Source organism: Oryza sativa, chromosome 6 (genome assembly GCF_034140825.1).
Source record: "Oryza sativa Japonica Group chromosome 6, ASM3414082v1".
Classification (NCBI taxonomy): Eukaryota; Viridiplantae; Streptophyta; class Magnoliopsida; order Poales; family Poaceae; genus Oryza; species Oryza sativa.
The window spans coordinates 7,343,296-7,445,000 of NC_089040.1; the positions used below are offsets into that span (position 1 = coordinate 7,343,296).

A 101,705-nucleotide genomic window follows, 5' to 3' on the forward strand; every position below is an offset into this window, starting at 1 on the left:
ATCGTCTCAATCTAGTTAGTACTAGTAGAATAGCGTGGTAATAAAATAGTTGATGATGCACTACACATGCTTGTTCTGACCTACAAACTCAAGGAGAAGCGCTAGATACACGTGGGGGCCAACCATTAATTCCTATGTGCAGATTTTTGTGAAAGCCATGCATATTGATACGTCAGGCTAGCCGAGTCCATCTTTGATCCTTATCCATATCTTGCTCGGGGAGGTGGAGGTGTCATTTAATTATCCTGTTCGGACGGAATGCCGTGCACTAGACTCCCTCTTGAGAAAACCAAACTACCCATTCAGGCAGGCTTCGCATCCTCTGCCGTTCCAACTGGAACGGCAGAGAGCTACAGTGCCATGCCTTTGGGGGCATTTATACCCGTTGGATCAAGTTTTGGATGCAAGAGTTTAAACACTACAGTAACGATGAAAATAATTAATATATATTTTTCACTGTAGCTACAGTATTTTCCACTGTAGAGACTGCACGGCACTGTAGCTTCCCTCACGTTTAACTGTGCGCCTTTGCCGTTCTCCCCCCAACGGCAGAGGATGGGAACCCATTTAGGCAAGACTAGATTGCGGTCGACATCTTTTGCTTCAAACTTTATTTTGGACCATTGAAAAAAAAGTATATTTTGGACCATTCTTTACTTAATATTTTCATTTTTAGAATTTATCATTATTGTACTTTAGACGGACCATCTCAACTCTTTTATCAATCGGCATCCAACATCTTCTCCACGTGGGCATAAGGCACACATGGGAGAGTTCCTTGGTGTGCAAGAGCTGCTGTGTTTGAGGTTCTTGATGTGTTAGAGTTGGAGAAAAATAAAAGTTAGGGTGGTCCAAAGTATAATTGAGTCTGCACTCTGGACCATCTGAGCCGAAGACGGAAGGTATGAACCATTGAAAGCACCGTCGGCCCTTGCCACGAACCAACCCTGATTTCCACTCTTGGGCCGCTTAGTAATGCTCAATTGCTTTTGAGCACGCCTAACCGGCTATGATTATATATTTTTCAACTAGTGCTTGTCTAAACTCAAAAGATCACTCATTAGAAGATTAATAGTGTTGAGAAAAAGTCCATTTTACTCCTTTAGACTATCTCCTTGAAGAACTTAACCTCCTAAATAATTTCTCAGCTTATTTTACACCGAGAATTATTGAAAATGGTTCACTTACTTCGTAATAGTATTTCCTGTTGTATTCTTCAACTCCAAACTTCAACTTCCTCATTTTCCGTTAGCACATTTTTCAAATTGTTAAATGATGTGTATTTTAAAAAATAGTTTCTATATAAAAGTTGTTTTCAAAAAAGCAACTAAATCTATTTTTCAAATTTATAATAGTTAATACTTAATTAATCATGTGCTAATGAGGTTTCTCGTTTTGCAATGAAATTTAGCAGGAGGATTGATAGATGTGTTATAACTTACCTCTCAACAAATTTTCTTTAGAAATGCTTTATCATTGTTTATATATGTTGAAAGCGTCTGAGACTGGTTTAAACATCGAGATTTCCGAATAGTCATGATAACTTTTGAAACTATTTTGGTATTCTGATATGGTGTTATTTATGGCTCTATAAAATTTCAGCTTAAAATATCACTCGCATAAAGAGAAACAAAGAGGAGAACTGTTATTAAAGTAAAGTGAACATTTTTAATAGTTTAGTGGTAAAATGAGAAAAAAATATATTTTTAGTGGTTAAATGATTCAATGAAATAGTTTGGAGAAGTAAAATAATTTTTTTTATTAGTGTTTCTTGAATATTCGACTTCTTTTTTACGTTGAATGTAAGACATGATTTGATCACGTCAATATGGATTATCAAAAAAAAGAAAAACTATAGCTATGAATTTAGGAGATTCGAAATTGTTGTAGCTAGGTCGACATGGCGCTCGAGAACTTTGTTCATGAAGCTATATCTAGCTAGCCTTGCACCTTTAATTTCTCGGTACTGACCAATTCATTTCTTGCCTTTCCAGCGCATTCAAAAACCAGAAGGATAGTACTGATACTGATGCTGGAGTATTATTTGAACCTTTCCCGCAGCTCAACCCATTCTCCTTTCTCATCTCGAAAACAAAAAGACAGGGCAAAAAGGAAAAGCGATGAATCTACAGGTTGAACTTTGCCGTGCTTTTGCTCCTCTCTTCTCTTTCATGGAGTAAATAAAGCACTGAAGAATTTTGAACTCTGAACTATGCTAAACAAAATGTTCTTTCTCATCTCTGAATAAAGCAGTGAAGTTTGTACAAAAATCAGAAATCTGTCTGATTACACACTGGCTAGGATCATTAGCTGCCCCATTCTTGGCATCGTCCGCAGCAGCATCAGATACGTAATTCCAGCTGGTAGCAACCTACAGGCTCATGAGCTGTACCAGAAATTCTCTCTCGAGGGAGAGAGGAGCAGCAAACTAAATTGGAACACGAAAGTCAAGAAATTCTTATAAACAACAGTGCTCCATTCAGACAGCAAATTAGTTGAGCTTAATAAGTTAGCGTTATCTTAATCACTGGGACACATCCCGTATTTTCCGTATCAGTCTGGCATCATCTCGTCCAGCAGATAAGAAAAACGCCATTGACATTCTCTATGTTGACCCAAGTATTGGGAGGAAGCTATGAAGCCAATTATTGCAGTTCTTCTAGCTAATAGCTATACATGGGTATTTCTGCATACATAATATGTTTTTGTACATGTGCATTTCTGAAGTTCTTCGTTGTAGATTCAGTATTGCAAAATCTTAGTACATGTGTAATTTTTGCATACATAATATGATTTGTGTTGGTAAGTTGCTTCATATTTTTCTTGAAGCTTTGTGTGTGTGTGTGTGTGTGTGTGTGTTGGATTTACCCCAAATTTGACGTTGATTCAATAGTACTGTATGTTCTTTAAATATTGTCAGTTATTCTTGAGAAAAGAAAACACTCTCCTTAAACATAGACAGCTCCAAGGTACAACTAACTGATAAAATGCTATTTAATCGGCATCATCAGAGAGAGCCAACACATAGATCTCGCCACGATAAGTTGCCGGATCAAAACTTCAAAAGAACATTATATTTTTATGAGCCAGCAAGGAACAGAATTCAGAATCTGTCTGTTGATCATAAACAAATCGAGAGAGATCAGAGCAGTACCAATTCCTATTTCCTAAGCCACAAATCCCAAATTATTTTAACCAAAGAGCAGCCAACTCAGCACATCTTTTGTCAACGAGAAGCCTATTAGCCTTGTCTTATCCGTCATTAGAAAAAAAAAGTTCCATCATGCTGTTCTAAACAACGATTTGCTCTCTTCTCTGTGCCGTACCACCATTAGCTGCTCGATCGAGACAAGTGTAAAACGCACACTAATAATTCTACATGACCTCCTAACAACCGTGTGTTTGTGCAGAAATGATCAAACAATATCACACGATTCAACTCTCTCCATGTGGCAGGATGACTGGATCCAACCTGATAGGTGACAGCAGCAACCGTTAATTGGTGAGGTCAGTGCTGATTGCTGAACAAATCGTACTGTAAAATAATTTTCCGAGAACAGCTGTTTCAGAACTTCAGAGATCTTCAGGCCAGTAGGTAGGCCAATCTCTTTCCTCCACAGATCATGCCACAAGTTGTCTCTTACTAGTAGTAAACATTGTTCAGAGATCTTTAATTAATCTCTCATCCTGGTGCAGTTAATAGTCATTTCCATGCCTTAATTACGAGGGGAGCTATCAAGGAAAGAGGCGTGACACTGACACTAGCACAGACAATGACACTGAAGCCAGGCTGAGGCACAGTTACTGAATGGGATCCGGATTCCCTATCTTAAGTTACACAACTTTTACATAGCAAAGTATAGAGAAAATTTTCCTGGGTACCCGTGAAACTTCACCTAATCCCTTTTATGCCCCTGAGATTTGTTCATTCCCTATCATACCCTTAAATTTCAGTTTGGATCCCTTTTATACCCCTTCCATTAGTTGACCGTTAGTTGACAGTTAAATTTATATTATAAAGCCCATTTTGCCTTTTGATATAAGAAAATATAAATTTATGAAGTATATTGATGGAGGGTATAAATTTATTGTATGCGACTATTATATGCATAAGTTTATTTTGTGAGATATTATTTAACAAAAGTAATATTTTAGTTTCGCATCGCAAAGGGAAAACAAAATAATTTTTATCTATGATAAAATCTATTTTAGATAAAACAAAAAAATAATATTCTTTACCATTGAAAACGGTATATATAACATATTTTGTTATACTAGTACGGATTTTTAAAAGATAAATCTTGTTATGCGAGATAAAAGTTATTTTTGTTAAATAATATCTCACAAATAAACTCATAAATATAATAGCCGCATACAATAAATTTATACACTCTATCAATATACCTCATAAATTTATATTTTATTGATACCAAAAGGTAAAATGGACTTTATGATATGAATTTAATGGTCAACTAACAATCAACTGACGGGAGGGGTATAGAAGGGATCCAAACTGAAATTTAGGGACATGGAAGGGAATGAGCAAATCTCATAGGTATAGAAGTGATTGGGCGAACTTTCCGAGATACACAGAGAATTTTCTCCAAAGTATACCTACATGTCAATAGCTATATGTTCACCTATCTAAGATCACGTTCTATATCATACTTTCCTAACTTTTCCAAACTTGTTTTTCGTGTGTATGCTTCTCAAACATTTAAACAATACATTTTTAAAACTTCTTTTATAAGAAAGTTGCTTAAAAGGTCATATCAACCATTTTCTAATTTTAACTAATACTTAATTAATTATGCGTTAATCCGCTGCTCCATTTTTCTTGCGGGAAGAAAATGTTTCTAACCTTTTCAAAAGAACAAAACCTTAAGCAAAGCGAGCCTAACTCAACTGATTAGATTCCTTGTGATGAAACTTGCTCACTCGGGTATATACCAAACACGGGTGCCCACCCATGTTCAAGTAGACTTGACATAAGTGCTCACATTTACAACTAGTTTTTTTTTCACGACGTACTCGTTGACATCAAGACATATAAAGTGACTTTATTAATCTCAAGATATGCCGCCTAATTTTATGAGCACATACTATTGTACTACGTTTTTTTTAAAAAAACACAGCCTTAGGGCGAAGGATCTTGTTCCGACTTAATGATGTGGTAGCGCCAAAAGATTACCTTAGAGGCTAGTAGTATATAGATGTGTCGATCTTGCCTTACAAAAGATCACTGCAAAGCAGATCGCCGTGCGCCTGTGTGTGCTTTGCTTGCCTGGATTCTTTGCCTGTAACCTGATCCTGTCGCAAAGACACAGCTTAAGTAGTTAAGTGTAAGCATACTTTGCAGTTTTGAGCCATCACTCCACTCGCAAAAAGTGGCCAAAAGGAGATCGAGAAATTTAAAAAAGGCAAAGCTAGTTTAAAATCGAAGGGAATTGTTTGACCGATTTTGTTTGGATCATATGGATTCTTTGATGCTTTTCTCCCAGGACGTGCCTTCCATGCCATAAGCTCAGCCTCAGCTGTCGCTAAATTCTATCGCTATCAAAGAGCTCGTGCACAACAATTCGTTTACGGACAGAAGCAACTGCTAGTTTTTATTTCTATTTTTTAATTTTTGCCCAGCTGCTAGTAGAATATATATGGAATAATGGAGGTTTTCAGTTTCCAGTTATGAAAAAAAAAACTTTACGTCATAATACGAACAAGGCCTAGCTGTTGCATTATGTTACTGGAAGGTATTTTTGGAAGTTGCAACAAGTCACGATATCACATAAATTTGCATGTTCCCTTATCTTAGATGAAATTTACCATTTGCTAGTGAACCAAAATTCTGTCTAAAACAAAGTGAACGTAACTTGATTGGTTAGCCTCGTTATGGTGTGCAACTTAGGGCCTGTATAGATCCACTGGCAAAATTTTTCACCCTGTCACATCGAATGTTTGATACATGTATGGAGTATTAAATATAAACGAAAAATAACTAATTACACAGCCTGCGTGTAAATTGTGAGACGAATCTTTTAAGCCTAATTGCTACATGATTTGACAGTATAATACTACCGTAACCATTTGCTAATGATGGATTAATTATGCTTAATAAATTCGTCTCGCAGTTCATAGGCGAAATCTGTAATTTATTTTATTATTAGTCTACGCTTAATACTTTAAATATGTGTCCGTCTATTCGATACGACAAGCTAAATTTTTTTTACCCCTAATCTAAACACCGCCTTATTATCCCCCTTTGAGTTTTCAACCCATCATAATCGTATGGGTGATTTGCGCGTGCGAATATGAGCGTAATTTTTTTGGGACTGTATTTAAAAAGGATTTTTTTTGTTAAAAAGCATTTTTGTAAGAATTTTTTTTGTTACTAGAAGTATTCCAGCTAAAAAAGTCATCGTCTCCCAAATGGCGCGTCTTGAAACGCTGTAGCGATTGGCGTTGGCGACCACCACAAGTAGCCGTCGCTACAAACCACGGTGCGCAGCGCATCCAAGCAAACAAACCAATCACACGAGACGCAGCCGACGAACGCGTCCATGGCCACCGCCTGGCCACGGTGGCGGCCGTCCTCGCCGCCGATGCCGTCCTCGTCGTCGTCGTCGCCGTCGTCGTCGTTCACGGCGGACCCGCCGGCGGAGTTCCTCTGCCCGATCTCCGGGACGCTGATGGCGGACCCGGTGGTCGTCCCGCCGGGGCAGACGTTCGAGCGCGCCTGCATCCAGGCGTGCGCCGCGCTCGCCTTCTCCCCGCCGGCCGTCGCCGCCGACCTCTCCTCCCTCCCGCCCTCCGCCTCCTCCCCTCTCGTCCTCGTCCCCAACGTCGCGCTCCGCACCGCCATACTCAACTGGTGCGACCGCCTCTCCCTCCCCTACCCCGCCCCTCTCTCCCCCGACACCGCGCGCGACGTCGTCCGCCGTCTCATGCCCTCGCCACCGCCTCCCCCGCCGAGGTCGCAGGCGCCGCCGCCCCCGCCGCCGGCCTCCTCCGTCCGGACGAGGAGCTACTACAGCGACGACCTCGTGCAGCAGCAGCAGGAGGCGAGGCGGGAGGGTGGGTCTACGGAGGAGAGGATCATGGCCATGCTCGGCGCTGGCCCCGCGGAGCAGGAGGCGGCGATGGCGTTGCTGCGGAAGATGGCGCGGGAGAACAGGGAGATGCGGAGGGAGCTCTGCACGCCGCGGCTCCTCGCCGCGCTCCGCCCGATGCTGCTGTCCGGGGACGCCGGGGTCCAGGTCAACGCGGCGGCGGCGCTGGTCAACCTGTCGCTGGAGGCGGAGAACAAGGTGCGGATCGTGCGGTCCGGGGCGGTGTCGCCGCTGGTGGAGGTGCTCCGCAGCGGCCACCCGGAGGCGCGGGATCACGCCGCGGGCGCCGTATACAGCCTCGCCGTGGAGGACGAGAACCGCGCGGCCATCGGCGTGCTCGGCGCGATCCCGCCGCTCCTGGAGCTCTTCGCGTGCGCCGGCGCCGCCCACCTCGCCCGCCGCGAGGCCGGCATGGCGCTGTACCACGTCTCCCTCTCCGGGATGAACCGGTCCAAGATCGCGCGCACGCCGGGGGTGGTGCGGACGCTGCTCGCCGCGGCGGAGGCGGCGAGGGACGACCGCGCCAACGAGGCCGACGCCGCCGCCCTCCGCAGGATCGCCGTGATGATCCTCGCGAACCTCGCCGGCTGCCCGGACGGGAGGACCGCGCTGATGGACGGCGGCGCGGTGGCCGCCGTGGTGAGGCTGATGAGCAGCGGCTCCGCCGCGCCGGGGAGCGCGGAGGAGGAGTACTGCATCTCGTCGCTGTACGGGATGAGCCGGGGGAGCCTGAGGTTCCGAGGGCTCGCGCGCGCCGCCGGCGTCGAGGCCGCGCTCACGCCGGTGGCCGAGGGCGCCGGCGGCGTGGGCCGGGACATGGCGCGGCGGACGCTCCGGGCGATGCGCGGGGAGGACGACGAGGCGGCGGTCACGGCCACGGGGCTGCTCGGCCGGCAGTGGGACGACGGGAGCGTCGTGTCGGAGGGGCTCGTGTCGATCCGGCGGCCGCCGCCGCGCCGGAGCAGCTACGGCGCCGGGGCGTCCGGGTCAAACACCACGCAGTTCTGAAAAGTCAAAGTCTTCGCTTCTCTTCTTTTATTTCTTTCTTTTTTATTTCTTTTTTTTTTTGCTGGCTCTTGTTGAAGTATTTGGAACTGTATTTGCCATAGGCCCCAAAAAATCTGGTGGTTAACTACTTCTGATGAATGGTGTTGGTGTAATTGGATGGTGGATTCTTTTGTTGGAATTAAGCTGTAATTTAATTGGATCTTTGCACATGTTAAATTCTTTATGACTGAATAGTGGAACCTAGAACTGTGACACCTATCCAAATTAGGTCTGTACATTAATCCATCGGTTCTCTTAGAAGGTATGTATGTATGTATGTGTTACTGGGATTTCTGAGTTCTTTTTCCTGTTCTTGTGAAATATTTGGGATGTCGGTGTTCTTTTTTTCTAAAAATAATATTTGGAAGTTGTAGCATGTAAAAATTCTCAGAATGCATCTACTTGTTTAGCTTCCATGATTGAGTTTGATTAGCACGAGATGGTTTCATCTACGGTTTACGATTCCGAGATGGCCTTCCGTTTCGGGATCTGGCGGAATTACGGTTTTCGCGAAATTCGGTGTAAAGCCGGTAGATTCTGAATAAATTTCATAAACCAAAATTTGAATACAAATTCTCTGAGTTTACGGATAAGCTTGCGAAAACCGGTCGGCTTTGACGAAATTCCGAGTGAAATCATCGAAATTTCAATCGGTAACTAGAAAAAGAGGTAAACTGAAAGTGTTCCCCTCTTTTTAATTCATTATTATTTTATTTCCCATTATAAATTTCACTAAATACATGGAATACATCATTTTTTAAAATAATATATCCCAATAGGTTCTATGAATATCATACTATTTATAAGATTTTATTTATTTTTTCCTTTTTATCAATTCAAATTTGAATTTGATGAAACTTATCAAAATCTCAGACGGCTTCTACTTTCGAGCCTCGTCGAAATTTCGAAATTTCGCGGAATTCGACCGGTTTTCGTCGAAATTGTGAACCCTGGTTTCAGCTGAAGTTCGGAAACAAGTATCATCTCAGCATTTCATGGTTGTCACCAACTACAAATTAAATTTTACATTAGAAACCATAATATTTCTCGGTATCTTCTCAACCAATGCAAACTCAATTAATGCTGTGTTTAGTTCCATCAAATATATGGACACACATTTAAAGTGTTAAATGTAATCTAATAATAAAACAAATTACATAAACCGTATGTAAACTGCGAGACAAATTTATTAAGCCTAATTAATATGTCATTAGCAAATATTTACTGTATCACCACATTATCATATCATGGTGCAATTAGACTTAAAAGATTCGTCTCGCAATTTACACGCAAATTGTGTAATTAGTTTTTTTTTCAATATTTAATACTCTGTACATGTGTTCAAACATTTGATGTGACGGGGAAAAAAATTTGCCAGTGGATCTAAACACCCTATAACAAATAGTATGCGACAGTGCAAAACTTTTGATATGTCGGGTGTGTTCTTAAGGTAAGGTTGGGAACCTTCCGTCCTAGCATGAAAAACGAAACAGTAGATTAGTGCATGATTAATTAAGTTGTTAACTAAAATTTTAAAAATAAATTAATATAATTTTTAAAGAAACTTTCATATAAATTTTTTAACGAAAAACACACCGTTTAGCAATTCGGAAAGCGTGCGTGTAAAAAATGAGAAGGTAAAGTTGGGAACCTTAAGAGACGAACACGGTTCTAGAACTCTTTTCATTGGATAAACTTTGACAAACAAACTGTTTAAAGCGCTGTTACCAAAGCTAGTCCTCATTTTGAATGCATCATTCTTTTCCCAAATTACATGTAAATAAAACAGAGTTCATGTGGAACCCTATAAAATCCTTATATTCCAAAAGCCTAGAAGTAGAATTTAAGGCAATACCATTCCTTCTTCCTTCGACTCTTCACTTCTCCAGAAGAGGTCAACTCTTGGCACTCTGGCAATGTCTTCACCACATCTCAGCTCATCGAACCGTTCCACACAACAGCTACTTGCGTAAATCCCCCATTTGACATAAGCAAAGACTATAAATCCAGCACGTAACTGCGCGTAATCAACAGCATAATAATAAATTAATTGTAACCAGTTGTAGGCATTCATAATCCTAATTGGCTCGGATAATGAAGTATGACCCATTGAGTTACACATTTTACCTTGGTTTTTTAGCACATTTTTTAATACTAAACTATACATTTTGTGAGAAAATTTTCTATATAAAAATTGTTTTAAAATATTATATAAATTCATTGGTCAAGTTTAAAATAATTAAACCTCAACATCAGTGACTCTTATTTTATGCGTTGGTACTTAATCTTCCGTCCGTCATAGGTTCGAATGTGGCCTATACATTTTCATTGATCCATGAGATCTTCCATTTCTTATGAAGTTAAATTAAGGGTGAATAGCCAATTCAATTTTGAACTTTTGCTCACGGATCAAATTAGTTCATGGTGTTTTGTATTGTCCAAACAAATCTCTAAAGATTGTCATGTGACTAAATATAGCCATTGGACACACTTGACATGTCACATCATTCATGCATGTACAGTCAATATTTAAGGGCCTATTTGGACTGATGTTATTTTCAATCATATCATTTTTTTTATAAAGTTACCAAAAAATGCCTATATTTAGTTTGTTGCCAAACTTAATTTGGTAAACACGTAAGAAATCATGACAAAATTTTGGTAATATTGGCAACTTGCCAAAATGTTATCAGTAGGTTTATTTTGGCTACAATCTGAACAAACCCTAAATATCCATTTTACCCTTACATTTTCTTTTAAAAAAGAGAAAAAAAAGAAAAAACATGAAGAAAGCAATCATAAAACAAAAGAAAAATACCACATTCTTTAGTTACCAATGCAACATCTTTTTTCCAATGGCCAAATGCCTTTCTTTTACTAATTCTTTTTATTTATTTCCTACGGAGAATGTAAGGGTAGCTAGATGGATGTTTCAAATGTTGAATTTGCATGCACGGGTGATGCGGCATGTAGACGTTGTATCCAAGGACTATATTAAATAACATAATAAAGTTTAGGGACTTATTTGGATAATACGAAATACCAAAGACTTTATGGATCCTTAAGCGAAAGTTTAAGGATCATGTTGTTTGTTCACACTTTAATTAATAACACTCATTATTTAATCAATAAAAACAAGAACAACAACAACCAAAAAAAAATCATCTTGTAAAAAGAAAATTTCCAAGGCTACCATTCAACCAGCTGTCCAGATTCAACTTAACCCTGTCCTGTGAGACGCTCTCTAACCGCCAAAACGACCAGACCAGTGTGTGCGCCTCGCCGTTGACTTGACCACGTGCCATGGCGGGCGCCGCCGCCGCCGCCGCCGCCACCCCGCCGGAATTCGTGTGCCCGATCTCCGGCGAGCTCATGGCCGACCCGGTGATCGTCCCCAGCGGCGAGACCTTCGAGCGCGGCTGCGTCGAGGCCTGCGTGGCGCTGGGCTTCACCCCGGCGGCGCTGCCACTGTCCGTGGACCTCGCCGCCTCGCCGCCACCGGCGCTCATCCCGAACGCCAACCTCAGGAAGGCCATCTCCTCCTACTGCGACCGCGTCGGCTTGCCGCGTCCGCTCGCCGTCTCGCCGGAGGAGGCGAGGGGCATTGTCCGCCACCTCATGGCGATGCGGGAGCCTGGTCGCGCCGGGGGAGTCAACGGCGAGCGGTTCGAGTCGTCGTCGTCGTCCTCGCCGGAGTTCGCGGCGTTGGGGTTGACCTTGGAGGAGGCTGTTCTGGTGAGGCTGCTCGACGACGAGCCGAGCCGGCAGGAGGGCGCGCTGGAGGCGCTGAAGCAGACGCTGCGCGGCGGCGAGAACGGGGTGAGGCGCGCGCTCTGCACGCCGCGGCTGCTCGACGGGCTGCGCCGCCTGATGGGGTCCGGCCACGAGGGCGTCAGGGTCAGCGCCGCCGCGTGCGTGGTCAACCTCTCGCTGGAGCCGGCGAACCGGGTGCAGCTGGTGCGCGCGGAGCTCGTGCCGGTGCTCGTCGGGCTGCTCGCCGCGGCGTCCCCGGAGCTCCGCGACCACGCCGCCGGCGCGGTGTACAGCCTCTCGATCGAGGAGAGGAACCGGATCCCGATCGGCGTGCTCGGCGCCGTCCCGCCGCTGCTGCGCCTCCTCGCGAGCGCCGCCGACGGCGACCGCGCGCGGCGCGACGCTGGCATGGCGCTGTACTACCTCTCCCTCGACGAGATGAACCGGTCGAGGCTCGCGAGGTCGGCCGGCGCGGTGGCGGCCCTCGTCGGCGCCGCGGGGGACGCCGCGCTGCGCCGCCCGGCGCTGATGGTCATGGCCAACCTCGCCGGCTGCGGCGAGGGGAGGGAGGCGCTCATCGACGGCGGCGCGGTGGCGGCGGTGGCGGGGCTCATGCGCCGCGCCACCGTGGCGCCGGGGTCCACGGAGGAGGAGTACTGCCTCTCGGCGCTGCACGGGATGAGCCGCGGCAACGTCCGGTTCGGCGGGCTGGCGCGCGCCGCGGGCGCCGGCGAGGTGCTCCGGCGCGTCGCGGAGGGCCCCGGCGGCGGGGTGCGGCGGGACGTGGCGTGGCGGACGCTGCGCGCCGTGGGCGGGGTGGCCGCCGCCGCCACCGGCGAGTCTCTGTACGGCGGCGAGGACGCCGCCGCCGCCGCGCCGTGGATGGACGACGTGAGCGTCATGTCGGAGGCCATGGCGATGCCGCAGTTCCCGAGACGGCTGGTGGAGCACGCGCACGCGCACGGGGCGCCGCCGCGGTCGAACACCACGGCGCTCGACAGGCTCAGGCAAGCGCCCAACGGCTGACGTGTGGGTCCCAGTGTCAGTTTCGTACCGTGCTCGAACGGTTTGATCTTTTTCTCATTTTGCTTAAGAAATGGTTTGCTTAAATTTGTATATAGTGTAAGGAAATTAGATTATTTGGTGATAGTATTGTTGATTCCATATTTCTTGCTAAGCTTGTATATACACATTTCCGTTATGTGTGAGAACAATTTCTTCGTATTTATTTACACTGTATCATATACCAATATTGTCAGGCATGTCCCAAAGTACTGGAATAGACATATTACATGTTTCTTTTGCTAGTACTATCTTATCAGATCAATGGTCATTGTTGGAATAACAAATTCAGATCAATTAGAGAAGCTCAGTTTCCATAAACAAACATAATAACGTTTTTATTCAAGATGAACAAGATGTGTTCACAGTATGTAAATATGTACATAGCATATATAATTAATTTACTGTTTATCTTTACAACATACATATAAACGTGGTGCGTCGCTTAGGATGACTTCAGCAAGGCCCGGTTCCTGCATAAATCATAATTATGTTAAAAAATGGTTTCTTGGCAATAGATCAGATGCACATTGTAAGTTCATATCTGCAAGTTTGTTGTATACTCACTTCTCATATTCAAGGTATTCAGTGGGGGATATAGGCTTAGGACCCCCAAACCAATCAATCAAAAATATGTTTTTGATTTCCAATTTGAAGATTTGGAAATGATGATTCTTTGGCCAACCTATCAAACAGCCATACATGAATGTTGTCATAAAATAATCACCAGTTAATCTCACATTAGTAAAAGACACAAAGAAATACTTGGATTTACCCTCCATTTCAGGATGTTTAGTAAAAAGTGCTTCTTTGGCCAAATCTGCTTCAGATGATTGAGGGTCAATCAACTTCAACTGAAAACATGCAATTCACTGGTTCCATTACAACTTAGTAAGTCAAGAAATGATCCAACTATATCACATCTATGTATGGTTCTTATGGCTGAGATTAAATGAAGTGCCTATAGCCCCTGCTACTTGCCTACTTCATTGATCTCACATGTCACAACAGTTTTATAAACTATAATTTCTTGATGAAATATCATCTACATAACTTTATAAACCATGATTTCTTGACCATCTGCTGTTTTCTTGCTCACAGTGAATCCATGATAGATAATTTGAGAGGGGACGGACACAGTTAGGAACGTGGGGGAAAAAACTATAAGACAATGGAGTATAGTTGTTTTGTCTCTCGATCATGGTTATCATATTGTCTACTGAGGGTATCTCCACAACAACTGGAAGACTAGGCGATAACTTGGTCACCAGTCCACCTAGTTGTGAAGAAAACTTGCAAAGAACATGTAAAAATTGAGCCTACAACTACAATGCCACAAGCTAAACCATCCACAAGGCTCCAAAGTTCCAAAAGCCTGAGCTCTCCTGCTGAAGTCTCTCAACCTCTCATCCCCATGCCAAGAAATTGAGGCCCAAAACTATAAAGTTGAAGGCAGACAAAACAGTGATAATGTTTGGTTACGACTCAAGTCCAGCAGTAAGTATTCACTCTACAGCAATTTATAACTTCAAGCTGAATTAAGTATGAATTAATAAAAAGAAATTAACTACTGTACATTCTTAGACCAGTCAGCACCAAGAAAAATAGATATAAGAAGATAACCAGATCAGTCACTACCAAAGCAAAATAGAAATAGATAGATAAACAGCAAGTGAATAATCATGGTACCATGGATGCAATTTGTCTGTACCTTTCCAGTAAGAGTAAGTTTTGCACAAGTTGGGTTTTCAGGATCAATCTTCCCACATGTCCCAAGAGGGAACTCGCTAAGGGTAAAGGAGGTCCTTTCATCCTCCAATGCATCTCTCGCAGTGGGATCTAGCGTTGTCAGATAGAAGTAGGGGATTCCATGGCTCTCACCTGGCACTCCATCACTATATGAAACTACATTGCTGTATGTACAGGAAGCAGGGAACTAAGTTCAGCAATCAGAAAGGGTTTGTAACCATGTGCGTTGGTTGTTTTCAATACCAAAACAAGAAATATTACCCAAAAGGAGCTCCACTTAGATCACTTGATATTGTGCTGCAAAAAGAAATTGCATATGTGAGTGAACAATCAGTGGACATCTAGCAGATACATTATTAAAAGAAAGTCAAAACAATATACAATAGTGTTTTAAATAGCCAACTGCACTCGCGTAAGTATTTTTTGACAGTGACTGCTACGCTATTGTAGTATCATGTAAAAACCAGCGAAGGCAGCTATGACAACTCTGCTAAATCCACTAAATGCTGTACCGCTACTCAATCAATTAGTTTTTATCAATAGTTTTATTTTGCCTGCTTAATTTGAAATTTGTTTTCTTAGAAATCAAAGACTATTTAGAATCTTGAATATCCTTGTTTTCACCTGAACAAGTACTAAAATATTAGTTAAGAAACTTTCATACTTTTTATGACTTTTACAATTAATTTCAAGTAATACATGACACATATGAGTAACTTATGCTCTAAATAATATGGGGGGAAAAAGCTATATTGACCTTGATGCTAAAACCATAGCTTTTCATTACTAGATAAAAATCTGTCTGGTATATTTGACCTAATGATGTATGCAGACATTAAAACGTGGCCAGAGGTTTCCAACTTCACACCAATTTGAAGAATATTGTCTATATTTATTTATTTTCTTTGCGAGGAATTTTGATGGAACTGTAAGTTTTCGTTATCCAATTGGCACAGTAGGACGGCAATTTAGCAAAACACCTATTCAATTGTAAATCATGACACTGAATGTCACACAAGTAAGGGAAGAGCACCAACAATTTCTCAATACTAAGCAGCCTCAGGCGATTAGATTACTAGCCACTACCAACACTTGGCCGCGCTAAGAACCCCCAATTTCGATCGAGCCACCCATTGTCATCTCCTAAAGAACCGAGGCATCAACCAATCAGTCCCCCCAAACAGTAGGGGATCACGAGCAAGAAGAAGGCAAAGGAATTGGGAGGGGGACAACCTGAGGACGCCCCACGTGTTCTGGGCGGCGAGCCACCTCGCGGTGGCGGCGGCCTCGGTGGGGGCGGGCTTGCCGCCGGCGGCGGCGACGATGGGGCGGGCGGCGAGGGCCGGCAGCGGAGGGCGGAAGGCGAGGAGGAGCGCGGCGCCGACGGCGACGACGAGGAGGAGGGCGGGGGGAAGCATCACCGGTTTTCTTGGTTTGGTTTGTGTGCTCCGCTCGATGGGAGACTGGAGGAATCGGAGGATTTTTCCCTTCTTCGTCAATTGTGAATTGTCTCTTCCAAATTTTCTTGGTTCTTCCGGCGGATAGGGTTGTTGTCGTCTGAAGCGGCCCGGCCGGCGATAGGAACGTCTCATAGAGATGGAGGAGCTGATAAGGGTACAGAGAATCGGAGAGAGAAAGACTGATTGATTTGCAAGCAGTGTCTTTTTGCTTTTGGACTTTATAGATAAATAAACATTTCGAAAATAGTTGTATGTATTTTAGAAACGGACTTGATAAAAAGATGTCGACACTTTTTTTGGCTGATCTCAGTCGGTTTTGCTATCCGTCTGATCGCTAAACGTACGTATAATATTTACAAGAAAAACCCTCCCTCATTTTCAGTTACTTTTGAATGGCTCGGATTGATTTAAGATTCATGCAACTATAGTGTTTTCACCTTATACTCTTCTTGACAGAATGCTCGTTCACTGGATGTCGATGTCGCAACGTCCGCCTCCCCCGCCCTCACCGGCTGGCTAGAAGGCGCCAACGGCACCGGCAAGCCCCTTCCCCTTTCCTCTTCTCCTCCTTAAGCTAGCGGCAGTAAAGTGCCCCGTCCCGCCGTCTTTCCTATCTCCGACAGTTCCCTATCATTGGTTCCCCCACCATCGACTATCGCCTTCTAACCACTCGCTTCGCTCTGGCCCTACCACCAACACCGACCCACCGTGCTCCTCCATCCTTGTGGCTTCGGCACCACCGCCGACGTCTCACCACCTGCCCGTGTCCACTACTCACTATCGAGCCGCTACCTCTCACGGCCATCCCTTTAAGCCCGGCGATCTCTCCTTCTTTCTCATCCCACCCCTACCCCAACCCAAGACCTCGTCACTCGCTAGAGCTTCATCGGAGCTAGAGGAGAAGGAGTTGGGCACACGAATCTCCAAGCAAATCGGTTGGTTCAAAATATATGAGAAATATCCCTCGATTTTCCGTTAAATACCATCGGTTGGTTCAAAATATATGAGAAATATCTCTCGATTTTTCGTTAAATGCCATTTAGCAATTACGTGTTTAGAAAACAGTTAATAACCTAGGCCTTGTAACACTTGGGCATAGCCCAAGATTGGGAAATTAAAGACCACTATGGACGGAAAGATTGTGGTAAATTACTCATGTATATTAAGCCTACTGGAATATATCATTTACCATTGTGTTAGAGAGAGAAATGTATAATATTTGCCCATCTCGTCTGTTATCCGTTTTTGCTATCTCTTCTCTCGTGTAAGTGAACCATACCTCCTAATTACATTGAATCAGAGTAACTGATGTATCAACAACATGTTAGTGAGAGCAAAACCTTTATGCAAAGATTAGCGGCAATGTTGGCGGCATGATAAAAATCCAATGATTTGATGAATTCTGTGAGCAAAACACGGTCGCATGTGCCCATATGGCAACTAGGCTCCTAGTGTTTGTCCGGATGGATAGCCGGGCAATAAGAGGACATTCTTCACAACTTTCGATCCATGTCTTGCTCCATCTAGATCAAGTGGTGGTTCCCATGCTCTTGAGGAATGGTGTAGAGTATCATGACGAAGCTTATCTTCCTTGGTGCTAGGAAGATGGAACATATTACGAAGCTCCAGAGTCCGGCAAGATATATCACCGCATATCCTATTCTTCATCGAGTCACAACATTGGCAAATCCAAGCATGGGAGTTCAAATCTAATGGCGGGGGGCTCATGATGAACAGATCGAATGAACACCAAAGAGCTCGAAGCCAAGTAGATCTTGGGACGGTACAACTTACCAGCATCTGGCATACTTCCTCCATGATCACCCTGCCCACCATCATGTGTAGATGAAAAGGAAAGATTGGGGAAAGAGAGAAAATGGAAGAGGAATATGGGGTTTGTTTGTAGCAAAATATTTCGATACAAATATCTCTCTCTAACTCAATAGAAAATAATATTTTAATGGGCTCAGTATGCACCCAACAAATTTTCATTATCTTTCAGCAAATCCAAAATTTTGCAATGTCTACCGGCAAAAGCCATGTCCTGTAACAAATTTTTACTATACTAAAGTTCATTGTAATGTTTTTGAATATGCATAGGCATATTCCACAGACCGGCCTATAGCTTGGCTCAAAGCTAAGGGCTCTTCTAAGTTCTAACCCTATAGGCTTCTTGTTGGTCTTTGCATGCTTCAATTCATTTGATGAGTGGATTATAGTGGTATCTTTGGTACCGTATCATCTGACCACATTCAGTTCCTACCGCCTATGGAAGGGTTCCAGAAACCCAAAACTTTAGACTTCAGTCCAACTCTCTAGCTGCTCCAAAAGCCACTCCCATTTCAGCTAAGGAGTACTCTTATAGATTTAGGGGGTGGTTAGATGCAGGGGTGTAAAATTTTAGCGTGTCACCTCATGTATTATATAGGGTGTCGCAAAGGGTGTTCGGGCACTAATAAAAAAACTAATTACAGAATCCGTCAGTAAACCGCGAGACGAATTAATTATTAAGCCTAAATAATCTGTCATTAGCAAATATTTACCGTAGCACCACGTTGTTAAATCATAGAGTAAATAGGCTTAAAAGATTCGTTTCGCAAATTAGTCACAATCTGTGTAATTAGTTATTTTTTAGCCTATATTTAATACTTCATGCAGGTGTTCAAATGTTCGATATGACAGGGTGAAAAATTTTGGGGTGGGATCTAAACAGGGCCTCAAGTCTAGGTATAACCATATAAGCTAGTCCTTGTTTAGTTCCAAACTTTTTCTTCAAACTTCCAACTTTTTCATCACATCAAAACTTTTCTACACACACAAACTTTCAACTTTTCCATTACATCGTTCTAATTTCAAACAAATTTTCAATTTTGGCGTGAACTAAACACACCCTAGTCCATTCAAGCTGACCCTAACCTAGCTAAATCTTCATTTAATTAGATGTAAGAAATAAGCGAATACACACCTTTGTACACACACATCGTACTTGCTTTGATCGAGGGTGTAAAATGTATTTTTTTTCGTTGTGCATGATCAACTGATTGTTGCCGCTGATGAGATGAGGACGATCTGTTTGTTGCAGGTGAACGTCTTCTGCATCAAGAAGGGAGGACACTGCTTTTTTTCCCCCGAAACTTGTTAGTAGCTTTCTTGGCACCTTCATATCATTCTTGTTTTCCTTTGAGTTGATCATTGTAATATTTTGATTCTTCCTTCACGGAACATCATTCAATTCTTTTTGATGATTCTGAATATGTTTGCCAGAATGTATAAGTTCTATTATGCATTTCCTTTTGTGATTTCTGTGAGGTTGTGACAAGCACGGTGGGCGAGCTGTTGACATCCGCCAGTGTGCCATTTCTTTCTTTTATGTCTCAATAATCCACATCTATAACCTATCGGTTTATAACTTGTAAACGGAATATTTCCCCCTAATATTTCACATCTATAATAGTTTATAATTGTGAACCTATTATAAAACCAACACCGAAATAGACATTGGCAATCAAACGCAAAAATACACTAAGATCCAAACGTGGTGGCGACATCGTGCCATGATATTTAACTAAAGTTCAGCTGGAACCTATATCCCCGAGACACTAATTATAGGCGCTCCTCCCTAATCCAACATAATTACACATATAAGGGTATCAACAACCATTAACTGGCAATTATACTGTTTGACTTACAACACTATTGGTCAATCATTCCCTCATTTGCTACAGTCGTCATGCGGTTATAACAAGTGTCTCTCTATTTAAAGAGAGTTTAGGAAGAGTATTACTCTACTTCTATTAGAATACAATACAACTTTAATCCTAATTTGTAACCGACTTTATATATATATTTGACACAAACTTTAACAAAACCGTTAGAGATCAATGGATCTGTAACGGGTCATGAACCATTATGGATGATATATCCCATGCCAGTGACACAAATACTGTAATGGGTAAAAGGAACCATTATTGATGATGCTTTTCACCTATTAGTGATAAGGTACTCTGTAGTAGTGCCTAGTAGGAGAGCTTTCTATAGCATGAAAAACAAATTCTGTTACAAAGGACTACAGCTACAGTTCGATAGCAAAGCAGCGTATTACAGAACCACGACTGATAAAAGCAACAGCAGTAGCCGAGAAAAGCTAAGAGATTTTCACAAAACCTCAACTGGGGTACAAAGCAATTAGGTCACCATGTTGGATCACACACCCGTGCCAGCTGCAAAATTCTATACTACTAGGAGTGACATTTTCAATCTCCACAAAGAAAAATGCGAGAACAACTTCAAGGACAGAGAACACGGTCATGAGAAAACCGAGGGATACATAAACAAGAAAGATAGCTGCAGCTATTACTTTCAGTATGTCCTGCCAGAAATGCAGATGATTGCCCCTCCACAACTGCATTGGAAGCCGCCAACATATCGGGATTGCTAAGATTGACAAAACGAAAATCACCCGACCAAACATCAGAAGAAATACGAACACACCGACGGTAATACTGAAAATAAGATCGTCCCAGCTGTTGCCAGAGTCCAATGTTAGATCAGTTGTTACCACCAGAAATGTAAGAACCATGCCCACAACTGCTAGGAAAACCAGTCCAGCAGACAAAGAAAGATAACGGCGGCGGCGCCTTGTCAGGCCTCCATCTCCACCAAGAGCAAGAGAAGATACAGAAGAGATGATACAAGAAGGAGCAGAAGAGGAAGAGGTGCTGGAGCCTGACGACAAGGAAGCAGATGCCCAGGAACAAGGAGGAAAACCAGACTTCAAGACCAAGAAGAAGCAAGTACCAGTCCAGCTTGGGCCAAGAGCAAGGAGGCCCAATCCACGCTACAAGGGTGACCAATGGGTCCAGTAAACAACCAGCTGGCATGAGCTGTCTGAGAGAGAGAGAGATCAGCCGAAACTATGTAATATAAACGCAAACGAAGAACAAGTAGAAGGCGGCTAAGAACTGGAATATGCGCGGTGGCGTAGGCGGCGGCGGCTCGATCCTTCGGGGTTGAGAAATCTTGTATGTGCAATTCGTGATTAATTCCAGTTCCTGAGAGATAATCGTTGGGAGTTCCTAACAATCTGGTATCAGAGCGCAAATTTGAGCCACTCTTCCTACAATCTCTCGGTTCGGCTGTAAAATTCCAGTTCAAGGATTGGAATCCGTCTCTTCGGAGGTGGAATTTCCGCGAAAAGGCAACTTGCCTTGACTGGTTAGCTGAATTTGGAGCGGGAATTTGAGGGGCAAGTGAGAGAGTGTGTAGCGCCATGGATATAGAAGGAAAGTTCGATGTACTCCTGAAGACCATAGCTGAGAATGAGAAGAAGAGGATGGCGGCGGAAGATCGGACCCGAGAAGATCTGATGGAACTCAAGGCGATGGTGGAGGGGCGCCTTCCCCAGGTAGAGAAGCGGGTGGAGGATCTGAACTCTGCCCTGGGAAAGCTGAACTCCAAGGTCGAGCATTTGGAGAAGCAGCTGCCGCGCGTGATGAACACGAACGAAGAGGTGGCGGCTGCGTCCGCAGGGTTCAGGACTCCGGCTTCTGCCCAGGGTACGCATGAATCTCCTCCTGACTCCGCTGCTCCTTTCAGCTTTGATTCGTCTGCGCAACACAGTACTTTCTCTGCAATGTCCACTGGAGTTTGTGGTAGTGTTCCTCCGATGACTTGTCCGCAGTTCAACGGTGATAATCCCCAGATGTGGCGAGCAAATTGTGAAGTTTATTTTGACATCTATGGAGTTTTACCGCAGAATTGGGTAAAAGTGGCTACTCTGAATTTTTGTGGTAATGCGGCATTCTGGCTTCAATCTGTGAGGAATCAACTGATTGGTATTACTTGGTCTGATTTGTGCGAGAAGGTGTGTGCAAGATTTTCGCGTGATAGACAACAGGCCTTAATCCGACAGTGGATTCATCTGAAACAAGGGGGATCAGTTGGAGAGTATGTAGAGCGTTTTGATTGTGTAATGCATTAGTTACTGGCTTATGAGCAAGCTGTTCCGCCGATTTACTTCGTTACAAAATTCATGGAAGGTCTTAGAGATGATATTAGATCCATGGTTCTGATGCAAAGGCCTCAAGACTTGGACACTGCGTGTTCTTTAGCTCTACTTCAGGAAGAAACTGCTGCTGAATCAAAACCAAATAGTTTCAAGAGATCTGATAGTGGAACTTATTTGAAATCCCCACCCAGAAGTGCTACTCCTCCCATTTCTCCTAACTCATACAGATCCAGTCCCAGCCAATCCCCTGAAGACAAGAGAAACATTGAATCACCTAGAGTGAGAGAAGATAGGATATCAGCCCTGAAAGCTTACAGAAGATCTAAGGGATTGTGTTTTACCTGTGGAGAGAGATGGAGTAGAGATCACAAGTGTGCTACTACAATACAGTTACATGTGGTTGAGGAACTATTGGAAGCAATTCAGGCTGATCCTGAGATTATTTCAAATCAAAGCAGTGTTCCTGAGGGAGATGAAGATACACTTATGTCCATATCTTCACAAGCATTACATGGTTCTGAATCTTCTAAGTCTATCAAGTTAAGAGGATGGGTGCAAAACAGAGAACTTTTAATGCTTGTGGATTCTGGCAGCACACACTCTTTTATTGATGAGCAAAAAGGTCAACACATGAGAGGCTTGCAAGCTCTTCAGTCTCCTTTGAAAGTGCAAGTAGCAGATGGTGGCCAGATTCCTTGTTCCAGGATTATACCACAGTGTAGCTGGTGGACTCAGGGACACAGTTTTAAGACTGATTTCAGACTTTTACCTTTGGGTTCATATGATGTGATATTGGGCATGGATTGGTTGGAGCAGCATAGTCCTATGCAAATCAATTGGTCCCATAAATGGTTAGAATTCTAGTATAACCAGCAGCTCACCAGGTTACAGGGACTGATTCCTCAGTTGGATCAGTGTGATACTATATCTGTCCACCAATTGCAAGGTATGGCTAAAACTGATTCAATAGAATGTATGGTGCAACTCATTCAAACTGCTGAACAAGAAACTAGTGAAGTGCCTGCTGAGGTTCAGCCCCTGCTACAAGAATTTCAAGACCTCTTCACTGAACCCACTGGCTTACCTCCTAAAAGAACTTGTGACCATCACATACCACTTATTCCAGGAGCTAAACCAGTGAACTTAAGACCATACAGGTACAAACCTGCACTTAAAAATGAGATTGAACGACAGGTGGCGGAGATGCTGAAATCAGGAGTGATCCAACCTAGTCAGAGCCCCTTTTCATCACCTGCTCTCTTAGTTAAGAAGAAAGATGGCTCCTGGCGCTTATGCATTGACTACAGGCAGCTGAATGCTGTCACAGTGAAGAGTAAATACCCTGTCCCAATTATTGAGGAATTACTGGATGAACTGGCTGGCTCCAAATGGTTTTCCAAATTGGACTTAAGAGCAGGGTATCATCAGATAAGGATGGCTGAGGGGGAAGAATTTAAAACAGCGTTTCAAACACACTCAGGTCATTATGAATTTAAAGTCATGTCATTTGGACTAACAGGAGCTCCTGCCACATTTTTGGGTGCAATGAATACAACCTTGGCCACTGTATTGAGGAAATTTGTGCTGGTATTCTTTGATGACATCCTCATCTACAGTCCAACCCTCACAGCACATCTGGAGCATTTGAGACAAGTACTTCAGCTGCTATCTGAACACAACTGGAAGGTGAAATTGTCCAAATGTTCTTTTGCACAACAAGAGATATCCTATCTAGGTCACATCATTGGTTCTGAGGGGGTTTCCACTGATCCTAAGAAGATACAAGATGTGGTTAACTGGGCTGTACCCAATACTGTCAAAAAACTAAGGGGATTTCTGGGGTTAGCAGGATACTACAGAAAATTTGTGAAGGGATTTGGAGAGATTAGCAAATCCCTCACTCAATTGCTAAGGAAGGGGGTTCCATTTCAGTGGACTCAGGACACTGACAATGCTTTCCAACATCTCAAGAAGGCTCTGGTATCTGCTCCTGTTCTAGCTCTCCCTGACTTTACAAAACAGTTTACCCTGGAAACAGATGCCAGTGAGTTTGGCATTGGTGCTGTTCTATCACAGGACAATCATCCTATAGCATTTCTCAGCAGGGCTCTGGGTCCCAAGTCTAAGGGGTTATCTACTTATGAGAAGGAATATATGGCCATACTGCTAGCTGTGGACCACTGGAGACCTTATTTGCAGCATGCAGAATTTCTCATTCTCACAGATCATCATAGCCTCAAGCACTTGTCTGAGCAAAGATTACACACACCTTGGCAACAAAAAGCTTATACCAAGCTGTTGGGACTGCAGTACAAAATATGTTACAGGAAAGGAATTCACAACTCGGCTGCTGATGCCCTTTCTCAAAAGGAAGACACTGTTAAAGCTGAACTAGTTGCTATATCTGAAGGAGTACCACTTTGGATGCAGGATGTCATTCAAAGTTATGAGACTGATTCCAACTCCACACAATTACTAGCAGAACTGTCTATCAATCCCAATGCCAGACCTCATTTTACACTGAAGCAAGGCATATTAATGTACAAGGGCAGGATCTGGGTTGGCCAGAATGGTGACCTCCAATCCAAAATTATTGATGCTCTACACTCTGCACCCATTGGTGGTCACTCAGGATTCCCTGTTACTTACAGAAGAATTAAAGCGCTTTTTGCTTGGGCTGGCATGAAAAGAATGATACAGACCAGAGTGAACACCTGTCAGGTATGCATTCAGGCCAAACCAGACAGAGCCAAATACCCAGGTTTGCTACAACCCCTGCCTGTTCCTGCAGCAGCTTGGCATACTATCTCTATGGATTTCATTGAGGGTTTACCCAGGTCCCATCATTTTAATTGCATCCTAGTGGTGGTCGACAAGTTTTCTAAATATGCTCACTTCGTTCCTCTTTCACACCCATTTTCTGCCGCAACTGTTGCTCTTGAATTCTTGAAACATGTTTACAAGTTGCATGGGTTACCCAACATTATCATTTCAGATAGAGATCGAGTCTTTACCAGTAACTTCTGGGAGCAACTTTTTGCGAGGTCTGGAACAAAACTGCATATGAGCTCCGCGTATCATCCTCAATCAGATGGCCAAACAGAAAGGGTGAACCAATGCCTTGAAATTTATCTGAGATGCTTTGTCCATGCCACTCCGACTAAGTGGTCCCAATGGTTATACTTGGCAGAATTCTGGTATAACACTTCTTATCATTCCACATTGAACAAGTCCCCATTTGAAGTCCTGTATGGCTATAAACCTAGTCACTTTGGCATCAGCCTCAATGACTGTGCCATACCAGATGTGTCTCAATGGTTGCAGCAGCGCAAATTTATGCAACACCTGCTTCAACAACATCTGAACAGAGCTCAGCAACAAATGAAACACTTGGCAGATAAGAAGAGGAGTTTCAGGGAATTTCAAGTTGGTGATTGGGTTTACCTCAAACTTCAACCTTATGTCCAAACATCAGTTTCTACTAGAGCCAACCACAAGTTATCTTTTCGTTATTTTGGACCTTTTCAAATCTCTGCCAGAGTGGGCTCAGTAGCTTATAAACTGCAACTACCTGCTTCCTGTCACATACATCCAGTATTCCATGTCTCACAATTGAAAGCAGCCCAGGGATTCTCTCATCCAGTGCACTCTAATCAACCTCCTGATCTGAATCATTTTCAGATTCCTCACCAGTTTATTGATTATAGAGTGACTAAAAGAGGTAACACTCCCATTACTCAATTGCTAACTCAATGGACAGGTTGTGATGCTTCTGCAGCTACATGGGAGGACATGGAGGACTTGCAGTCAAGATTTCCTCAGGCACCGGCTTGGGGGCAAGCCGGTTTCCAAGAATGGGGGCTTGTCAGGCCTCCATCTCCACCAAGAGCAAGAGAAGATACAGAAGAGATGATACAAGAAGGAGCAGAAGAGGAAGAGGTGCTGGAGCCTGACGACAAGGAAGCAGATGCCCAGGAACAAGGAGGAAAACCAGACTTCAAGACCAAGAAGAAGCAAGTACCAGTCCAGCTTGGGCCAAGAGCAAGGAGGCCCAATCCACGCTACAAGGGTGACCAATGGGTCCAGTAAACAACCAGCTGGCATGAGCTGTCTGAGAGAGAGAGAGATCAGCCGAAACTATGTAATATAAACGCAAACGAAGAACAAGTAGAAGGCGGCTAAGAACTGGAATATGCGCGGTGGCGTAGGCGGCGGCGGCTCGATCCTTCGGGGTTGAGAAATCTTGTATGCGCAATTCGTGATTAATTCCAGTTCCTGAGAGATAATCGTTGGGAGTTCCTAACACGCCTATTTGTTAGACTGTCATGCACAAGCAGACATGTCGCAAATGTGGAGCAATAGAACGACATGCTATTTGCAGCCACGTAGCTCGAGAATTCAGCATATTCTTTGAGCAATGGCATGCCAGCATCCTCACCGTCTGCAATGTATCCCCCAGGAGGAGTGAAAGCAGCAGCAAATGAACCTGCTGCGATTAGTACGGAGATACATAAGATACTTTGGGACACATTGGTGTAAACGCTTGATTCCTCCTTGTCTTCCAAGAACCTCTTATCAGCTCGATTTAGGAATCTGCTGGTATAAGCATTACAAGCTTGTAGGCACATGGTGATGCTGGTACTAGAGAGCTGCACAGAATTCAGAAGAGAACAAAAATTAACACAAAATTAAGGTGATACAGAATGTTGAAAGAGCAGAATGCATGACATAGGAAACGTACCCATGATAATGAATAATAACGAGTGCTCTTGTTGAAGGCAACATCTAGAGGTGTTGATCCCCCATGGTTAATAATGCTGAGATTCACTCTAGTATTCATCATAAGACAGGAGATGATAATTGCATTGCCATGCTTTACAGCTAGATGGAGCGGTGTGTTTCCTTCACAATCTCCTGCATTCAACAACCTCGTGAACTTTGGGTTTCTGCATATGTACCACACCACCATTAACCTTCCATATTCAACAGCGCAGTGTAAAACATTTCTCTGTTTGTTGTCAAGCAACTCATCACAGTTTAAACACATTTCCATCAACATACGGGTAACACTGGCCTTGCCGGCTATAGCAGCAACATGCACAGGAAATAGGCCATCATTATCTGGAATGTATGCAGCTGAACTGTTGTCCAGTAGAAGTTCGACCAATCCAGTTTCCCCAGTTAATACAGCATAGTGAAGGGCAGTTCTTCCATCGATGTCAACCTTTTCGGCAAGTGTTGGCTCCCAGCGCCTCAGGGACTCGCTCATTTCTCTAGTGGAAAAAGAAGTAATATAGGTTATCAGTTCACTAACTAAAGCTGTGTTCGGGAGTTAGGGTTGGGAACCCTCACTCCCCAGCACGGAAAACGGAGCAGTGATTAGCGCGCGATTAATTAAGTATTTGTTAATTTTTTTTTCAAAAATAGATTAATATGATTTTTTTTAAGCAACTTTCGTATAGAAACTTTTTGCAAAAAATATACCGTTTAGCAGTTTGAAAAGCGTGCGCGCGGAAAACGAGGGTGGGAGTTGTGAACCCCTGCTAAAGAATGCAGCCTAAGACAAGTAAAAACACAATCAATTTTCTGTATCTCCAGATATGCAAAAACATATATACATAGTTATTTTGTACTACTCCACTACTTAGGACATATACGATGACCATTATTAGTACGCTCTTAGCCTTGCAAATTATGAATATTTGCCGACATGGAAGAGATAAAAAAGAGTAGATATAGAACATCGTTGCTATGATTAACAACGGCTCAACATTGATTCTTACCCTCTATAAAGTGAGAACATGGCATAACGGTGAAGAAAAGGAATAAATAGTATTAAATAGTATTTTTTAAGTTGATGGTTAGAGCCTTTATCGTCTTAACAGTATAAACGGTCCGTAAATAATATTTGTATTGTCTAAGAGCTCATACTAGACTCTACCACTGAAGCATATCCCAACTTTCGCAAAAGCTTCTCCACCAGGGAGATGGAGTTGAGAACGGCAAAAGTTATGGATTGTAAGGAACATGGACGATTTCTAGTTACCTTTACCGATGTAGACCGCAGCGTGCAACGCGGTTTTTCCATCTGGCCCCGCGTAGCTTGCTGGCGACCTCACACCGTCAGAAGATTTTCCGATCAATATGCCAACCATATCTGGCCGGTTGGACACAACCGCCAAGTACAGCGGTGGCCAGTCCGCTATCGCTCGACATCAGCTTCTGCAAGACCGGTGCGTAGCCGTTCCTGACCGCCTCATGCATCGCGGTCGCTCCACCTGAATTCCATGCCCTCAGCACAGAACGTTCAGGTTCTTGCATGGCTGAAGCAGCACGGACAAGGTAATCGACCACATCGGCATGGCCAGCCCTCGCGGCACAGATCAGAGGTGTGTCCAGCTGATTGTTCCTCGACTTGATGAGCGAGATGTCGTGAGTACATATCATCACGACGAGCTTCAGGTGCCCACGGCTGGCTGCGATATGGAGCACAGAGCTGCCCTCTGCTGTGACACCTTTTAGGCAGCAGCTCTGATCAACGTCACCTTGCTCAGCTGTTGCTGTTGGCCATATGCCTAGAGCCTGCGCTAAGAGGTCTGCATCGCCGGTGGCAACAGCTTTGAGCAATTTGTGTTCCATTGTGTGTGAAGTGTGCCTCCCTGCCATGGTTCTTGCTTGGCTCACAGAACAAGCGAGGCACGGGGAAGTCAAGTCAGCTCTTGCAGGTAAGTTCCAGCCCATATATAATACAGGGTCCCCTGCTATCCTATCAACTGTTTCTCTGTTCAGACAATATCTATGTACTAGTGGAGAAAGAAAAGTATTAGCTTAGTCACTTGCATTCGTACCTTGGAACCTTTCCTATGAACCTCCTGTTTTGTTAGTATTATAATCATCATCATTTTTTTAAATGTAACAGGAAGGGTTGACCCCTACTGATTATATTATGGTCAGAGAAAAGGACTATATTATGGTTAAAGAAAAGGATATTTATGTACAAATTAATTTGCTAGGCTTCAGTTGCCTGATTTTAGTTATCTGTTCAATCAATGCAAAGCAGCCGTCCGTTCTCGATCCTATGGTTGGTGCTTCATCTTTGGGCAGGTCTAATGCATGGGTCGCACGGGACCCACGCGAATGCGGCTAGGCACACATGCACGAGGGTCTAAGGGGGAATCCAAATCCCAAAAAGGCACTCTAGAATGAGGTTCAAAACACAATCTACCTTTATATTTTTTACATCTTTAAATGTGTTTTCTGAATAATCTGAAGCGTATATCTTTTTAACAAATCATGAAGAGAACAACCCATCCTCCTACAATAATGATCAGCTCCTTGAGTACTGATACCATGCTTTATCCAATCAAATCATACTTTCATGAAAACGTGAATATATTTTTTTAAAGAAAAACTAAAATTGTTAGTGATAGAATAACACATGATATTGTAATTAACATGCAACAACTAATGTGATGGCTCCTATGAGAAAACTCATCTAAAAGAAGGGTTATAAACAATCACGATGATAGTTATTAAAGACATATCTTCCCATTGATTACATAAAAAATAATGATGGTAAAAGAGAACGTAGTAATATTTCTACTAATCGACAGATCAGTTGGCAAACTGCAGAAGCACTAAAAAATTTGCTCACTTTAGATGCCATTAACTGGACCTGTTCAGCTCCTATATGGACTGGATGCAATTGGACTTTGTAGTTCCATTTAGTTTTATTTCTGAACATCATCCTCAGAATAGCCATCAACCAGTAACAGTAACCATCACCGTGCAAGCTTGAGCACCGACGTTGTGCCCTAGCACTGGAGTACTGACCCCTTCATCTATAAGAAAAGTATCTTATCAGGTCAAATGTGCAATGAAAATGCTAGATTAGAGGAATGCACAGGCAAGAGCACCTTCCCTATAACTTTGTTGCAGAAGGGCGTATTGTTGTTGCTGGTACAAGACCAAATTCTGCAACAGCAGATCCAGCGGTGGCTGCTTCTCAATTGGCATTCACCTCTGTCAGTGCTGCCATCATGATCGTCAGAGAGATCGCCCCTGAGCACCAGTGGGCATTTCCTGTGAGGATAATGAGAGGGAAGGGAGTGACCGCGGAGCGTTCAATGCATATATCCGTTTGCAAACTGAAGTATCTTCTGAAGAATTTCATCCCCCGTGGCTTCTTCTGAAGCCAATATACTCTCAGTAGCTTATTCTGAAGCTTTTCATACCCTGAAAAGGTAACATATAAATTGCAAACATGTTCCTTCTGCAGATATAAATTACTGAACTCAGGCAAGGAGAATGTATATAAAAAAAAGGTTAAAGAAGCAGATGTAGTGCACTCCTTCAGTGAAATAGCAGAGTACAAAAATGTAACTCTGAATGATTGTATCAACCATTGCATATATGCTTCACACTTGGAAACTGATCAATATTTCAATGCTGGGCATATGGCACTTGCTTGTCCTTACCACCTTGACTAAATCAACAATTTGGAAATCAAACGATCCACCACAGAGGAGAAATAAAATAATAACACTTCACAAATTTGTTTTCTTGTGAATCAAAGACTATTTAGAATCTTGAATATCCTTGTTTTTCACCTGAACAAGTCCTAAGCTATTACTCAAGAGTCAAGACTCATCTTTCATACATGCATTATATGTAACTTTCACTTTTTTTTCCCAAAAAACTTTCATATGTTTTATGCCTTCTAATATTAACTTAAGTAATACATAACTCATATCAGTAAACTTATACTCCAAATAATATGGAAAACAACAAAAAAAATAGCCATATTTACCTTGATGCTAAAACTATAACTTTTTCAAATACCACTTAAAAATCTGTACGCCATATTTAACCTAGTAATGTAATACCTCACTGCAGACGTTAAATCCTAGCTAGAGGTTTTTCAACTTCACACCAATTTGAAGAATCTTTTCACCTTTTTTTTGCGAGGAATTTTGAAGGAATTATGAGTTCTTGTTATTAAATTGGCACACTAGGAATGGTAATTTAGCAGACCACCTATTCAATGGTAAATCATGACAGTGAAGTGCCACACAAGGTAGGGAAGAGGCCCAACGATTTCTCAAACTAAGCAGCATCAGGCGATTAGTAGTCAGCGACGCTAAGCATCCCCACCCAATTCGATCAAGCCACCCGTCGTCTCCTAAAGAACGCAGGCACCAAACAGCAGGGTCACGAGCAAAAGGGCTAATGATTTGGGGGGAGGGAGCGGGGGCAACCTGAGGACGCCCCACGTGTTCTGGGCGGCGAGCCACCTCGCGGTGGCGGCGGCCTCGGTGGGGGGCGGGCTTGCCGGCGGTGACGATGGGACTGGGACGGCCGGCAGCGGAGGGCGGAGGGCGGAGCATCGCGGTTGTGTGCTCCGCTCGGTGTGAGAGTGAAGTCGTCGAGGATTTGGCACCACACGGATTTCAAGATGTAATGTGCGTATGACAGGTAGGACCAGGTATTAATACTATAGTAAGTAACTATTGTATGAATTGGCTATTAAGTTAGCTATAGATGATTTGGAGCGTGTAGTTGGCTATACTATTAAACTTGCTCTTAGGGCATCAATGTATATTTTGGAGGGTCTCTTTGATTTAAAGGAATGCCTAATAATTTTTTGAGAAATGGGATTGCAAATGATTTTTTCCTTCGAGCCTCTTTGATTCATAGGAAAGGCAAGTATAAATTCCATAGGATTGCATTCATATGAGTGGATTCCAAAGGAAACTAAAAAGAGGTCAGACCTCTTGGAAATGAAGTGATGTGCAGATTCTTTTGTTTTCTCTATGCCTCTATCAAAGGGATTTCTTACGTTTTCCTCTGTTTTCTCTTTCCGTAGGATTTGAAAATACTACCACTTCAAATCCTGTGTTTTTTCTATTCCTACGCTTTTCTTATCCTGCGAACCAAAGGGAAAGTGGTAGTAATACGAAACCAATAAAATTATATTAGGATATCGGCGGCGTATATTTATCGATGTTAGGAGAAGACGAATTTTTTTTAGAAATAATACGATTTTAATGGAAAATCGTAAAAATATAGGTCGGTTAGACGAAATCGCAAGTTTAGCACTCTGTCGAACAACCGTGTTCGATAGGGTACCTATCCACCATTCGACAGGGTAGTTGGTCCAAGGAAAAAAAATAAAAAAGTATATGAACAGTGCCGCTACAGTGATCGGCAGGGCATATCGAAGATCGAACTACTCCTGTTCAATATGTGAGGATGAACAATGCCGCTATAGTGATTATTCTCTTTTTTTTAAAAAAAAATTTATCACCTGTCGTTGTTCGATAGGTACTCTGTCGAACCTCGAACCGCGGTTGTTCGATAAGGTGCTAAACATGTGATTTCGTCTAACCGACCTATATTTTTGTGATTTTCTATTAAAATCGTATTATTTCTAAAAAAATTTTGGAGAAGACATCCTCCAGTCCTTTATTTACATGAGATGGCAATAAGGTGGGGTCCACGGATTAAAAACAACTCACCACTAACGGAAACCCTACACGCGAGTTCCCTTCATGGATCCGGTAGTAATGTTATGATTCGGTTGTAACTATGCATCACTCTCGCAATGCTATTAACATGCTTACTACCTTTTTTTCAGGTGTCCTTAGTGACATGATAATAGGAGCCTCTCAAGGAGGAGCTGATAGAATGATTGATTGATTTGCAATTACATTTGTTTTTAACTCTATATATAACTAGAAAAAATGACGTGCGTCGGTGAAGACTATTTTAATCTTATTATTGTTATGTGGTTTAGTTAAGATGTAATTCATTGTAGGAATTTGCTTGGATATATATATATTTTTTAGAAAATTATAAACTGCAATTAGGAGTCCTTTCTGTATTTCAAAAAACGAACGAACTTAAAAACCGACTCAAATATGGATATGTATTTCCAAAAGCGAATAAAATTAAAAATCAACTCATACATGGATGGCGTTCCAAAGTACCAGCAAAAACATCTTCAATTTTTATAATAACTAGAAAAAATGTCCGTGCGTTGCAACGGGTGAAGTCTATTTTAATCTTATTATTATTATATGGTTTAGTTAAGATGAAATTCACTGTGGGAGTTCGCTTGGATATATATACTTTTAGAAAATCATGAGCTGCAGTTAGGAGTCGATCATCTCAAATTAGCATGCGAGTTTTTTAAACATACTTCTTATATGATTCCTTCTGTATTACTAAAAGTGAACGATCTTAAAAACCAACTCAAATACAGATATGTATTTCCAAACCAACTCATACACGGATGACGTACCAAAATACCGGCAAAAACATCTTAAATTTTTATAATAGTAGAGATAGAGATAAACAAAAATATGCTATTCAATTTAGAGAACAGTTAACCTAGCTAAGGCATTGGATTAGTTAGAACATAGGATGAGGATTGGGAGTTAAAAGACTAGTAGCATTGAAAGGTTGGGGTATTGTACTTTTACTAGTGTACACTAAGTATTTTTTTTGTTAAGTTGAGAAGAAAAATATATACTTTGTCCCATTATCAATTTCTATCTCTTCTCTTTCTTGCTAGCTATCCTCACCTCCCCGATTACATTTAATTAGACTTTAGTGTGGCTGATGTAGACTTCAACACTATGTTAATGAGAAGTGCAGTACCTTTACACTGAGGTCCATTGCGATATCTGCAGCATGGCAAAGTCCAACAATATGGCAATTGAGTGAAGCTCTGTGAGCAGCGCACGGTCGCTTGTGGCCATTTAGCATTAAGACTCCTAGTGTTTGTGCGGAGGCCAGCCAATAGAAGGATATCGCAACCTTCCAGCCCATGTCCTCTTTGCTCCAACTAGATCAAGTGTTTTGCTCTTACGGTGGAATGGTGCAAAGCATCATGATGAGGTTCCACCTTCCTTGGTGATAGGGAAGATGGAGTAGACAATGAGCTCTAGAGGCTGGTATATATGGTCTATCACCGCGCATCTTTTTCTTCGTCAAGCCATGACAGTGGCAAGCCCAAGCATATGGGAGCTCAAATCTAATGGTGGGAGCTCGAATCCAAGTAGAGATCTGGGGACGATACAACTCACCAGCATTCGTACTCCTTCGCTCTTATCCTACCCACCATCGTTCTTGGATGAAGAGGAAAGAGGAAGAAAAAGAGAAAAATGGGAGGGAATGTGGGGGATCAGTTTGTAAGAAGGGTAGCCATCTCATCTCTGTGCTTGCCCTGTCTCATTTCCCTTCTCCTTGTTGCTCTCATTAGCGCGAAGGCCTGATACCCATAGGTACCTAACGCCTGGGTATCGACTTCTTGGTACCTAGATTGTTTGGACTGATACCATAGACCAGTAGACCTGATACCTAAATATCGAGGATACTTGATACCAAGATCAACATGATACCCATATGTACCAAACTTGGTATTGGGTACCTAGTACTCAAATCGGCCTAATACCCATAGGTACAAGACTTGATACTTGTGTATCGGGTATTTGGTACCCAAATTGGAGTTGACGTTAGCATCAAAACAAACAATGTGAGCGTGTTGTGTCTCTAGCTAGGAGACGTGCGCTGACGTGTGAACCCTTGCGTGGTGATGGGAGGAAATGTACATTAACGCATGTACCCTCATGTGACTATTACGTGAAGCTAATCGATCGGAAGGAGTGGTTGGTTGGTCAAACAATTATCCTCATTAATTTATCCCGTCTAGACGGGAGCCCGTGCAGTAGTCGTCCTCCTTTGCATACCTCACTTGATGAGTGATCACAATAGCGTATCTTTCATATCCTATGATCTGATCGCACTTAGTCCCTACCACCCTGTGGAAGGGCTCAAGAAATCTTAAACTTTTTAGTCCAATTCCCTAGCTACTGATCCAAGGCCACTTCAATTTCGGCCAAAGGGTATTCCTAGATAAGTCTAGTTATAAGTCTGTTTGATTCGACTCTAACCTTTATTTAATTACATGTAAGAAGTAAATATTTATTTAATTACGTGTAAGAAGCCATTATATATACATCACTGTAAGCGCACATTATGTGCTTTGCTTAAGTGTACCTTTTATGTAGATGTACCCCGCACCCTTGAACTCAACAAAGTTTGAAAGCCATACAAACAAGTGGAAAATAAGGCCCAGCAACCTTCCAACATGGTGCACCTTTGAGCCTTTAATAGCTTCTTCAGAAAAGCAGACAAGCAGCCGGTAACTATCCAACATGGTGCAGCTAAAAAACATCCAAAAACTATACTTTGAGAAACTCCCAAACTGGGGATCGACTCAAACTAAAACATTAACCTGTCCTTAAACCCAGAAGAATACCATATGCGGAACTCAGAGAGTTTTGCTTCAAACAATTCATTTCCAGAATTCCTGCATTCCAAACATGTTAATCTTGAGCTACACTATTTTCTATGGAAATTGTTATGCATACGACCCAACTGTCCAACTCACGTACGACTGAATTTGATCGACGGTTATAAACGGCTACAGTGCATATGAATATGCTCTCATTTGATTGATCTACAGTTACATGTCTCTAGTTATACATTAGTTATATAATTGTGTCATATAGCACTACTCATTTTTTATTCCGTACAGTTGAGAGCTTTTGAAAAGCAGGGTTTTCACATGAATTCATTAAATTCCCACAAAATTCCTCCAAACTTTCTTCAGTTACAAAACCAAAACTCCTAATTTCACAAACAGACTCTTTACCAAAAATAAAAAGTAAAAAATAAATCACAAACCGGAAACCGTCACTCTCCAAAGCTTGACGTCACAGTCCAACGAGCCACTGCAAACGAGAGCAGCGCAGCTGCAGCTCGAGCTCTCCTCCACGTGGCACGCGCAGCAGCGATCGCATCCTGCTCCTCCCCTCGCCAATGCCAAGCTCTTCACGGCGCCGCCATGGCCGTCGAGCACGGCCAAGCAGGTGTACGCCGCCGTCGCTCCCCGCCTCCACACCCTCACCGTCCTGTCCGCCGACCCGCTGCACACCACGTCGCCGTCGGCGGCGAGGCACAGCACCGCCCTCGCGTGGCCCCTGAGCGTGGCGGTAGCCACCATGCGCACGTCCGCGCCACCGGCGCCGGCGCCGGCGGAGTTCTCCCACGCGACGACGGACCGGTCGCACGCGCCGGAGTAGAGCACCCGCCCGCCGCCGCCGAGCGCCAGCGCGTTCACCGCGGCGCCGTGGCGCTCCATGACGCAGACCAGCGAGAGCTTCTTCTGCCCCGTGCGGCGCCTCCACGCCTTGACCGTCCCGTCCGCCGACGCCGTGTACACGTGCCCGTCGGGCGCGGCGACGACGGCGTTGATGGCGTCGTCGTGCGCCGCCGCCACGGACTCCGCGCACCGGAGTCCGGGCAGACGCCACGCCTTGAGGCTCCGGTCCCACGACACGGAGTACATGCTCTCGCCGTCCGGGGACAGCGCGAGCGCGGTGACCGCGTCGACGTGGTGCACCCACGCCCGCCTCTTGTGCCGCCGCACCTCGACGTAGCCGCCGCCCGGGAGCAGGAGCGCGCGGAGGCAGTCCGCCGCCGTCGGCAGCACGGCGCGCAGCGCGAGGCGGCGGCGGCCGCCGGCGTGCCGCCACACCCTTATCGTGCCGTCCTGGTGCGAGCTGACAAGCCCATCGCCGGTGGCGGCGAGGCACTTCACCGGGCTACCGGTGACGGCGACGGTGGATCTGGACACCTCGCCCTGCGACGACGACGACGTCGACTCCTCTCGCACCATGGCCATGGCCATGTCCAGCGGCCACAGCCTGATGTGGCCGTCCGACGAGGCGACGTAGAGCGAGTCGCCGTCGACGGCGAGGCCGGAGACGTAGGAGGAGTTGCCACTGAGCGTGGCAATGCACTGGTAGTGGCATGAGCTTGAGCTTGAGCTTGAGATTGTTTGGGAGATGATACCTTCTTCAGAGTTCGGACTCATACTGAAGAATCTGAAGATGATACTTTCTTCAGAGTTCAGAGTTCAGACTCATACTGAAGAATCTGAAGATGATACTTTCTTCAGAGTTCAGAGTTCGGACTCATACTGAACCTGACAGTAAGTTAAAATGATGGAATAATTTTGGGGGAAAAAAAAGCTCTATGCTTCTCTGCAAAGTAGTGAGTTTGAGATAGGTATGAGAAGCAATCTGCATGGAAGTATAGAGGAGATTATAGTAATATGCAGTAGTGATTGATGAGTGAACACATCTTTATACCAAAGTGGCATGTAAAAGGCAATTGCAATTGATGTGTTTTTTATAAAGTTTGAAAAGAATGCAATGCAGAAAAAATCTTGATGATAGGTACTTAAGTCGGGGAAAAGGCGGGTTCTGCAGACAATATTTAAAGTAAAATGTCCTTGTCAAAATGGCAAACTGACGGTCAAAACAAAATCATGTGCTTTTTCCACTAGCCAATAACTGAATCCTTCATGGATGTATTCTAACAAGAAATAATTCCATTATGCATGGATTGTTTGGTTCTTGCTGATAAGATATGCTTAAAACAAGATGTGTCTAGTATCACTAGGGAAGAAATGCAGATACACAACAAGAGGGATATACCTAACTTGGATGATTTGCTCTACCATTTTGGGAGTACATGAAGTCCCCTTTCTTTCTTGGTTCTTTTCTCCCTACTTGCAGCATCCATATTCTTCCAGCAAAAGGTGAGTTTGAAATGATCACTTGTGTTTTTCTGTCTCATCTTTTCTCCATGTGCAGCTCATTTGGGACTGATCAGACACACAACTTTCACTTTGACAGTACATTTTCCATGCTGTAAAAATACTAACGTAGCTGGAGAGCATAAAACCAGACAGCTATATATTGATCAATGCACCATGCACACAACAATCACATCTTGAGCCACATCAATGTGACATTTATCACACTGAACACGAATTACAGCAAAAACAGATGTGGTGATTGTATTTTTGTCATGCTTATCTTTTCATGTTTTGTTTGTATTATTGCTTGCAACAATTTGTATGCGATACATTCGCGAATTTGCGAGCCAACTATGTTAGGCTCACATGTTACTTGTGCTCTTTCCTTGGAGAAGAGAAATTGGTAGAAGTGCATGACCATATCACAACACTAGCCACACAACTTGCAACTTGACAGGATTCTCAGATATAATATGAATTCATATCCCAAAGACAGCATTAGCTGCATTATTCGCACATACTTTGTATAAAGTGGCCATGGCCACTCCATCAGCAACAGTGATTGGAAGCACAGTTTACACATGGATAAGCAAATTCAATGCAATAAAGATTACTTAAGTACTGTTCCTTTTACAGAGTCATTTTCCAAAGACGAGATGAAGCAACTTTGTCCAATCCTTGTCTCACAGTATTGGAGGTAGACAGCCACTTAAACATGTTTCGGTACGTATTGTTCAATCAAGGGCCGAAAGACATGATGTAGCAGCAATAGGGATAAGGAGATAACTATGTAATATATGAACTAGGACCACTGTTGTTGAAGCTTGTACAGGAAAAAGCTGGCTGCATTGACAGCAAAATGAGTGAGCACTTACATTCGGTGTATTGTTGCTCGACAAAAGAAATACACTTAGTGAAGCTACCAACCAGGATTTTAAATTATGGTCTCGCACAGGAAAAGTCACTTACTGGTTCCCATCAAAATATAGGTTAAGAATCGACCTATGAAGAGCGGACCCTCATGTGTAAGGCAGTAGTCGTAAAGCAAAAGTTAAGGCCCGATTCATAGGGGTGACTCCTTGTGTAGGGAGGATTGACTTCCATGGACTTTCTCAGCCCTGGTTTAAGGTGTTTCTTCTTGATTGAAATACCTGGGAAGAGGTCTTTCCCCTTGGGACCGAGTTTTAAAAGAAAGGCATTTAGTGAAGTTGAAGATTGGTATAGAAATTAACTAGGAGTATCTAAGGTTGTCAGGATCGGGATGCTAGGTAGTATCGTTTTGCTCAAAGTAATATCGTAACGTAGTATCGGGATACTATGAGATTTTCTTTTTTTAAGTTTAATTAATATTTATATTAATTATATATAGCCATTCTATATTAAAAAAATATAGTAATGATATATGTCATGCAAATAGAGACATTTATCAAGAGAAACCATGTTGGTTTTTGATATATTTAACTGATTTTCATATAAATTTGAGCATATTTAGTTACATAATTTTCAAACCATGTTATTTTAAATAATATTTTGTAGTGTCGTAGGGATCGTAGAATCGGGATACCACCTAAGATTTCGTAGGATCAAGTAGTAATGAATAGTAGGATCGAGATACTATAAAAATTAGGATACTAGGTGGGATCGGTATCGTTTCGGCTTGGTAGGATCGTAGTATCGTAAGATACTAGGATACGAATCGGGATACTGACAACCGGGTATCTCAGGAGCAATTGGACGATTCTTTGGGGAACAATTGGATGAGTTTTAACAAGTTAACATTATATAACCCCAAGATGGCTTAAGAACTGAAATCCTTGAGGATTGAGGCTTACCATATATCAACTGCAATTGAAAATTCAACTTGTTTGCACATGTTTTCAGGTATACATGAGCATCATATATAGGATGATTGAACTTGTCTACACTCAATGTGGAGTGCTAGATTGTAATAATGGGCTGTAGCTCTCTTGAGCAAAGGCCGGAATGTTATATTCCATTATCTAAAAAAAGAACTTGTCTACTCAGAATCAAGTACAAAGTTGTAATCTTGTTTGGAGATTCTAAAAGCACTTGTGTGACTGATGCAATCATGCAAGGATAAGACTACAATGCTTGCTGAGCCAGTTCAGTTCTATGCCTAACTTCGATTTGCTAAAAATACATAGGATCACTAGCTTTGAGAGAGCCATGCTCACCAAACCAAGAAAGGTGTTAGCAACGTTCAAAAAGATGGGGTGGATATCACAGTAAGTATCAAGTGAATCCAAAGAACAAACAGTTGAGCTGAGCAACTGGTCATGTGATGTGAGAACAAGCTACTAAGCTACTTGAGAAAAGTGGCCTGGTTACTAATCTTTGGTCAGGGCTGTCTCTCAATTCTGGGACACTACTTTTGTAGCCTGCTGAAAATTTTCCAGTGAAGCTAATGTTGATCCAACTTAGCTCTCAAGTCTCAACTAGTAGATTCTATCCGTGAAAGCTAAAGAGACTTCTGAAGCAGCCCTTCACATCAGTGGAAGAAAAAGGGATCCTCCTTTCTGCCTACTTCAATGTTCTTTTCAGCTAACGGATGACGGATTATCACTGGCATGCTACCCAAACTTCTAAACCGCGTGATTTTTATAAAAACTTTCATCATTAGTATTTCTTAGAAAACTTATCTAAATCAACTTTTCAAACTTTCTAGTATTTACTTCATTTTTTTGTGCCCTCAAACAATTGTCATGAGCTCAATTTCATCCATCATCCATCATGTATAAAGAACATGCCATTAGGACAACCAAGCTATGCAACGTGAAAAACATTGCACAATTCAAGCATGCATCTTGCTTTGTTCGAACAACAAGGCATGATAATGATCTAGAGATACAAGAATTTTCCGCAATATGATAATTACATATCATGATGGTAGTTTAGTACTTTGTATTTCCTTCTAGAAAATTTAGTATGTCATATGTTTCAGAAATGAGAATGAATAGATAGGGTTAACCTCGATTGTGGAGTTGTACATGTCACATCTTGAAAGAGCTCTCCCCACCAACCTGCCCTAGTGTTTGATGCTTTGTGATATTTCTATGTTTGCTCAAGAGAGTGAGGAAGAAGGGCATGGAAAATGGTACATGCGACTGTCCACAAACTTTTAAACTTTTTGGTATGTTTTATAAAGTTTATTGTTGAATATTATTCAATTTTTAAGTTTGAGTTGATTTTCAGACTTCTACCAAAGTGTAGGGTTGTATAATGTACTTATTTCTTTATTTATCCTTTTATAGTCTTATTTCTACTTACTTTTACTTTTCCCTACTTGTTTATCTCTATCAAATGAACAATCCATACTTGTGATATTGTACTAAGAAGTTCTTAGAAGATATTTTTGGAGGGATGCTTTATGTCAGGATCCCCTTGTCCCCTACCCATCCACGGAAGTCGCGAGGAGGAGGCGGTCGCTAGTGACGACCTCCAGCACGGGCCATGGAGGAGGACTTGCTCAGTGAGGAGGATGCAACCGCCAGCGGCAGGGTATGGAGGAGGACCTGCTCAAAGAGGAGGGCTGCCAGCGATGACCTCCGGTGCGAGGCATGGATGATCAAGTACCTTCTTAGCACGAAGGACACGACCGTTGTGATGACCTCCAGTGCAGGGCATGGATGGTAGAGGACCTGCTCCTTGTCAACTACATCGCTGCCCATGGTGAGGGCCACTAGAAGCACTCGCGTGCTGCGTTAGTAAGTTCCGTGCAAAGGTTGAAGTGGGCGGGGAAGAGTTGTTTGCTGTGGTGCCTGAACTACCTTCGTCCTGATGTGCGGCAGGGGAATATGATGGAGCAGGAGCAGCTGCTGATCCTAGAGTTGCATGGCCAAGAAGGGGAAATGGTGGAGCAAGATTGATGGGTATCAGTCTAATCCCTCAAGTATCTCGCCTGGTACCTCGCAAGTATCATCTGATACCTCACCGGTATCAAAACCTAATATCACAAGTATCGCTTGTACCTCGCAAGTAATACCTGATACCTCACAGGAATCATCGGATACCCACCGGTATCAAAACCTGATATCGCAAGTATTGCTTAGTACCTCACAGGTATCACCTAATACCTCACAGGAATCATTCGAACCCACCGGTATCAGAGGCTGATATCACAAGTATCGCCTGGTACCTCACAAGTATCACCTGATACCTCAAAGTATCTAGTTCAAGACTTTGACTTTCTCTAATATCAACGTCATCTAAATATTTCTTTAATAAATTAACCCAAAAAACCAATTATTTAAAACTTATAGGTCTTTTGAATTTTGTCCAAAATATCGTCTTTGTAATAAATACCTAATTTTCATTTGGTGTAACTATTTGAGCTAGAGTTGTTTTAACAAAAAAAATTCTGAAAATAATATCATTACACCATCTAAACCTATTGTAATACTAATAAGACTCCATTAAATTCATAATTTTCAATAATTTAAGTTAATATTTAAAATTATTTTTTTAAAGTACTTTAAATCCCATTTAACATCTGTTTTTGGAAAAGATACTTTTGGTAGGTTACATTTTTGAGTTTTATCCTTTATATTATAGTTTGATATTGATTCTTTTTCCAAAATCTATATAAATTATTTAAATGCAGTTATAGTATATTTGAAGTTAATGTTGAGACACGAGGGATTAATCATTCTGTACACAAGCACATTCAAACAAACAAATTGTAAGGGCAACCACAATGTGATAATAGGAGAGGTATTAAGCCCCTTGTGGCTATTATATATTGTGGAAGTAGTCTTGTTAAGTCTTTCGGATGATCCACTCATATGAAATAAATAATATCATCTATCTCTACTACTCTTTTTTTCTCTAATGCCTCAGTGTATCTATGTATATGTATGTTGAGAGGATTGTCATAGTTAAAGTCTATGTATGTGGATCCCATTTATATGGATCAGTTTTGCCATATATCGTAAATAACATGTCGGCTAACACTAGGAAATTCATCAGTTCACCAAATGAATAAAGAAACAATAAACTTGAAGCTTCCACACTAAAATCACCGTCACACAAACATGTGATTCAAAATAATAGCATAGTCATTAAGGATCAGTAGATGAGTGAATCGATATGATGAAAAGTGGATCACATCCAAGTCAACATTAATCTCTTAATATACACTGAGCAACTAGCACAAACAATACCTGCAGCAAACAAAAATACACATCCAGGAGAGGAGACAGCATGTTGTCAGCCAGCCCACAAGTTTTCAGATATCAACAAACAAATGAAACAACCAAGAAATGGATACCAGTACTACAACATAAACGACCTTATGACAAGCATGGTATCATTAGGTATTATTGCACATACAGATAACTGTTCCCTGCCAGTAATCTTTCTCAATGCCCTCTCAAATTTGTGACTGGAGCTGGAGGACCATACACCGACGCAGTTTGCAGTCTTCTTGGGTTCTTCCTGTGCTCAAGAGATGAAATCACCGAGCAAGAGAAAACCATAGCTACGGAACTTGAAGTACCACGTAAATTGTGACTAGAATTTCTGTTGCCTGATAATTGACATGTTGAAGTATATTGAAGAGGGAAGCTGCCTGCTTGGAAAAATGAATGGATCAGAAAAGGGGTTAATTGGGTTCAGTTTCCAGGCCAAGCAGGATTTGGGCTTTTGGCTTAGAATCATGGAATCCATAATTCTTGTCAGCATATTGATCATCTTATTAGAAGCAGACAGATTGATATCACTATAAGCTGAAATAGTTTGGTCATAATTGCCACAAAGTTTTATATCATACTTGCTAGCACCAACTAGTCAGCCAATTGGAGTAGTACGGACTAAAAGGGTTTCAGGCTTGGTTATTCAAATACAAAGTCCTGTCAATTTTATTTCCGAAAGTGCTATCTGAAATCACAACATTACAATATTGTACAGTAGCTAAATCTAATGCACAAGTTAAATTTGATGTATGCAGATCAAACTGAGCAAGATCTGATTCTCTGCACATATATGGTGAATTCTGAAGTAATAAAGCATCAAAACTGAACATCATACTGAAAACACACCCTGCAGCTAGCTTGGCAGATATCCTCCTTGGCTGAGCTATTGTACACCGAAAAATCGCCGCATAATTCACAGTCTCATCACTTGGAATCAGAGGTTTGCACCGTGATCTCGTGATGCGACCCCGATCCATTCGCCACCGGCATTGCCGAATTGGTGATCCTTTCATCTTCCTTCTCTTCGTCTGAATCCAATGTGAACTGCGAATGCAGCGGCATCCCTTCCATCTGCACCTCCTTGCTCAGCATCCTGTACCCGCTCGGCGGCTGGTTTCTTCTTGAGACGGCGGCGCCGTACGCCGCCGCGCCGGCGAGCACGAGCAGCGCGAGGTGGCCGTTGAACTGCAGCGTGGCCGCGGAGCGCGCGCGGTGGTAGTCGTCGTGGGTGCGGCACTTGATGGTGTAGTCGACGCGGCTCTGGGCGTGGAGCGCGCACCCCTGGGCGACGGCGCTGGTGAAGAAGGAGAACCCCATCTGGACCATCCATGTGCCCTGCAGCGCCAGCCCCGCGGCGCGCGCGAGGCGGGGCGGCACGGCCTCGGGGTCGTGCGCGGCGAGTAGCGTGGCGACGAGGCAGACGGCGACGGGGACGAGGAAGAGGTCGAAGTACCGGTTCTCGATCCCGGCGGCGGTGGAGGGCCTGCGGTGGGCGAAGAGCAGGAGCTCCTGCGCGAACGCGGCGGCGAGGACGAGGTCGAGCAAGGGGAGCGGGAGCGGCGCGCGGAGCGGGGCGAGGGGGGCCAGCGCGTAGAGGAGGAACAGCGCGGTGGCGGCGAGCGTCGGGAGGGAGAGGTGGTGTCGCGCGGAGAAGAGCGCGGAGAGGAGGAAGAGCGCGGAGACGATCCCCGCGAGGAGGTGGCGGAGGTGCAGCGGCGTGGCGAGGCCGAGGCGGCGCGGGAGGTGCGACGCCGCGGCGGCGGGGAGGAGGAGGGGGCGGAGCGGGAGGGACTCGAGCGCCGCGAGCGCCAGGAGGCCCAGGCCGCCCGCGGAATACTCGAGGAGGCCCGGCATGGTGCCCTCGCGTCGCCGGCGCCGGTGAGGTTTCCGCGGCGGCGGATCTGGGAGGGGAGGGCAGGTGGCGATCGGATCGCGGCGAGTGGGAGTCAGCGGTTGGGAGCAGCGACGGGAGGCCGGCTCTGTTGACGAAACTGTGCAGGTGGCAGGTGCACCTGGGCTGTGCTGTGAACGGGGGAGATGAGATGCAAAACGTCGGATGACACGTCAAATTTGGCTGGACGAGGGGAAGTGTGAAACGTATAAATGGTGAATTTTCAACATAGATCGGACAAAACCGCGATGTTTCCCGGGGAGAATGATTAAGGGTGTGTTTGGTTCTGATGGGATATGGCGGATCATATTTTACTGGATATGATGATTTTTTTATTTTTCTGGCGATTGAGTTATTTTTGGTTGGTTGAAAGGATCAAGGTGGATTTGGTGATCTATTTTTTTTTTTTGATAGGATGGATGAGTGGTTGCAATCACCCTTTCATCAGAGGTGGTGAGTATACCTCCTTCGAATTTACCAAACCCCAAAAAATATCAATCTACTACAAACAAAAAAAATCTAAATAGAAATAAAAAGCTAGAAAGAAATAAAAAGGAAGGAGAAAAACAGAAAAAAAGAAAGAAAAAAAAAGATCCTCTAACGCCGACCGCCGCGGCGCCTCCTCTCCCGCCGGTCGCCACCCCGTCTCCAAATCATCATCTCGGTCAACGTCGTCGTCACAGTTAGTCGTTGTCGTCGTCGTCGTCGTCGTCCAGATCTGGTCATCATCTAGATTTGGTCGTCAAACGACGATGGCAGCAGACCTCTTCCTGCTGCGTTGCCTCGGGGCTCGTCGTCGTCTCCTCTTCCCGTTGCCGCCGCCTCGAGTGCTCGGGCTCGCCCTTTCTTTCCGCCGCACTCGCATCCTGTGCTGGTCGCCGAGCTCGCATCCCACTGCCTCCCTCACGTCGTCGTCGCTGTTCTCGCATGGTGAGAGGGGTGACGCGATCCACATAGTTGCTCGCCCCGCTCGCCCGAGCTCTCGGGCAGCTCCATCCAGCCAAATCGACCGGATTCCACTACCCGGCATCTAGAGAGAATAATTTCCTCTGGGTCGCCCTATCCCACTCACGCCCACCAACCAAACACGCACAAAAAATGGGCCGCCATGTCCTATCCACCCAAATCCCTCCATCCAAACACACCCTAAAATTCTATAATCTAACATTCTCAACATTGCATTGTTAATTGTTGAATTAGATCGCAGAAATAAGCTATGGATTGCTAATTGTTGAATTAGATCGCGGAAATAAGCTATTAGTTGAGTTCTGGCTTGAAAAGGGAGGAAAAAAATAAACGATCATTGACATTGGTAGCTTGAACATAAATATATTGATTTTAGTTTGAAGCCAAATTATTGACATTGCCAATGTCTAACTTGGCACTTTCTATATTATAATCAAGGTTTTGGCTTCTTATTAGCATCAAACTAAATGCTACTTATCTCTATTAAAGAATTGGTAGTATCAAATCTTATTTAGGATTTGACACTACCAACATTTTCATAAGGTATAGAACCAAACAACCTCTAACATTATCAAAATTGGGTACGGTTAATTTAGAGCAAAGTGAACGAGCCCCAAAGTCGGGACATTCCTACGAGACAGAAAGCGTATTTCCAGGTTCCGTTAATGCAACCGGAAGGCGAAGGAAGGACTAACGCCTGGACACGTCACTACCTCACCCAAACGGACCCAATCCTCACCGCGTCGCCCCCGCCGCCGGCCAGCCGCCGCCGCCGTCGCCCAGGAGGCTTGCAGAGATGTCCCTCTGCTGCTTCAGCAGCAGCACCGCCGCCGCCGCCGCCGCCCGCCGTTTCCTCCTCCCTCACCTCTTCCTAGGCCGCCGCCGCCACCGCCACCGCCACGACCAAGTCCGCTACACAATCCTCCACCACCCGAGGACCCACACCACCGCCGCCCCACCCGCCGCCGCCGCCTCCACCACCCGCCTCTCGCCGTCGCAGCAGCGCCAGGTTTCCCTCTACGTGGACGCCCTCCTCGACTGGAACCAGGTCCCCTCTCCATCTCGAGAACCCCTCTCTCGCCAATTCGGTTTCGGTCACCGTAAACCCTAGCGGCTTACGCGGCCATTGGTCGCCGCTCCTGTGTTCTTCTCCGGTGCTCAGAGGATGAACCTCACCGCCGTCACCGACGAGGGCGAGGTCATGACGCGCCACGTGGCCGACTCCCTCGCCGTGCTGCCCCCGCTCGAGCGCGCGTACCGCGGCGATTTGGGTGGGATGAGGCTTGTCGATGTCGGCTCCGGTGCTGGGCTCCCCGGCCTCATCCTCGCCGTTGCGCGCCCAAGTAAGAAATCGATTTTCTTCTTCTTCTTCTTCCCCCCAATCGATCAGTTGATGTGATGGAGAAGTTTGCTCTTTGGTTGGTTATGAATTATTATGATGTTGCGATGTGGATTTCGTCTGTTTCAGGCTGGAAATTTACGCTGTTGGAGTCGATGCAGAAACGGTGCTTGTTCTTGGAGCATGCTGTTGAGGTCATGGGGTTGTCAAATGTGGATGTGGTGTGTGACCGAGCTGAGGTTAGCTTTGTTTGAGCAAAATATTTTTGCAATGAATTGTGGTTGTTTAACTTCAAATTGTGCATTTGATTGCATAATGGAAATAATTTGTCTCTGATGGAGTTTAGATTTTAAGGTTAGTGTATGTTGACATACCAAATTAATGACAAATGGACATCATGGATGTCCGGGTTCCCCCTAGTGTTTTTTTTGGTTAGGGAAAAGGACACCATGGAAATTAATAAAACAAGAAACATGTTGTGCTTCATGATGGAAGAGATTTGGTGCTGAACACATTTTTAACGATTACCATGAAACATACCATGTCTTCCCAGCTAGTGCCACGATACTCTGTTATATTTTGACCATTTTACGTGCCTTATAGGACAGAATGTTGGCCAAAGTCCTGATTTCCGGGAGGCATTTGACGTAGCAGTAGCAAGAGCAGTTGCAGAACTGAAAGTTTTAGGTATGTAACCTTATTTTTTTCCTCCTGTTATGAGGCATCTTATAGCAATTAAGTCTTCTCCTTGTAGCCGAGTACTGCCTCCCGTTAGTCCGAATTGATGGTTTATTTATAGCTGCGAAAGGACACAATCCCCATGTAAGTCTTTTGGGCATTAGCCTATTGTGCATTTGAATAAAATTAACTTGTGCTAATATAATTTCCTATTTTGTTGTGACAGGAAGAAATAAAAAATGCTAAAAGTGCAGTACATAAGTTGGGTGCCTCCATGTTAGAAATATGTGATGGTATGCTATTCTATCTGCTTATGAAGATTGTGAAATTCTATAGCACATTTTTTATTCTATTTGTTATTTGCACCCTACATGGTATTTCAACTAGTGACTCAAAATAGGGAGAAAATGCTACTCCCTCCGTCCCAAAATACAAGGGATTTCAGGTGGATGGGATGTATCCTAGTACTACGAACCTGGATATGCTCCTGTCCAGATTCAAAGTACTAGAATACGTCACATCCAACCAAAATCCCTTATATTTAGGGACGGAGGGAGTAGTGTGTATGAAACAAAAGAAATTTCCATGGTATCAAAAGAAATGTGGAATGCAATATCTATGTTGGAGAGCTGACGCAATTGTTGACTTGACCCATTTACTAATCAATGGATAGTAACATATATATATATATATCCATGTTGATTGAAGAGTAGATGATGTTTTTGACCTGGTCGCTTTACTAATTCATGAGTATGTCATAATCATATACTCCCAACAACTTAACCCTCTATCCATTCACAGTTGAATCTATGGGACCTCATGGTCAACGGACGGCTGTTGTGTACATAAAGGAGTGCATTACTCCAAAGAAATACCCGCGGCATCCAGGTACTCCTAAGATGCAATCATTGAAGAAGTTTATATTTGCTTAAAGCTGAGACATACAGCTGGTGTTATCCAGGTACTCCTTCGAAGATGCCCTTATGAGAAGAATGTTCACTTTGCTGTAGATTTACAAATTTACAATAGCCAAAAGCTGAAATCCGTGGTTAGCCTCACTTGAATGATATTGGCTGGAAGGATTATTCATAAATCATGGAAGGATTGTTACACCGTCCTGATATCAGTTATTTGATGAATCAGACTAACAAATCGTTAAGCATTTTTTAAAGTGTAATAATTTCTAGGATTGTCACTGTAACAATGTTGCAGTAGAAAAAATAGCATGAATTGCTTGTTGTACCATCCATTTTCCGTTGACTATCAATGTTTCTTGTGAACGACATAGAATATATGTTGTTAGTAGGATACATCCCAAAGTTTTCAACTGCTACGGCTCAAAGTTGTTAGTATGAAATTCGTTGTTCTATTCCATACTTCAAAGACTCTGTCAACATATTTTGTTGGTTAAAACAACAGCTGAAAGAAGCTTTTCTTTCTTACTTTGAAACTAAAATCATATAAAATCACATTGCTTGAACAGTTGAACACGTACACACACATTTCTTGAACAGTTAAATACTTATAAATCCTTCACTTTTGCGTGCACTAACCTACCAAAACAAAAATTAAGCATAGCCCAAGTAGAATGAACCTTCCTCCCCTCTCACTTTCCTGGAATTAATACGCCCATTGTGCACATGGGGGTCACCTCACATATATCGATTGCAACAAAACACACGAGACTAATTCCGACCTTGACCAAACCAAACCCTACCAAATTATAGTACAATTAGAACAAAAACAAACCAAACATATTTACTTAGCCGGCTATACGCGGCTACGTTGGCTGACTTGGTAGTCAGTCTTCTTTGGACTCGTCAAGCTATAAACACAAGCTGATTCATTGCCTTTGCCTCTTCAAATTTCTTTTACCTCGCCCAAGAACCATAGCTGCAATGGCCACCACCACCTCCCCTCTCGTTGTCGTCCTCCTCGCCGTCGTCGCGGCGATCGCCGTCTCGCTGGTGCAACCGGCGTTCGCCTTGCCGGCCGGTCTCCCGGACATCAAGTCTCTCACTAATCCATGGTCGGCGTTCAAGAACCTCTCCGGGTGCCACTTCGGCGACGAGAGGCAAGGCCTTGGCAAGCTCAAGGACTACCTATGGCACTTCGGCTACCTCTCCTATCCGTCGTCGTCGTCGTTGTCGCCGTCGTTCAATGATCTGTTCGACGCCGACATGGAGCTGGCAATCAAGATGTACCAGGGGAACTTCGGCCTCGACGTCACCGGCGACCTCGACGCGGCGACCGTGTCCCAGATGATGGCGCCGCGGTGCGGCGTCGCCGACGTCGTGAACGGCACGTCCACCATGGGCGGCGGCGGCGGCGTCCGCGGCCGCGGGCTGTACTCCTACTTCCCCGGCTCGCCGCGGTGGCCGCGGTCAAGGACGACGCTGAGGTACGCGATCACGGCGACGTCGCAGACGTCCATCGACCGGGCGACGCTGAGCAAGGTGTTCGCGAGCGCGTTCGCGCGGTGGTCGGCGGCGACGACGCTCAACTTCACGGAGGCCGCGTCGGCGGCCGACGCCGACATCACCATCGGGTTCTACGGCGGCGACCACGGCGACGGCGAGGCGTTCGACGGGCCGCTCGGCACGCTGGCGCACGCGTTCTCGCCGACCAACGGGCGCCTCCACCTGGACGCCTCGGAGGCGTGGGTGGCCGGCGGCGACGTGACGCGGGCGTCGTCGAACGCCGCCGTCGACCTGGAGTCCGTGGCGGTGCACGAGATCGGCCACATCCTCGGCCTCGGCCACTCGTCGGCGGCGGACTCCATCATGTTCCCGACGCTCACGTCGCGCACCAAGAAGGTGAACCTCGCCACCGACGACGTCGCCGGCATCCAGGGCCTGTACGGGAACAACCCCAACTTCAAGGGCGTCACGCCGCCGGCGACGAGCAGCCGGGAGATGGACAGCGCCGGCGCCGGCGAGCTCTCCCGGCCGTGGCGACGCTTGCTCGACGGCGCCGCGGGCTTGCTCGTCGGGTTGTCGCTAGCGTGGTTGTAGGCAGCACCACATTTCCAGTGACCATTTCCATCGCTTTGGTTTGGTTGGTCATTTTGGTAGAGTTATTTTTTGTGCTATTTTTTTGGTTTGGATTAATTAGTTTTTCTTTGTTTTATGAATGGCTAATTGATTTAATTGCTGTGTATAGATAAAAATTAAAAACGATTGCAACATGCACATGCATGGATTGATTAATTAAAGTAGCTTCGAATCTTAGGAAAAGCTGTGCTTGTGATGCCACATATGCGTATAGTTTTTTTTAGGAGGGTGTTTGTTGATAGATTGAGAGATAAGATAATTGGAATGGATCCACATGAAACGACATCCTAATCCAGGCTGTATTGTGTTTTTCTTTTCTTGGGTGATTCCGTCATGTGTGAAAGTATAGCTGATTGGTTCATTTCCATCGAGTGTTGCTCCAACAGCCGGCGCTCATGACGCTGCTGCCCGGCCTGTTGCGCCTGTTGGCAATATGGCTAGTTGATCGGTTATACGCCTAGTTTATTAGGGTTTTAATTATAAATTTAGTGTTAGTGGACAGGACACCAATTTTAAGGGCGTGCATGACGTTACAGTGAGTGTATATAAAGTGTACATGTGTTTTTTTAATAGGCGTTGTAGAAAAAGGATGTCTCTTCTAACATATGGCCCTATAACTTTGATTACTTATATATGGATCTGTTGGATGTAGGTCTATACGTCAGCCACTCAGAGTCAGGGGAGATGATTTTTTTTTTTTGGAAAGAACATAACTCTAAAATGTAAAAACCAACCAAATGGAGGTCATGTTTGGGAGAAGATGGGGGGACGCTGATGGGCGATTGACCGTTTATGTATATGTATATGTATATATTTTTTATAGGCCTATTTGTATATATATTTATAAAATTTTTTTATATGCATATCATTTATGCATCCATGTATAGACATTGGACTCTATACATTGGACGTACAAAAATTCATACATATTGTATGAATTTTATGCATATACATGCATACTTTATACGCATATGAATAAACTTTATACATATACACATAAAGTTTATTTTATAAAAAATAAAAAAAATCTATAGGCCAAGAAGGTGATCATGCGTGCACGTGCGACTGATAGCTAATTAGCGATTTCGGAGAATATGTCATCAGCTGTAGCTACTCCTTGAACACATGATCTTCACCACAAGATTTTCACTTTAGATCGTGAGACGAGTCGTCGATGTGTCATTACGGGGGGTTAAACAAACGGAAATGGTAGCCCTGGGCTGGCCCAACTAGCCGTCTTATTTATATATTATGCGTTTAGTTTCAGAAAATACTGGGCTGACGCCGGCCGCCGTGTGCCCGCCCGTGTGATGTGTGAGTTGTGACATTGTGCAGCCTGCGATGATCCACGGCCAGCTAGAGCATTAGCCCGTAATTTGTTTGTAACTGCATGGATTTTCCCAATTCGTGTGAGAATTGTGAATTTTCAATTGGAAATTTTTAGATTTTGAACTAAACATGCACCTCTAAATGGCATGATTTTTTTAATACACGTATGTGTGTAATATTTATGGATGCCAGGATTTAAATCCTGGTGGCAGAATAATATTCAAGGCTCGAAAAAAATGTTGATTCGGCTACCTGGTGATGCTCTCTATAATTGCAGTTAGGTTCTAATATCCCATCTCTTTAAAACAATAATAATTTCAATTTCATCTCTTCATGTACTTGGCCACTATTATCTAAAAAAATATACTTGGTCACTCTTGCCCGTGTAGTACATCTGGTTAGATGTAAAGATCTGGTTTATCTCATTTTGAAAAAAAACGGAATTATATACTATACTTTGCGAGAGTCACCGTCCAATTGGGGGCGCGGGGCCCCCTTGCTGACGTGGGGCTTCCCGGTCAACCCTTCCAGATAACCTAAATTAACTGTTAACTGCATATTACTCCTGCGCTAGAAAGTAGAAACTATGGTTGATGGCTATACCGTCCTTTTCTATTCTTTACGTTAGGCAAAATTTTCTACATGACTAATTTGTTAATGGATATCATAAAAATATGCTACGTCTAGATGATATCTTCAAAAACTAGTAGTCTACTAGAGGATACCATAACTGTTATTTAATAAGTAAATTTTACAAAGCTATAGATATTTTGATCAAGCAATCGTAAAAACTATATATTTAAGATATTCTATCACAAAACAACAGATAAAGCGTCAATTTTATCATTAAACTTTATATTTAAGGCTAAATATCACAAACTACAGATTTAGTATCGAAATTATCACAAAACTATATATTTTAGAGGTTAAATCTCTATCACTACCATTATGTTGGAGCCATGAACGTTGTAGTTATGTAATTAAATTCGTACTAAACATCTAGTTAATTTTATGATAAATTTACTACTTAATCTGTAGTTTTGTGAAACTTCATATTAAATTTGTAATTTCATAATAAATTTGATGTTAAATATGTGGTTTTGTTATAGTTTGGTCAAAGTTTCTTTTATTAAATTTACTCTTATTTCATTATCTCAAGCTCACTGTAAGAGAAATTATTTAAAAAGATGAAAATGCCCCTTGAGTCACAACCTTCTAGCCTTGCAGCTGGAGTGAAGAAGGATAGCAATATACTAAGGGTGATTAAAGATTGAGAGTTGCATAATGTATAGTTTAAAAATTTGTTATTTTAACACGATTTCTCTATCTAATTATGTTAGAAATAATAAAATAATTGATGCAGCATACTCCGACAAATTATAAGTTTTTGAAGGTGTCATATAGCCGTGGCACTTTTTGGTGATGTTAAGTTCGTCAGTAAACTTGATGTTTCTATCAGCAAATTAGGCAAATTAATTATGGTTGTGTTTGGATCTCCTTACGCGCAAAACGAAGCTCGTATTATTGCATGATTAATTAAGTATTAACTATTTTTTAAAAAAATAGATTAATATAATTTTTAAAATAACTTTGATATATAAAGTTTTTTATGAATCACACTGTTTAGCAGTTTGAAAAACGTGTGCACGGAAAACGAGAGAGCTGGTTGGAAAAATGAGGAAGAACACAGCCTATATCCTCCATCTTAAAGTCGCTTTTCCATCGTCAGAAGTAGAGCTATAGTTTGGAGGGGCTCGGTGAATCCCAAGGTAACTAGGTAAGTGAAATTACCGATAGCTATTCGTCTTCGTCGCCGGAGAAGACGATGCACGAGATCTGCTGCCTCTCCTTTTCCGTAATTTTTTTAAGGGCATTTTCCACGTGTTAGTCAAGGTGAACCGTGGGCATTCATTGGCCACAAACCAAAATAAACTAATCTAAAATATAAGAATCGGTAATCTAGAAAAATAAAAAATGCGGTCACTGACTCCACTACAGTACTCTCCTTCGCCGCGCCGGGTCTGTCACCGGAAGAAATCAAAAGAAGCGTGCAACTAATTAAACAACTCATTCGATAAAAAAAATAATAAAGAACTCATCAGTCGACCATCGCCGTCCATACTTAAGGCTGTTCAGATTAATACCATTTTCAATCATACCATTTTTTACTTAAAAAATCTATGTTTAATTTGTTGCTAATTTAGTAAATATATAAGAAATCATACCAAAATATTATCATCTTGTAAAAATTTTAGTTTTGATAAAGTTTATTTTGGCTATAATCTGAACATACCCTTCATTCCCCCTTTGTGATCTCCATCCTCTTCGAGTATCGAGTATGCTTCTCTACGCACCGCCAATGACAGGTGGGCCAGCATCCAGCTCTCCCCACACGGGACCCCACCCGTCGGCGTCCCCCGACCCGGAACCTTCCTTCCGTTGCCGCCACTCGCGCGTTCGCCTGGTCGGTCCGCGCCGCCGCCAGCCGCCAAAGTCAATTCCCACAACCTTCCAGAATCCAGAACGCGTACTCCTCCTCCACATCATCCATGACCCCCCCCCCCCTCCCCAAGAAACCAAGAATCAAATTCCTTAGCTGTCCACGACCGCATTTACCTCATCCTCATCGATCGCCTTGTCTATAAAAGACACCGCCCCGGAGACCACGAGTTCATCCACCGGTCGACCTTTGGCAGCTTAGCTTACCCTATCTTACACGGCAGAGGCAGGGGTTTGTTTGATTGGTTGATCGATCGATTGACGAGATGAGCAGCAGCTCGTACGGGACGTCGTGGGCGGACCAGTGGGACTACGGCAGCGACCCGCCGCCGCCGTCGTCGTCGTCGGGGAAGAGGAGCGGCGGCGGAGGAGGAGGAGGAGGGAAGAAGGGTATGGAGAAGACGAAGGCGGCGGCGGCGAGCGGGCTGAGGAAGGTGAAGGAGGGGACGGCGCATGGGTTCCAGTGGATCAAGGACAAGTACCAGCAGAAGAAGTCCGGTGGCAAGAAGCACGGCGACCAGCAGAGCTCGGAGATCGCCGGCTACTGATCGTTGATACCACATCATATCGTTGATGATGATTTGAGGTGTTCTTGCGTGTAGATAGGTCGATCGGGGGTCATTCTTTGGACCGATCGATATATGGACGTTAATTTGTTCGTCTTTGTGTGTTATTTGTATATAGGAGATGAGATTTACTCCGGTCCAACAAAAAGTAACTCGAGGTACCGATACCTCACGGTACCAAATTGTTTCCGATCGTTGGATCTAGCTGGGTGGGTTGGGCATCGTTAGATCCAACGATCGGAAATGATTTTGTACCGCGAGGTACCGATACCTCGAGATACTTTTTGTTGGACCGAAGAAAAACTCATATAGGAGATGGGTGCTCTTGTTCGTAGTTTGTTTGATTCTGTTATTTTTTTTCTCTTGTAGATATAAAAGAGATTGGGATTTGTTTCGCTGTGTCTTGTTTATTTTTGACTCGTCCCTTGCATGTCAATCACGATTAAATCCTCTGCAAACCTAACAGAATTGGACGGCGAATTGGCAAATCCTCTGCACATGCTTTGCTTCACATGCAACGAACGTATATTGTATTTCCTATCCTTTGTGCTACACACACAAAAAGAAAAGGAAATTAAATTCCTCAACAAGAAATCCAGTATAGGAAATCGTGATTCACACGCAGCTTTTCATTCTGTGATCACCTTTCTTTCAGTGATCAATGACTGGTTTGGTTTGAGATCTAAATTAAGCTTACTAATATTTGATAATTTTAGTAGTGTTTAGTGTCTATTTGGTTTAAAGCCAAATTTTGACATGCCTAAGAAAATAGGTCATTTCAATTATGAACTTAGGCTATTTTGGCTTTAATCTAAATACAACTTTGCCTTACCAAAATTAGTTATGCCAAAACTTGCTAAAATTTGGTATTGATAAAATTTGGTAAGCCACAAACCAAAACAACCCCAAAAACTAACAAGACAAAGCCAGTAAATTCTCCCCAGACCATACAGATTTCAACACTGCTAAAATTAATCCTCTCTAATTCTCTACGACTCTACTTATATAATTGATGCATCCATGGCGGCGCCCGCGTTAATTAGTAGTACTTGCACAAGTGTGTGAAGACGACGAAGCTGACGCAGCTGAGGAGCGCCAAGAACCAGTAGTACTTGTCCAGCCGCGCCTCCCGGGGATCATCGGAGAACCACCCGTGATCGTGCCCGCCCCCGCCGCCCCCCGCCGTCGCCATCTCGAGCGCGGTGATGAGGAACGCGCCGACGAAGCTGCCGACGCCGAAGACGCTGAGGTAGAGCGCGATGCCGACGGTCCTCATGGCGCTGGGGACCTGGGTGTAGAAGAACTCCTGCATGCCCACCACGGTGAACACGTCGGAGACGCCGAGGAGGACGTACTGCGGGAGGAGCCAGAATATGCTCAGGCGGCCGCCGGACGAGGACGACGCGGCGGCGCGGGGGCGGCGCGCCTCGACGAGCGCGGCTACCGCCATGGCGACGATGGAGAGCACCATCCCGACGCCGATCCGCTGGAGCACGGTGATCCCCTTGCCGTGGCCGGTGAGCGGCACCACCACCCGGTCGTAGAGCGGCATGAGGAGGATGATGGAGACGGTGATGGAGCTCTGCAGCATCGCTGGAGGGATCACGAACACGGCGCCGACGCGGTGGTCCATCAACATCCCCTGCTTGGTGAAGAACGTCATCGGCTGCTGGAAGATGACCGCGAACATGAGCAGCATCGTCCAGATTGGCAGCAGCCTCACTATGATCTTGCCCACGCTTGGTGCTGCAGCCTCACTCATGGCCTCCTCCTGCTTCTGATCAACCAGCTTCAGTGGCTTATCCTGCAACCTGCATTTCAAAAATTCACATCTCTCATCCATAATTTCAAAACCAAATTCCAAGATTTGAGCTAGGTTGTTCCAAATAAAATCAAAATTCAGGTAATTTTTTAAGTGCAGCAAAACTGAACAAAAATCTTACTCTAGCTCAGACACAATGTCAGCGTCATCGTCGCCGTCTCTGGATGGCAGGGTGATCTTTCTGGCAGTGACACTTGCGAGAGGCGATTTGAGAGCTTTGAGGACGCTGTCACGACAAGGCTTGTGATGAACAACTCTCGGTTGCCTCTTCTTGTAGAGGGGAGTGCAACAGAAGAAGGCGGCGACGGAGACGGCCATGACGGCGGCCGGGACGGCGAAGCCGATGCCCCAGCCGACGGTGTCCTGGACGTAGGACATGGTCGAATTGCCCAGCAGGCTGCCGCTGCACATGCCGATGTACCACCACTGGAAGAAGACGCTCCTCACCTTGCTCCTCTGCTCTTCTGTTGTTGGTGTGCCATTGTCGCCGCCGTCGTCGTCGTCGCCGATGTCGAGCTGGTCGGCGCCGAAGGCTTGCAGTGAAGGGTTGTAGCCGCCTTGCCCGATGGAGATGAGGTAGAGTGGGAAGATGAGCGTCGAGTAGGGCACCCTTGTGCGCAACAGTGCCACTAAGGCAACTCCTATTAACACCTGGAGATTAAACAGTATCAGTGAGAAACTCACTGGCTATTAAAATCAAGGTTAATTCGATCCGTGCCATTACAAATATGTCATTTTAGATGAATTGTAATAGGAGTTATTCAGCTATTCAAAGACGTGCCATTGAAATTTTATAAAATTAAAACCGTGCCACTACCATCACATTTTCTATCTTTTTCCTCATCTGCACATGAAACCCACCTATTAGATTCATCGTCTTCCTCGATCCTCCCATCTATTTCTTCCCATATCTCTCCACCACCTCTCGGCCTCCCACCAATCGTGGTAATGGAACAGAAACCCCGACGGCGACGGCCCGGCTGTCTCCGACGAGGGAAGGGAGAGCTGCTGATATGCTGCCTCGTCACTGTTGCCGATCGACACGGACACCGCTGGGCCGGCGGACCGGTTCAGGGCGCGCGCCTTGACGTACACCGTCACCAGCGGCATCCCACCCGCCCCCCGCACGTGCCGCCATCTTCCCTCGGCGACGACAAGGACGATGACATCATCTTGTCGCCGCGGCCGGCCAATAACCACCTCGTGTGCCAGCTGCTATCCCTTGCGTCCTCTCTCGCGTTAGCGCTCTCCTCGTCCTCGGGCCTCTCCCTCCATCAGCCTCCTCACCGTGCGCCGCGAGCTCCTCTAGCGGCAGGAGCACCTCGCCGCCTTCTTCGAGTCTTCGCCGCTGTCGCCAGGTCTGCTCATGCCGGTTCGCGCGCGCCACTTGCTCCACCACGCCACCTCTATCACTTGCTCGAGCTCTCCACCCCATCACCGCTGCTTGTTTCCATTGTTGGGGATGAGGGTGGCAGTGGACAACATGTAAATAATCACCGCGACGCCGCGTGTATGCCAAGCGGCCCCGCGTTGGCGCCATGGATCGATGGACAACAGGGGCAAAGACTGATGATGGGAAGAGAGAAGGAAGAAGATGGAGAAGGAAGGGGATGGATGGAAAATGTGGCAGCAGTGGCACAAGTTCAATTTTATAAAATTTTAGTAGCTCAGCTATGAATAGACTAATTATAATGGCATTTATGTGAAATGATATATTTGCAATGGCATGAATCAAATTAACCAACAATGCCACTAAGGAAGAGGCGGTTTTCAGAGCAAGTTCAATAATATATAGCCAACTACTATTTTAAAAAAATAAAATATTATCTATAGTCAACTTAATAGCTTACTCATATAATAGATAGTTGTAGAGATATATTACATCGTTAATATCTAATCAACATATCTCTCTCGTATAGTTTATTAAAGCCCGTGCTACAGGTTACAGCTGGCTACAAATTTGTAGCCCGCTTTTCTTTTCTTTCCTTTCCTTTCTTCTCCACATAAGCACAAATGTGATGTGACAAGTTATACAACCTATTTATGTCAACTTATTATACTTGCTCTTAGGCTATGTTCTTTAGCTAGTGTTTCCAACTTTTACTGATCGTTTTTCACACACACGCTTTCTAAACTGTTAAACGGTATGTCTTTTTAAAAATTTTCTATACGGAAGTTGCTTTAAAAATTCATATTAATCCATTTTTTTAAGTTTCTAAGCTTATATTTTTGTGAAAGTTTTCTATAGGATTTTTTTTTAAAAAATCATATTAATCTATTGTTAAACTTTTTTAGCTAATATTCCCTCCGTCCCAAAATATAAGAATTTAGGATTGGATGGGATATTTCCTACTACCACCAATCTAAACATATTGTTTGTCCAGATTAGTAGTACTAGGAAATGTCGCATCCGATTCTAGATTCTTATATTTTGGGACGGAGGGAGTACTTAATTAATCGAGGGGTACATTATCTATCACGAAAAAAATAAATAGTCGACACACGTGTTAAGTCTAGTATTTGAACTCGGGTGAGCTAGAACTCGGGAGAGCTGGTTTCACTATCAGTTTTCTAGCCAAATTAAGTTACACTCACTTCACACGAGGTATCTTAATTAAACAACCATTCCTAGAGTCTCCTTAGGAGCCGTAAAAATATTGGTATCCATGATCAATCAACGGGTAAAAATAATGAGAGGAAACTTACAAAGACGTAGAACAAGGAGGAGGCCGTGATAGTGGAGTAACGGTCCCAGTAAGAGTCGGTGAGGACGGCGGTGAGGAGCGGCAGCATGGACGTCACCCCGCTCCACGCGCTGACGCTCTTCGCCGCCGCCGACGTGCTCATCTCCACCACCTCCGTCAGGTACGTCACCAGGTTCGACCCCACCCCCTTGTACGCCAGCCTCTCCATACTCGCCACCACTGCATAAACGCACAACCACCGTAAATCCATGAACACAACTCGATCCACCATCAGATCTCAACTTTGGTTGTGCTCGTGAGTGGGAGTTGGGTTCTAATTAATTAAGTATTAGATATTTTTTAAAAAAATAAATCAATATAATTTTTAAAGTAGCATTTATGTATTTTTTTTAAAAAAACATACTGTTTAACAGTTTGGGAAACGTATACATGGGAAAAAAATGAGAAAGTTGAGTTGAAAGTTTTTAGCCGAAAGTTTTTAGCCTGGAGGGTTAGTGCATTACCTATGATCAGGACACAAGCCCTGCTCAGCCTTGGTGTCACCACCATGATCGATGAATGTGTGGGCGCGCTACGATGATCGATTACTTTGCTTTCGCCCTGTTTGGGAGCTCAAGATTCTCAGAAAAGAACATTGAGTAGCTGGTTTTGATGGAAGTCTGGAAGAGTTGGATGTTCTCAGCTTCTTAAAATCTAGGTGAGAATCTGAATTGCTTCACGAACTGGAGACTCTGGAAAAAAAACTGCAACTGTTAGAAAGCTCTTCGAACAAGGCCTTTGCATTTTTCTTCCTCTGCTTTAGTCAGTAAATTACTGTCATGAAAAAAAGTACCCATGAACAACTTGGAGCTTTTGCGGTCAATTGAATTGTGCTAAGTTTTCGTTCGGCAGTGTTAGTTTGTGAGAAAATTTGTTTCGTTTTCCACGCACACGCTTCCTGAATTATTAAACGGTGTGTTTTTTATAAAAAAATTTTATATGAAAGTTGCTTTAAAAAATCATATTAATCTATTTTTGAAGTTTAAAATAGTTTATACTCAATTAATCATACGCTAATGGCTTATCTCGTTTTACGTACACTTTAGTATAATGTATATTTATGCTAGTCTACCAGGAGACAATTAAATTTAGTGAAATGGTTGTGTACAGAGCCGTTTGGCACTGCTTAAACTAAAAAGCTGGAGTACATCTCATTTTGAATTTTAGAATTTGATTTGATTTCGAAATTAATTTTAGGTGATTTTTTTCACCACTTACGCTGCGCAGCCTTATTTTCATGATTGCTACGACCATAGGTAAAAATACTTTGCTTAAACTTATTCTTAAAAATTACATTTCCAAATTTTGGCTTTAAAACAAAAGGTAGTGCCAAGGAGCCTATATGTTCAGAAAGACATAAATTTGTCCATGATTTTTCGTTACTTAAAAAGAATAATGCCACTCCTGTACTGAAAGAACTACCTATTGCGGAACACATCCATTGATGGCTACATATATAAGGTGCAAAGCAACGGAAAAGAGAGTACTGGCTGTTTGGTTCCCAGCCACACTTTACCATTACTTGCCAACAAAAGTTGCCACACCTTGCTTAAGGTGAGGTGATCAAATTGTTAGCCACAACTTACTAAGCCTAAGGGAATCTTGCCACACTTTTTTAAGCCATTGACACGTGGGACCCAATTTGTTGGAGGGGAATCTTGCCACAACTGTGGCTACAACCAAACACCTGTCAAATTTGCCTAACCTTAGACGTGGCAAACTGTGGCAAAGTGTGGCTTGCAACCAAACACACCCTAAATGATCCACCAAGAATCCCACAAATATATACTAGGGGTCTATTTAGAGAGTATCTGACCACAACAACATCTCTTAAAATTAAAAGCTCTTCTCATAGAATCTAGAAAATAACTAGAAGCTAAAAAGCTTATTTTTCTACTTTCTTCACGATGAAGCTAGATTCCTGTCCGATACAAATATCCTGTTCCGCACTAGTGTCACCAGCTACTTTTAAAATTCTAAAGCTCTCTAACCAGACCTAGAGCATCAAAACACGAGAGAGCGGTGCAACCACAAGAAAATGCTTTTAACTGTGCTCTAAAGTGCAATCAACTAGGACTGCTCTAGAATCCAAAGACTAACTAGGTCAACTCGGGTATCAAATCACATGCCGAGTTTAGATCTAAATTTTTTCTTCAAATTTTTAACTTTTCCATCATATCGAAACTTTTCTACACATATAAACTTTCAACTTTTCCAGCACATCGTTTCAATTTCAACCAAACTTTCAATTTTGGCGTGAACTAAACACACCCTGATTGAAATAAGAGGAAATTTGAAGAGTTGCGTACGGTACCGAACAAAAAAAACTCAGTAAATGTGTGTTTAGTTCACACCAAAATTAGAAGTTTGGTTGAAATTGGAACGATGTGACGGAAAAGTTGGAAGTTTGTATGTAGGAAAGTTTTGATGTGATGGAAAAGTTGAAAGTTTGAAGAAAAATTTTGGATTAAACTAGTTCCTAAATTTTTTTCCCAAAAACATCCCATCAAATTTTTGGACATATACATAGATCATTAAATATAAATATAAATAAAAACTAATTGTACAGTTGGCATGGAAATCACGAGACGAATCTTTTGAGCCTAATTAGTCCATGATTAGCCATAAGTGTTATAGTAACCCATATATGCTAATGACAGTTTAATTAGACTTAAAAGATTCGTCTCGGGGTTTCCATGCGAGTTATGAAATTAGTTTTTTCATTCGTGTCCAAAAACCCCTTCGAACATCTAGTCAAACATCCGATGTGACAGCCAAAAATTTTCTTCTCGCGAACTAAACACACCTGTAAAGGCATGACCAAAAAATCAACCTGCAGCTAGCTAGATATTCAGATTTCTGCTGAAGCACATATGCCGGTAAAAAAAAATGCGTGTTGCTAGCTAAGTTGCTTGTGGGCAAGGGCCGGTAAAAAAAAAAAAGATGGATCAAGAAGCACTCCCAATTGTCCCAAGCAGCCAGGCTAGACACAGAGCAAAAATACACACCATAAACCAACAGACAGACAAGAGATCGAAAACTAGAACATGAGCCAACTCATTGCATGACTTACACTGTTCATCCACTCATATATATAGGTATTGCTATACAAACTACTCCAAGTCCCAGCCCTAGTGAGACAAGCAGCTTAGCACTGGAGTGAACCTCCTAGATTAATGGGTGAAGGTTTCACCCTCACCCTTTTATAGGGTTGAACCTAACTAACCCTGGAGCCTGCTCAATAAGTCAATATTATTGTTTATATAAGGAAAATGTCTCCACTACACCACTGAACTATTATGATCAACCAAATTACCCACAAACTCGAATACCATATATTTTATATTCTCAATTATTTAACTGAACAAATAAACCCTCTAACTCAATTTGTAGTGGTTTTGATCCTAAGTGGCGTACATATTGTTGTCCAACAAGTAATTCTTTTCTAAAAAATTCGAGAATCAAGTGTATTGGCATACCTCGACCACTCATATAGACGCTGGAAGAATTGCTACAACGCTAGTCGAGAACCAAATGTAGTCGTCTCAACCAATCGTAGAGGTGGTGTGAGAATCGTTACAACGATGGTCGAGTACCAGGTGTGTAGTTGTAACCCGATCACTCATAGAGATGGTGGGAGGATCGCTACGACGCTGGTCGAGGACTTGGTATAGTCATACCTCGACCACTCACAGATATACTTAAGTTGGTTATTACATGCATATGTATCTCATTTGGTCAGCATGACTTCTCATACCGAAGAGTGGCAAATAGTTGGATGCCCCCGTTTTCTACCTTCTGGAAACAGCAAGGGAATATTCCTCGAATACATGTTTCTTTTTTTTAAATAGAGCACATGTTCATTGAAAAAATGTTTATTGTAGTAGTATATATCACACTCACCGACGGGCTAAACAAAATTATAAAGACTTTAATCACTTACAAGATCCTAACCCAAAGTCCTAAGTCCAAGTCAAATTATAAAGAATTTAGATATTCTTTAAGAATTAGAATCCTGCAAGGTCGCCAAGAAGCATCGATCTGAGTCAAAATAAATATATGTTAGTTTCTATTACTTCAAATGTGTCGGTACATTTCCTCTGATTCAAAATGTACAGCATATTTTGTTTCGTTTCGTTAGAACAAAGATATTAAAATATCATTTATGATGCAAATAAAATTATAAAAAGTAAGCACTTCTGAATATGAATCTAACAAATTTAATTTTGTACCATACAAATAATATCCTACTAAAGTAATTGTCACTCAAAGCCTTATCATAACAAAACAAAACAAAATAGGAACTATGTATATTTTAAAATAGTGCGAGTATGATCTACTCCCTCCATTCCCAATCAATTGTCATATAATTCTTTGACATATTATTCCTAAATAATCATCATATTAGTATTCATTTAGTAAGTCTGTTAGTTATCAATGCATGAGAGTGAATAGACATTGGTGCATACATCATACACACGATCCTTTATGATCAACGTGCAATATTTTGGTTTGTTAAAGCATCAACAACAGATTTGGTAAATTTTATCTCCAAAATTTTGTTTAGGATTGGCTAAATTTTTATTGATATATATGTGAAAATAGTTATCCCTCCAAGAGATAGGGTAAAATCTAACTCCCTAAAATCAAATAGTGCCCCATGAAAAATTATCAACAGAAATGCAGTTTTTCTCCATCGCCTCCCCTCGCCGTCCCCACCCTCCCAACCCTCAGCGATCATGTAGCGCTGAAGAAGATCTCGAACGTGTGCCCGTTTGTTTCTGTGCACGTCGGGAAACGGGAGATTGGGAGCGGAACCATGCGACTCTCTTAGCCTCATATGAACAAAGTGAAGATTACACAGATTGAAATTCCAAAAGATCAGCAATAGAGTAGGAGACCTGTCGGAACATTTCTTTTTACCAAAATTCCAAAAAATAGGATTGGGGATGGAATAGGACCATTGTTGATGATACCGTGATTCTTTTAGTGGCTAAGAAGTAGTGGGGATGGGGCTCTTTTTTTCCTGGTGGACCTCTGATGAATTGGAAATGGAGAGAGTATTAGGCCGGGTTCATTAATTGCTTGGGGTTGGGAGCTAATCTCTCGTCCACATAAAACGAAGTAACTCATTAGTAACTAAGTATTAGCTAGTATTTTTTTAAAAAAATATATTAGTATAATTTTTTAAAACAACTTTCGTATATAATTTTTTTTAAAACAAATACACTGTTTTGTACGAGAGAGGTGAACTTCATCACAAGAACTCAGCCTTTGGAAATAAAAGTACCAGGAAACAGCCGGGAACATGTTGCAAACCAAGGAGATCTATGTATTCCTCCAATTAAGGAACATATACAATTTTGCATTGACTAGCAATGTGTAAAACAACTGCACGATACAAGTTCCAATACGAATTTAAGGCGCACGCATGGATTCCAAGGCCAACGTGCAAGGCATCCGGCCGACCAACCCGGCCTGGATCTCTCTATCAGCCGGTCATGGCGTCACGGCGTCATGCCATGCCACGTACGTCCACGTGCTAGACTCTCTTGTTGCCGAGGCAGCGGGATTGAGATCCTCTGCCTTCAAAAATATCATACTTTTATTATTTATAGATGGGTCCATGGTTCATCGGCTCTGATCCGAGGCGGCGTCGGCGACTTCTACTGCGACAAGCTCGCATCCTCGTACTAGTTGATTAAACTACCTGATCAAACTACCTGCCCTGCATACTACCTGATCAAACCCAACATTAAATTCTTAGAGCAAGTTTAATACAGTAGCATATAAGAGCAAGTTTAATGGTATAGCCAACTACTAGCTTCAAATCACTTATAGCCAACTTAATAGCTGATTCATACAATAGCTACCTATAAACATATAATACACTATTAATACATAGTCCCACCTATCATATATACATTGTGTCTTAAAGTCTGTGCTACAGCTGGCTACAAATCTGTAGCCCCCGCTGCTCTTCTGTCTCTTTCTTTATCTCCTCGATATGTGTTTATAGTTGGCTTACTTTCTGCGATTGTACCTGCTCTAACCAACTACTAGCTACAAATCATCTACAATTAATCTAAGAGCAGGTACACTAGCAGGCTATAAGCCAGCTATAAACATATTTCAAAGAGATAAAGGAAGAGAGAGAAAAGCAGCGGGCTACAGATCTGTAGCCAGCTACAGCACGGACTCTAAGACGTAATGTATGTATGACGGGTGAGACAAGATATTAATAGTATATATAGTAAGCAACTGTTATATGAATTGGCTATTACATTGGCTATAGATGATTTAGAGCTAATAGTGGGCTATACTATTAAACTTGCTCTAATAGCAATTCATACAATAGTTAACTATAAATATGTACTACAACATTAATAATTGATCCCACCTGCCATATACACATAACGTCTTGAAGTCTGTGCTTTAGCTGGTTATAAATATGTAGCCCGTTTTTCTTTTCTTTTCTCTTATCTTTTTCACGTGTGTTTATAGTTAACCTATAGTTTATTATTGTACCTGCTCAAAGAGTTCTCACTCACCTACCGACTACCGTATATATGTTTTTAGTTTAAGGAGTACTAGCTTAATAGCTTAGCTTCCAAACATACACGTGGAAACTCAACTCGTTTTTTAAAGAGAAAACCAAACAAATACCACCGATAAACGTCTAATTTTTTTTTAAAAAAAACATTGTCGAGTGAAAAAATTCTAGAAAATATCATTATATAATCAACTTTGTTTAAGAAATACCATCGTTTGTCACCTTCTTGTTAGCAGCCCTCTATTAATTATCGTGAAATACCCATCTTACACCTCTGAACTGTGTAAATTAAAGGAGACCATGGACCTGATATTCACTCTTATTCAATGGCATATCCAAGGGGTGGTCCGGGTCACCCAAAAAATCGCCAGCCCAAAATCCATTTAGGCTTTGTTCGGTTTGGAGGGGTTGAAAAGTAGGTGTGAAATAATTCCCCTCTAATCTCTCTCTCTTGAGGATTAACCGAACATAGTCTTATGGTGAAAAAAGAAGATAAGAAAACTCCTATGTGTAAGTAAAAGCGTTGGTCAATCGATTTGTCTACAGATAGGAGTCCCTCACGCGTTTGCGTTGTTTCCTCTCCTTACGCGATCGCACGCTTGCATCTTGCGGCTGCCAGCTAGGGATCCTGGTGAACGGCGATGGCGGAGTTGTGGACGGCAAGGGCGAAGCCCATGCATCATGCATGGTCGCCGCGGCGGACGGCAAGGGTGCCAGGATGCTAGAGTTTGCATGCTGCAGGTCAGGTCCATTAAGAGATTAACTAGCTGATTAGGTTTCTTTCTTTTTTACCCTTCTCACCTTGGCATGAATGCAATGTGTATTGCAGATTAAATATGAAGAAAGATGGAAATAGTATGCATCTCTTTTAAAAAACATAGAGCAAATAAGATGAAGATTGCTTCCCAATCACCTTCTTATTCCTTGGTTGTGGCAGAAGAACAATCTTCTTGAAACATTTGCAGCCGAGTAATAAGATTTTTTAAGTCAAATTTTGTGACTAATATATCATGATGAACTTTTCTAAATTATATCAGGCAAATTCTATATGTATTATATTTAAAATTTTTATATAAGTTGGACCACCCATATCTAAAATCCTAGATACGCCATTGCTCTTATTATCAGCTTGCAGTCTAAGTTTTCACTTGTAGGCGATGATGGTGAGGTGACACTCAATTAGGACTTCTTAGGAGTGGACGATGCGGCGGGAGCGAGACTTAGACAAGGAGCCAAACGCAGGAGAGACTGTAAATACGGATGCATATAAACCGGCGGTGTGGGAGGGCGAATCTGGGATAGCGTCGTCCATGCAATGCAAGGCAATAACGAGTCGAAGCCATGAGCTCCGCAACGCGGGCGCACGTGTGTGTTCTGCGCCACACGTCCTCGAGCGCAATCGAAGAACGCGTCCCTGTGAAGGGCCGAGGCCTCAGCGGGGTGCGTGGGAAGTCGGCGTGTTGGTGAATCTCCGAGCTAACACGCTAAAAAGCACGCGATACGTACTCGAAAAAGCTAATCGGCGACCAGTCGCGCGCGCCCTCCTCTGCGCAACTGGACACGTGTTGCGTGTGGAGAGGGGGTGGCGGACGGCGCCCGCGCGGAAGGGACTTTCCCCCCTCCCCCCATTTTTTTGTCTCTTTCTGGTTCTTTTCAGTTTTTTTGGTTTCTCTTCTTTTTTTTTCGGTTCTCTTTCTGTTTTGGTGTTTTTTAGTTTTTTTTCGGTTTCTCTTCTTTTTTCTGGTTTTTTAAAGATGTACGTATGTAAAGTTTATATTCGTATGTATACCAAGGTTTGTATTTGTACGTATACATAGTTTGTATTCGTGTTTTTTTCTCTCGGTTTTTAATATGTACATATACAAAGTTTGTATACATGTATATTTTTATACGTTTTTTGTACACATAAAAATTATATATACATATGTATAAACTTTGTATATCAATACAAAGTTTATAAATGTATATATAAAGTATATACATACGTATATATACACGTAGTAGTATTGTTGTAGTAGTACTACTGCTGTAGTAGTAGCAGCAGCAGCGCGCTAGCAGTAGTAGCAGCAGCAGTAGTAGCGCCGCCGCCGCCACCACCAGCAGTAGTAGACTAGTAGGAGCGGACTGGTCGCGCGTCCATGCTCCGCTCGACCAGTCGCTCATTAGAGGCGCCCGATATGTACTCGCATTGTGGGAGGCCTAAGGTATGCGGTTGAACACTTGACCAACAGCGCTGTCAGTGCAAGAGTCAGAGTTCTTGGATCACTGCCTCACTGGACGAGTGCCTTGCAGGAAGCTGGACGGTACCGGTGCGTGAGGAGCTTTGGGCATCCCTGCAGTAAGCCTAGCCCAGATGGGCAGGGACCCAACACAGGCCCAAAAACATGCTTATAGCTCTTCTTTAGGAGGGAATTTTGCTCTAAGACAAAGTATCTTGGAACGAAGGAATCTTATAAACTTTAAAACAAGTGAATTAATTGTCTTGAAAATCCTGTAAAATCGTTCTATTCCAATTAAATCTTGAATACCTTCAATGTTACATCTATTTATTAAAAATAGTAGTGCACTAGTAAGTAATATCTTCGGAAAAAATAAGTTAATTTCTTATACTCATCCCAAACATATCAATAAAAAACAAAAGGAATACCCTCATTTTATCAAACCCAATGCATTCCTATTTTATCTACTTCCAATGCAACTGTCCACTATTTTTACAAACTCCAATGTACTGATGGCTAAAAAAATAAACTTATTTTGAGATAAATAGAAGGGGGAGAATATCTTATTTCAGAATGGAGGGAGTACTAGTGTTAGACATGGCATTGGGCAACTATACCAGTAATATATTATATTATTAATACAGGCTGAAAACAAGCCACTATGTTCTTAGGCCCCGTTGTTTTCAGAAGATCCTTAAAAAAATAAATCTATTTTAAAATTTATAATAATTAATACTCAATTAATCGTATGTTAATGACTCGTCTTATTTTGCACGCCGGAAAACTAACCTCTAACTTAGAATGATCAAATGCAGCATTGTAGGTCTAGATACTGGCAATTAGTTAGAGAAAAAATATTTAAATTATTTAGTTCTAAGGGGTCTAAGATTATATCTCTAGATTGATTGATATTATTTCATCCAAATAGAGTTGTGTTTATAGGAGTATCTTTCCAATGGTCTTTAGTAATAGTATTTTACTATCAGTATCATCAGTAGAGGTGATTTAAACCATTGGTCTAGTAAAAAAAAAGTTCTACTACTAGTAGTGAAGGTGAAGGTGGTAGTATAAATAAATATAATTCATTAAATTCAAAAATATGAAAGGTTTGAATTGATTTATACTACCAGTACCTTAGAGATCATTGTAACATCTCGTACGGGAAATGAGCAACCATTTTCTCTACACGCTTGTTGGAGTGTTCATGGGGTTTTTTAATAAAAAAAAATTGTAAAGATTAATGGTATACTGGCGGTCGAATTTCTTTAACAGAACATGAATTATCGTTAAAAAACTCTGTTTTGGCTCAAAGCAGAAACTTCTTCTTCTTCTCCACTTTTGTGTATCCCAAACTAGTAAAAATGTAGAATAAAAGTTCTTCTAAAAGTATGTCAAGTTGTTTCAATTATTATAGCACGGTACAAAAAAACGCTTCTGCCGAAACAATGTGCCATCTGTGGCTGAAATTTGCCACCAACCACATACACACTCATGCAGAGTACTCCAGGGAATGAAAAGGAAACAACACACTGATGAAAAGCAGGATGATCAATCAGTGAAGTGACCTCCACATCGGCAAGCAACAATAGCTAAGGGATCTCATCGATCATCGTCAACAGTAGAAAGCTAGAAATCAATGAGATTTTCTGTCCTCCCTGCTCTTATCCTCATGTGACTCCTTTGCCCATCTAAAGTAATTAATTAATTGACCACTTGGAATACATTGGCAAATTGATCCAGGATAATGGAACAATAATTAGGTACGAGTTCATGTGTTACGTGGAGTTTTTTTGCCCCAAAAAATACCATTACTTTTTGACCGTATGTGGACTTAGGTCGGGAATAGATGGGGATGCCTATTCATCGAGTAACTAAGTTTTGATAAATTTCTGTCGTTTTCGTTAAGGTTGAGGAAGCATATGGTCTGCCCTCGTAAAATTGGAAAAGTGAACCCCTCTGAAAATGCACAAGCAATATGAAAGTGCGAATATATAACAATGGAAAAATTTCAGCCTTCCACTTAATTTCAAATAAGAATTGCAAAACTGCCAACAACCCCACTGATTGACCAAGAGCTGTCGTAACGGTTTATTAGAGAAAAAGATAATTTTCGGTAAGATATATATATATATATATATATATATATATATATATATATATATATATATATATATATATATATATATATATATATGTATGTATGTATGTATGTATGTATGTATGTATGTATGTATGTATGTATGTATGTATGTATGTATGTATGTATGTATGTATGTATGTATGTATGTATGTATGTATGTATGTATGTATGTATGTATGTATGTCCTTAGAGACTTAAAAGCATTGCTGAAAAGATACTGTGAAAATACCTAAAGTCAATTCCAAAATTAAGTTTTAAAATTTAATCATTTTATGTTTGTCAATAATAATAATAATTGGTAGTACGAATGTATCTATATTTCTGAGAACACACATGTTGTATCAATTTACATATCACCATCTCCGTTTCTTTTTTAAATAAATGGAAAAGCTATTCATGCGTAGTGCTCCTTTAGCAAAAAAAAAAAAAAGACAAACTCTGATCGAAAACATGTTCCACAATAGGACGGTATTGCAAATTACCTATATTTATCTTATGTTTCTCCTAATCTTGAAGTCTAGATCTCTACAAAAGTGAATCCATGTTGCAATTATTCCTTTTCCATGCGATTCAGATAGTCAGCTACTTCATGTAATATGTTGGAATTTGGCCAGTTTGTTGCTACATTACATTATGTGTATAATTTCAGATCCCTGGTAACCTTATGTTGCCTGATTAAACAGGAAGCGATGCATCCATTTTAGCTTCAGTTGTCTAGACACGTAGTGCTCACTTTGCCTTTAGTTTCCGTTGCTTTGCCTCTTTTACAGCAGTCACACTCAGAGCACTACACAAGTAAGCAGTCCATTGAGGTACCAACTGTCAATTGAAGTGAGAAACTTACTCCTAGCGATCCATTTCACTGAATGAACACTATCTCTTGGTACATTTGAGGAAAATACACCGGGAAAGCTGAAGAAAAAACAAGGTTCAGATCAAACCATAACCAGGGGTTGAATTTCTATTGGAAATTTACGAATATTTGGGAGTTTCAGATCCCTTAGCACAGAACTATTTCACCTGAAAATTTTATCTTTAAAAAAGTTTTGTCAAAATTTGTTTAATTTTTTTGTCCCAAAATCCCCTATTCCTCCCATTGGGTAGAAATGTGCAAAATGGAATTGTAAAACTCGAATCAAATAAAAATGAGGACAATTAAGAAGAAACCTAAGTTATCAAATAATTAAGAAAAAAATATGTGCCCGTTTAAAATTGAACATAAGATATCGTGATTGAAACCACACATACCTTATCACTACACTATCAACTATCAAGTGCATATCAACCCTAGATCTAATTTTAAGGTGTAAGCAAAAGCTCCGGGACATCGGTCAATTCAAGCTCCGGGACATCGATCAATTCACTGTTTCGACAATAACCTGAATACAACATCAAAGTTCAGACATTTTCGTGTGTTCAATTTATACGATCAGTTGCATTCACCTTAAAAGTTATTGGGGGGTGTTCTGCACTAGCAAGCTACCAAGGCCTTTCCTCACCCTTTTTTGTACGTCTCTCTTGTGGAGATGCCACCATATGACAACATCCACAAATGCCCATCCATCTCTCCCTGAGAAGAAAAAGAGAAGGCATTTTTATTCCATAAAAAGGTCAGGATGGAGAGAGAGCTTAGTCACTGGGTGTTGTTTGTGGTGGATTCCACTTCCTGGTCAGTGGCTGTAGATCGAAACTCTGAATCTCGAGAGAGAGCTGATGGCTTTTGTATTGGCTTGCATCTCCCCCCAGTGCGCGCTGTGTAATGATGCATGCTCAAAGCTACCTGAAGCCATCTCGGTTCATCGCCATCGGTGGAGAAGACGACGACGACGACGACCTCTATAGTCTATAAGTAGGTAAAGAGGAGGAAGAAAATAAAGCCAAAGTCGAGCCGCCACAAATTGTGATTCTCTGATCCGTCATGTCGGGGAAGAAGCCGACGGCGGCGCCGCCGACGGCGAGGCTGAGCAGGGCATGCGTGATGATCATAGGTAATAGTAATGCAAGCGAGCTCGATGTTTCATGGTGATCCATGGTGAGGTTGAGCTCGTGCATGGTGTGCAGTGGTGGCGAGCGTGGAGAGGTTCGCGTACAAGGGGGTGGCGTCGAACCTGGTGACGTACCTGACGGAGGTGGTGGAGATGAGCACGTCGGCGGCGGCGAAGAGCGTCAGCGCGTGGAGCGGGGTGACGTCCATGCTGCCGCTCCTCACCGCCGTCCTCGCCGACTCCTACTGGGACCGCTACTCCACCATCACCGCCTCCTCCCTCCTCTACGTCGTCGTAAGCTATTCTGATAATCTTTCTCTTGTTTTGATTTTCATAATGGAAATGGTTTACGTATCCAGACTCTACGAACAGGCGCACAGCCAATCGGTTTCAATCTCTTCTTCTTTTTCTTCTCATTCCCTGTTCAGTTCAGGGTTGGAAATTTTGGACTGGAATTTCTGAAAATTCCGAAATTTCGGTCATTTCGGACCCCTCCGATACAATATTATTTCGGTCGAAATTTTTCAATTTTTTTAAAATTTTTCATGAATTTTCTTAATATTTGTTCAAATTCAACTAAATTTTGTTTCAGACCGAAATTTTGGATATTCCGGTGTTTCGGTGATGCCCGAACAAATCGGCTAAACCGAAAAGTTTAACCCTGGTTTAGTTTGCTGATTGGCCCTGTGTTCTTAACTTAACTTCTTATGTTGTTTGATTTTAGCCTATTTCGGAGTTGTTTTACAATAGTCTGAGACTTTGGTTGGATTAGGAAATATGAATCAATCTGTCCATTTCTGCACCTTGTAGTTGTAGTCAGGAAACCTTATTTTGTACAAATTATTGGAGCAAGAGCCAATTAGGACGAGATGGAGGAGGTTGCACCAATGTGGGGTACAATAATTGATTCATTTTTAGTTACTGCTTACTAGTAGCATGGAACAAAATTGCTTCAGGACAGGAGCTATTTTGCAAATGCAGACAGTTGCTGCAGCTTCTGATGATCCAGGACAGAGACATCACAATTAAAGAACAATTCAGTAGTAAGAAGTAGTAACGTGTAACAACCAGCACCATGACACATACTCAGTAAAAAGAATCAGCCATTCAATTACAAAACATATCCTGATATAACACTTGAAGAAAGAAACCAACTTAGTTTACTTTTACTGTAGTAACTCATCTTACTGATACTGTATTACTGTTCAATCACCAGGGGCTAATAGGCCTAACTTTATGGGCACTGCTACACACACGGATGCCATGCTCCACGCTCTTCTTCCCGCTCTACCTCATCTCCATCGGCCAAGGCGGCTACAACCCTTCGCTGCAAGCCTTCGGCGCCGACCAGCTCGACATCGGCGACGACGACGATGACGGCGACAATGGCGCAACAGCAGCAACAGAAGAGCAGAGGAGCAAGGTGAAGAGCCTCTTCTTCCAGTGGTGGTACTTCGGCATCTGCAGCGGCAGCCTGCTGGGGAACACGACAATGTCGTACGTCCAGGACACCGTCGGCTGGGGCCTCGGCTTCGCCGTCCCGGCCGCCGTCATGGCCGTCTCCGTCGCCGCCTTCTTCTGCTGCACCCCCCTCTACAAGCAGAGGCAACCCAGAGCTGTTCATCGCAAGCCCTGTCGTGACAGCGTCCTCAAAGCCCTGAAATCGCTTCTCGCAAGTGTCACTGGCGCCAGAAAGATCACCCTGCCATCCAGAGACGGCGACGATGACACTGACATCGTATCTGAGCTAGAGTAAGATTTTTGTTCTGTTTCGATAAACTTTAAAATCACCTGAATTCTGATTTTGCTTAGAGAGCAATTTTACAGTCCTTGAGGAGATATCATGGATTTGGTACCTCATAGTATCTAGATAATAAGAGGTATCAAATTTGCAAAAGAAAAAAATGGTACGTTATGGTCCCTGAAGGACTGTAAAATTGCTCTTATTTGGAACATTTACTTGGAATTTGGTTGTAGAATTATGGATGAGAGATGTGAAATTTTGAAATGCAGGTTGCAGAAATCACCTGAATTCTGATATTATTCGGAACAAGTACTAGGAATTTGGTTGTAGAATTGTGGATGAGAGGTGAATTTTTGAAATGCAGGTTGCAGGAGAAGCCACTGAAGCTGGCTGATCAGAAGCAGGAGGCGGCCATGGGAGAGGCTGCAGCACCAAGTGTAGCCAAGATCATAGTGAGGCTGCTCCCAATCTGGACGATGCTGCTCATGTTCGCGGTCATCTTCCAGCAGCCGATGACGTTCTTCACCAAGCAGGGGATGCTGATGGACCACCGCGTCGGCGCCGTGTTCGTGATCCCCCCGGCGATGCTGCAGAGCTCCATCACCGTCTCCATCATCCTCCTCATGCCGCTCTACGACACGGTGGTGGTGCCGCTCGCCGGCCTCGTCGCCGGCCACGGCAAGGGGATCACGGTGCTCCAGCGGATCGGCGTCGGGATGGTGCTCTCCATCGTCGCCATGGCGGTCGCCGCGCTCGTCGAGGCGCGCCGCCTCCGCGCCGCCGCGTCGTCCTCGTCCGGCGGCCGCCTGAGCATATTCTGGCTCCTCCCGCAGTACGTGCTCCTCGGCGTCTCCGACGTGTTCACGGTGGTGGGCATGCAGGAGTTCTTCTACACCCAGGTCCCCAGCGCCATGAGGACCGTCGGCATCGCGCTCTACCTCAGCGTCTTCGGCGTCGGCAGCTTCGTCGGCGCGTTCCTCATCACCGCGCTCGAGATGGTGACGGCGGGGGGCGGCGGCGGCGGGCACGATCACGGGTGGTTCTCCGATGATCCCCGGGAGGCGCGGCTGGACAAGTACTACTGGTTCTTGGCGCTCCTCAGCTGCGTCAGCTTCGTCGTCTTCACACACTTGTGCAAGTACTACTAGCATTCATCTCATCACGTAGAGATCAGATTTTATTTAGCATTTGTTGGAACTTGGAAGTTGGGGCCTTTGTTACTGTGTTTGTGTGTGTGTAAATTACACGCTTTTCATGGTGAGCTTCACTTAGGTGTACTGTTCATGTTTTCAGAATGATCAAGAATGTGTGTAGTTCAGGAGGTTCACATCCTCTATCACTATAACACTAACATACAAGGTAATAGTCTAATAGAAGAGTGGGACCAATATACTAGCGACTGTTAATAATATTATAGTAGAGAATCCTGGCATGTAGTTCAGGTGTGCTCTGCTCAGCACAACATGACGGTCTAGCGGAAGCAGTTCTAAAATACATATTGCATGAAGATGTTCAATAAAGATAATATAACATGTTTATCTACCTATGATTAGAAGAAGAGAGTGCGTTGTCAAAGACAAAAAACTTATGTTAACAAATGGTGTTATATTCCCTCGAGAGTTTAGAATCCACTCCTTATTTATGAGGATCGTTGGTGCCATGGTATATGCGAGATTGAGGTAAAAAAACAAGAGAGACGAATTTTCATACAGGTTTAGGCTCTTAACTGACAGGTAATAGCTCTACTCTTGTTGACCGAAGCCGATGTTACCTTTATATATCAGTATCACGCAAGTACAATTAATTTTTGGGATGATCCAATCTAGTCTTCGTCGGGCGTTGTCTTAGTGGTATGGAGATCTCACATATGATACGCCTAGCGTAGTCAACTTCCTTGAATATGAACTCGAATACATGTATCCAAGATGAAGATTGTTGCCTCGGTTTAGTTAAAGACTTAAAAGACTTGTGCATTTGAGAGCCTAGGCTTGTTTGAATATCATGGCACACAAGAACTTCTCAGATAGTACCTCTTATCTGAGAACAGAGCAGCGGTTTTTTCACTATATATCAAAACATAACAGTAAATCTATCAATATAAAAATATATAACTTTATAAAATAAGAGTGGTAGTTAACTAATAAACTATGTTAAAAAAGATTAATATATAAGAAGATGTACCGGCACACAAGGGCGAAGCTGGGATCTAGGTTTTTTTTTGGAGGAGGGGGATGGGGAGCTACAAGGCAAATGGACAAATCCCATAACAATCAATGCCTACATTGTCTATTTGTTTAGATTAGGGATTACTGATTGTCAGATTTGTAAAATAAATGATAAAACTAAAGGTCAAGCATTTATGATATTTTGTTGTATTGAGGGAGAATGGAGAGAGAAGTCACCTCTAGACTCTAGCCGATGATGTGTCCGATCTAACGTGCTTGATGGTGAGAAAAACACTATCGCCGATCGAAGGGCGGAGTCACGTAGATGCTTCCCACGTGTAGCGTGTGTTGTCGCCGATGGTTACTGCTAGCTACTATGTGATGCGAAGTTGAAGCGATGGGACGATCTATCAGACAATGCTCAACGAAGAAGGCGAGGTGTCAGCTACGTTGCCTCTATCTGATATCTCTCGTGTGTGGACATTGGACAGTTGGGCATGTTCTATTTCCCAATAGGCTTGATGGTTGTATACACCATGGAGAGAGAAGGGTGGGGGGAGGAGGTTCTTGGCCAAATCGGATGGGAGGGTGTTGGCCCACCCCACTCTCCCTTAGCTTGGCAACTTTAGCTCAGGTTGAGGAGAGAGGCACATCCATGGCCGCGTCCTGCATGACATACACAGTCCGTAGTTTACCATCTCACCACAACATTGCACTATACTAGATGAGGCAGGTAGCATAGTCACAAAGATGAGAAGTAGGAAGATTAATAGATTGCGAGACGATGATCAATATCTCAAATCTTGAATGGATGTGGGGTGGCGCGGTCGTAGATGGGTTCATCCATCCTATTGGTAACCATATGTGGAATCAAGAAATTGTATGAACAGAATACGTAGTGTGAATCAACCGATTTCATCAACATTGATCGACTAATTCTGTAAAGAGAACTATGAGTGAAATAGTGGTAGAGAAGAGCAGTAGGGATTGTCTGTAGTACTGTACCTGTAGTAGCTGCTGCTGACATGTGGGATGAGGTCCACCAATAAGCCGCTGCTAGTGCAGGTGCGGTACTGAAGAGGATCGTGTACAGAGAGAAGAGCTATCGGTGCTTGCATTGGGTTTTTGTCTACTCTAGTATAATAAATACTCCCTCCATACTGATAAAGAAAGTCGTTTAGGACAACGACACGGTCTTCAAAATACAATTTTGATTTCTTGTTTCTATAAAAATATTTATTGAAAAGTGATATGTGTATACTTTTATAAAAGTATTTTTCAAGATAAATCTATTCATATAATTTTTATATTTTCAAACTTAACAACTCGGGAGTTTATTCATGATTTATATTTATAAGATTTGATTTAAACAATGTCCTAAACTTTACGAGTACGGACGGAGTAGCTGAGAGTAAAAAAACAATTTTCAGCTAAAAAGAACAGCACTGATGCGCACGCTGGCTGGACGCACGTGACCGGCCGCAGCTTCCTTCCTTCGCTGCCACGCACGAACCCCGCCCCCTCCGATCTGCAGGCTGAGAAGAAAAGCAGACAAAAAATTCACAACATTCCAAATCTCCATCACTAAACTATACGGCTTGTTTGGCAACTTAAGCGAAGGGAATTGGAAGTTTACACGAGAAAATTGATGATGAGATTAAGATGGAAATTTGATTTTTCATCCTAGTCTCTTGTTTGGTAGAGGTGGTGGAAATTGATAGGGAGTTTTAGTTAGAGATTAGATCATTAATGAAAACGGATGGCTGAGATTTGTTTAGACGAAGTAAAAGAGGAATTCCCTCCCAATTATCTGCCCCTACCCAGGTATTGAAAAGGTGGGAGTTCATTTCTTAATTCCCCATCCTCATCCCACCAAAATTCTCATATCCCCCAACCAAACAAAACAATTAATAATCTCATCCCTTTAAACTCTCAATCCCTCCCAGAAACTCACTCCAACCAAAGACTGTGTACTACTAATAAACCTGCCTTAATCACAACCCCGCATCTCAAATCAAGCGCCGCACGCCGATCAAACCACACCCCGCCGCATCGTCGCCTCTCCGCGAATCCACCCACCCACCCACTCGAGATCCAAATCCGGCGCCTGGAGGGATATGCCCGACTCCTCCTCGTCGTCGGCGGCGGCGGCGCTGCCGCTGCTCCCGTCGTCGCATGCGGCGGCGGGGGTGGGAGCGGCGGCGGCCACCTCCGTGCTGCGGGGGAGGCGGCGGCGGAGGGGGCTGCGGCGCCCGCGGGGGCTGCTGGGGTGGGGCGCGCTGGTGGCCTTCTTCTTCGTCATGAACTGGTGGATGTTCTCCCGCCTCCAGGACCCCGCCGCGCGCTCGCACTTCCGCCTCCGCCGCCGCCACTCGCCCGCCGCCAACGCGTCGCTGTCCACTCTGGTAAGGGCGTCGCTTCCCTTTTAGCGGTAGTGGTAGTCTAGTGGGAGTGGAAGCGTGACGGCTCGGTAGCTTAGCAATTTCAGCTGCTCAGATTAACTAAGGTCGTGTGCGGGTGTGAAATTTCGCAATGTAGCTTGCCTTGTGGAGCTATTTCAGGTGTATGAGGTACCAAAAAATCGTGAAAAATAGATATAGTGCTAGTGCCATATATGTGTATCAAGCTACATAAACATAGTAATTCAAAGTTAATATTGCTTGATTGTTCGCCTTTTTGTGAAGAGCATGAACATATAAGTTGATATAAGTTGATAGATATAGTGTGAATTGAAGTGGCATGATTTTTGCTGTTTTGGAACGGTGACATGATTTTCGCTGTTCAAATATCTGAAGGAAGAAGTCAGTGGTGCTGGAAAGGGGAAGAGACCTCATCAGGTCATGCTCACTCGGCTACTTGCTTTAGCTGCCCATGCATTGGCAGAGGTAACATCATAAATGTGCAGCTAAATTTTTGCTGCATTTCAAACTTGGTTCACATATTCACTGAATTATGATGATTGTAATGGATGATGCTAATCGCCTAGGCAGAGACGAGGCCAGAACCCCAGGATTTGTGGAAAGAGCCAATAAATGCTACTATGTGGCGACCTTGTTCTGACAAAAGGACTTGGGAGCCATCAGGTAATACAGTTTATGTTGCTTGGTTCTATTGTTATAGTTTACTCTCATGCTAATGTTGATATTTTGTTTCTACACTTTTTGATTCACTTCTTTGTTATTCTGACTTGCCTCCTTTTTGTAAATTGAAGAGGGGACCAATGGATACATCATGATTAGTGCAAATGGTGGAATAAACCAGCAAAGGGTGGCGGTAAGTAGTCCCTTGATGGAAAGAATAATTATATCATATGTTTAAATTTTAACAAAAGAAGGTTATTTATTACCTGTGTCATCATTTATTTTAAGCAATCACACGTTCAGTGCAATTCTCTTCCACAAAAATCATGAAGTATGACTTGTTCAGAAACTGTACAGTAATATTCAGAACTGAGCTTGTACAGAATTTATAAAAGAATTGGCATATAGCGCCAAAGCAACTTGCCAAGAAATTCAATAACTTTATTGGAAAAAATGGCATAAATCAATTCAAGATTTTTTAATGAGTAAATATTTGATAGTAAATGCAAGCTTAGAGTAATTGATTTTCATTGTAGTGCTAAAATTAGCAGAATTTTTTTTGTGTAATTTTAAATACCTCTCAATTTTGTTGGCTTGATTGGTTGATTTGAACAGTCTTCTTGAACGAAACTACAATCCAGTTTTTGGATTTTCTGTGAACTATTATGTATTCTTATTTAATTAGTCTCATTTCCATTTTATCTAACAACAGATCTGTAATGCTGTTACAATATCTCGATTGCTCAATGCAACTCTTGTCATTCCCAAATTCTTGTACAGTAATGTTTGGCTGGACAAAAGGTACATTTCATTATTTATCTGCCTAACAACTTTATCTCATTTCTTATGCTCTGGTAGCTTGTACCCATGATTGAATAATTTGACAAATTGAATTCTATTCCTTAGCCAGTTTGGCGATATATATCAGGAGGATTATTTTATCAATTATTTGAAATCTGATATTCGGATTGTGAAGGAGCTTCCTGTGGAGCTGCAATCATTAGACTTGGAGGCGATTGGTAGCCTTGTAAGTTATTTTAGTTTAGTGAAAAGCTCTAGAATGGTAGAGCTATGATTTTGACCCTCATTATTTATTATCTAACTCGTATTATTCTGTAGGTTAATGATACCGATGTTATGAAAGAGGCAAAGCCAAGCTTATATGTAAAAAAGATACTACCAATTTTATTGAAGAATAGAGTTGTCCACTTAGTAGGATTTGGTAACCGTTTGTCTTTTGATCCAATACCTTTTGAACTTCAGGTATTACTATTTTTTGATTGCTATCGTTTTAGCTGCAAAGCCATCTGAATATCAAATTCTGTTAGTTCCATTTGATTTCTTTTTTCACTCTAGGTTGCACAATACTTTTACACAGCAGTGGAATTCGACAGTACATATAATTGACCTTTTTCATAGCTTCCAAGTCATATATGGGAGTGTTTTGGCCCTGTACTGTTCCTAGTTTTTGTTAAAGATTTTTATGACACCGCATAAACATAATTATCTGACATGTTTACAAGATAAAAAAATAAGCTAGGATTTATTAGTTAATTTTCCAAGCTGTGTATTTTCTATTGTTTACATATCAAGTTAGCAGCATCATTGAAGTACATATAACACGCAAGAATAGGACTTTGGAACTTCAAAGTTAATCGCATGCTCTGACTGTATATGTTCATCTACTTTTCTACAGAGACTGCGTTGCAGATGTAATTTTCATGCTCTTCGTTTCGTACACAAAATACAAGAAACTGGTGCATTACTTGTAGAGAGGTTGCATGGTCATAGACCCCATCCATCACCTTTGGAGGATAATCTTTTAGGCCATTTTGCTAGCAAATCTGTTCTCAAGGGGAACAAGAATGAAACATCGAAATATCTAGCAGTTCATCTCAGGTTCGAGATCGATATGGTTGCATATTCTATGTGTTACTTTGGTGGTGGAAAAGATGAGGAAGAGGAATTAGAGATGTATCGTCAAATTCACTTTCCAGCCTTGACAGAACTAAGGAAGACGACAAAGTATGTATGCCGTTTAATTATTCTGTTTACTATTTTGCTGCCTTGCATACAGATGAATGTAAAAATTATCTCTTCCTCTCCAACTTTGAAAAATCTTCCATGCCAAACCAGGTTACTTTTATTAAATAGGAAAATTATCCTTTACCTCTGATTTTGAATCTTGATTCCCTTTGCCATTTCAAATTGTATTTCTGCCACACAGATATCTTACTGATATGTTGGTCCTAACCCTATTGAGTGGCAAAAAGTATATGGTGTTCAATTCCAGCTTATTAATCTATTGCTTGCCCTTTCAAACAGTATCTATATCTGAAAGTCTCACTATTATGTTAGGTTGCCCTCAGCTGCTTTCTTGCGATCTGAAGGAAAATGCCCCCTTGCACCTGAAGAGGCTGTGCTTATGCTTGCTGCTATTGGTTTCAAGCACAGCACAAATGTATACATTGCAGGTGCTGAAATTTATGGTGGGAGACATAGGATGGCAGCCATAAGCCGTCTATACCCTGCTTTAGTATCTAAAGAAACTCTTTTGTCTTCCTCGGAACTCGAACCATTCAGAAACTTTTCATCCCAGGTAATATTTTTTAAGATATATCGTTTGGCCCCTTGCATGTAATATACGTATAAAAGATGCATAGAGACATAGACGGCGTTGATACAACCATACATGAATATAAGCTATAATTAAGTGAAAGAAGTGCTTGGTTGACTCATAAGGCCTGGGTATGTAAAAATCAGAAAAAAATAGAAAATTCAGGCAGCTTGTTAGTTTGTTAATAGATCAAATCTATGCAGTCAAATAACAGAAGAACATTTGAGAACTGACGTTGTGAACAAAGAACTTATGAGAACAATAGAATGTCCATGTGCAATGCTTACTAGGAAATACTCATATCCCCCAAAAAGGTGATTCAGGTAGACATTGTAAAATCCAAATACAAGAATTGAAACTGGACATAACAGGAATACAACAATTTCAGAATTTACCCGAGTACTCCCTCCACCCCAAAAAAAAACCAACCTAGGCACGGATGGGACATTACATAGTACAACGAATCTGGACATGCTCATGTCCAGATTTGTTGTACTATGTAATGTCCAGATTCGTTGTACTATGTAATGTCCCATCCATGTCTAGGTTGGCTTTTTTTTGGGACGGAGGGAGTATCTCTTAAATCTGGTTACAGTTGATAATTTTTTGTGCTCTCATACCATTTGCAGTTAGCAGCCTTGGACTTTATTGCATGTGCAGCTGCCGATGCCTTTGCCATGACTGACCCAGGTAGCCAGTTCTCTTCCCTTGTCCAAGGATATCGCATGTACTATGGTGGTGGGGACCTTCCTACAATTAGACCAAACAAGCGCCGGCTAGCCAGCATACTTCTGAAGAATGCCACAATGGAGTGGAATGAATTTGAAACTAGAGTAAGAAAACTCATACAGCAAACTAAGCAAGTCCATGAGAGACCAGTTGCAAGGAGTATATTCAGACATCCTCGATGTCTTGATTGTATGTGCAGAACAGAGAACTGAGATATTTAGGAACTGTCTTGTGCCTATAGCAATTTTAGAAGACAATGTTTGGTGCTTTGGCAGACAGATGGGTTTGTTCCTCTTTTCCCTGAAGTACCATTTGGAATCAAATTGTAAAGGGGGTGATTGGCTCTCACTGCTAGCAGAAACAATTGCACTCTCTGATGATGGCTCTAGCACAGTTTAATATGATCAACTAGCATTTCCTGGCTTCCTGATCAGACAAATTTGTTTTGGATTTCAATACCATGGCACTTTCTTATCTCCTATGTGATGGTACCAAGGACTGAAGTGTGCATCCAAGCTGCAGTGCTGCCAGATTTTTTGATACAGCTAAATTGAACAATGCGGTTACTGGGAGTACATCATCAGCATCTGTCACAAAAAGAAACAATTTCATTTTGCCGAGCAACGTTAGCAGCACCATTCTAGTTTTGAAGGCTGTCTTGTTTGTATCATTTGACAATTCAGGATGCAGGTTTTTGGCAAATTGAGTATGTGATCTTCAATATGGTTTCTTTCAGTCATTTGATGAGTCAAGTGGCAACTAGTTCTCTTCTATTCTTTAGTTGATTGAGTAGTCTTGTATTATACGAGCCGTACATAACATTGTTGTAACTTGTAAGTTTATACAAATTGAGGAAGTTAAAATGAACAGCAAGAGGAACACTTATCTTGTTCTTTATATGTTGTATTTATCCATGAGACCATTGGGAAACATCCATTTGTAGCATTATGTTTTTGGCATGGTGCCCGTATCAGGAAGATTCCTGTCTCTGTGTTAAAAATTTCTGTAAACAGTGCATGGCAAAATTGCTCTAATGAGTAAACTTCAGAAGTAAGAATCAACTGACAGTGTTGACAAAACAAATTGTTCACTATCAGGGCTATTTTGTATTGCATATGCCCTTGTTCTTCTCTTGTTACTTGTAAAGGGGGTAGCAAATTCCCATTTGCAGCAAGTGGTATATAGATCAGACTAGCAGGAGTGTTTATGCATGTCAGTAGTTTTAGTACAAGCAATTGTCACTTCAGAAGTTGGTCGCTCTGATCCTCCTGTTGAGATTTTGTAATGCAGCTGTAGTTGACTGATATGGCAGGACTTGTTGACCAAGGCAGAGAATTTGCCACTGCTTTTTGCTATACCTTGTACAAGGGTGTTTAGATTTAAGCAACTTCCTTCCCAAGAATTTGTTCTTACTTTTGACTTTAGGATCAGGAACCATTTTGGGAACGGGGACACACAAAAAGATGGAAATCTCAACATCTCAGCGTCTAGTAGTAAAAAAATACAGCACATACTATATGTATATTTGGTGACGCCCTCTGCAGCTCTGCTGATTATTGATTATAAGACTATCAAATATTAGATTACTTAATGTCATATATACCATTTTATATTCCATTTATAGAATGGATTTAATAAAATACATAAATCTGTTATAGATAACAAAATAAACAGAAAAACCACTATACAAGGTTTACATCTGAATCCTCTCAAAAAAAAAAAAAGGTTTACATCTGAATAACATGAAAACTTCATATGGCTGTTTACAACACTGTCCATGCCTTGTGGAGATTTGGGTTTAGTCATATTATTCACATTTAAGACTAATAAACTGAGGTTTAAATTTATATTTGAACTAAAAATTCTCAAATTTCCTTCGGTGAAAAAAAAATCTCAAATCGACAAATTTCATGAGAATTTGGAAGCTGGAGCTCTCGAAAACAACTCTACTGTAGATGGATTTTTGTAATGCAAACTCCTAGTATTATGGGTATGGATTTGCATGTAGCTATGCAGCCATCCACGTCACTCCTTGCGTACGGACGACACACCTACAAAAGAGAACCCCGTCCCGAGTCTCAAACCTCCCTGTACACCACCTGTTCGATCAATTGCGCCGCCGCCGCCGCCGCCGCCTATGAGCTTCCTAGCCGGCCGCCTCGCCGCCAAGGAGGGCGCCTACTTCCTCCAGGAGTCCAAGCACGCCGCCGGCCGCCTCGCGGAGAAGCTCCCCGCCTCCGCCCCCGCCCCCGCCCCCGCCCCCGGGTCGACGTCGCCGTCGCCCGACGTGCTCCCGGAGATCCTCCGCCACGCCGTGCCCATCAAGGCGACGCCGCCTCCGGGTGAGCCCTCGCTCTCCGCGTCCTCCCGCTGGGCCGTCCCGCGGGGCGGCGCCGAGGCTGCCGGCTTGTCCCCCGACGCGCTCAACCCGCTCCGCTCCTACGTCTCTCTCCCGCAGGCGACCTTCGGCCCCAAAAGGTAGTAGTAATATTTTTACCCGATTGGTTCTTCTGCTCTAATTATGCTGTTCCTTTAGTTTTGAATTCTTGAGGCCTTTTTGTGTATGTCCATGCGCTTAATTGGATCAATCTGTATCTGATCATGATCGTTCATACACGAGAAAAGCAAATTGTGCGTGCGTGCGTGCATATGCCTACTTGCGATTTTTTTTTAGTGAATTCAATGTGCGTCTTTTGATCGACAAAGTAAATTTTTTTAGTGTATGTCGATGCGCTTAATTGGATTAATCTGTATGTGATCATGATCATTCATACACGAGAAGCAAATTGCCGCGTGCGTGCGTGCATATGCCTATTGGCGATTTTTTTTAGTGAATTCAATGTGCGCCTTTTGATCGACAAAGTATTTTTTTTAGTGTATGTCGATGCGCTTAATTGGATTAATCTGTATCTGATCATGATCATTCATACACGAGAAGCAAATTGCCGTGTGCGTGCATATGCTGCTATGATTGGTTTTTTTAGTGAATTCAATGTGCTCTTTTGATCGAGGAAGTAATTTTTTAGTAGGTCTGAACCAGGAAAAGTTAGGAGCTTTTATGCTTGGAGGTAGATGAAAACATTTCTGTAGTGTGGTTTTTTTTGCCAATTTATGCTTTGAGCTATGTATGATTTTCGGCGGGGCTAGTTCATAATGCAGAACCGGATCAATTGATTGTTTGACATGTTTTCTCAACTTGATTAGCTGATTAATCGATTAAACATATTTTTGAAATTTTTTTTTCTTGTGAGAATAACAGTATGTTTAAACCGATAGAACACTTCCCAAAATATGCTACTCCCTTCATTTCATAATGTAAGACTTTCTAGCATTATTCACATTCATATAGATGTTAATGAATCTAGACACACATATGTTTAGATTCATTAACATATATATGAATGTGGACAATGCTAGAATGACTTACATTATGAAACGGAAGAAATACACAATTGCTAGAAAAAATGCTTGATACAAAATGTATTGCTATAATTTGAGTTCCTCTTTTAGTTAGATCTTAATTTGAAATTAGTATTTTAACTAACGTACTTTTATTAGCAGTTCTTTCGACAAATTGGGAAAAAAAGGCAGACATGATCCCAGAAGTAAGTTTTATCCCCAGAGGTCACCACATACAGACATCCCTCTGACAGAATGCCTTTTTCTTTTCTTCAAACTTGCTATAGAATGCAGACCCACCATGTCTGTATACTGGACAACTGTCACCGTATAGATGCTTAATTAAGATATCTACTTTGCATAGAGCATTTCATAGAGAGTCATCCATGTTGCCTCCACTTCCATCTCTCCATGGGAAAATACATAGCTGATTCAAAATAGGAGGGAAACAAAACAGTATCCCAGATCATGGCCTGACCACGCTGCACGCTCTGGCATCGCTTCTGCCCCACTCTTGCTGGCTCAACACCAAGTGATCAAAGGCATAGATCATCTTGCTACATCTCATTTGCCTGTACAGTCCTCATGTTTTTTGCTCTGCATATGTGGAGAAGCATTCATTTAAGTTCAGTTAAGGATGATATTGATTACATGGACATAATGTACTACATGTATGTCTGTAAGTGAACTATAAACTTCTATCAGCCTAATAATTCATTATAATTTGGTGATGTAGCAAACCTGATCTTCTCACCACAGCTTCAGGACTTGTAAAAGAAAAATATTCATATGATGTTTGTAGCGTCTAACACTTTCCTGTTTATAATTGCTACCTGAGCGTCTATGCTCTCAGGCTCCTAGAAATTAATTCATGTATTGTTAAGCATATACAGCAAAGCTGAACTTGGTTATGTATTTTCTTTTCACTGTTCTTAAGTGGTTTTTGTTTGCAGATGGCAGCTTCCAAATGAGCAGCCAAACTACTCTTCCTCAACGGCCAATGAGCGACGGCGTGATAGGCACCCACCTCCCATGGACCCTGAAAAGTTGAAGGCTGTAATCGCTGGATACTCGCAGAGTATACTTTCTTGCTAAAAAACATTGAGTTATAATGTGTTTTCGGTTTTGTTCTAATTATTAGATTTTTACAGTTGGAAAGGCATTTATTGCTGCAACTATATTGGTGTTTGGAGGATCAACGGCTGTCCTATTATACACAGCAGATAAGCTGCAGTTGCATTCAGTAAGTCAACGAACTGGCTTTAAGCAAACAATTAATTGGAATAAATTAATTCAAATTGTAAATTGGAATATTAAGGCTAGAGCATGCGTGCATGTTTACCATCTATCTTTTTTGTACTTCATGATTGATGTTAAATTTATAGCTGTATACTGCAGTTATATTTGTCAGTATTCATATAATAATTGCTATGCTCCTAGTGCCCTTATTTTTTCTCTGCCATATGCTTGAGTGATTAAAACTTTTTACATCCAAGGTAGATATAGGGGTGACCGTAAAGATAAAAAATAGGTTCTTCAGTTCAATGAAGATGGCAATTAACTTTCCTTTGTGATGTTGGTGTAGATGATAATTTACACTCCAATACGTACACCAACCGCACATACTAAATTATGTTCTTCTACTAACATTATGCATTGACATATCTTTTTAGGTAGATGATGTCAGAACTAAAGGAAGAGATGCTGTGCAACCACGAGCCGACATGATCAAAGAACAAATAGCTCCATTGAGAAGCTGGGTAAGAGAAATTCTGTGCTTTTCTTTTCTTCCTACATACTTACTCTTCTATCTATCTCTCAGTGTACTTTTGGCCTTCTTAACTCTTTTAGTTTTGTTGTCCCACACATTCTGAAACTAGGCTGAAGAGATGTCCCGAAAATGGCATTTCGAAGGAGATAAAGATGCCAAGGAGAAGTCCATTATCAGAGAGCTTTCAAGAGCACTCGGCTCTAGGACGCCGCCAACTTGATCAAACATCTTCCGCCGATAGTTGATGTTACCAAGTTTACCATCGAGTCCATCGCTTGTACGTTGTGTATATTATGTTTGTTATAAGCCTATAAGTAATGTAAAGTTCGATCAAATAAGAGAGTTTGTTACTACCCCTTCTGGTCTGCGTAAAAGACCAGATCGAAAAGGCGGACTCTTGGATAAAAACATTGTGATTGTTAACGGTGTTAGGTAAAATATAAAGAGAAGCTAGTGTGAGTAAAGCATTTTCTTAGAGAATGTGAAACAACTTAATTAGAGCATCCCAGCAGCTCATCTATATTTGATCCTCCAAATACCCATATGGATTATCATCCAAAAAAGATTCCTCATCCATATCTCGTTCCACTGCAACAGATCATCTATATCCTATCATCCATATCCCATCATCCTATATTTTAGTAATATCTTCTAACTAACTTTATATTTGTATTTGAAGAGATATATTTTGAATGACTTAATTTTAATGGTGTTATTTATCACGATAATATTTTGAATGAGTAAATTTTAACGGATATATTTTTAATGGGTAATTTTTAATTGATATATATTTAAAATGAGTGAAGCATTTTTTTATGTGCTTAATGAATATAAAAGCAATGCAAGTAAACTATTTCTCTATTAGTACTACTTCTACTCAACTACAACTTCACTACTCAACTATTTCTCTACTAGAGTACTACTTCTCTACAGTGAGGGCGCATCTGGGCGAGCTGAGGGGCGGCGGCGGATGACCGGCGAGGGCGCATCTGGGCAGGGAGGAAGCACGCGGCGGCCGGGGAGGAGGCGGGCGACGGCGGGCGGCCTAGGGGTGGAGGAGGCAGGTGGGACCGACGAGGGCGACGACGGAAGGCGGCGGCGGCGAGCCGCGCCAGGCGGCCCGAGCGGCGACGACGCCGGCTGCGGATCGAGGGCGGCGCAGGCTGCGGAGGAGAGGTCGCGGAACTCCGGATGGGGGCGGGAGCACGGTCGTTGTGATATGGCGTGAGGAGAGAGACACGCTATATTTGCCCTTTCTCTCTCCTGTTTTGGCGCATGCTCTACTTTTGGATGACTGGATGGCGCAACTGCTGGAGGTGATTTTTTGGCTCCTATGCGCCAAATTAAGGATGGAGGACTAGATAGAGAAGCTGCTGGGGATGCTCTTACCCCTGCTAAAGTGATGCAAACAAATTAGCTTTCCTCTTCATTAGTTTGAGTAGCAACTTTTTTCTTGAACTCTCCAATAGATGAGGAAATTTCCCTTTGAACAGAAGTAATTAATCTGATTAGGAAGTATTCAACGTAATGCTAAGTGTAGAGAAAAATCATTTAGGTTCCAACACTAAAGGTTCGATCACAATGTACACACATGGAGAAGATATAAACTGAAAACCTGAAATCTACCCAACCCAGCCATAGGTAAACTCAGTCCATATACACAAAACTCCCCAAGCATGAGGCCCAACCAACCACTGGTGGTTCAAGACAATCTGAAACACATAATGGTAGCAACTCAGTATTTCTATCCATTCTAGACCATGCACAATTAGGGCATGAACACTCAATGTCTGCAAGAAAACGAATCAAATAGGGCATGAAAAATTGAACCCAAACTATCTATACTACTTAAAAAAACGTAGTGGTGATCTTGAACCCTGACACACCAGACGCATCAGACAAACACGCGTAATCACAGCCATTGGATCGCCGTATCCAATGGCCTAGACCACCCATCGTGCACAACACGTCAATTTCCTCCCCATCGCGCATCGCGCTCGGTCTCCTCCCATCGCACGGGCGGTTTCATCTCGCCGCCGCCGCCGCCGACTCCTCCTGCTCCGCACTCCTCCCTGTCAGCATCAGCACTATTGTCGACATCACCGACTGCCCCAGACGTCGTCGTCGACTCCCCATCAGCCCACTCCCCTGCGCCGCCCTCCTCACATCAGCCTCCGCACTGTCATCGGCGTCGCCGGCCGCTCCAGGTTGCCATCGCCGTCGTGCCTGCCGCCTCCGCATGCTAAAGGGGTAAGATTGCTCGAAAGATCCTCCTACGACATCCAACGGTCTGCGCTCCTCTGTGTTTGTTCCTCCGCATCTATTCCTCCACAAGACCACAACGCCCGCGCTCCTCTCGCTCGCCCGCTCTCTCCCGTCACAGCCCCGTTGCTGAAAATGGATTGCAGAGTTTTTAAATCGGAAATGCTAAACTTCTGTTGACAGAAAATACAACCTCAAATCTTGCAAATTTTGGATCATTGAATGTGCTTCACGATTCGTGCTCTTCTTCTCCAACTCTGGCAACCACCTCTTCTTCTCCGGCGCCAACGAACCCAAACTCCGGTAGAGGGCCGACGAATTAGGGTCCCGGGGTAGGGTGGGGGTGGTAGGGGGGAGGGGAGGGGGAAGAGGGGGGAGTTCGCCGGCTTTAGAGGGATGGCCGTGGGAGGCGGCAGCTCGGCGGATTGGGTGGGCGGCGAGGCGGTAGTGGCGGCGCCGAAGCCGCGGGGTCGGGAGCGGGCGATAGGCCGGTGTAGGCGGCGGGGGCAAAGCGGAAAGAGTGGTAGGAGGAGATGGCCGATGGTGGCACCCCGCCGCCGGCGACGGGGAAGACGACAGACAGCTCGCCGCCGCTGGCTTGAGGAAAAGGAGAGGAGAGGGAGGGGGAGGGGGCCGGCCAGGGGGGGGGCTCGCCGGCACCGTTGACACCTTTCGGCCAGCTGGCGAGGCCGGGCGGCGGTGGCGGTGGTGGAGGTAGGGGGGAGCGCTGAGGAGCGGCGGCGTGAGGAATCGGGAGAGGATAGAGGATTTTTAGGGTTTGGTTGCCTGCACAAATCTTAAAGCAATCGGGTGGTCCAAAATTTACAAGATTTGTAAGGGGGTTTCTGTCAAATGATCTATAGACAGTCCCTTTTTAAATTGTCATGGATGCTCATGTCTGAGTTTAAGTCGTGTCGTATCGGGTAACTACCTTTATCCCGTGGAATGTCATTTGGCATGGCCATACTGGTGGGTGGTATAAAAATCACAAATGTCTAAAATTTGGAATGGCCTCTGAGGCTGAATGATTTGTCAAAAGGTTATGCTCAGGTGACAAAATTCTTTGGCACGTGCGATTGGGAATCGCCTGTTGAAACGAAGCCCATATGGCACCCGAATTGTTTGTTACCTAGAATTGGTGCTTGCATTGCAATTATCACATGAAACATGCCTTTGATTTTCTCAATCTTCGATAGCCACGTCAAAAATATTTGTATTCTATTGTTAATCGATCTTTTTCTTTTACACAGGTATGCGTTCCTTTACCATGTACAGGTAATTCGCTTTCCTGTTAGCAGCTACAACTTTGGTTGTCCTAATGTCCTCTTTAATAACAATACTCTTCCACACAAATTGGTTCTTCATTTAGAAGGTTGTTGAACGGGTAAAATCCATGTAAATTCGTGAGAGTAATAATGTTACTCATGTTGCCAGCTGAGCACTCTGCCATATAAATTAAATTTGGTACTGCTCCATCTACTCCCATGGTAAGTAGTGAGAACCTGTTGCTGAATTTTTTTTTGAACAACTTGCACGAGACAGTGCGAAGTTCTATTGATAGAGTAGGAAAAAAATTACAAGATTACAACCCTGGAGAATCGTAACCAGGAAAAAGGAAAAAAAATATACCACCACCCACACATCGACAACGCTAACACACAAGCCCGGGAGAAGGCTAGCACCAGACCGGCCGCCGCTAGACCAACAAAGGAACACAGACGAGATCGCCCCACCTAGGGTATGCCAAAATGACGTCTTCAAGAAGAGAAACGATGGAAAACCGCCGCCGCCGTCCGTTGGGGCTCAAAAGAGCCAAGAGCGGGCTTTCGCCCGGCAACCACCCTTGAGGGGTGAGACAGCACGACAACGCTCTCAGGAGGGGGAATGACCATCGTTGTCGGTCCGGCCAAGGCCGGGCTGGGTTTTCACCCGCCGCTCACCACCTGCGAATCCACGGCTGACACACCGATGCTCCACCACCACTCAACCTCTGCCGACATGTGGGACCCTGCACCAGCGCCCCCCGCCGGCCAACCTTCGTGCGCCGAAGACCGCGCCACACCCACCGACAGCTCCACCTCGCACCGAGGTCGCCTCCTCCACCGCCGGCCGCGCCTCTCGTGCCAAGCCAGCCTCCTCCACCGGACGCGCCTCTCGCGCCAATCAGGCCTCCCTCCATCGGCCGCGCCTCTCGTGCTAAGCCGGCTTCCATCTCCGCCGCCCGCGCCTCTCGCGCTGAGCTAGCCTCCGCTGCGCCTAGCTGTGCCAAGCCAGTCTCTGACCCCTCCTCCAAACGCTGTCACGCCGGCCAGACGCAGCCGTCTGCCACACCCTCGGCTAGCCGTCCGAGGCCGCCATGCCTCCTCCCACCGCAGTCATGGTCACCGCCACCGCAGCCGTTGCTGCCGAACGGCCAGCCACCTCACTGTCGCCATCCTCACCTCGCACCCGACTCCTTCCCCGCCTCCACTTGCTGTCTCCGGCGACCGTCTGCACGACGTCGCCAGCCACAGTCGCATCCACCGACATCGTTGTCGCCTCCTCAGTCATGGCCACCGCAAGCCGGTCGCCGTCACTGCTGTCGTTGTCACCAGTCGCCAACGCCAGCCGCCGCCTTCGCAAATCGTCGCCACCGCCAATGCAGCCGCTGCCTCGTCGCCCTCCGCCGCCAAAGCAGCCAGCAACCGCCCCGACGCCGCCGCCATGCCCTCCGCCGCCGTCACCAGCCGACACTGCCAGTTGCCACGACCACCACCGCCGGCCACCCTCCAGATTCGGCCGAGGTGGCGCGGATCTGGGGGACACCGCCACCGTCGCCGCCGAGCACCTCGCCGCCACGGCCATCACTAGGCGCCGCCGTCGCCTCCTTCACTCCCCACCGGCACGGATCTGGCCTCCACGGCCGCCGCTTATAGCAGGGCTCCACGACCGCCACCAGCGAGGACGTGGGGCTCTCCCCGCACCAGATCCGCCCGCGGGGGGGGGGGGGGGGGGGGGGGGGCCGGATTCGCCTCCGGCGCGCCTGGATCCGGCCCGCCGTCGCCAGCCTCACCACCACCTCCATCCCCGGAGCGCCATATCCATCCCCACCGCCGACGGTCCCCAACATCCGACACAGCTCGCCATCACCGTCGCCGTCGCCACCTCCGCCACCGTCGCCTTCCTCGCCACCAGCCGCCACCCCGCCAGATCTGGCCGGAGCGGCGCGGATCTGGCGGGCACCGCCGCCGCCGCCTCAGTCGCCGAGGCGGCACTTCACTTGGGTCTCACCGGTGCCCCGCCGCGCTTCTCGAGTGAAGAGAGGAGGCCTCGCCACCATCGTCCTTGGCGCCGCGTGGCTTTGCCGGTGGCTGCTTGGGCGGCGGCCAGGTGGAGGGGAGGAGGAGGCGGGGCTGTCGGTGCACGGTGTCGCCTGGGGAGAGGGACGCGGGCGGAAATCCTGTGTTAGAGTCTCAATACAAAAAATAAACAAGCTTGCTGAAATTTTTAAGATCCCCTGCTCATTTTATTGTTGCAAGAACGGGAGAAGAAGGATGATCGGTTAATGTCTGGCTTAGTTTTTTTAACTAAGAGATTCAACAACAGTCTTAGCTTATTTTTGGATCACAGTAAGTCATATTCCTAACATCTATCACAATCATTTTGAATACGGTATTATGGTACTATAATAACAATGTTTACAATGTTTGCATTGTTACAGGTTAGCTGAAACTCTGGTAATGAACATGAAGGTTTAGAGAAAAAAATGTACTCTTTTAAGGCAGGTAGAGCAATAAATAAAGCATTGTTTTCAGAAAAAAAGAATTACAACAAAAATTCAGCATATTTGGTACAGAACAAGCATGGCTCCTTTGGATCGGATTCACTACAGGTTCCTTTAGCGCAGGTGTGGATTCAGCAAGACAACATTTGAAATTTTGTAGTACTATTTTTTGTATAGATGATGGAAACAAATTGATCTAACATGTTTGGTTATAGGTGATGATTAATCTCCTCCACAGTTTAATTTGCTGCATTGATTATTTAGTTGATATTTTGTTATGGAGCTTTGTCATATCCCTATACGGACGACTGGAAGAGGGCTAGGAGCTGCAGACATATATGGCAGCACAAACATTATTCTAAGACAAACTTACTAGAAAACATCGTGACTTTGTTGTTTTAGCTGTAGCACACGATAAAAGTTGATCTTTAGAGAAATACAGTCGCAAAATGTGGATATTGGCTGCTAGACACCACGGCCATTAAAATATTTATTTTCAGCTGAACAGTGGAGGAAAATACGTGGAAGGTCCAAAGTACCCCTGGCCTCACCGGTTAGATTTTTCTTTTTCCTCCCTTTCCTCCCCTTTTCTTGTGCAGCGTCGACACTAGACACAGAGGAGTCTTCTTTAGCCTGAAAAAAATCCATCAAAAATAAATTAAGAAAAGGGTTTTGTAACTACAAAGATTTTTCTCCTAGTCTTGTTTAAGCCTAAGCAAAACACGAGGGTAGAAGGCCTAGCAACGGATTGAATCCTAACCTTGCCGAGCTAGCCACATCGTCACGTACGTTGCCCCCTCAAATCAACAGAGAAGAAAACCCAGTTGCCGTCCACGTACGCCATACTGTCCGTCCTCCTCTTCTGCCTCATTAATTGCCGTTGTTCTCGTCGCGCAACCGCGCGGATCTACCCAGCGGGTGGCCGCGCCGTGCCGCTGCACTGTGCCAAGCGGTACTAGTCGCGCTCAGCGCCCCTCGCCTCGATCATCCGATATGATGCATGTTCACGCCTGCTGTGTCCATATCGCTGCAGTTATGAAAGAGTGATGAAAGGGGACGAAGAAGAACAATCTGACCGGTAGGGCCAGGGTTACTTCGGACATTCCATGTATTTCCCTTCACTATTCAACTGAAAATTAATATTTTAATGGTCGTGGTGACTAGCAGCAAATTAAATATCCACATTTTGATAGGGTATTCCCCAAAGATCAACTTTTACTGTGTCCTACATCTAAAACCACAAAGTCACGATGTTCTGTAGCAAAATTTGCCTTATTCTAAGCATAATAACAGGAAAATGGTTCGAATGGACATAATGCTTGTGGTATCTCAATCGTGACTAGCAACAGTCAGCGATTATTGGAAGGGTCTAGCCACCATGATTATTTACTGAATACCATATTTTTCTTCACTGTCGTATCGCACGGACACTTAAACTAGTTCTCCAAGAAAATACTTTACTAGCACTATCTTCTCTTTATATTTTACCTAACACCGTTAACAATCACAATGTTTTTATCTAAGAGTCCGCCTTGTAGAAAACCATGCTAATCCATTTTTTAGTTTTCTAATTAATACTTAATTAATCGTGCATGAATCCATCAATGCGAGAGGTTTGGTGCCCATCACTCGCCCAAGAACACAGCCTAAGCGGGGTGGCGTGGGTTGGCCTGCCGGGCGAGCCATTATGACGTGCAACAGCAGTCTGCAATTATTGGTCATTTCCATTAGCAGTTCGTACGTCGTGGCCAAAGGTTGCCTGGTAGTGCTTGCTAGCTACGGCGACGTTTTCAATTTCTTTTTCTAATTTGGAGGAGGCTATGGCGACGTTTTTAGCCCGTTGTCAATCTGATTGAGGTCGTCCTGCCACCTGCACCAGACAACACTAGTCTACCTGATGCTAACATTGCGACATGGGCGGCAAGGCAGCGACGGCGTTTCCCGATGTGATCCTCTGCTGCAGCGACGGGAATTCCTTTGGTAGTACGGCCGTGTTTAGTTGCAAAATTTTTCTTTAAACTTTTAACTTTTTCATCACATCAAAACTTTTCTACCCACACAAACTTTCAATTTTTTCGTCACATCGTTCCAATTTCAACCAAATTTTCAATTGTGGTGTTGAACTAAACACAACCACACTACTATCATGGTGCTACAGTGCAGCCTTGTAAGGTTATACTCCCTCCGTCCCATAATACATGTGATTTTGGATAGATGTGAGATATCCTAACCTGTCGATTCATTGTACTAGGATATGCCATATCTATCTAAAATTCCTTACAAGCCTAATTGACATTGGATTCTAATTAATATATACTCTCTCCAACCTTATATCACTACCAACAGAAAAAACATATAATCAACGCATATAAAAAAATATACTTTGTCATTTGTTAGATAGTGCAAACCTGAAAACTATCTAATATAAAAAGAACTAGAAAGAGTCACGCGCTACGCTGCGTGCGTGGGAATAAATGTTTGAAGCCATGATATCATAATCAAAACAACAACGTATATATATAGTTGCAACTTTTAAGCATTATATCTACACATTATATAAAAGCATTATGTGAGAAGCATACCTACATATGAATACACATTTTGAATATATATCACCAATATTTAAATGCGAATATAATCTGTTTGCTCAGACAATTGTCTGTACAAACATGCACATTTACAGAAAAGTAGCAATCAGAGGACAATGGTGCTTACATAATGTTGGGGTATAGATTATAGAAGAAACAATGTCAACGGCAATCATTAGGTGATTAGAGAATTACAATATTTTTTCATAGATATCTTCATCATAAACTAATTGAATCTTTTCACATATATAGCACTGCACCGCAAAGAAAATTTTAGTGCTTAGCTCAATAAAAACAACACCACATCGCATAATGTACTTGCAACAATTTAGTACATGAAGTGGTACCTCCTTGCCACTGAATACTATGAATACTAAGGTAACTCTTACATAATCATGTTTAAGCGCATGTTTGGATGTCATCCATATATTGCTACCTGATGAGTATATATGACAGGTAGGAGAAAACACTCGTCAAAAAAACCATATTGAAATATCTATTTCTTCCAAGAAGGGGCAAACATAAACATTTAATCAATTAAACAAAAAATAATAATGACATCATATCTTAAAGTCAGCTTATAATGAAAACTCTGTAGGTATATTTGCAAAGAAAACAATCAATCCTGAAGGATGGGTCATTAAAAAATTCCAAAACCAAACAGAGCTGGAAAGAGAAAAAACAGGAATAACGCTTGTACAGAAGAAAAATAACATTCCAGTGCGTCCCTGTTGGAACATATGGCATGTCTCATCTAAATTGTTAGCTTGTTATATATAGAGTCTGAACTGATTTAGAAATTTAGTAATTGTGGTTTAGTAAATTTCTTACCAATATTGAGATCTTCAATGGAGAGATTTTTTTCGCTAGTTGTGCAACATAATTTGTGATTTGTCTTGACTTATAGACCCAACATTGACCCATTTTAGTCGTTATAATATGATTCGTAGAATAATGGAGTCTCCACATATGAGGCTAAAATACTTACACCATGAAATCATATCATTACCATAAAATCAGCACAATCATCAGTCTAGTCCTAACGACCCTTTCGTCTGTCTTAGAAAATGAATTGCATAATCCAAATTTAGTGGTAATATACCAAGTCGTTAGGTCTACAGATAATTTTTCATGATGTATGCAGCACTATTGCCAATATAAGATTGTAGAAAAAGGATATCATCAATGCATATGTATTTCCGCTATGTACAAATATAGAGCATAACAAATTAACAAATAAAATATGATTTGTTGCATAGGGAAGGAAATTGAGGCAAAACCTACTCATAGCATAAACATAATATGCTGTCATGAAACTACAACTAAAAAATCCGATAAGAATTCTTAAGACCATATATATCATCCAGAGAAGACAATAAGAAAATATCCATACCTCCAAACAGAAGCATATAAAGGTGGCTGCAGGAAAATACCATTGCTAAAAGCACATGGTGGCTGCAGGAAAACTCGCCGACTTGTTCACCAAATATTACTCCCTGGTAAACAATGAAGGAATAGTGACATTACTACAGAATTCACTCATTAACATCTAAAGGAAAAGGGCAGCGAAGCAGAACATTAAAACTTGTACTCTCCAACTAACTTTGTATATTCTGAAGTATATATCTTGGGAAAGAAAACCACAACTGCCATGTGCTACCATGCCATATACTTCATATCTACATTTTTGAATCAGTGTAACCGAGAATAAAAAAAATAAGATTTTTTTCGAAGCATATTTCCTGTAGACCAAATTTGTTAAGATTACATAAACAATTGGCACATACATGTACCAATGTTGGATTTCATTATGAAGCTAAGTCCATGTGCAAATCTTTAACCTGTACATCTCTGATAAATGACATAGATGTGTCATCTTCAATATTATATCATTATTAGTGAGAAGTTATATACGCACAAGTTAACAGAAATAAAAAAATAGGACATTATAATTAACAAAGTTGCAGGAACGATGTATTTTGAGAATAAATTTAGATTTGCTTCTAAGAATTTTACCAAACATCTAGAAGGTATCTGTTAATAAAGAAAAAAAATTTACTGGTGTAACCCCAATTATTTCTTCTTCTCCTTACCCCAAGACAGCAAAACCAACAGGAGCCAATTAGCCAAAGATAAATTGAACAGGAGAAAATTAGGCAACCTACCTGGACGTCGATGGTGTTTTGGACGATGATGACGGAGGAACAGTAACCCAACCCAACGCAAGGCCATCAGGCTACAACGGTAATACATCAATGCCGGCAACTTGCGGCGGCAGCAAATCCATACCGGGGCAAGGGCTGAGATGCAGGACAACACCTTCAGGTCGCGTCGATTCCACCATGACTCGCTGATTCTCAACTATGGGAAAGAAGAGGCACAGACTAGAGGAGGGAAGGAAGCACAGCGTGGAGGGGAGGGAGAGCCGCGCACCAGGAGGGGAGGAGGGGCGGAGGCGGCGCACCGAGAAGAAGACGGTGCATCCGCCGCTAGATTGCGCGAGGGAGAGGCCGCGTCGGGCGTGGGCCGCAAGGGCAAGGGAGGAGCAGCGCTAGGGTTTTTTCTTCGAGGCATCGGTAGAGAAAATCTGAGCCTCTCATTCTAGTATCCCCGATCCTACGGCTGAGGAACAGCTGCCACGCTGGGACACACGTACAGCTGGATCCCTGTCTCATTGAGATCGGACAGTACACGCGAATTTGGGCATGTGTGTTATTTCACAAAATATGAGGATTTTTTTTTTGAAAAATATGGCTCACGTGGCATGGCTAATTTCTCACCGATCCTACGTGTTTAGAGAGATTAATATGAGTGTCTCAGATTCGTTCACGTCAGAGTATATCTTTTACTCATAACATAAAAACTATTACTTTTACATCCTATGGTAGTTTTAGCTTTGCACTACATATTTTCCTTCATATTTTCCAGTTAATGTGGCATGACCGGCAACTAATCTGTTAGCAAAAGTTAATATATAAGCATTTTAAAGAATCTCATGAATATTAGAAAACGAAGCGGAATTAAATTAAGGATGATCGATTGTGATTAATTGAGATGGGTTAGAAGGACGAAATTAAATGTGAATAATTATGATTAGTTGAGGATAGGAGATACGTGAAGAAGAAATTGTAGTATTTTACGACAAATTTTAATTGCTGATATAAATTTTATTTTATGGGACAGCAGTATTATTGCTACAGTTTGCTGTATATCGTTTTCAGTACTTTTTTTATGGACTCATGCATGAGTGTGTTTAGTTAACATTGAAATTGGAAGTTTGATTGAAATTGGAACGATGTGACGAAAAAATTAAAAGTTTGTGTGTAGGAAAATTTTAATGTGATAAAAAGTTAAAAATTTGAAGAAAAAGTTGATAACTAAAGAAGAGCTAATTGCAGTAACTGCAGAAAAGCCGGGCCTGCCGCCTGCAATAATAGCAGACAGATAATGTTGGACTTGTTAATTGCGGCTGGCATGGAAATCAGGCCGGGCCAGCAATTGATAATGTCGGACTAGTTATTGTCTATACATTAGTCATATCACTTGTTCAAGGAGTTGTTTGGATGAAATCATCACGTGACGTCGGACCTTGATCTCAAATGTAAATTAATCTAGCTAGTTCCAACGGTTCAATCGTACCATTCGATCTCGTGGCCAAAATAATTTTACGAAACATGTACTTTTGCTAAACATATTTGCTACTCCACCCGTTAAATTTGATTAAATTTAATGTGGTTTGACTCGTAACAAAGCCAAAATGACATATAAGTCCTCGCAAAAAAAAGACATAAGCGTTGAAAATATAGTCATATATCGGTATATTTTAATCTAAAATATTAAGATAATAAACATGACATGAACCATGTGTGGTGATCTAGTGATAAAATTAAACATAACCAGGAGCATGCTTAAGATAAAATAAGCATCAACATCATTGAGACAACGCAATAACATTGCGACTAACAGATGTAACAAAAACAGAGGTAGCAGTAGGATGTTATACCTTGTAAAAGCCCCTCTATTGGATTGTGAGGCAGAATTGCCTCCGTTGGTGTTGTCGATCGGTGCGTCTCCTGCTCCTGGCGCACCTCCGTTGACGCCGCCACCAGTAGACATCACCGCGACGCAGACCGAACAGAACCGACGGTGAGGAAGAGAGAGCAGTCGTGCAGAAGCACTCCCTAAAAACCTGATCACCCGCCTACCCGGTGCAGATCTCAGGCAAATGTGTGGTTTTGGAGGCCCTGCTTGTTCCGATCACTCGTGCGCGCAAGTGATCAGAACCGGGGAGAACAGAAGCAGCACAGGCACAACAGTGGAAGAACAACGATAGGAAGAATGTGTGAGAGATCTGATCGGGGGTCTCTGTGTCGTCCTAATAGCGCAGGAGAAGGATCCGCTCCCGTTGCCGCAGTAACGATGCAATCTCTCTGTGTCGTCCTAATAGCGCAGGAGAAGGATCCGCTCCCGTTGCCGCAGTAACGATGCAATCAATGAGTATTCAATCGCCTGCCCGCAGGAGAAGGATCCGCTCCCGTTGCCGCAGTAATGATGCGATCAATGAGTATTCAATCGCCTGCCCGTTATAGAGGTAATCTCGCGGGGTTGGATTCTGAGCCGTTGCAAAAGGATCTCGAGAGAGAGACGCAGACGCAACGCACGGCACGCCTTGCCCTCGTGGCTCGGCTCGGCGCGCACGCACGCGCGTGTGGCTTTCCGATTCCCATCTCAACCGG

General features: G+C 43.1%; 13 protein-coding genes and 3 long non-coding RNA genes across 21 annotated transcripts; 7 read left to right on the plus strand and 9 right to left on the minus strand.

The window, feature by feature from the left end:
* Positions 1-6,501: 6,501 nt before the first annotated feature.
* On the plus strand, positions 6,502-8,454 carry LOC4340611 (U-box domain-containing protein 39). Its single transcript, XM_015785950.3, has one exon. The coding sequence runs from the start codon at positions 6,558-6,560 to the stop codon at positions 8,112-8,114; it is 1,557 nt and encodes a 518-aa protein (XP_015641436.1). The 5' UTR covers positions 6,502-6,557; the 3' UTR covers positions 8,115-8,454.
* Positions 8,455-11,180: 2,726 nt separating this feature from the next.
* LOC107276525 (U-box domain-containing protein 39) lies at positions 11,181-13,213 on the plus strand. Its single transcript, XM_015785380.3, has one exon. The coding sequence runs from the start codon at positions 11,457-11,459 to the stop codon at positions 12,930-12,932; it is 1,476 nt and encodes a 491-aa protein (XP_015640866.1). The 5' UTR covers positions 11,181-11,456; the 3' UTR covers positions 12,933-13,213.
* A 72-nt stretch (positions 13,214-13,285) lies between these two features.
* Positions 13,286-16,276, minus strand: LOC4340612 (uncharacterized). The gene is made up of 6 exons (XM_015785382.3): positions 15,951-16,276; positions 14,979-15,014; positions 14,680-14,881; positions 13,744-13,822; positions 13,536-13,653; positions 13,286-13,441 (listed from the first exon to the last, which is right to left on the minus strand). The coding sequence occupies exons 1-6, from the start codon at positions 16,133-16,135 to the stop codon at positions 13,414-13,416; spliced, it is 648 nt and encodes a 215-aa protein (XP_015640868.2). The 5' UTR covers positions 16,136-16,276; the 3' UTR covers positions 13,286-13,413.
* A 10,035-nt stretch (positions 16,277-26,311) lies between these two features.
* LOC107278427 (protein ACCELERATED CELL DEATH 6) lies at positions 26,312-28,887 on the minus strand. The gene is made up of 3 exons (XM_015787342.3): positions 28,231-28,887; positions 26,926-27,457; positions 26,312-26,833 (listed from the first exon to the last, which is right to left on the minus strand). The coding sequence occupies exons 2-3, from the start codon at positions 27,451-27,453 to the stop codon at positions 26,447-26,449; spliced, it is 915 nt and encodes a 304-aa protein (XP_015642828.1). The 5' UTR covers positions 27,454-27,457; positions 28,231-28,887; the 3' UTR covers positions 26,312-26,446.
* An 808-nt stretch (positions 28,888-29,695) lies between these two features.
* Positions 29,696-31,610, minus strand: LOC112939231 (uncharacterized). The gene is made up of 3 exons (XR_010741758.1): positions 31,442-31,610; positions 30,101-30,419; positions 29,696-30,025 (listed from the first exon to the last, which is right to left on the minus strand). It is a non-coding gene; the product is annotated as an uncharacterized lncRNA (long non-coding RNA).
* Positions 31,611-35,317: 3,707 nt separating this feature from the next.
* Positions 35,318-37,372, minus strand: LOC4340613 (protein JINGUBANG). Its single transcript, XM_015787014.3, has one exon. It carries the CDS (start codon positions 37,126-37,128, stop codon positions 35,929-35,931), a length of 1,200 nt encoding a protein of 399 aa, XP_015642500.1. The 5' UTR covers positions 37,129-37,372; the 3' UTR covers positions 35,318-35,928.
* A 6,334-nt stretch (positions 37,373-43,706) lies between these two features.
* On the minus strand, positions 43,707-45,077 carry LOC4340614 (uncharacterized). The gene has a single exon (XM_015785957.3). It carries the CDS (start codon positions 44,919-44,921, stop codon positions 43,992-43,994), a length of 930 nt encoding a protein of 309 aa, XP_015641443.1. The 5' UTR covers positions 44,922-45,077; the 3' UTR covers positions 43,707-43,991.
* Positions 45,078-46,604: 1,527 nt separating this feature from the next.
* Positions 46,605-49,251, plus strand: LOC112936043 (uncharacterized). Its single transcript, XM_015785640.3, has 8 exons — positions 46,605-46,972; positions 47,087-47,267; positions 47,393-47,502; positions 47,872-47,950; positions 48,018-48,085; positions 48,168-48,234; positions 48,743-48,829; positions 48,903-49,251. Exons 1-8 carry the CDS (start codon positions 46,721-46,723, stop codon positions 48,926-48,928), a joined length of 870 nt encoding a protein of 289 aa, XP_015641126.1. The 5' UTR covers positions 46,605-46,720; the 3' UTR covers positions 48,929-49,251.
* A 197-nt stretch (positions 49,252-49,448) lies between these two features.
* Positions 49,449-51,285, plus strand: LOC9270797 (metalloendoproteinase 2-MMP). Its single transcript, XM_026026331.2, has one exon. It carries the CDS (start codon positions 49,840-49,842, stop codon positions 50,953-50,955), a length of 1,116 nt encoding a protein of 371 aa, XP_025882116.1. The 5' UTR covers positions 49,449-49,839; the 3' UTR covers positions 50,956-51,285.
* A 4,993-nt stretch (positions 51,286-56,278) lies between these two features.
* Positions 56,279-60,133, minus strand: LOC107276738 (protein NRT1/ PTR FAMILY 5.8). The gene is made up of 3 exons (XM_026026241.2): positions 59,917-60,133; positions 57,332-57,861; positions 56,279-57,199 (listed from the first exon to the last, which is right to left on the minus strand). Exons 1-3 carry the CDS (start codon positions 60,121-60,123, stop codon positions 56,428-56,430), a joined length of 1,509 nt encoding a protein of 502 aa, XP_025882026.2. The 5' UTR covers positions 60,124-60,133; the 3' UTR covers positions 56,279-56,427.
* A 12,278-nt stretch (positions 60,134-72,411) lies between these two features.
* Positions 72,412-75,922, plus strand: LOC4340618 (protein NRT1/ PTR FAMILY 5.8). The gene is made up of 4 exons (XM_015785962.3): positions 72,412-72,854; positions 72,928-73,145; positions 74,068-74,603; positions 74,960-75,922. The coding sequence occupies exons 1-4, from the start codon at positions 72,785-72,787 to the stop codon at positions 75,741-75,743; spliced, it is 1,608 nt and encodes a 535-aa protein (XP_015641448.1). The 5' UTR covers positions 72,412-72,784; the 3' UTR covers positions 75,744-75,922.
* Positions 75,923-78,766: 2,844 nt separating this feature from the next.
* On the plus strand, positions 78,767-84,156 carry LOC4340619 (O-fucosyltransferase 15). Of its 4 annotated transcripts, none has more exons than XM_015785433.3 (10): positions 78,767-79,165; positions 79,556-79,645; positions 79,747-79,843; positions 79,972-80,033; positions 80,553-80,641; positions 80,747-80,867; positions 80,960-81,103; positions 81,537-81,865; positions 82,199-82,439; positions 83,087-84,156. In XM_015785433.3, the coding sequence occupies exons 1-10, from the start codon at positions 78,878-78,880 to the stop codon at positions 83,396-83,398; spliced, it is 1,773 nt and encodes a 590-aa protein (XP_015640919.1). In that variant the 5' UTR covers positions 78,767-78,877; the 3' UTR covers positions 83,399-84,156. The 4 variants fall into 4 exon arrangements, with proteins under 4 accessions (XP_015640919.1, XP_015640921.1, XP_015640920.1 ...); XM_015785435.3 differs by having other exon boundaries at positions 79,751-79,843; XM_015785434.3 differs by having other exon boundaries at positions 79,560-79,645.
* A 1,120-nt stretch (positions 84,157-85,276) lies between these two features.
* On the plus strand, positions 85,277-88,820 carry LOC4340620 (uncharacterized). 2 transcript variants are annotated; one of them, XM_015786154.3, is made up of 5 exons: positions 85,277-85,664; positions 87,539-87,663; positions 87,737-87,828; positions 88,259-88,345; positions 88,437-88,820. In XM_015786154.3, the coding sequence occupies exons 1-5, from the start codon at positions 85,324-85,326 to the stop codon at positions 88,599-88,601; spliced, it is 810 nt and encodes a 269-aa protein (XP_015641640.1). In that variant the 5' UTR covers positions 85,277-85,323; the 3' UTR covers positions 88,602-88,820. The 2 variants fall into 2 exon arrangements, with proteins under 2 accessions (XP_015641640.1, XP_015641641.1); XM_015786155.3 differs by having other exon boundaries at positions 88,466-88,820.
* A 3,290-nt stretch (positions 88,821-92,110) lies between these two features.
* Positions 92,111-94,097, minus strand: LOC9270301 (uncharacterized). The gene has a single exon (XM_015785896.3). It carries the CDS (start codon positions 93,460-93,462, stop codon positions 92,956-92,958), a length of 507 nt encoding a protein of 168 aa, XP_015641382.1. The 5' UTR covers positions 93,463-94,097; the 3' UTR covers positions 92,111-92,955.
* A 624-nt stretch (positions 94,098-94,721) lies between these two features.
* Positions 94,722-96,152, minus strand: LOC136356794 (uncharacterized). Its single transcript, XR_010741787.1, has 2 exons — positions 95,142-96,152; positions 94,722-95,014 (listed from the first exon to the last, which is right to left on the minus strand). It is a non-coding gene; the product is annotated as an uncharacterized lncRNA (long non-coding RNA).
* Positions 96,153-97,149: 997 nt separating this feature from the next.
* LOC107281341 (uncharacterized) lies at positions 97,150-99,535 on the minus strand. Of its 2 annotated transcripts, XR_001546643.3 has the most exons (3): positions 99,135-99,535; positions 98,363-98,465; positions 97,150-97,405 (listed from the first exon to the last, which is right to left on the minus strand). It is a non-coding gene; the product is annotated as an uncharacterized lncRNA (long non-coding RNA). The 2 variants fall into 2 exon arrangements; XR_001546642.3 differs by having other exon boundaries at positions 97,150-98,465.
* Between the last annotated feature and the right edge of the window lie 2,170 nt (positions 99,536-101,705).

Coding starts and splice junctions, on each gene's coding strand:
- LOC107276525 (XM_015785380.3), top strand. CDS start 11,457: ATGGCGGGCGCCGCCGCCGCCGCCGCCGCCACCCCGCCGGAATTCGTG.
- LOC107276738 (XM_026026241.2), bottom strand. CDS start 60,123: ATGGAGAGGCTGGCGTACAAGGGGGTGGGGTCGAACCTGGTGACGTAC. Junction 57,862..59,916: donor CCTCCTTGTTCTACGTCTTT/GTAAGTTTCCTC, acceptor TTTAATCTCCAG/GTGTTAATAGGAGTTGCCTT. Junction 57,200..57,331: donor GACATTGTGTCTGAGCTAGA/GTAAGATTTTTG, acceptor TTTGAAATGCAG/GTTGCAGGATAAGCCACTGA.
- LOC112936043 (XM_015785640.3), top strand. CDS start 46,721: ATGTCCCTCTGCTGCTTCAGCAGCAGCACCGCCGCCGCCGCCGCCGCC. Junction 47,951..48,017: donor TGCAGAACTGAAAGTTTTAG/GTATGTAACCTT, acceptor TTCTCCTTGTAG/CCGAGTACTGCCTCCCGTTA. Junction 48,235..48,742: donor CATGTTAGAAATATGTGATG/GTATGCTATTCT, acceptor ATCCATTCACAG/TTGAATCTATGGGACCTCAT.
- LOC4340613 (XM_015787014.3), bottom strand. CDS start 37,128: ATGAGTCCGAACTCTGAAGAAGGTATCATCTCCCAAACAATCTCAAGC.
- LOC4340619 (XM_015785433.3), top strand. CDS start 78,878: ATGCCCGACTCCTCCTCGTCGTCGGCGGCGGCGGCGCTGCCGCTGCTC. Junction 79,166..79,555: donor ACGCGTCGCTGTCCACTCTG/GTAAGGGCGTCG, acceptor AAATATCTGAAG/GAAGAAGTCAGTGGTGCTGG. Junction 82,440..83,086: donor TCAGAAACTTTTCATCCCAG/GTAATATTTTTT, acceptor TACCATTTGCAG/TTAGCAGCCTTGGACTTTAT.
- LOC4340620 (XM_015786154.3), top strand. CDS start 85,324: ATGAGCTTCCTAGCCGGCCGCCTCGCCGCCAAGGAGGGCGCCTACTTC. Junction 85,665..87,538: donor GCGACCTTCGGCCCCAAAAG/GTAGTAGTAATA, acceptor TTTTGTTTGCAG/ATGGCAGCTTCCAAATGAGC. Junction 87,664..87,736: donor AATCGCTGGATACTCGCAGA/GTATACTTTCTT, acceptor AGATTTTTACAG/TTGGAAAGGCATTTATTGCT.
- LOC9270797 (XM_026026331.2), top strand. CDS start 49,840: ATGGCCACCACCACCTCCCCTCTCGTTGTCGTCCTCCTCGCCGTCGTC.
- LOC4340618 (XM_015785962.3), top strand. CDS start 72,785: ATGTCGGGGAAGAAGCCGACGGCGGCGCCGCCGACGGCGAGGCTGAGC. Junction 73,146..74,067: donor CCTCCCTCCTCTACGTCGTC/GTAAGCTATTCT, acceptor TTCAATCACCAG/GGGCTAATAGGCCTAACTTT. Junction 74,604..74,959: donor GACATCGTATCTGAGCTAGA/GTAAGATTTTTG, acceptor TTTGAAATGCAG/GTTGCAGGAGAAGCCACTGA.
- LOC107278427 (XM_015787342.3), bottom strand. CDS start 27,453: ATGAGCGAGTCCCTGAGGCGCTGGGAGCCAACACTTGCCGAAAAGGTT. Junction 26,834..26,925: donor GTTATTATTCATTATCATGG/GTACGTTTCCTA, acceptor AATTCTGTGCAG/CTCTCTAGTACCAGCATCAC.
- LOC4340614 (XM_015785957.3), bottom strand. CDS start 44,921: ATGCCGGGCCTCCTCGAGTATTCCGCGGGCGGCCTGGGCCTCCTGGCG.
- LOC9270301 (XM_015785896.3), bottom strand. CDS start 93,462: ATGGCCGTGGCGGCGAGGTGCTCGGCGGCGACGGTGGCGGTGTCCCCC.
- LOC4340611 (XM_015785950.3), top strand. CDS start 6,558: ATGGCCACCGCCTGGCCACGGTGGCGGCCGTCCTCGCCGCCGATGCCG.
- LOC4340612 (XM_015785382.3), bottom strand. CDS start 16,135: ATGCTTCCCCCCGCCCTCCTCCTCGTCGTCGCCGTCGGCGCCGCGCTC. Junction 15,015..15,950: donor AACACGTGGGGCGTCCTCAG/GTTGTCCCCCTC, acceptor TTCTTTTTGCAG/CACAATATCAAGTGATCTAA. Junction 13,442..13,535: donor GAATACCTTGAATATGAGAA/GTGAGTATACAA, acceptor TGATTTATGCAG/GAACCGGGCCTTGCTGAAGT.